Below are 144,179 nucleotides of genomic sequence, written 5' to 3'. Positions count from 1 at the left end.
CAAAACGTTTCTCTCGTTTAGGGCAGACAGAAATAGTATGAGAGGCGTCTCCACAGAAAAAACACAGCTTATTACGCCTTCTAAACTCCCGACGTTGCGCCCTAGACAAAACCCCATCACATTGCATAGGTTCAGACATTTGTTCAAAAGGTGGCAGCGCCTCCGGTGTAGTTTTACGTTCACGTAAACGCCGATCAACTTGAATGGCTAATGACATAGAGCCATCCAGACCAGAGGGAACAGGAAATCCCACCATAACATCTTTTACGGTCTCTGACAAACCTTTCCGAAAGAGAGCTGCCAATGCACTATCATTTCATGTAGTAAGGACCGCCCACTTTCGGAAATTTTTGACAGTACAACTCTGCAGGATCCTGACCCTGGTTTAATGCCAACAGGGTTCTCTCAGCTTGATCAACGACATTAGGTTCATCATACAATAACCCCAAGGCCTGAAAAAATGCATCCACATTAGTCAGAATAGGATTTTCAGGTGTCAGAGAAAAAACCCAATCTTGGGGATCGCCGCGCAGCAAGTAGATGACAATTTTAACCTGCTTCACAGAGCTCCCCGATGAGTTAGGCTTCAAAGCAAGAAATAATTTACAATTATTCTTAAAATTCAGAAATTTAGACCGATCCCCACAAAACACACCAGGAGTAGGAATCTTGGGTTCAGCAGCATGTGACTGAATAAGGTAGGTGGAAATTGCCTGTACTTCAGCAGCAAGCTGCTCCACACGATCAGACAGTTGCTTAATCTCCATTAGGGAAAAAAAATCCTCCTACGGCCACAGAAAAAAAAGAGGAAAAAATACATTAAAAAAAAGAAAAAAAAAATTCTGACACTTTTTTTTTTCTTTCTCTAACAATTCTTTCCTGCTTTTGAGTACCCTAGAATCTGCGGTATGGCTGGTGATTCTGTTATGAATGGGAAACCGAGGAGGAAAAACAAGACAACAAGCTAAGTCTCAGAAAACTAGAGAAGTCGGTAACTATGCAAATTGCAGATCCCTGATCTTAACCGCACAACTAGCAGCAGTTGTGGAGCATTCCTATGTTGGTCCTAGACGCCTCGTCACAACCGGAGAACTACAAGAGCCTAAAGCAGGAAAAGAGGAAAACTAACTGCCCCAGAGCAGACCCCAAAGGAAAGACAGCCCCCCACATGTATTGACGGTGAAACAAGATGAAAATACAAACAAAGGCAGAAAAATAGGCTGAGCAAACGATGGGGCCCAGCTAACTAAAAAGGACAGAAAAGGAAAGACACTGTCTGCAATCTGCCAAAAACAACCTACAAAAATATTGTCCAACACTTCTGATAGCAAAATTAACCCTGAAGTCACTAGATTTCTAAACCTATATCAGCACTCTGAAATATTCTGAGACAGAGCAAAAAAGAGGCCAATCTAATAAGGGACAAAAAGCAGATTGGCAAATACTGATTAATAGGAGTGGAATTTCAGCATAGCCCCAGCAGGGGCAGGCTGATTACACAACAAACTGAATTGGCCAACAAGCGCAAGTGTGAACATTAGCAAAAAACAAACTTAACTTGAGAAGACTGGAAGAGAGCTGAAGTCTAGGACCTGAGAAGAAGACTGAATCACCAGCACCTGGATAGGGCGTCGGCTGTCTTATATCCAGTCTGATACTCCAGAGATCCAATCGTTATCTTCCTCATCAGGTGGCAGATCACTACCACTTAAGCCAACCGCACTACCTCCTGTCACCACCAGAGGGAGAACGGAAGGGGAGCTCTCAACTGGTGGAGCAGAAAATGAGTTCATGACACTCCTCCTCCTCTTCCTCTTCTTCCTCCACCTCGTCCAGGAGAGGTCCTGGAGCAGACAATGGGTGTCTGTCATCAAGGCTTCCCTCCTCCTCTTCCTCATCCTCCTCGGCTGCAGACGCCTGCTCTTTAATGTGCGTCAAAGTTTGCATGAGCAGACGCATAAGTGGGATGCTCATGCTTATGATGGCGTCGTCCGCGCTTACCAGTCGTGTGCATTCCTCAAAACACTGAAGGACTTTACAGAGGTCTTTCAGCTTCGACCACTGCACACCCGACAACTCCATGTCTGCCCTCAAAGTGCCTGGTCGTGTATCCTCCCACAAATGCATTACGGCCTGCCTCTGTTCGCACAGCCTCTCAACCATGTGCAGGGTGGAGTTCCACCTTGTTGCAACGTTGATAATTAGGCGGTGCTTGGGAAGTTGGAGCAATCGCTGCAGCTTCTGCATACGACTGGAGTGTACGGGCGACAGGCGGATGTGCGAGCACAGTCTTCGGACTTTCTGGAGCAGGCCTGTTAACTCTGGATTATTATTTAGGAAGCACGGCACCACCAGGTTCAAGGTGTGAGCCAGGCAAGGTATGTGTCGGAGTTTTGAAAGGGCTATGGCTGCCACAAAATTCCGGCCGTTATCACTAACTACCTTGCCTGCCTCAAGATGTAGACTGCCCAGCCATGACTCAGTTTGTCACTGCAAGTAGTCGGCCAGTACCTCCGTGGTGTGTCTGTCTCCCAAACAGATCATCTTCAACACAGCCTGCTGACGCTTACCACTAGCTGTTCGATAGTGGGACACCTCGTGTGCAACACTGGCAGCTGCGGATGGAGTGCTCGTGCGACTGCACTCTGTGGACGAGCTTTCACATCTGGAGGAGTAGGAGGGTCGATCGCCTACACCCAACTGTTTCCTATACTGTGGGCTAGGCAGCACTGTCCCACCGCCGCTGTCCCCTGTGGACCCTGCATCCACCACATTAACCCAGTGCGCAGTGATGGACACGTAACGGCCCTGGCCATGCCTACTGGACCATGCATCTGTTGTGAGGTGCACCTTTCCACTCACTGATTGCTTGAGTGCATGGACAATGCGGCCTTTCACATGAAGGTGGAGGGCTGGGATGACTTTGCGAGAAAAGAAGTGCCGACTGGGTAGGTGATAGCGTGGTACTGCGTAGGCCATGAGTTCGTGGAAAGCTTCGCTTTCAACCAACCGGTAGGGCATCATCTCTAACGAGATTAGTTTGGCAATATGGGCGTTCAAAGCCAGTGTACGCGGATGAGTACTTTCTTGTCCTACTCATAGTCTCTGGTAGGGTGAGCTGGACTTGAGAGCTGCATATGGTGGAACTAGCGGTGGACATGGCGGACAGAGAGAGGATTGATGATGGTGATGGAGTTGGTGTTCTTTCTGATGGCCTAGATTCAGTCTTTCGTAGCAATAACATTGTGATTCCCTGGCTGCTTTGGCCTTGCGACGACACCTCAAGATTTGCTGCTGGTGGTGTGCTAACCGGTGGGCTTACAGTGGGGGAAACGATGTATCGTTGCTGACTACCTTCATTGGAAGCAGTTGCACATGTGGTACGTGAGGTTTGGTAGTCCGTCCACCCTTGCAAGTGCATGGTGGTTAAATGTCTAAGCATGCAACTGGTATTCAAATTTCTCAGATTTTTCCCTCGGCTAAAGGTCTTTGAGCACTTCTTACAGATAAACTTTGCCTGATCATTAGGATTTTGTTCAAAAAAGTGCCACACTGCACTCTTCCTACTATGGAAGACATTTTGAGGCCTTGCACGCTGTGCTAATTTGACCGTCTGGCCTAGTTGTCCTGCATCTCTTTTGGTTTTTGTAACCCGTTTTTGGACTGCTCCGGGCCTGCCAGATAACAGCTGTTGCGATGTCGATGCCTCCTGCGGATGCTCCTCCTCCTCTTCTGAGCTATTGGCAGCGGCACCCTCTTCCCCCAATGGATGCCAATCTGGGTCAACAACTGGGTCATCCATCACCTCCTCTTCAATGTCATGTGCACCTTCCTCTGTGTCACCATGTAAGGTGGTATAGTATGCGGGAAGGGGCACCTGAGTTTCATCAGGGTCAGATTCTGGCTCAGTACACTGCGAGGACAATGTAGTGCTCTGAGTGAATGTACCAGCAGATAAATCTGGCAGTGGCTGTGCATCAGTGCACTCCATGTGAGATTCTTCTTGGACTGGGTAATTAACAATTTGACTTGATACCAGGTATGGTATGTGAAAAGAGCTCCATGGAGTAATCTGTAGTGTGGCCTGCCGCATCCTTTACTTTTGGTAGGGGTGAAGGACACAAGGACAGGTGTGGTTCCTGACCATGAGCCTCCAATGACGACTCAGTGCTTTTATTTTTTGAAACTTCAGAAGAGGAGGCGATAGAGCTGGAGGCTGTGTCAGCAATGTAAGCCAAAACTTGTTCCTGAAGCTCCGTCTTTAAAAGTGGTTTACCTACTCCCAGAAAAGGGAGCCTTCAAGGCCTTGTGGAGCCAGACGATGATGCAGGCTCAACACCTCCTACCTTAGGTGCTATTGTGCTTTTGCCACTACCAGCAGATCCACCACCACCACCAACACCATCATTATCAGCTGGCAACCCCCGCCCACTTCCACGGCCTCTTCCACCATACTTCCTCATTTTTGGGAAAATGTACCCAAAATACCACCAGCAATATGGTACTGTAAAACAAGATACAAGGTGTATATAGTATTGGGGAGAATTTGAATCTCCCTACAGACTTGAGGACACTGAACTAATATCTCAGGCCCAGTGTAGATTACACCTCAATATAACAGGCTGAAATTGGATGGTGTATAAAATGTCTATATAGGACTGGGGAGAATTTGAATCTCCCTACAGACTTGAGGACACTGAACTATTATCTGAGGCCCAGTGTAGATTACACCTCAATATAACAGGTTGAAATTGGATAGTGTATAAAATGTCTATATAGGACTGGGGAGAATTTGAATCTCCCTACAGACTTGAGGACACTGAACTATTATCTCAGGCCCAGTGTAGATTACACCTCAATATAACAGGCTAAAATTGGAAGGTGTATAAAATGTCTATATAGGACTGGGGAGAATTTGAATCTCCCTACAGACTTGAGGACACTGAACTATTATCTCAGGCCCAGTGTAGATTACCCCTCAATATAACAGGCTGAAATTGGATGGTGTATAAAATGTCTATATAGGACTGGGGAGAATTTGAATCTCCCTAGAGATTTTAGCAAGCTGACAATGATGCTCTCAGTCCCAAGTATGGCAGCAGGCAGCCTAACAAGCAGGACTGCTGCACACAAAAGTGTGGAAAAATGAACGCTTGGTAACTGGGCAAAAAAAGAGGATGAAAAGTATTTTTGCTTTTAAAAAAGCAGTTTGCACAGCAGTGTGAAAACAGCAATGCAGCTATCAGGGAGCCTTATAAGGCAGCCTAATAACCAACAGAGCTGATGCACCAAAATATAGCCTCCCCTTGCACTGCACACTAACTGGTGTGTTGTACAGGCAAAATCGCTAGCAGCAGAAGCAGTTTTTTGTATCTTCTTCCGTGCCTAACGCTCTCCCTACAGAATCAGCAGCAGCAGCTCTCCCTATTCTGAGATCAGCAGAAGTAAAATGGCGGTTGGCGTGCACGCCCTTTTATAGCCCCTGTGACGCCACACAAAGCAAGTCAATCACTTGCATGCCCTTCTCAAAGATGGTGGTGACCGCTGCCTATGTCATTGCGTTGCCCACAGTGTGCGTCCTCCATCATTGGCTGAAAAAAGGCGCTGGAAGCATCTTTTGAAACGCGACTTTGGCGCTCTGGTCGCCGACCACGTGCTATGGTCGGGTTTCGTTTCATGAAACCCGACTTTTGCAAAAGTCGGCGACTTTTGAAATTGACCAACCCGTTTCGCTCAACTCTACCAATCACATTAGCCACATGTACTGAATTTTTAAATGCAAAAACCTCAGTGACATTATCACTATGTCAGAAATAGGGTTTAGGGCTATAAGTAGCTACCCTAATCAGGAAAACACCTGAAACACCCACTCCAATAGGTATACATGCAAAGAGAAAATATGAGTAACTAGGTGAGTATAATAAAAATACGTCTTTATTAGTTAACATATATATCACTTAGTACAAAGATACAGAGATTAAAATGACACCACAGGATAGAAAAACAGAATAACCCTGGAAAAGCACCCAGCCACAAGATATCAAGTAACGCAGCAGTATATATAGAGTATAGCCACATCTACAGTGGGGAAAAAAAGTATTTAGTCAGTCAGCAATAGTGCAAGTTCCACCACTTAAAAAGATGAGAGGCGTCTGTAATTTACATCATAGGTAGACCTCAACTATGGGAGACAAACTGAGAAAAAAAAATCCAGAAAATCACATTGTCTGTTTTTTTTTCATTTTATTTGCATATTATGGTGGAAAATAAGTATTTGGTCAGAAACAAGCAATCAAGATTTCTGGCTCTCACAGACCTGTAACTTCTTCTTTAAGAGTCTCCTCTTTCCTCCACTCATTACCTGTAGTAATGGCACCTGTTTAAACTTGTTATCAGTATAAAAAGACACCTGTGCACACCCTCAAACAGTCTGACTCCAAACTCCACTATGGTGAAGACCAAAGAGCTGTCAAAGGACACCAGAAACAAAATTGTAGCCCTGCACCAGGCTGGGAAGACTGAATCTGCAATAGCCAACCAGCTTGGAGTGAAGAAATCAACTGTGGGAGCAATAATTAGAAAATGGAAGACATACAAGACCACTGATAATCTCCCTCGATCTGGTGCTCCACGCAAAATCCCACCCCGTGGGGTCAGAATGATCACAAGAACGGTGAGCAAAAATCCCAGAACCACGCGGGGGGACCTAGTGAATGAACTGCAGAGAGCTGGGACCAATGTAACAAGGCCTACCATAAGTAACACACTACGCCACCATGGACTCAGATCCTGCAGTGCCAGACGTGTCCCACTGCTTAAGCCTGTACATGTCCGGGCCCATCTGAAGTTTGCTAGAGAGCATTTGGATGATCCAGAGGAGTTTTGGGAGAATGTCCTATGGTCTGATGAAACCAAACTGGAACTGTTTGGTAGAAACACAACTTGTCGTGTTTGGAGGAAAAAGAATACTGAGTTGCATCCATCAAACACCATACCTACTGTAGAGCATGGTGGTGGAAACATCATGCTTTGGGGCTGTTTCTCTGCAAAGGGGCCAGGACGACTGATCCGGTTACATGAAAGAATGAATGGGGCCATGTATCGTGAGATTTTGAGTGCAAACCTCCTTCCATCAGCAAGGGCATTGAAGATGAAACGTGGCTGGGTCTTTCAACATGACAATGATCCAAAGCACACCGCCAGGGCAACGAAGGAGTGGCTTCGTAAGAAGCATTTCAAGGTCCTGGAGTGGCCTAGCCAGTCTCCAGATCTCAACCCTATAGAAAACCTTTGGAGGGAGTTGAAAGTCCGTGTTGCCAAGCGAAAAGCCAAAAACATCACTGCTCTAGAGGAGATCTGCATGGAGGAATGGGCCAACATACCAACAACAGTGTGTGGCAACCTTGTGAAGACTTACAGAAAACGTTTGACCTCTGTCATTGCCAACAAAGGATATATCACAAAGTATTGAGATGAAATTTTGTTTCTGACCAAATACTTATTTTCCACCATAATATGCAAATAAAATGAAAAAAAAACAGACAATGTGATTTTCTGGATTTTTTTTTCTCAGTTTGTCTCCCATAGTTGAGGTCTACCTATGATGTAAATTACAGACGCCTCTCATCTTTTTAAGTGGTGGAACTTGCACTATTGCTGACTGACTAAATACTTTTTTTCCCCACTGTATGTAAATAACCAGTATCTGCTAGTTCCCCATCTCCCCATTTGGAGATCACTGCGCCACATTATGAATCCATTATAATCACCTAGTGTGCATAGATAAATTTCACGTGGCCAGTTTGAAGAGATATCTTACCAGATATACATGGAGGCTGAGTAGACCCAGGACCAGGTGGGTAAAACGCCCGACGCGCGTTTCGCGTGACTACAAGCACGCTTTCTCAAGGGAAGTATACCGGGGAGTACGCACAGGACCTTCTTAAGCCCATGTGACTGGTCACATGGTTCCCAATCGGCCAATCAGAGCGGTTTGGCGCGGCGCATGCGCACTGTCCACCCGAAGGGCCAGACAATGCAGGAGAAAGCGTCATACGTTGCCCCGGGCAGCAGGGGAAGAGAAATCCCCGGAAGCCCGGAGGAAGGCAAAAGACACTCCTCCGCATGTCGGCCACAAACAGGGACAGTGGGCATGCGCACAACCACTGACACCAATGAATGTAAATATACATCATATAATACACAGGACATTGGGCATAGATCAAAAATGGACAGAGATATATAATGATTGGGAGAGATTGATTTTTGGCGATGCAGGCATACAGGCCGCCTCCCATGTGCTGTGTTGGCACAAATATATAGATGATATTTTCTTTTTGTGGGACAGATCGGTGCAACAGCTCGGGGAGTTTATGAGGACGCTGAACCATAATGAATTTAATATTCATTTGACTTATTCTTATGATGTCACTAAAATCAGTTTTCTGGATATTACCATGAGTGTTGATCACTCTGGTTATATCCAGACAGATGTTTATCGCAAACTGACATCCGTTAATTCTTTGGTTCATGCGTCCTCTGCCCACAACCCTTCCACCATTGGGGCTGTCCCAGTCGGACAGTTCCTACGGGCGAGGCGGATCTGTTCTTCGGATACCAAATTTGAGATCCAATCGGCTGATTTGAAGGAGCGATTTCTGAACCGTGGATACTCAAATAGAAGTATCAAAAAAGGTTATTTAAGAGCAAGGGCAACACCACGCGGCAGTCTTCTGGGATCCTCGAAGAGGCCCTCTTACTTAAATAAGGAGGAACCTATTAGATTTATATCTACTTTTAACCATCAATGGGAGGATATGAGACAGATCCTCATGAAACACTGGTCTGTTTTGGGCACCGAACCCTCCCTGGGAGCGGCTTTGGGATCATATCCTTCAATGACTCCGTGAAGATCCAAAAATCTTAAGGACCTCCTTGTGCAGAGTCACTATCGACCTGTACAAGTTAATCCATTTGGCTCTAGGGGCCCTATACCTGGCTCTATACCTTGCGGTCACTGTCTTGCATGCACAAATGTCCTGCGCTGCACCACCTTCAATACCTCAGACGGAAGGAGACAGTTTAATATACGCCATCGAATATCTTGTGGCAGTATGAACGTGATTTATTATGCTACATGTGACTGTCCAAAAATTTATATTGGACTTACATCAAGGGAGCTTAGGATGAGGGTGCGTGAACACGTGCGGGACATTTGTGCATCCAAGACAGTGACCGATATGTCCCTCCTTAAAACCCTGCCCCGTCATTTTCGACAATATCATAATGGCGAATCAACTTCCCTCAAAATTAGAGGGATTGATCAAGTACATTTAGGGTTAAGGGGGGGGAACTATAAACGTAGGTTGGCCCAAATTGAGACCAAATGGATTATCACACTTGATACAATGGCCCCTAAAGGGCTTAATGAATCATTGTCGTTTGCGTCTTTCCTGTAGGGTATCCTGAATATGGAATGTGTATACTGGGCCTTTTTTGGTCCTTTTATTTATTTATTTTATGCCCCTTCTTCCCAACTGTTTCCCCATATCCCAGGTTGTGGGGTGTGTTTTATTTTTTACTTGTTATTGTATATGTGTGTCTTTGATATACGTTTCACTTATTCCCTTTCTTAGTTTATGCGGGACCTCTTCTTCATTCATCAACTGGATTTATTTGTTGCAATTATATTTGGCGATCCCACTGGCCCTAATTTCAATATCTACATTGGATGTTCATCAACTCCAGACATTGGTGTCTATGGACGACTTTGGGACGCTGTAATTTGAAGAGAGTAATATGTATTGTGATGTCATATTTTGAATCTCCTAGTACCCTCTATCTGCAGTTGCCTTTTTATGTGATTATATATCTCTGCCCATTTTTGACCTATGCCCAATGTCCTGTGTATTATATGATGTATATTTACATTCATTGGTGTCAGTGGTTGTGCGCATGCCCACTGTCCCTGTTTGTGGCCGACATGCGGAGGAGTGTCTTTTGCCTTCCTCCGGGCTTCCGGGGATTTCTCTTCCCCTGCTGCCCGGGGCAACGTATGACGCTTTCTCCTGCATTGTCTGACCCTTCGGGTGGACAGTGCGCATGCGCCGCGCCAAACCGCTCTGATTGGCCGATTGGGAACCATGTGACCAGTCACATGGGCTTAAGAAGGTCCTGTGCGCACTCCCCGGTATACTTCCCTTGAGAAAGCGTGCTTGTAGTCACGCGAAATGCGCGTCGGGCGTTTTACCCACCTGGTCCTGGGTCTACTCAGCCTCCATGTATATCTGGTAAGATATCTCTTCAAACTGGCCACGTGAAATTTATCTATGCACACTAGGTGATTATAATGGATTCATAATGTGGCGCAGTGATCTCCAAATGGGGAGATGGGGAACTAGCAGATACTGGTTATTTACATAGATGTGGCTATACTCTATATACACTGCTGCGTTACTTGATATCTTGTGGCTGGGTGCTTTTCCAGGGTTATTCTGTTTTTCTATCCTGTGGTGTCATTTTAATCTCTGTATCTTTGTACTATGTGATATATATGTTAACTAATAAAGACGTATTTTTATTATACTCACCTAGTTACTCATATTTTCTCTTTGCATGTATATGTACTGAATTTTGTGAGAAATACCCCTTGCTCGTGTCATACATATAAAGAAAATACATCGGGAAGGGTGGATCTGACCATATGGATTGACCATACGTAATAGTGCTAGCAATGGTGAGTTCCCCAGAGAAACAAAGGATCAGACATGCTAAACTCCAACATGCCTTAACTGGCAGGTTAAGCCAGCTTTTATCCATTATCTACAGCAAGTTTAACAGACAGACAAGGAAATTGCCCTTTTCAGGACTGTTTCATCAGTGTTATTATTTTTGCTTTATAATCTTGGCAATTTTCTCTCCTTTGATTTAACTTAATTCTGGTAAATACTGTACAAAAGTTTTAGGTTAACTAAGCTATCTGTGGCTCTGCTCTTCAGGAATTAGTATTTTGTGCTTAGTGGACAATTTCCTCAAAATAGGTCCAGAAGTGATATACCGTATTTTTCGGACTATAAGACACATCAGAACATAAGACGCACCCTAATTTTCAGAAGGAAAATAGGGGAAAAAAGTTAATGTGTCAAATGGGGGTCCATCTTACAGTCTGAATTCAGCTTACTGAGGGGGGATTGGCATGGTCAGGGGGTGTTCGTTGGTTCAGCGATGTGACTGCCATTCCAGGCTGGTACAACAGGTTCAGCGGTGCTCTGTGGTGCAGGAGCTATGCCGGCATTTTGTGAAAGCCTGGAGGCCCCGCACATCCATTGCTGCGATGCTTTGGCCTCTGTGAAATCCCATCCCAGGCTGGTGCCTGATTTGTGCTGGCATTTTGTGAAAGCCCAGAGGCCCCGCACATCCATTGCTGCGATGTGGTGGCTTCTGGGAAAATGGCCGCTGGGGGCGGCGCATGTTCAGATTGAGATCTCGACAACGAGATCTCGTCTCGACATCTTGGGAGACGAGATCTCAATGTCAGAAGTTTACATACACTAAGATTACTATGCCTTTAAACAATTCCTGACTGTCCATATGATGATATCATGTGTTTGGAAGCTTCTGTTTTTTTTTTGCAACATCTGAGTTAATTAGAGACACCACTGTGGATGTATTTTAGTGTACACCTGAAACACACTGCTTCTTTGTGTAGCATTATGGGAAAGTCTAAAGAAATCAGCAAATATATCAGGAAGAGAATTGTGGACTTGCACACAAGTCTGCCTCATCCTTGGGTACAATTTCAGGATACCTGAAGGTGCCGCGTTCATCTGTATAAACAATTATACACAAGTACAAACAAGATGGGAATGTCCAGCCATCATACCGCTTAGGAAGGAGATGGGTTCTGTGTCCCAGAGATGGACATGCTTTGGTCCACATGTGCATATAAACCAAAGGACAAAAGCAAAAGACCTTATGAAAATAATGGCAGAAGCTGGTAAGATTGTGTCTATATCCACAGTGAAATGAGTACTGTATCAACAAGGGCTGAAAGTCCACTCTGCCAGGAAGAAGCCATTACTCCAAAAGAAACATAAAAAAGCCAGATTAATGTTTGTAAATGTACACAGGAACAAAGACTTTAAGTTTTGGAGGCATGTTCTGTGGTCTGATGAAACTAAAATTGAACTTTTAAAATAGAAGCAACATCTCAAGACATCAGCCAGTAAATTAAAGCTTGGGCGGAAATGGGTCTTCCAAATGGACAATGACCCGAAGCATACTGCCAAAATGGTAACAAAATGGCCATCTCAAAGGCCTGATCTCAATCCTATTGAAAATTTATGGGCAAAGCTTAAAAGGTAGGTGCGGGCAAGGCGACCTACAAACCTGGATCAGTTACACCAGTTCTGTCAGGAGGAATGGGCCCGAATTTTGACCAACTATTGTGAGAAGCTTGTGGAATGAGATTCCAAATGTGTGACCCAAGTCATTCAGTTTATGGGCAATGGTACCAAATACTAATGAAATGTACTTTATGTAAACTTTTTACTTTGCGGTAAGTAATAAAAATTCCATAAAACATTCTCGCTCTCATTATTCTGGCATTTGGCAAATAATAATTATGGTAATCCTAATTGACCTAAAACGGGAAAGGTTTATTCTGATTTCTTGTCAGATATTGAGGAAAAACATGCATAGGTGTCTTCTTATATAGTGTATGTAAACCTCTGGTTTCAATTATATATGTAGGACTACTGAAAAGTTCAGTTAACGTTGCTTTCCAATACAGTTGGGGCCAACATATCTCAGTTAAACATGTGGAAAAAGGACTCCTATTTTGCATATGTTTTGCAATTCAAGTTAATGGACACATTACTAGATGTAATGTGAAGCAGGGCAGCTTGGCAACAGAGATTACCTTAGTGACATTCATTAACCCCTTCCCGACCTGTGACAGCGTATGCATCATGAAAGTCGGTGCCAATCCGACCCATGACGCATACCCTGTGTCATGACTTCAAAGCCCCCCTGCGGGTCGGGTGACCGGGGTCAACGAAAGGTCACCTGATGTGCAGATACAGGGGGCTTTGTAATTCACCACAGGGGGCGTGACTTCGCCCTCACGTGGCTACGATTGCTACGAATATTACTATCGCTCTGATTGGCTGTTTCACTTTTAACAGCCAATCAGAGCGATAGTAATATTTCCTCAATGAAAATTGATGAAATATTACAATCCAGCCATGGCCGATGCTGCAGTAGCATCGGACATGGCTGGTGACACCGATCTGACCCCCCCACTGAATGACAGCGGCGATCTGCCGCCGCTGTCATCATCTGCTCCCCCTCCCCTTCCCTCCGCTCCCCGCCAGCTTCCGATCCCCCCTCACCCCCCCAGTACCTTCCGAGTCCCCTCGTCGCTCCCGGTGTCCCGTGGGTCCGGATCATGGGCGCCGCCATCTTGGAAAATGGCGGACGCATGCGCAGTGCGCCCGCCCGAATCTGCCGGCTGCAGATTCCACTCTTTCATTTTGATCACTCTCACAATGATCAAAATGAAATAAAAAGTAAATAAACCCCCCAATTATCACCCCCATAGGTAGGCACAACTAATAAAATAAAGAAAATATTTTTATTTTTCCATTACGGTTAGGGTTGGAATTAGGGTTAGGTTTGGAATTAGGGTTAGGGTGGAATTAGGGTTAGGGTTGCAATTAGGGTTAGGGTGGAATTAGGGTTAGAATTAGGGTTAGGGTTGGAATTAGGTTTAAGATTAGGGTTAGGGGTGTGTTAGGGTTAGGCTTGTGGTTAGGGTTGGAATTAGGGTTAGGGGTGTGTTGGGGTTAAGGTTATGGCTAGGGTTGGGATTAGGGTTAGAGATGTGTTGAGGTTAGGGTTGTGGTTAGGGGTGTGTTGGGGTTAGGGTTGGAGATAGAATTGAGGGGTTTCCACTGTTTAGGCACATCAGGGGGTCTCCAAACACGACATGGTGCCACCATTGATTCCAGCCAATTTTGCGTTCAAGAAGTCAAACGGTGCTCCCTCCCTTCCATGCCCCGACATGTGCCCAAACAGTGGTTTACCCCAATATATGGGGTATCAGCGTACTCAGGAAAAATGGCACAACAACTTTTGGGGACTAATTTCTCCTGTTACCCTTGGGAAAATATAAAATTGGGGGCTAAAAAATTAGTTTTGTGAAAAAAAATGATTGTTTCATTTTCACGTCTCTGCATTATAAACTTCTGTGAAGCACTTGGGGGTTTAAAGTGTTCACAACACATCTAGATAAGTTCCTTGGAAGGTCTAGTTTCCAAAATGGGGTCACTTGTGGGGGGTTCCCACTGTTTAGGCACATCAGGGGCTCTGCAAACATAACGACGACAGCAGACTATTACATCAAAGTCTGCATTTCAAAACGTCACTACTGCCATTCCGAGCCCTGACGTGTGCCCAAACAATGGTTCCCCCCACATATGGGGTACCAGCATACTCAGGACAAACTGGACAACAACTTTTGGGTCCAATTTATCCTGTTACCCTTGTGGAAAAAAAATTGCGGGCTAAAAATCATTTTTTTTGAGGAAAAAAATGTTTTTTTATTTTCACGGCTCTGCATTATCAACTTCTGTGAAGCACCTGGGGGTTCAAAGTGCTCACTATGTATCTAGATAAGTTCCTAAGGGGGTCTAGTTTCCAAAATAGGGTCATTTGTGGGGGAGCTCCAAAGTTTACTCACAGGGGCTCTCCAAACACGACATGGTGCCCGCTAACGAATGGAGCTAATTTTTATTTCAGAAAGTCAAATGGAGCTCCTTCCCTTCTGAGCCCTGCCGTGCCCCCAAACAGTGGTTGCAGTCCACATATGGGGTACCAGCGTACTCAGGAGAAATTGGATCACAAAAGTTGTTGTCCAGTTTGTCCTGTTAGCCATGTGAAAATAAAAAATAGCGTGCTAAAAAATCATTTTTGAGGAAAAAAATTGATTTTTTAGTAGGGGGTTTTCACTGTTTAGGCACACAGGGGCTCTCCAAACGCGACATGGTGTCCGATAACGATTGGAGCTAATTTTTTATTCAAAAAGTTAAATGGCGCTCCTTCCCTTCAGGGCCCTGCCGTGCGCCCAAACAGTAGTTTATGACCACATATGAGGTATCGGTGTACTCAGGAGAAATTGCCCAACAAATTTTAGGATCCATTTTATCCTGTTGCCCATGTGAAAATGAAAAAACTGAGGCTAAAAGATAATTTTTCTGAAAAAAAAGTGAAGCACCTGGGGGTTTAAAGTGATCACTATGCATCTAGCTAAGTTCCTTGGGGGGTCTAGTTTCCAAAATGGGGTCACTTGTGGGGAAGCTCCAGTGTTTAGGCACACAGCGACTCTCCAAACCCGACATGGCAAGCGCTAAATATTCCAGCATATTTTCCATTCAAAAAGTCAAATGGCGCTCCTTCCCTTCTGAGCCCTGCCGTGTGCCCAAACAGTGGTTTATGAGCACATATGAGGTATCGGTGTTCTCAGGAGAAATTGCCCAACAAATTTTAGGATCCATTTAATCCTGTTGCCCATGTGAAAATGAAAAAAATGATGCTTAAAGAAAATTTGTGTTGGAAAAATTAAAATGTCCATTTTTTCCTTCCTCATTGCTTTAGTTCCTGTGAAGCACCTGAAGGGTTAATAATCTTCTAGAATGCAGTTTTGAGTAACTCGAGGGGTGAAGTTTTTAGAATGGTGTCACTTTCGGGTATTTTCTGCCATATAGACCCCTCAAAGTGACTTCAAATGTGAGGTGGTCTCTAAAAAAAAATGGTTTTGTAAATTTTGTTGTAAAAATGAGAAATAGCTGGTCAACTTTTAACCCTTATAACTTCCTAACAAAAAAAAAATTGTTTCCAAAATTGTGCTGATGTAAAGTAGTCATGTGGGAAATGTTATTTATTAACTATTTTGTGTCACATAACTCTCTGGTTTAACAGAATTTGTCGAAATTGTCGCCAAATTTCTGATTTTTTTTCACAAATAAATGCAAAAATTATCGACATAAATTTACCACTAACATGAAGCCCAGTATGTCACGAAAAAACAATCTCAGAATCGCTAGGATGCGTTGAAGCGTTCCAGAGTTATTACCTCATAAAGGGGGACACTGGTCAGAATTGCAAAAAATGGCCAGGTCATTAAGGTCAAAATAGGCTGGGTCATGAAGGGGTTAAGGTAGGTGTTTCATGGGGCGTGGCTATGCAGCGGTGAGGGAAGGACGCGGGCTGCGGGAGCTCCCATTACTCCTCAAAATATCCTGCACTTACCGCCTGCAATGAGCACAGGACGTGGCAGCGCTTGGTGCCCGCTGATGTCGGGACTCCCCGGGAGCTCTGAGGAGAGGCGCAGAGCGGCTCCGGTGAGCAGGAGCCTTGGAGGACGGGGGTGGACAGCGGGGCCTGTGGGGAGCGGCGGCCATCTTGGACGCGCGCTCTATCAGAGGGAGCGCGGTGTCCAATCTCCAGCGCTGCAGGAGCAGCGATCCACATCCTGCAGGATGCAAGAGGAGTGCGGTGAGTGCCCTGAGAGACGGGCCCTGCATGATTCCCTCTCCCCCAACTGAACTGCTGGCCTGCTAATACCGTTACACTGCTCCCCCTCCCATTGCTACTATCTCTGAGGGTGGATATCCCTCCCCCTCAACCTCCCCCCCCCCCGCCATAGGAGCCTAGGTGACATTTTGCCTACATTCATACAGACTCTGCTCCCAGGCTGCAATTACTGAGTGTGTCCCTATTGCGCATATATAACTGTTACGGGAAGATTTACAGACTGTACAACTTCAGCCATACCGGGGTACTTCACGGCCTTTAATCATGAACCAATCTAAGGGATCAACAGCAGCAGAAAAATTTAAGGAATTTGCCAGGTCCGACCCTTCAGAGAGTACACGTACTCTACGAAATGCTCCCCCACAATCTCAGTGTAAAAATCGTCCCTCGGAATGGAGAGGAGGTCGAACAAGAAGAAATTACTCTTAAACAGGCATCTGAACAGCTAATGCAAGCTATCTCCCTTACTAGGACATCCCTGACGGAAAAAATAGAGGATATCTACACTGAGGTGGGGAGACTCCGTCACAATATGCAGGCCATGAGGGGGCGCATCACGGAGGTGGAGGCGAGAGTGTCCCAGGTGGAAGACACCATTACGCCAATAGAGACAAAGTTAACTAAAGTGGCGGGATCTACGAACGCCTGGAGGCAAAAGGCAGACGACCTAGAAAACAGAATGCGGCGAAATAACATCCGTATCATCGGTCTGCCTGAACGCTCTGAAGGTCAACATCCTGAGCAATTCTTAGAAGGCTGGCTTAAGGCCTCTTTGGGAGATGAATTCTCCTCGGTGTTAGCCATTGAGAGAGCCCACAGGATTCCCACCAAGCCTTTGCCTCCGGGAGCCCCACCTAGACCCTTCCTGGCACGTCTCCTCAATTGTAAAGACAGGGATGCCATTCTGCGCCTCGCGCGACAAAAGAGTCCTATCAAGTACGACAGTGCCGTGAACTCAATCTTCCCGGATTTCTCCATGGAACTCCAGAAGCAACGTGCGAAATTCATCGACATCAAGAAGCGGCTCAGGGAAAAGAACATTGTATACTCCATGGTTTATCCGGCTCGGCTTCGGGTTGTCCACGGGGGTTCCTCCGTGTTTTTCACGGATCCGGCGGAGGCTACCTAGTGGCTGCGGTCCCATAAACGATCTCCTGCGAAGGAATCCTAGAGTGTATACTTTCATCTGGATCCTTTTACTGCAGGCCTAGTCGAAGCTCTCCTGGCGGGCATCCAGACATCTACAATACCGGACACTGCATTTAGTGATGGTATCCCCTTGTTTGTTTTCTGATGGAGGAGCGGGACTTTGCTCCTATGTTACTAAGTCTATTTTTTTTTTTCTTTAAAAGCTTTAGTTTTAGCTTTAAGTGTTATTTAGGTAGAAGTTGCAGCCAATGGAAATCTTGCTATTTATGTGGTGTCTCTAAGTTCTACTTAGGCGCCGACGCGCAACATGTCCAGATAAGTGGAGATGGGTTCTGATTTAATATGCATGACATGGAATGTGAGGGGTATCAAGACCCCCCGAAAAAAGAAAAGGTTAAAGTATTTTCACAAATTAGGCATTATCGCCCCCACATTGTGGCTCTGGTCGAAACACATTTGACTAGAGACACAGCTCGGACTGTACAAAAAACATGGATTCAGTGGTCTATACACGCATTTCACACTAGCTACTCCAGGGGGGTCTCATTATTAATACACAAGGACGTTAGATGGGAAGTCCGGGAGGCCAGGAGAGATTCTGAAGGACGCTTCGTATTTGTGTATGCACTGATCAACTCTAAGAAATATGTTATTTTGTGTGTTTATAATCCCCCTCCAGCGGGTACGTCAATTCTCCAGAAAGCATTGAGTTTTGCTTTGAATTACCCAGATGCGGATGTCATTTGCATGGGAGACTTTAATCTAGTGATGAACAATAGCCTGGACAGATTGAGACTAGATGACGGGACACAGGGTGGGACCCCGGCAGCAGCTACATCCCAAATAACTCAGTTTATAGTGGGTAGTGGATGGTTAGTCCTATGGAGAATACGTCACCCAGAAACTAAAGAGTATACTTGCCATTCCTCCACTAGACGTTCCTTATCCCGTATAGATTACATCTTTGGATCTAGTGGTTTGGCAATGTGGGTGGACAGTATTGCACATGGAAGTAGAGGGATTTCAGATCACAGCCCAATCATCCTCAAACTCAGGTATGGCCCGCCAGGGGGTAGAATTGCATGGAAATTGAACCCGTTCTGGTTGAAATTGATCAAGTCACCTGATAGAACAATCGAACAATTACATGTCTTCGTGTCCTCCCACCCCGAACCCCGGAATGTTAATTTATTTTGGGACACCCTTAAGGCATACTTGAGGGGCTGCCTATCTTCTACGATCTCCTACATCAAACGGGTGACGTCGGGGGAGGATGACGAAATAGAGCAACGATTGAAAGATTCAGAGGCCGCTTATGTATCTGATCAAACTAGTGGTAATAGAGTGTAGTGGTTGACGGCCCAAAGATTATATACTCAACATATAGACTCCAAGTCCAAACGTAAATTATTTTTCACTCGTCAATCCTACTTTGAATTAGGGAACCAGTCTAGTAAATTTCTGGCCTATTTGGTGGTTTCCATGATTATTATAGCTCACTGTACAGCTCAAAAAATGATATTGATAGCCGGGGATGTCTAGACTATTTATCAGATATAACGTTTCCCACACTAAGTATCTCTCAGCGGGCCTTTATGGACGCTGAGTTCACTCTGGAAGAGATAGAAGATGCCATGAAAGATATGGCCTCTGGGAAAGCCCCTGGGCCGGATGGGTTTCCTATTGAGCTGTATAGGAAATACCGGGAGATTTTGGCGCCACTTTTGTTATCAGTGTTCCGGGGGATTTGGGGGGGGGGTCATGCCGGAGTCCTTCTATGAAGCTAATATAATAGTACTTAAGAAAGAAGGGAAGGACGCTCTGGACTCTGGATCTTATCGCCATGGCCATATCTTTAGTAAATGTGGATTACAAAATTTTTACGAAGATTTTGGCTACTAGGCTGAATTCAATTATTTTGGAACTTATACATCCGGATCAGACTGGCTTTATGCCTGGGAAAAGCACCTCCATTAATATCAGACGGGTTCAATCAGTGGTTCAATATAGTTCCCTGATGCCGGACAATAGGTGGGCACTAGTGTCGTTGGACGCAGCTAAGGCCTTTGACTCTCTTGAGTGGCCTTTCCTCCATGCATGCCTGCAGAAATACGGTTTTGGAGATAGGTTTTTAAATTGGGTCAATACATTGTATATGAAACCTAAAGCCTGTGTTGTTGTAAATGGTTCCGCTTCCGAGTCCTTTTCTCTGCACAGGGGGACTCATCGGGGGTGTCCCCTCTCCCCGGCCCTCTTTGCTCTTGCAATAGAGGCTGTGGCAATTCGCATAAGAACTTCTCCTAATATTATAGGTATAAAGATAGCAGACCGGGTAGACACCATAGGCCTATATGCCAACGATATGATAATATTCATGGATGGGGCGGAGGAGACGCAGACAGGAGTGATTGCCACTATAAACGAATTCAGTAGATATTCCGGCCTGTATATAAATTGGGAGAAGTCTGCCCTGATGCCTCTTTCTCATGCCCCGATGCCGCGACTTGGGACTCTCTCCTTGTTGCCTACTGTACCACATTTTAAATATTTGGGGGTTCATATTTCTCAGTCCAGCACACTTGATCTGCAGCTTAATATATATCCATTACTGGAGATGGTTAAAGTCAAATTTGCGATTTAGAGCAAACTCTCGCTGTCTGTAGCTGGACGCATTAATTTAATTAAAATGATACTACTCCCCAAGATCAGCTATTTTCTCCAACATAGTGCTGTGGTGGTGCCTAAGTCTTTTTTCACTAATTTGAATTCCCAGATTACGTCTTTCATATGGGGGAAAACTAGGCCAAAATTTAAGCTATCCACTCTACAAAGGCCAAAAAAAGGAGGGGAGATAGCACTACTGGATTTTTTTCTATATTATCTGGCGGGGCAGGCAAGAGCTATAAATTAGTGTTTGCCCGGTAATCATCTTCCCAATTCTGAGAGTCATTTGCTTCATGCCGCACATGCTGATTGCCCGTTGGGATTTTTGGAGTTGGAGAAAGTAAAAGTTCCACGTCTGCTACCCATGCTTCGTCTGGCAAGATTATTGTGGCGACAGATTAAGAGGGTGGTTGGATTTAGTGATATCATAGCTGAAATGCCCTTATGGAATAACAGTTATTTTCCGACACTGCTTGCTCACCCATCTGCTGAATTCTGGCCTCAGTACAATGACTCCACGATGGGGGATATATATGAATGTGATACATTATCTTTTGAACAATTACAAGTTAAGTGCAATGTCCTGAGGTCACAATTCTTCCGATATTTGCAATTAAGATAAGCCCTTCAATCGCACATGAGATATGTCGATATGAATGGTGCCATCTCGTCTCTACCCTGGATAGGCATTCTTAAATCACAGGGTCCCCAGGGTCTCATCTCCTCTCTGCACACACACATGCTATCGGTGGGGACGGAATCTGCCATATGCTCGGATAGGGGGAAATGGGAAAGGCTCATCCCTGATACACAGGGAGAAGAGTGGGAGGAAATCCTGGAGTCACCAAATAAAAGGTGTCTCCGTCAATTAACAATAGAATGATACAACTTTATATTATAAACCAATCATATTTGACTCCGACTCGACTCTTCAAGATGGGAAGTTTTCAATCTTCGGAGTGTCTGAGATGCCATACATCCGATGCAGATTTTATTGACATGATTTGGCAATGTCCGATTATAGTACACTACTGGAAAGAGGTAACGTCATGATTAACCTCCCTGGCACAGATTCCTGTTCCCCTTGAGCCATTGGTTTGTCTGTTTGGGGTGTGGGATGATGAGACATGGGGACATTATACGGGAATTTTCTTACGAGAGACATTGTTCATGGCACGGAAGGTGTTGGCACTGCGGTGGATGGGGGGGTTCGGATCCCTCCCTTAGGGCCTGGATAGAATTGGTGAACTCGATTATACCATATGAGCGTACGCTCTATCAAAACAGTGGGTGCCCAGATAAATTTGAGAAGATATGGGAGAGGTGGAATTCCTCTCACCTCACACTATAGGACGGAGATACGGCATGATAAAGAGCTAATTATATAGACATAGGCTGGAAATAGTTGTTTTGTAGTAGTAGTAGTAATGTTTTGGCAGGCTTTGTTATTTGAATAATACACAGACTAATGTAAGGCAATTGACGGTATGAGTTATTCTATGTACAGCTGGAATACATGCATTGTGTGACATTACTGCTCTGCGAAATGTATGTGTATTACATGATATTTTAATCATTGTCAGTTTGCATATTGTGTATCCTGCCATTGGTTCAATAAACGAATTAAAAAAAAAAAAAAAAAAGTAGGTGTTTCATAATGTATAAAATCAAGGAGGGTGAGAATAGATAAGAAAAAGACAATGTTAAAACACATCAAGAGAAAAATTATGCTCATCACCTAGAGAATAATCGACATTTATTTTTTACTTAATAAATCAATAGTAGATATGAAAATAAGCCAAATTTGTAATATTTCAGAGAAATCTGCTTCTTTCTCCTTTTAGACCGATCTTTCAATGCGTGGGTAAAATCCGTATTCAGTGAAGACAGATTTTGGCATTACTCAGGTGATAGTTGGTGCTCCAAAATTTCTACAGGGAGAGGAGGGATGAGGAGGCAGATGCTAGATACGGTCACAGACATTCTGCTGCAAGTTCTCCTGAAACAATAGTAATAGATCTCCATAGAACTTTACAAGCACCAAATCCCATCAGTAACGGCAAAAACTGTTTCACTGAAGTCAAATCTTACCCGCGAATTGGAGAATTTTGAGAATTAAATATTAGTTCTGAAGGAGAAAGAAGCCGATTCCTCCTTTAAGACAAGGTCCTTGTGGAGGTGATCTGTGTTAGGGCATTTTATTAAAAATTTCACATAATGCCTTGCTGCTTCTGCAATAAAACTGACCAATATGTTTAATTAAAAGGAGTATTTATTTCCAGTTGCTTATATAGCACCTACATATCCAGTAACATTGTACAGAGATTGTCACTGTTCCCCCGTCCTCAGTGGACCTTGAAATCTACTTTTGCCGTCTGGGACACTAGCCTCAGTTTAATAGGAAAACAACTAACTTATCAGGATGAACAGTGTACAAAACTGGACTGTTTCCCTCCTATTATTGCAATTAACATTTCACAAAATTTTTCTCTGCACCTGGGCAACACCTTCAAAAGATCTGAACTTTCTGCATTGAACTCCTCTTAAAGCACCACCCCTTTTATTGCAGAGCTGGAGTGGTGTTACTAATCTAAGTTCCCTGCCCCTAGTCTTGTACTTACCAGCTGCTGTTTTCATCTTTTATCCTCACAACTTCAGTCGGTCTCCAGCAGTTTGACTGGGATGTTTGATGGGTGATCCAGAAGTCACAACTCAATGTAAGTCTATGAAAGCCAGAATGAGGTGCTCATACTTATTGTTACACACATGCCCCAGTCTGTTAGATTTTTTTGTGCTCCATGACAGATTTTGCAAGTAGCCCGTCGTGCTCCAATGTATTGTATTTGATGGGCCTATATAAGGTCTCCCAAGACACACACCTGTGTGTTGGTATTGCTCTAATACTTGCTGGTAGCTCTTTTAGCTGTCTGTACACAGTCCCAGTCCATAGTCATCAGGACTTCTCCTGGCCGTCTATGGTTTTCTGTCCATGAGTTACTTGTCTGCAGTTTCCATTATCCTTGATACTTGTCAGTGGAGGACCTCACCTACATGTCTGTGGTTTACAGTAAGCTTGCTGCCTGTCTATGCATCCACCTGTGGTTTCCGTGGAAATAGACTTTCTTGTTTCTCCAGAGTTTTATCTGCCACCTGTCCATGATCTCCTAGATGTTCCCCGCCTGCCTGTGGTCTCCTGGATGTCTTCCACATACCAGTGATCCTCTGCCTGCCAGTGGTTTCCAGCACCCCCCCGCTTGCCTGTGATCTTCTGAATGTCTCTTGCCTGCCAGTGATTTCCACCAGCCTGCCTACTTGCCTGTGGCTTACAGCATCCCTCCTGCTGGCATGTGGTTTCCAAGACTTTATTAAAACTTTTAGTTTGCCTCTGTTTTTTTCCTGGGTGTTCTTTTGACTGCTTTTTATTTCCCATGTGCTACACTCACCTGCTGCAGACACCAATAGCCTGGGTGCCGGACCTTGGACAAGTCCGGGTATACACTGGGATTAACATCACTTTTATGCAAACTGCAGCATCACGTTGGTCTAACTTCTTGACATCTTACCTTTAAATCATCATCGAAATCCTCATTTAAGGCCAGCTTCACCTATCCACGTTTCAGTTTCTCCATATGGACCACAATTTAAGAGCTGGTTGTGAGTCTCCTGACATGAATAGGTATGAAGCTGTTGAGTTCAGGCCAGGAAATATAAAGTGCAGATGAAAGAAATGATGACCCAAAATTGTAATTTCATGAGGAATGCAAGTAGTTACTAAGCAGCCCTGGCAGACTTGACAGACATGGTCTAAAAGGCAGTAGTATAAAATGTATATAAAAATCAGAAAGCTACACTATATTGTTGAATGTAGTAGAGTGTCTAGTTTAAGACCATGAATGAATAAAACTTTTCTGGACCTGTCATTCTGATTTAGTGTTATTTTGTAATTGATTGATGATTTACTTATTTTGGCCCTATTCCAGTAATTAACTGTGGAAAACCTCTGTATACTTACCACTCATACCAAAAGCCACGATCTTTAACTTGTAGTTATGCCAGAAAATAGAATCTGATGAACTGGTGAAGATTTACAATGCACTCCAAATTTGTACTGTACATTATGGTAAATTTGCTGTGCTGCCATTGACCACATCCACTTTTTTTGCAAAGACAAGTATAGTTTTTCGAGGAGTGACAAGATTGTCAAATTATCATAAGATTTTTGTTCAAACTGACCTCAAATGATTCCTTACCCTATTGGTATAAAGGCACATGATCTGGATACAAGTAAAAATGTTAACTTGGTTGATCTCCAATCTACAGCTTTTTTACGGAAAGCACTCAGACCTGTGATAGTCAATGGGGCATTCACAGGTCTGTGAAAAATTGCCTAGACATGTCCAATTTTCATCGGACAGTCAGATCAAAATCAGCAATGCAAGTCAATGGTTCCGTGAAAACAAAAAAAAAAAAAAAAAATATCACACTACACTTGGATGTCAGGAATTTCACAGTCCGCCAGAATGCAGGTGGTGGAGATTTTTATTTTTTTTCATTTCTCCATCTACGAGAAAATTGGATGACCTTTGGACCACATTCTGATCAGTCAGATTAGGATATTTGGTCCATTTTTCTCGTATGTGGAAAAATAGGATGTGTCAATGAGGCCTTAGCTCCTTTTAGCCACTAAATATCCTAATAATAAGCGGATTGCAGGTTACCCAATTGCTGAGACCTGTTATGAAATGTTATTGCCAAGGAAATAAAGGATTTTCTATGTATTGTACAGATGCAATCCATCCAACGAAGTGAATAATTTTATGTCAAACTCAGAAATTAAGTCAGTAGGAATACAGCACTCTGGATAAGTTGTGCTCGGACCATAGCCCAAACCCATAAATAGTAAGAATCCGGCACTCAAATGGGGGTTGTAATGAAATCAGATGAAAAATTTATCATGTCGTCCAAACTGTGTGTACAATACGTGACGTTTCATTTGGTCTTACTTAGACCTGGTTCAAACATACAGACTGATGATCCCGAGAGACCACGTTCCGGGTAAATTGTATGGCATTCTTCAGATAGCATGTTAAAAGAGGATTCACCGGGGGCTGATGACCGAGGCATCGGTGAGAGAGCAAGGCAACGCAATTCGGTAACGCAACCTCCATCGCATGCGGTGCAGTGACGGCACTACGTGAAGGACGCCATACAATTTACCTGAACAGGATCTCTCAGGATCGTCAGTGTAAGACCGAGATGTCACGATTGCACACACAGTTTTGACCACATAATACATTATTCTTCTCATTTCACCATAACCCCCATTCGAGTGCTGGATTCTTTCTATTTACAAATTGAGATATTAAAAATACTTGCTGAAAAAAATCTTTTCACCCAAACTTCGCTTAAAAATAACCAAAAAAATAAACACTCTTCTGTTAATTAATAACGCCAAATCTCGATTTCAATGTAAAATATTTTTATTTGCTTATGCAAAATACAAAAGCAGAAAATGTTGCAGATGAATTAATGCATTGTTACAGCCAAAGTTCCAGTGTAGAGCACATTCTAGAACAGAAACACAACTGCAATTTCAGAATCAAACCAAAAGATACAAACATTTTCAGAAACCCCGCCATATTAATGCACAACGAAAAGAGACCAAATGGCACAATAGTAAACAGAATTACATATCCTGGCAGTCTGGCTATGACAAACCAAATATAATAAAGCATTTTACCATTTTATACATAGTAATTTATACACCTCAGCATAAAAGAAATCAAAATGTAGCTAGGGCTTCTTTTCTTTCAAAAGTGTTTATACATAAACTCCTCCAGATATTGCATGGATAAAATAAAAATGAGTTAAAAGGATGAAAAAGTTCTGTGGTTTTTATATCTGAATTTGTACAAGATTTCACAGGAAAGTGTAGATAATAAATGGCTTAGACTTTACCTGTAAGACCCACATTGAAACATATTGTGATCAGGATCTAACAGAATAAATTAAATGTATTTATGGTAATAACTACTTATTTTAAAGCACCTACACAGCCAGGTTAATTTAAAGGGAACCTTTCAGCTTCCATGGCTCCCCCTAGGAACGTCCCCTTCTAACAAGCCCCTTCTTATGCATTAACAATTGCTCTATTTTTGTAAAATCAAAATTTAATCTGTGCTAGCGTTATACAAATCTGTGATGACTAATCCAGCAGGACATTGATTTCCCCGGACTGATGCCTCCCTCCCAACTTGTGATTGACCTGATTTGTAAGAGCGCCGTCACCATCGGCTTTTTGCAAATATCTGCACATCTGCTACGTTTTGCCTCCCTGGAGATGTTTAATGAAGTTGGGTGTACGCACACCGGCTTCATCAGCACCGAGCGCGTGCCCAGGGAGGCACAGCATAGTAGACATGTACACTCTTACAATCGTTAAGGCATACCAAACCTGTTAACATATAGAAGCGGGTGCAGTAGAGACATAGTGGAGGTTGGGGAGAGGGAATTTGGTGCAGCTGACAGGTTTCCATTAATTGTATATATTGACAGCTGAAATATGCTATAGCGGCATTTCTCCTCCCAAATTGGTTTATGGTTTTTAAACATGCTGTCCCACAACTACAACATACCACCTATCTTGTGAATAAGTGATACTTGTCTGATCACCGGGTTTCCTGGGGGCACACTGCAGATTTATTCCTTGTCTATGGCACTGACAGTTGTAACCGAGAATAGCACTCGGCTATCTTCAACAGTCTCATAGACAATGCATGTAGGAGCAGTGTGCCCCAGGGACCACACACTAGCACAACAGCTGCTCAATCATCATGATCGGTAGGAATCCCAATAAGGGTGCTTTCACATTGCATTTGTGGGTCCCGTTGGTGGGATATTTCCAAACCCCCACCCATAAAACGAGGTATGGACCGGACAGCTCTCCACCTTCCTGTTGCTAGTGGGCAGTGTGCTTCTTTTGATTTTATACTTTGGACCAGTAGTATGTTTACACCTTGGTCCGGACTCTGCACTTTACCAACTTTGCCTCTGCAACATTGGAGGACCATAGGGGCATTGAAGCTGGCCAGATCCAGAGATCCGTCCAGTTTCTGAGCAGTGCTTGCAAGAACTGTGCTCCATGCTTAGTGGACTGGCCACCACTGATAAGACTACTGCTCGTTGCCTAGATTACCGGTCACTGCTGCAAACTACAACATTATAAAATCCATCCATTATTAAGAATGGAGAGGATTTTTAATAAGAGGTAATCTGCAAATGGTATGTATATGGGGTTTGGGGCAGAGGAATCAGGCATGTCCGATCCTTTGTTCCTGCGGGATATAAGCCCCTGCCAGATGTGTCTGACAGCTACTTTTTCCCCTCTGGCCATTGGCTAAACCAATCATGTACGTTGATAGTAGAGATAGGAAAAATAGCTCTCAGTTCTAATTTGTATGGGCGGCTAATAACATTCTCCAAAACAGACCTACTCCTACGTTTCAAACCTGAGATTTGACAATATATAAGCAAGTATATATAACCCTAAAGCAATCTGTAAGTATTTGTAAACCGCACTTGTAACAAAGCAGACAATAACACAAATCTAAAACAGTGGTCTGGATCTGTGTATCAGTGAAACTTGACAATCACAGTAAGAAAACTCAGTGATGGATAAAACAGTTTCCATTTCCTAGATAAGCACCATGGACACTGGTGTATGTGGTATACCATAGAAGCTTGTAATAATATTTTACCGTTCAGATTTCTAACGCAGGTCAGAAAACAGACGTCTGGTTGGTGACTTATTAGAGCATGAGCGCAGAACTTATATGTTACATTATCTCAATGTATTAGCGGCACAATACTACATAAGATTGTGTTTTCACATATTTATACATGTTTTGGTAGTAAATGTTTACTATTCGGATGGGTGTTCACATTATTCTGCATTTCAGTGAATAGTGAAAACTGATACTTCTTAGTACACGTTACTACCAATTTCACACTTCAGTAACCAAGATGCAGTCCCATGTCAACACATTGAAAAAAAAAAAAATCACAGTACATTGTAAACAGGATCTGCTGAGAGAACAAGCGCTGCGCCTTATCTGTAGAGTAAAAAACATTTGCCCAAGCAATTTGTGCATCACTTTGTAGAGTTGTTCTCCTGTTCCCAGGATTATTAGATTACCAGTTGTACAGGTTGAGCACACATGTGTTATAGTACAAAAACATGATACAAAAAGATTGGTGTTTTTGGTGGTAACATTTAAAGGGGTTATCCAGAATTTTCTTTTTTTTACTATGGGCCTAAGAACTAAAACAGGTACTTGCTACCTACCTGCCAGTTGTGACTGGCTCTGATCTCTGCTGGTACACTGAGGTCACAAACCGCTTCTGCCGGTGATTCAGCAGCTACAGCTGATGTCACGTAGGCAGACCAGTGGCTTCTCTTCCACTCTTCTCTGTTGACGGGGTATGAATGCTGACATCATGCTGATTGACTGCCGGCTTACTGCTGTCTAGTTGCGGGGAGCGGGCTGTCAATCAACATGATGCCGACAGAGCAGCCTAGAAGAGGGAAAGCTGTTGATGTGGAGGAGCTGAATCGCCGGCAGGAGCTCTGTGCCGGCGCCGAGTAGAACAGGCAGGTAGTTGGCAACAGCGAGATCAATGTGCACAAGTGCCAGCCCCGCCCTGATGTACGAAGAGCTTATTGCACTAAAATTTGAACTGATAGTTAGGAAACAACCAGGCTACAGATTTCTACACTGAAGGTACCTATTAAATCAGTAGAACAGCTCCTTTATGCCCATACCTTAACATGCATGATCCTGATGGCAGGTTCTCGTTAAGGATCGCTCCCAGAAACAGCGCAATTCACTCACTCAAACACCGTGTCTGATATTGAACTAACCCCTTTTCACTTGAGGAAAGATAAGGTGCAGTAATAGCCGCCGTCTGTGGACAACAGTGTTACTTTTTTTCACAAAAGTTATATAGTAAAACTAGAGAAGGGAAAATACGACTTGCATTGAGTCAGACATCGAAGCCATCTTAGAAATGCTAATCTTCGAGGCTAGCAAGATTTGGAAGCGACAATCATTTTACAGTAAATTCTGCAGATCGATGGGGTACAGGAAAAAAATGTTCTGTACTGTCTCACAGGAAAAGAGTCATCTGAACAGGTAGCATAAAATGACTACCTCCTGAAACCAATGTCTGCTTCCCAACAAATCATCATGAACTATAGTATATGTGCCCGACCTTGTAAATGAAGTATTGTCTTCACTAATGAGTTATAGGAGCTACGGTGCTGAGAAAAGACATTACTTCACATCTCCAACACCAACAACAAGTGTTCGCTGCACCCGCGACGTCAGGTCATGTAACGGAACCAAGAGTGGTGGACTTTGATGTCGCATTTAATAGTAAGCAGTGAGAAATGTAATTCACACCTTGAAAAAACTATTCACGTTGGCAACAGACTCAATAGTGGAATAAAAAGCCTGACCTATTATATGGTATAGTCACAATGGTCACCCCGAGCTCTGACATTACAGCTGACAGCTTAAAGCAAAATTAAAATACAGAGATTAAAAAATAAAATATGCAAAATATATTAAGAGCTCCAGCCTCTCCAGAGTGACAGCACACAGTAAAAAGCAGTGATGTCCGAATATCTCACACTTTAATTTTCAGCGCGCTTTAATGTCTGTACACAAGGGAAACTTTGATACAATGAAACATTCACTGTGAGAACAAAGAAGCAGGTATTGTTTTCCCACCACCGAGAGCAGACATGCTTTCACAAGTTCTCCGAGCACCTCTGATGAAGTCAGATTTAATGCTCTTGGCACTAATGACCTCTAAAAAGCACAGATATGAAAAGTGCTAGCAATATCCTGACACTCCCGTCATATAGGTATGAATCCTCCAGAGGGAACGCATCTTGTTCTCTTTAAAAAATGAGAAAACAATTCTGTTATATAAAAGTAACAGGAACTGAAGAAAACTGCTGACATTTTCCACTCTCACAGCAACCCCCTAACAAAACTGGTGTCTAGATGGACAATTAGCATCCTCAGAAAAGACATCTCCTTCCGAGTGTTCTCAAAAATAATTCTGGGGTCATCTGACTGACAACGGAGACAATTTGGAGCCATGACCATGGCGAGATTGTTGACATCCATCTTTGTTGTGCCCACGTTGGAAGGTTGGGAGAAAATCTGTTTAGAAATAGAAAGAGAGGTCAGTAATTACTTTTTCTCTTAAAGTGCTTCTATTATACTAGATTAAGGCCCGATGCTATCGCATCGGGAGGATAGTGACACACCTCTTGCCATGTTAACCCTCAACACACACACCTCCTCAACACACATTCCTCTCACCTTTCACCATCTCCACTCACGTCCCCCCCTCTTTCACTCCACATACGACCCTTTCTCTCACGCCGTCTCTCATACTCACGCCGTCATCGTCGCTGCTCCACTATCCCCAACATCTTCTTCCGCCGGCTCCATCCTGGATCCAGACGTTGTCCACGCCGGCGACATGTTCTTGCGGCGACGCCATCTTGAGTATCGTGAAATCCCACGATACTCAAGATGGCGTCGCCGCAAGAACATGTCGCCGGCGTGGACGATGTCGGGATCCAAAATGGCGTTGGCAAAATCTCGCGAGGACGATGTCGGGATCCAAAATGGCGTCGGCGAAATCTCGCGAGATTTCGCCAACGCCATTTTGGATCCCGACGTCGTCCACGCCAGCGACATGTTCTTGCGGCGACGCCATCTTGAGTATCGCGGGATTTCACGATACCCAAGATGGCGTCGCCGCAAGAACATGTCGCCGACGTGGACGTCTGGATCCAGGATGGCGCCGGCGGAAGAAGTTGTCGGGGATCGTGGAGCGGCGGCGATGACGGCGTGAGTATGAGAGACGGAGTGAGAGAAAGGGTCGTATGTGGAGTGAAAGAGGGGGGGACGTGAGTGGAGATGGTGAAAGGTGAGAGGAGTGTGTGTTGAGGATGTGTGTGTTGAGGAGGAGTGGTGTGTTGAGGGTTAACATGGCAAGAGGTGTGCGGTGACGTCACCAGTTACAACTGGACGGAAGTTGTTACAACCCGGAAGCTGCTTAGCGCATTTATTATTATAGATGATGCCTTACTTTTCGCCTGCACCTAAGAGACATGAAAGCAGCACTATGATGTGGGCTCTATCTGATAAAGGGGTTGCCTCATCTTCTTAAATAGGTAAAACTGGAAAGTAATTTTAAAACCAAGCAACTTTACGATTTAGCTTTTACTAAGAGCGGAGACATTTTTTTTTATAAATTCTTTGTGTTGTGCTTTTTGGCTAGGTTACCGGCCACTTCTGCGGTATATAAGCAATGGCTGTTCTCCTAGTCAAGGATTGCAGCTCATACAAGTTATTTTCCATAGAGCTTGAAAGCACTGCGCCAAAGCTGGCTTCTGTGTCCCTGTGCTTCCTCTCGGCAAGCAGGAAGCCGGAGGCTGGTGAGCAGAGCGCTCCTGAAGACAGAACATAGAAATAAACCTTTGAGTGCTAAGTTTGGAAAAATTGGACTTGTTTAGCTTAGAAAAAGATGTTTCGGAGGAGATCTCATTTATAAATATATGTATGGTCAATGCAAAGGACTGGCACATGACATATTTCGTCCAAAGACCATACTAATGACCAGAAGACACTTATTACAGGTGTAAGAAAGGCAATTCTGGCAACTAAATAGGAAAGGATTCTTTACAGTTAGTTGGGTTTGGTGATATGAAATATGCTTATTTTTCAATTTATTTTTGAAAAGAAAAAATAGAGGGCATTTTCATTTTTTACTTGTTTTTATATAGAAAACAATTTTTTTAGTCCCCTTAGGGGACTTGAATTCACTATCATTTCTTTGATTGTTGAAATTATGATCTATGAACAAGGCTGTCCAGGAAGGCTGAGAGATCGGTGAATGTGGCTTAGAATTGGTGTAAGGGTTGTAACTCCAGATCAGACATAACACAATGTATCTTTAGAAGAAACCTGAAACTTCTCATGTAGATAAAGTTGTACATTCAACTTCACACACCATTGCTTAAAGATTTCCTGACAGTATAAAAGCTAAAAAGTACAGAAATAAAATAGAATTTAGTCACAATTCTACTTAACCAGACACTATACAGTTCAACCTGCCATATTATGGGGTGGTCAAGTGAATGAACACAAAGAGTTCCTCATCTGTTGCACTGCCAACCTAAACACATCGAAGAAAATGCTGGTCAGGCATCCCTCATGTACAGCGACTAGTCTACTGCACTGAGGTGCTCTCAATGGGAATACCTAAGGGAGGGGATGTCCAGGCTTGGAAAGAACGTTTGAAGCCATGTGTTGACTAGACTTGCTCATCCTCTCTCAATCGTGGTGCACTGGGAGAGAATAAGCAAGTCTAGTCTGACCGACAATACTAGAAAACTCTTACAGCGTGCGCACCGCGAGCTGTCAGGATTCAGAAGTCTGCAATCGCAAAGAGACTACAGACTTTCATCCCAAGCCTGGATATTCCCTTTAAGAGAACAGCAAATGAGTGATAACATACCTGGAGAAAGTGGATGAGGTAACATAGCACCAGTCTGTTCAGTTCCGGAAGCTGCTGCACAACGGACACTGCGGCGTCGGGATTTTCATAGTTACTAATACACTGCTTGTAGAATTGTTGTGGGATTAGTGGCTCCTCCAACTCTCGATACCAAAGCTTCAAGAGCGATGCTGGAGAAAATACAAATTAAAAATGTGATGTGGTGATCTTTGAAATGTTCTTCAATCAGAGGAAAGTACTGGCCATATATGACATGAATCCACAGGAGGTTAAAATATCTAACAAAGAGGTCTTCATGGAATCAATTTGTTTTCCAACACAGAAGATGCAGAGAAGAATAATATATTATCACAGGAAGACATTAAATGTAAAACGCCCAAAGGAGGATACAAAATTGAAGCACCTCAACTATTACAGATAATTCTCATATATGATCCCGCATATACGGTCAGGTTACTTCTTTTATATACACGGGGCTGAGGCATCTAAGGAGTCAAACTGCAGCGATCACAGGTTACAATTTAAGTCCAAGGTATTCATAGCACAGATTCCTGAGACTAATGCGAACATTCTCCATATCCCACATATCCTACTCATGCATCAGGAATGGCTCCTTGTCATCACCATCTTATGTTTCGATAGAAGAATGTGCTTGATAACAGCTTGGCTCAACACAAGCGTCAAAGGAGATCAGCATTTTTCTGACCTCATGGCATCAACTACACATTCCATAATGGAGATGAATGTTGCGGATGCTATAAGGTGCAATAATAGAAGAATACAAAAATCAGAAACAACGTGAGGCCAGTTGGAGGTTATATAACTATATGGTTAACTTCCATTATTGAAAATAAAAAAAAATGGGACTACACTTTTCAATACAGTTTATTAAAACAATAGGCCACCCAAATGTACGACTGGCTATTAGAGTCTATGTTCTCGAGTCCATGCACACTAATACGGACAGACTCCTTTAGGCAGTGACTGGGTGACAAAAAACACCACGTCTTCCTTAACCAAAAGAATAAAGAACTTGAATGGAGAACAGAATGGATTAGTTTTATCACAATGGTCTTTACTTTCAGTATAATGTTAAAGTAAAGCTTCATTCTGACGGCCATGTAATACAGTCCGTGTAAGAACCGTGATGTAGGAACTTCACAGCCTTATAGGAACAAATGAGTCTGTCAAGTTCAGGTCAGGAGATCCTCAGCCAGTCCGTGCATCATGGTCCATACACAGACTGTGTTACATGGACATCTGACTGAGGCTTTAAAGAGATTGGCCATACCTTTTTTTATTATTGGCCTATCCTTAGGGTAGGTCATCAATATCTGATCGGTGAGGTCGAGACAACCCCTGTAAAGGGTAGATCTGTAGTACCCGGCAGTGGCTACTGTAGAAACGATGGAGCTGCTGTCTTCTAGCAGCTTCAAAGAACTTCCGTCCATCACCAGTAACAGATGATCTGCGGAGTGTACCGGGTGTGGCACTGCCACCGTTCATATATTTATGACCTAAACAAAAAAAGTAGAGCCAACCTCTTTAAGGTGCATTTTTTTCATCTTTTTAATTTTAAAAATTACACCCTTGAGATTTGTTGCTCACAAAACTTTGATCAAGATTTCAGACCTTAATTACCATATGTTGTGGTTTATAAGACGCATAGAATTATAAAATGCACCCCAAATTTTGAGGACATAAAAAAAAAAAAGAAAGTTTTTTTCCCTAAGAAAACGGTGGTGCTTCTTACAATCCATGCGTCTTATTTGCTGGGGGGGGGGGGGGGGGGTGGCTGCGGTGAAGCGGGGTCCCCGGGTCACTGCTGGCGGAAGCAGGAGTGGGGCGATGTTGCGGACCCCAGACTGGGGGAAAGGGGTGTTCAGATGTGCGACACTGCGGGTGTTCGGTGGTACGGGGGCTCCACCGACATTTTGTGAAAGCCCTGCCCGTGCGTCCATGGTTTACTTTGCGGTGGACTCTGGGAAAATGTCCGCCAGGGGCGGCGCATGCACAGATGGAGATCTTGGTGCTGAGATATCATCTCCCGAGATCTTGGTGCCGAGATCTCCATCTGCGCATGCCCCGGCAGCCTTTTTTCCCCGGAGTCCACCGCAATGTAAACCATGGAAGTGCAGGGGTCCCAGGGTTTCACAAAATGTCGGCACTACCGAACCTCCAAACACCCCCTCACCCCAGCCTGTGGCCTGCAGCAACATGCCACTCTTGCCTCCGCCAGCAGCGACCCTGCTCCAACACGGCCGGTAAGGTATATTCAAATTATAAGACGCACCCCCATTATCCCCGCGAATTTTGGGTGAAAAAAGTGTGTCTTATAATACGAAATATACGGTCGCCTGTTAGGGTTATGGTTTGTTCACTATCCATCAAACTAAAATTGAAAGACATTACATTTACAAGCTGTGATACTTGCTACTAACCATGCAGGATGCCAAAACTTTTGCATTGACCCATTTTCCCTTTTTTGTAATTTTTAAAATGTAAAGATGACAATATATCAATATATGTATATGTTTGCCTAAAATACAAAGGAAACGTGTCATGTTTAACATTAGGCCGTTTAGAGATTGTCACACCGAGCTCACCTGGGGGCGGGACCTCGGTCCTGACGTCATCTCTTCCGGAGCCCCGGTCACTCCGGGGGTCACGCCGGGTGCGCACGCGCACCTCTCGCATCTAGGTCCCTGTCTCCTCCATGTTATGTCTGCACTTGCGCGCTTTTCTCAGTTCGGTCTCCAGGTCAGTCCTCTCTATGGTACTGGAGGACTTGACCCGGAAGCTCTCGTGATCATGTGCTATATCAGGCTACCTCTTCCTAGGGGAGGTGCCTGATTATTGTTGGGCTTCCTGTCTGGCTGTGCGCTGTATTCGGGTCCTTTGCCTTGCACTCTGTTGTGCCTCTTGGCACACGCACTGAACCTGCACTCTGCCTTGTACTCGGTTGTGCCTCCTGGCACACGCTCTGACCCTGTACTCTGTCTCATACTCAGTTGTGCCTCCTGGCACGTGCTCCGTCTTACATTCAGCTGTGCCTCCTGGCACATACTCTGATCCTGTGCTCTGTCTTGTACTCAGTTGTGCCTCCTGGCACGAACTCTGATCCTGTGCTCTGTCTTGTACTCAGTTGGGCCTCCTGGCACACACTCTGATCCTGTGCTCTGTCTTTTACTCAGTTGTGCCTCCTGGCACACACTCGGACTCTGCCTTGTCTCATACTCAGTTGTGCCTCCTGGCACACGCTCTGATCCTGCAATCTGTCTTATGCTCAGTTGTGCCCTCTGGCACACACCCTGCTCCTGTACTCTGTTACACCTTCTGGCACACCTGCTGCCTGACTCCGTGCCCTGACCTGCTCCTTGCACGCATCCTGCTTCACTCACACCCGGACGTATGAAGTCTCTGTATACCACGTGTTCCTGTGTCCACGCTTTACACGTTCCTGCAGACACACTCACCCACTCGTGTCTCCTGTGAGCCGGCCGCCTGGTGCCAGCAGTCGTGGTACCTCACCCCCTGGGACTTGCACCTGACACTCCCTGTATAGGGGGTGGTCTTCACAAGGTCAGCTCGCCCTGGGGGGGTTGGTGCCACGACCCAGAGGGTCCACTCCAGGAGTTGTCACAGAGATAATTTCAACTTGCTTAACTGTTAACAAGAACAGTAATTTTAAACAGGGGTGTCCAAACTTTTAAATGCCACTGTATTTACCAATTGATAGTTACTCGTTTAAAGGACCATTCACAAGACCGACACAAATTGCATGATGGCAGAATGATCATTAATACGATTATGCTGTCACTATGCAACATACATATTGCTGGCAGCACATCCAGTGTACCTGATATGCTACATAGTTTTTTCTTTTCTCCATAAATGATCCAATCCAGCAAATAAAAAAGCATTTTGCCGATTTGCTGCCTGATCAATGACATGTCTATGTTGATGATTGAGAACGAGCATTCTTAGAAAAGCTTGTTGCCAAATACAGGCCAGTGTAAATGAGGCTTAAAACATTAATGAGAAGATCAGACGTCAACTTAACCCTTAAAGTAAACTTCTACATTTTTTCACTTCTAATAGTTTTGAACAGCATGGAAAGCAATGAAACTTTGCAAATCACATTATTGGGGTATTTGTCTTCATTACTGTAAAAAAGTGCATGTAAACTGGTTTCTGATCCCCCTGCTTTCAATGGGTGTACTTCCCAGCCCTTAGCATCATGTTTTAATTTGAAGTACAGATGATGGCAGTGAAAGGATCACCACCTGTCTCCTCCTTTCGGTATTCTGCTAATTCCACGTTCACACACTCAGTATTTGTAAGCCAGAACCAGGAGTGGGTGATAATACAGAAGTGGTGACGTGTTTCTTTTATACTTTTCCTCTGATTGCTCCTCTCCTGGTTTTGGCTTATAAATACTGATGTGAAATACTGACCAAATACTGAACATGTGAACATGGCCTTATCAAACACTCTCCTGCAGTAGCTTATCATCAGAGTTAGTGGCACACAGGTGCTGACCCTGTCACTGCCATCACCTGTACTCCAAATGAGTATGCTCTGATATAAGTGAAGCTGAAGTCAGAGAAATACAGTTGTGGCCAAAAGTATTGACACCCCTGCAATTCTGTCAGATAATACTCAGTTTCTTCCTGAAAATGATTGCAAACACAAATTCTTTGGTATCATTATCTTCATTTAATTTGTCTTAAATGAAAAAACACAAAAGAGAATGAAGCAAAAGAAAACCATTGATCATTTCACACAAAACTCCAAAAATGGGCCAGACAAAAGTATTGGCACCCTCAGCCTAATACTTGGTTGCACAACCTTTAGCCAAAATAACTGTGACCAACCGCTTCCGGTAACCGTCAATGAGTTTCTTACAATGCTCTGCTGGAATTTTAGACCATTCTTCTTTGGCAAACTGCTCCAGGTCCCTGATATTTGAAGAGTGCCTTCTCCAAACTGCCATTTTTAGATCTCTTCACAGGTGTTCTATGGGATTCAGGTCTGGACTCATTGCTGGCCACCTTAGAAGTCTCCAGTGCTTTCTCTCAAACCATTTTCTAGTGCTTTTTGAAGTGTGTTTTGGGTCATTGTCCTGCTTGAAGACCCATGACCTCTGAGGGAGACCCAGCTTTCTCACACTGGGCCCTACATTATGCTGCAAAATTTGTCGGTAGTCTTCAGACTTCATAATGCCATGCACACGGTCAAGCAGTCCAATGCCAGAGGCAGCAAAGCAACCCCAAAACATCAGGGAACCTCCGCCATGTTTGACTGTAGGGACCGTGTTCTTTTCTTTGAATGCCTCTTTTTTTTCTCCTGTAAACTCTATGTTGATGCCTTTGCCCAAAAAGCTCTACTTTTATCTCATCTGACCAGAGAACATTCTTTTAAAACGTTTTAGGCTTTTTCAGGTAAGTTTTGGCAAACTCCAGCCTGGCTTTTTTATGTCTCGGGGTAAGACGTGGGGTCTTCCTGGGTCTCCTACCATACAGTCTGTTTTCATTCAGACGCCGACGGATAGTACGGGTTGACACTGTTGTACCCTCGGACTGCAGGGCAGCTTGAACTTGTTTGGATGCTAGTCGAGGTTCTTTATCCAACATCCGCACAATCTTGCGTTGAAATCTCTTGTCAATTTTTCTTTTCCGTCCACATCTAGGGAGGTTAGCCACAGTGCCATGGGCTTTAAACTTCTTCATGACACTGCCCACGGTAGACACAGGAACATTCAGGTCTTTGGAGATGGACTTGTAGCCTTGAGATTGCTCATGCTTCCTCACAATTTGGTTTCTCAAGTCCCCAGACAGTTCTTTGGTCTTCTTTCTTTTCTCCATGCTCAATGTGGTACACACAAGGACACAGGACAGAGGTTGAGTCAACTTTAATCCATGTCAACTGGCTGCAAGTGTGATTTAGTTATTGCCAACACCTGTTAGGTGCCACAGGTAAGTTACAGGTGCTGTTAATTACACAAATTAGAGAAGCATCACATGATTTTTTGAACAGTGCCAATACTTTTGTCCACCCTCTTTTTTGTGTTTGGTGTGGAATTATATCCAATTTGGCTTTAGGACAATTCTTTTTGTGTTTTTTCTTTTAAGACAAATTAAATGAAGATAATAATACCAAAGAATTTGTGCTTGCAATCATTTTCAGGAAGAAACTGAGTATTATCTGACAAAATTGCAGGGGTGTCAATACTTTTGGCCACAACTGTATACAGCAGACAAGCAGGGGTTTGGAAGCTATCGTAGTTACATGCTATTTTTTTTATAATAATATAGACAAATACCCCAATAAAGTGATTTGCAAACTCTCTTAACTATTAAAAATTATTTTTAAAAGATGTAAATAAATTTTATTATGAAGAATGGATGTATTTACCAGGAACGGTTGGGTCAGACAAATTGTCTGGAATTCGCCACTGTTCCACCTGCAGCTTTAGTGCATTCACTTCATCAATATCGCCAGGGACTCTACACCAAAATTAGAAAGAGAGAATAAAAATAGCATAGGAATAGAAAGAAGTCATTGTTTTATATTCCAGTGAATAGGAGACCCTAGAACCACATTATTAGATGAATCTGATGCATATCGACATTCACACATCAATATTCTGACTATATGGAAGCCAAAACAATGCGTGGATCCTACAGAATGGAGCGATCTGCATCTTCGCAGTGTCTTGGACCCACGTATACTTACTATGTCTACATGAAACCCACCTGAATATTCCTTCTGTCCTTTCACCTCCCAGTGCTAACACTTGCATGGAGAGCTGAGTCTGCACCCAAGGCAGCCGGCGGTCGGGATACACTTCTTTCTGCCTTTCCATAATCTCCTCCAGAGAGCTCCCAAATAGAGACGGGGTGAGAATGGCTTGCCGAGCTTGCTCAATTTCCTCTAGTGTCGGCTTCCTCAATCCCTAACATAGTAGCAAAATTGGGGAGGAAAACGATATACTTTTACCAATCTGGCCTAGGAAGTAACATAACAAAATTATCAGAAGGAATCGGAAATATCTGCAAGTCGAGCGAGTTTCCCAACGTTGTTGCCGTTTCCACTTTCTTATATTACAGAAGCATCAATGGTCATATAATTATCCATATACGTTTAATTAGCCAGGGACTTGTCAAAGGTGGAGATACTCTTTCACCCCCGTGTGATTTTCATTTTTCTCTCCCCTTCTTTCATGAGCCAAAACTTTTGTATTTTTCTGCTAACATGTTTTTAGTCGTATTTATATAATGATGCACTGGAAAGCAGGGGAAAAAAAAATTCATTGTGCGTTGAAATTGCAAAAAAAAAGTGCAATCCCAGAATTGTTTTTTGGGTTTTTTTATTTACCAGGACAGCACGGTGGCTTAGTGGATAGCATTGCAGCCTTGCAGCACTGGGGTCCTGGGTTCGAATCCCACCAAGAACAACATCTGCAAGGAGTTTGTATGTTCTCCCCGTGTTTGTGTGGGTTTCCTCCAGGTACTCTGTAAAGCGCTGTGGAATATGTTAGCGCTATATAAAGTTTATTATTATTACCATGTCCACTATATGTTAAAACTGACTTGACAATATGATTCCCCAGGTCAGTAGGATTACGCAGATATCAAATATGTATAATTGTTTTTGTTTTTTTTTTATTTAAGTGGTGAAAAAGAAAAAATGTGAAAATTTGCAAAAAAAAATTTCTTTTGCGTTTCTCGACATTTTCCTAGACCGTAATGTTTTCATTTTTCAGGATATGGGGCTGTCTGATAGCTTATTTTTTGCGCCCTGAGCTGACGTTTTTACTGATACTATATTGATTGCCTCTTATTGCATTTTATTGCAATGTTGCAGTGGGCAAAAAACTTTAATTCTAGGGTTTTAATTTTTTTGTTCGTTATGCCTTTTACGATCAGATTAATTTATATTTTGATAGATTGGACTTTTGCGAATGCAGCAATACCAAGTATAGAGGCTTTGGCTGTGGGATCACTTGAGCTTGTCAGTTCTGGTCCATTCTGTGCTATGTGGATCAGGGGTCTTCTCTGTCCTCAGCATCACTATGGTGTCTTTGTGACAGATGCTGGGAGAAATTACAATGGTGGAGGAAGGGGTGTCCTTGGTCAAGAAAATACCGAGTATATGTATTTTATTGTTTCAGTTTTAATGGCGCAAAAGGGGGGGGGGGAGAGGTTATCTGAACTTTTATTTTTTTTTTTTAAATATTTTTTAAAACTTTTTTCTTCACATTCTATTGTATTTGTTAGTCCACTTAGGGAACTTTAAGCTGCAATCATCACTTGTACTATACATAGCTGTGCTTTCATAGGAAGATCGTCATGACAAGTACAGAGGTCACCAGTAGCTCCCAGTTGTGTCCTGCGATCACGTCACGGGCGCACAGATGGGTGTTCCCCGCCGGCGTGTGTTAAATGCCACTGTCAGTGATTGACAGGAGCAGTTAACAGCTGTAGCTGTTTAAAGCACATGATGGCTGACTAAATCAGCCATCATCTGCTGTGAAATATGCGAGCTTGGCATGCGAGCCCAAATCAAAGGCAGTGACACGACTTTTGACATACATGTACATCAAGAGTTGTAAAAAGGTTAAGTCACGTTCACATGTTCAGTAGTTGGTCAGTATTTTACCTCCAAATTAAATACGGAAGTGGTGACGTGTTTCTATTATACTTTTCCTCTGATTTTGGCTTACAAGAACTGATGTAGAATATTCACCAAATACTGAGCGTGTTCACGTGACCTTAATGCTTACTATATTTTTCATTCCAAGATTATAGATAAATGTGATAAAAGGTATAATTTAGTAAAACATTAATTAGGAACATGGATATCAGCACCTATTACACGATCCTTGTGTTACCTTATGTACTATTACTGGCGCGCAGAATGAACAGAATACCTAACCCAGGCCTAATGGAAGTGGATCCTTTTCACAGAAGATAAAAACACTTAGTTGATTGTGATAACAACAGTTACGTGAGGACACGAAATAATAAACCCCTCGCACAGGACAGTTTCCGCTATCCCCAGCTTCTCAATGTGTGTAGATTTTCATCCTCTGGTTTATTTGCTGGTGACAGCAGCACTTCGACATTTGGCAGGAAAACTGGGAAATGTACCCCTGCTGTGATTTAATGACAAGTCCTTACATGGGGATGTTAAAATCTACAATGAAACCCCCAGCTAAATAAATCATATGAACAAAACCGCAGCTCGTGCAGAGTCCGAGGAGGCGAAGCCAGGAGACAAAGACAGATGTCCCTTAGAACTTCTCTGGGACATAAGTTATACATACCGAGACTTTTGTGAACAGAGTGGGAGCCATACTTTGCTTTACCATCTAAACAGTATACTTCTCATACACACGTGTTAAAGGGGTATACTTACTCAAAGGTAATTATTAACACACGCCTTTATCCTCTAGTACTAAATAGTGATGAGCAAACGTGCTTAGATAAGGTGTTATCCGAGCATGCTCAAGTGCTAACCGAGTGTCTTCGGCATGCTTGAATACTATGTTCTGTGGCTGCATGTGTCGCGGCTTCTATGTTCCACTCCCGTGGATGCATGTGTTGCAGCTGCTATGTTCAACTTCCCGCGGATGCATGTGTCGCGGCTGCTGTGTTCCACTCCCCACGGATGTATGTGTCGCGGATGCCATGTTCCTCTCCCCGTGGATGCATGCGTCACGGCTGCTTTGTTCCAATTCCCTGCAGAAGCATGAGTTGCGGCTGCTATGTTCCACTCCACGTGGATGCATGTGTCGTGGCTGCTATGTTCCACTCTCCGGGGATGCATGAGTCGCGGCTGCTATGTTCCACTCCCCGTGGATGCATGTGTCGTGGCTGCTATGTTCCACTCTCCGGGGATGCATGTGTCGTGGCTGCTATGTTCCACTCTCTGGGGATGCATGTGTCGTGGCTGCTATGTTCCACTCTCTGGGGATGCATGTGTCGTGGCTGCGATGTTCCACTCCCCGTGGATGCATGTGTCGTGGCTGCTATGTTCCACTCTCCGGGGATGCATTTGTCGTGGCTGCTATGTTCCACTCTCTGGGGATGCATGTGTCGTGGCTGCTATGTTCCACTCTCTGGGAATGCATGTGTCGTGGCTGCTATGTTCCACTCCCCGTGGATGCATGTGTCGTGGCTGCTATGTTCCACTCTCCGGGGATGCATTTGTCGTGGCTGCTATGTTCCACTCTCTGGGGATGCATGTGTCGTGGCTGCTATGTTCCACTCCCCATGGATGCATGTGTCGTGGCTGCTATGTTCCACTCCCCATGGATGCATGTGTTTTGGCTGCTATGTTTCACTCCCCATGGATGCATGTGTCGTGGCTGCTATGTTCCACTCTCCGGGGATGCATGTGTCATGGTTGCTATGTTCCACTCTCCTTGGATGCATGTGTCGTGGCTGCTATGTTCCACTCCCCGTGGATGCATGTGTCGCGGCTGCTATGTTCCACTCTCCGGGGATGCATGTGTCGTGGCTGCTATGTTCCACTCTCTGGGGATGCATGTGTCGCGGCTGCTATGTTCCGCTCCCTGTGGATGCATGTGTCGTGGCTGCTATGTTCCACTCTCAGAGGATGCATGTGTCGTGGCTGCTATGTTCCACTCTCCGGGGATGCATGTGTCGCGGCTTCTATGTTCCACTCCCTGCGGATGCATGTGTCGTAGTTGCTATGTTCTACTCTCCGAGAATGCATGTGTCGCAGCTGCTGTGTTCCACTCCCCGCAGATGCATGTATCGCGGCTGCTATGTTCCACTCCCCGTGGATCCATGTGTCACGGCTGCTATGTTCCATTCCCCGCGGATGCATGTTCTGCGGCTGTTCCAACAGTCACAACAAATGCGGGGAATTGCCTTGTCTTAAAATTCAGTCTCTAATCTTCACTTTGGCTGAATTTTACAAGATCACCCTGAAAATATCTCATCATCTGTAAAACAAACCATTCAAACCAGAAAAAAAACAACAAAAAAACAACATTTTCAAACTCTCCTAAATGTTCATTCTCCTTGCCGGGGAGGGGGGGGGGATGCTCTGGCATCCTGAGCGGCACAATTTCCATGTAAACTGTTCCACGTCAGAAGACCTTGTGCAGGGTCCAAATAATAGAATTGGACCCATGAACAATCCTCTGCTGGCATTGTGTGGTTGCTACATAATAGTAGCATGTAAATAGTGATCAGAGTATCCTCTCTAGCGGGTGAGAAGGGCTCCAATGCGCCAGTGGGGAAGTAGTCATTTCCTGGTAGAATAGCTAGAAAGGCACACAAATGTGGAGCCACGCTTACTTTCCGATGTGTTTCCTCTGCTCAGGACAGACAACACAATAGGTAATAAGTATTAAGAAGTGTTTTTATAGAAGCCCTAAAACAATTTTTAAGCTATCAAACCACAAACTTCAAGGTTTCTTACCTTCTTTCCGCCAGTAACTGCGACTTTTTGCAGTTTACGGTAACAATATTTGGAGTAGGTGCTGATGGGAAGACCTGGAATGTAAAGAGCAATAAGGATTGAAGGAACAGTTGTCATCACAGATACGTGTCCAACAAACAATTAGGCTAGTTTCACATTTGCGTTTAAGGCAGCAGTCTAAGCCCCGCCCCCTGTCGTGCCTCCACCAGTAGCTCCGCCTACGGGCGCATGACGCTGCATGCGTCCTGCGTCCCCTATCTTTAGCACTGGGGACGCAGGCCGTGCGCAGGTATGAGTTTGGCGGCGCATGCGTCCTTTTGACGCTGCGCCCAGCGCACCAAATTGCAACCTGTTGCGTTTGGCGCTGGTCGGCGCAGCGTCAAAAGGACGCATGCGCCGCCAAACTAATACCTGCGCACGGCCTGCGTCCCCAGTGCTAAAGATAGGGGACGCAGGACGCATGCAGCGTCATGCGCCCGTAGGCGGAGCTACTGACGGAGGCACGGCAGGGGGCGGGGCTTAGCGGCGGCCGTGTGCAGGCCGCCGCTGCTGCCTTAAACACAAATGTGAAACTAGCCTTAAAATGAACAATTTCTCAACATTTTGAAGCAAGTACTCCATCGTCAATAATCAGAGCAGCGAGAAATCTGCACATCCTTTTTTCTGTAATGTATCCACCTTGGGTAACCTCCGTCTAACTGCAGTGTAAAGAAATGTTCATACAAGGCTGATTCTCATCAAACCGTACAAATCTAAACAGAAATCCTGTAAAAATTAGGAATATTGTACTGATGTCATTAAACAATGTGAAATCTGCAGCCAAATAATGCATTTGATTACACACAAATATGGTGTAGATTGGCTGCCAATTTCTTCATAGATGTCCTCGCTCTGTCTAATGACTTCTGGTCTAAAATGCGAGACTTCACTTTATTAAATAGGTTTTCTAACCAACACAACCCATTTAAAAGGGAATTTGTCACCAGGTTTTTGCCACCAAATCTGAGAGCAGCATGATGTAGAGAAAGAGACCCTGATTCCAACGATGTGTTACTTACTGGGCTGTTTAGTGTAGTTTTCATAAAATCACTGTTTTAGCAGCAGGAGATTAGAGGACTAGTAAACCTGCTGTCATGTAGTCCTCCACATTAATGAGCTCGGCATAATCCTGCCCACTCCACTGATTGTCAGATTCTTTCTACACAGTACAAAGCTGCCAATCAAGAGATGTGGGCTGGGTTACAATGGACTCAACATTCAGAGAACTGGTAGATCTGCAGCAGAGAAAACAGATTTTATCAAAATGACAGCAAGCAGCTCAGTAAGTGACACATCGCTGGAATCAGGGTCTCAGCCCCTACAATATACTGCTCTCAGATGAGATAGCAAAAACTGAGTGAGATTCCCTTTAAAGGTAAATCCATAACAAGTGCACACATATCAATGTAGAGAAAGGAATATTACAGAGGAGACCAACGCAGCACCATACCAACAACCATAACAACAGTAAAAGGAAGCATGACAAACGGCTTTGTCACAGACCGGTAATTTCTTCTGATGTGCTGAATAGGTGTGTCAGCTACTGAAATAGATCCCAAAGAAACTGAATGCTGAGATGAGTACGGTACGTGGACACAATGAATTGCTGCATTCCAGTGGCGTGAGCTCACTACTGGGAAGCCTTGTAATAATGGGAGAACTGGGACACGGCTCTGTTACCAACCACCTCAATGCGATGGTCTGTTGAAGATAGAAACTGCAAGGAATATTCGTCTTTAATGGATAATGTTTGTGGTAACCATAAATACTGCTTCAAAGGCGGCCATGACAACTCTAGTAACACGGAACCACTTCAGGAAAGCCACACATTTTTCAAGGGTATATCATACTCTGGTAGTATTTGTAATCTGTCTTAATGAGGGAAAACAAAAGGTATAGCAAAGAGCGGAACAGGGAAGGAGGACGCATTGTATATTGTTTAACAATAGGTTAACGGAATAAATAAAAAAAAACAAAACAATTATCAGCGTCAGTTACTGCCTTCTATAATACACAGTTACAGCAGTTGGAGAAGATTAAATAAAGGGTGGGGGACATTTTTCAAAGACAAATGGAGCAAAAGAAAGACACGTGTTTCTTTATATATACAGGTGCATCTAAAAAATTAGAAGAGCATCAAAATTAATTATTCCACTTCTTCAATACAAAAAGTGAAACTCATATTATATAGAGTCATTACAGAGTGATTTATTTCACGTGTTTATTTCTGTTAATGTAGATGATTATGGCTTACAGCCAATGAAAACCCAAAGTCATTATCTCAGGAAATTAGAATACTTTATAACACCAGCTTGAAAAATGATTGTAAAATTATCGGACTATCAAATCTTTGGTCCCATAACAGAACTCCTATAAGGATGAAGATTCATGTCTGATGAAGAGGTGAACGGCGGATTTGTGGCAAGCAGCTCAGTCTAAAGTATTTTTTAATGAGAGAATAAAATAGCTTTATGACAGACGGACAAAGTGTCAAAGAAGGAAGATTATGTCCAAAAATTATGCACAAATGTATTAAAACACATTCTACAGCCAGAGTGTGATAATTTTTCACTCGCCTTCATTATATATACACCGTATATACCGGTATTTAATATACGGTATATATTGTTAATGGTAACTCAAGAGTCATTTTCAGCAAAGCTGAAAAGGTAGAACCACATTTTCTGGACTTATTCCTCCAGGGCTTGCATGTGTAATACAAGAACTTTGGCGAAAGTTCCTGGTAGCTTAACAACTGGGGAAGTGTGTGTTGCAAAGTAGACTTCGTAAGACACACATTATAGCTGTTTGTTTTTTTTTTAAAGAAAATTGCAGAAGTCCTGCAGATGGACAGCTAATCCGTGGTTCCGTTTTTTTTTTTTTTACTTGTTTACTCCTAGGTTTAGTTTAGCTTCCCTCCATGAAAGGTGGTTATTAACTCATTTACATATAGGACATGATATACAGTTGTGGCCAAAAGTATTGACACCCCTGCAATTCTGTCAGATAATACTCAGTTTCTTCCTGAAAATGATTGCAAACAAATTCTTTTTTATTATTATCTTCATTTAATTTGTCTTAAATGAAAAAACACAAAAAGAATTGTCCTAAAGCCAAATTGGATATAATTCCACACCAAACATAAAAAAGAGGATGGACAAAAGTATTGGCACTGTTCGAAAAATCATGTGATGCTTCTCTAATTTGTGTAATTAACGGCACCTGTAACTTACCTGTGGCACCTAACAGGTGTTGGCAATAACTAAATCACACTTGCAGCCAGTTGACATGGATTAAAGTTGACTCAACCTCTGTCCTGTGCCCTTGTGTGTACCACATTGAGCATGGAGAAAAGAAAGAAGACCAAAGAACTGTCTGAGGACTTGAGAAACCAAATTGTGAGGAAGCGTGAGCAATCTCAAGGCTACAAGTCCATCTCCAAAGACCTGAATGTTCCTGTGTCTACCGGGCGCAGTGGCATCAAGAAGTTTAAAGCCCATGGCACTGTGGCTAACCTCCCTAGATGTGGACGGAAAAGAAAAATTGACAAGAGATTTCAACGCAAGATTGTGCGGATGTTGGATAAAGAACCTCGACTAGCATCCAAACAAGTTCAAGCTGCCCTGTAGTCCGAGGGTACAACAGTGTCAACCCGTACTATGCGTCGGCTTCTGAATTTAAAGGGACTGTATGGTAGGAGACCCAAGAAGACCCCACTTCTTACCCCAAGACATAAAAAAGCCAGGCTGGAGTTTGCCAAAACTTACCTGAAAAAGCCTAAAACGTTTTGGAAGAATGTTCTCTGGTCAGATGAGACAAAAGTAGAGCTTTTTGGGCAAAGGCATCAACATAGAGTTTACAGGAGAAAAAAAAAAAAGAGGCATTCAAAGAAAAGAACACGGTCCCTACAGTCAAATATGGCGGAGGTTCCCTGATGTTTTGGGGTTGCTTTGCTGCCTCTGGCACTGGACTGCTTGACTGTGTGCATGGCATTATGAAGTCTGAAGACTACCAACAAATTTTGCAGCATAATGTAGGGCCCAGTGTGAGAAAGCTGGGTCTCCCTCAGAGGTCATGGGTCTTCCAGCAGGACAATGACCCAAAACACTTCAAAAACCACTAGAAAATGGTTTGAGAGAAAGCACTGGAGACTTCTAAGGTGGCCAGCAATGAGTCCAGACCTGAATCCCATAGAACACCTGTGGAGAGATCTAAAAATGGCAGTTTGGAGAAGGCACCCTTCAAATATCAGGGACCTGGAGCAGTTTGCCAAAGAAGAATGGTCTAAAATTCCAGCAGAGCATTGCAAGAAACTCATTGATGGTTACCGGAAGCGGTTGGTCACAGTTATTTTGGCTAAAGGTTGTGCAACCAAGTATTAGGCTGAGGGTGCCAATACTTTTGCCTGGCCCATTTTTGGAGTTTTGTGTGAAATGATCAATGTTTTGCTTTTTGCTTCATTCTCTTTTGTATTTTTTCTTTTAAGACAAATTAAATGAAGATAATAATACCAAAGAATTTGTGTTTGCAATCATTTTCAGGAAGAATCTGAGTATTATCTGACAGAATAGCAGGGGTGTCAATACTTTTGGCTACAACTGTAAGTCAGTGGTGTAGGCCGCTGTATAATGAAGGTTAGCACAATTGCAGAATGAAGTTGCAGAAATGTAGGACAGTCATTGTCTCTCACTTCTTAGTTGCACGTAATTTAATCATAGAGCTGAACAAGCACAAAAAAAATTCCAAAGGAATTGTACCATTACACACCCATCATTTACCTCCAGCATCGATGCATAACTCATACGACAACAATAAATGAGGGCAGCAGAAATGAGCCGGCCAGTTCTACAAGTCCACAGCTAGTCTAATCCTAAACTCGGGAATCCTTAGATCAAGACTGCTGACATATTACAAGCTCCAACACATACCTTATTTAGGTCACCTACACACTAATTAAACATGATGTGTACTTGCTCTTTGCTTACATAACCTTGGGAATAAGGGTGCTTTCACACTGGGTTTTGGTACTCGTTAGGTCCCGTCAGGGCTTAAATCCGAACCCCCCAATGAAATGGGATTCAGGCGCATGCCCTGGCAGGGTCATAGGCTATAATTGTGCCAACAGAGCGAAGGTGTGATGTGTCATGCATCATTTTCTTCAGGAGACTACTGAACACGAACACCCAGATGCAGTCTACTGCATAAATCTGTAGAAAATAGATGAAATTGTCAAAATACTCACTTGTCTAATAAATGTGCACACAGTGTATAACCCCATCCACACTTCTGATTGGCAGCTTTATGTGTGTACCGTGCATAGGCAGAAAGCTGTCAACCAGTGGTGGGGGGCGTTGTTATACTGAGCTCATATATATGGAGGACTATATGGCAAGAGGTTTACTAGTCCTCTCATGATAATCTACTTTTGATAAAACAATGATTTTATCAAAACAGCAGCAAGCAGTTCAGCAAGTGACACATCCCGTAGTAAAAACCTGGTCATAGATTCACAGAATCATAGAATTGTAGAGTTGGAAGGGACCTCCTGGATCATCTGGTCCAACCCCCTGCTCAAAGCAGGATTCGCTAAATCATCCCAGACAGATGTCTGTCCAGCCTCTGTTTGAAGACTTCCATTGAAGGAGAACTCACCTCCTCTCGGGGCAGCCTGTTCCACTCATTGATCACTCTAACTGTGATCCCTTTTATATGTTTTGGATATATATGTAGCTTTGATTTTTAACTTTACTTTTGCTGAAAATGAAAAAATAAAATAAAAAACTTCTGTATTTGGATGGGGGTGAGCTCGATTTCTAAGGAAGGTATTATTCACAATGGGCGAGGAAATGTAAAACAATACGACTAGTGTCACCTTACAAATAAACAGCACTACACCTTCCTGTCCATTTGCCGTGTTTATGTGTCATTGTTTGTCTCCCAGCTGTTATTATATACCACACCAAACGGCTACACAAAGCTATATACTGTTACAGCATACTGCTGTATACTCTGCTCACTTTATTCTTTTCAATTGCTTCATGCCCATAGAATAAGAAAGCATTCTGTGTATAAATAAAAAAGAGCCCTGACAGACGCATCATGCCAATATGGAAAAAAGTGATCAATATAATGCATCATAAAGGAACCATCATAGAGCCATAGTGTCAGTGTGCACAGTACCAAAGGCAAAAAGGATTATTCAGGGTTTGTAATAAGAGATACCGTTGTGTCAATATACAAGTGCTTTCAAAAATTTTAAGGAGGTCTGGAAAAAATGCTGCCAAGTAAAAATGCTTTCAAAAATAGAAATGGTAATAGTGTATTTCTTTAACAATTAACAAAATGTAAAGCGAATAAACTAACAAGAAATCTAAGTCAAATCAATATTTGACGTGACCACACTGACTTCAAAACAGCATCCATTCTTCTCAGTACATTTGCACCCAGTTTTAGAAAGTGCTCAACAGGGAGGTTGTTCTAAACATCTTGGAGAAGTAACCACAGATTTTTGGTGGAAGTAGGCTTTCACAAATTCTTCTGGCTCTTTATGTAATTCCAGACAGACTCGATGATGTTGAGATCTTGGCTCTGTTGGGGTCATCACATCTAGGTCTTCTTGTTCTTCTTGAAGACACTTCTTAATGATATTGGCTGCAGGTATGGGGTCGTTGTCCCGCTGCAGAATAAATTTGTATCCCTGATGGATAAGTATCCGCCTGAATTTCTCAGAGTTGAGGACACCAAAAAGGGACAATGATAAGGAACGTAGAATCAGAAGTAGGGCAAGGAAACGTAGCGCAGCTGATTGATTTCTTCCCTTTGAAACCGGAATAAATCCAGCAGTGTCATTAGTTCAGAAGTGGTAGCAGCCAGTGGAACCTAGCTACACCCATATACTGTTTGGAGGAGTCTGGCAAGAAATGGTCTTCATGAAAAAATTGCGGCTAAAAACCATATTTTCCTTATCGAAACAAGGCCAAGTTACTTAATTACTCACAGAAATGTAGAAACTGGGGCACAGAAAAATGGCAGTGGGTGATCTAGACTAATAAGTCAAATTTTGAAATATTTGGCTCTAACAGAAGACAGTTTGTCTCCAAAGGGCTAGAGTGCGATACAATAATGAGTGTCTACAGGCAAAAGAGAAGCATGGTGGAGGCAGCACAAGTTTGGGGCAGCATCAGGTAAATTAAAACGGGGAATTTGGTCAAGATTAATTGTGACAAGCAGATACTTATCCATCATGCAACGCCATCAGAAAGGCAACTGATTGACTTCAAATTTATTCTAAAGTACACCCCATACATACAGCCAATGTCACTGAGAACTATCTTCAGCATAAATAAGAACAAGGAGTCCTGGAAGTGATGATATGGCCCCACAGCCCTGAACTCAACATCATCGAGTATGTCTGTGGTTATTTCTCCAAGATGTTGAGAACAATCTGACGAGTTCCTTCAGAAACTGTGTGCAAATCTACATAGAAGAACTGAAGCGGTTTTGAAAGGTGTGATTACAACAAATTTCGATTTTATTTCGATTTCTCTTTAGTCCATTCCCTTTGCTTTTAGTTAATTGATAAAAATAATTAACACTTCAATTTTTGAAAGCATTCTTACTCTAGGGCATTTTATTCACACCTGCCTAAAACATTTGCAGAGTACTCTATGTCTGTCCATAATGTGTAATTTGCAAACTGCCTCTGCAGTTAATTTTCCAAGATCTGCAAGATTCCCCATCCCAAGACTTCTACATAAACAGGCACCAAAACTACAAATGCTAAGAGCGGTGCAAAATACATTTTTTAAAAGGAGCCCTGGAGCTTCAAGTTATAACTCTAACCAAACCTTTATTTTACATCAATAATAATTTCACTATAGTAATAGATTCCCTTTAGAGCATCACAATTTTGTCAGTCATTCAGCTAGGCCAATGGAGTCTGAAACATTAGCATAAACCATTTGATTTTTTTTTTTTACCAGATGTTTTGAGGAGTGCCCTTCTTCAATATCATGATACAAGGTTATGGACATGAAGCCCACATTCCCCCTTGAAGAACAAGTGTATTGTTATATTGTTTAATGGGAACTGTGATATGGGTTAATGGGCGGCACGGTGGCTCAGTCGTTAGCACTGCAGCCTTGCAGCACTGGAGTCCTGGGTTCGAATCCCACCAAGGACAACATCTGCAAGGAGTTTGTATGTTCTCCCCGTGTTTGCGTGGGTTTCCTCCCACATTCCAAAGACATACTGATAGGGAATTTAGATTGTGAGCCCCATCGGAGACAATGATGATAATGTGTGCAAACTGTAAAGCGCTGCGGAATTTGTTAGCGCTATATAAAAATAAAGATTATTATTTATTATTAATAGTGTTATTATTGTATTCTGACCGACTGTAGGGAGAGTTAGAGTTAATGATTGGGACAAGCCCAGAGGCTAAGGTGAAGGGACACAGACAGTGTTCTGTCAGGATGTCAGCTAGGGAACAGTACACATCAGTACACATCGCCCCCAGATGAAGAAGAGGCGAAACGCGCGTCGGGGTGGACCGCGGTGATAGTGTGGACATTACATACAGGTATTACATCTTGCTTTGGGTAGCGGTTGTTATGGTTTATCCTGAATTACCAGTGAATGTGATCCGCTTTTGTTTGGTTCAGGTACTAAATGTAGGAGTAATTTGTCAGTTGGGGCACTTATTCCAATCTGATCCATAGCGGTTTCGCTTATAGTCATGCAGGCATTGTTTACCATAGCGCAGCAAAATTATTTTGTCTTATTTTAATACTGTAGTGATTCATTTTGTCCATGTATCCAGCGGCTTTTTTGATAATTTGAGGCATCTATATGTGATTATATTGTATATGAATTCTAATACGAATTAAATTGTTTATACTGTGTATTCTACATTCTCTGTGCCAGTTGTTCATTCCTTTAGTGGCATTTAGTGTTCATTGATCTCTGCGGAATGTACCCATGGTTGGTTTTGGGGTTTAAGGACTAATATGTATATATAACTAAGGTATAGACAGTAGCAGTGCTGCATAACGTGGGTGTTCTGAAGCTAGAGGAGACCAATACGGTGGTTAGCATGAACTAAAGTAAAGAAAAAATTAAAAGCAATGGAAAGACAGAGTGGTTAATGTGAGACAAGTCCCAGGAGAGAATGACTAGTAGTACAGCTCCGAGTTTACAACTCAGAGAGGTTACGGGCCAAGATGGGACAGAGTGCTAAAGACGTAGAGAGTGCCCCGGCCATATTGGCAACATAGTTCATTTGGGTGGAAGAAGACGCGGAACCACGTGTTGAGCATAGGACTCTTGCTAACAGGACTGTAGTACTGATCTGGGTGGTGGTGAAGTAGAGAGGAACAGTGAAGAAAGAGAACTAGCGAGTAAGGTGGAAGGAATGGAAACTCTATGGGAAAAATGCTCCATATTGGAAAGGAAACAAGTTGTGTATGTGCCACCTACGGTATACAATCCCCATCAAGTTATCGTTCAGTAAAAAGATTATTTCTGACTGGCGGTCTCCCTCATTGAACTGCTTAACATCTGTCCCTAGCCAGCCGAAGTAATTGGCATCATGCCGCCTGCAAGGGTGTAGCGCCCCCATAGCACAAGTCCACACACCTAGCAGGTCCCTGGGGCACAAAAGACAAGTACGTCACCCACAGCTACAGCCCCGCGCCACATTACAACGATATGAGGATCAGCAGTGCGAGGGAGAGTCCGCTTCATTCATAATTGGATTATTGGGCAGCACAATCAGTAGCAGACGTCATGAGTCCATCCAGGAACATTAGTTAAAAATCAAACTTTAAGTGTATTTTGTGTAGATCAAATGCATGCAGTTCCAAGTTAGTGCAAATATCAGAAAACGACACAGACAATACAACGGACAGAAGTCCTCTTCTGGAGCAGAAAACATACTAGTCATGCACAGATTGTGGTGCATCCCCAGGACATTCGCATTTACCTTCCTCCTCATCCACATTTTGCTTCCTCTTTTTCCGGGATTTGGAGTTTTTCTTAGACTTCAGTTCCTGAGCTTCCTGAATCCGTTGGTGAACTGCAAGCAGAAATCATCAGTTTAGCTGCTGAACCAAGATCGCTGAAACAGGAGACCTAAACTTGACGATTAATCAAGTGACAGCTACAAGATTAGGGCTACACAGGATGACAATGCCTCCTGTATCCGCCAGTCCTTAGCTTGCCGGCTGCCCAAACTACAGATGTTACCGGTGACCGACCCTGACAAATGGATGTGCTGCATGGAGCAGATTTATCCCATAGTCAAATCAATAGTGCGTCCTCCGGTAATTCTTAGCTATCCCCAAAGAGTTCCTGACTCTTACTCCATGTCTGCTGGCCAAACCTATTATTTAGGTCCTAGTATTCTAAAATAAATAACCAGTAGAATTCATGGGACCATGCAGCCATGATTAGACGGAAGATTTGTTTTTTAATACACTTTAACTTCCTATGGACACTAAACTATTTTGGCTTTCAGGATGTTTTTTTTCTTTTCTGTCTGTGCTCTTCAAGATAGATGTTTTTTCTTCTATTTTTCCATTAACATGAATGTATGAGGACTTTATTTTAGTTTTCGTTCTTTATTTACTATTTTTACAGCATTTATTGTGAAGAATAGGAGACAGGTGAACTTATTTTGCAGGTAACTACAATTACCGTGAAATCAAATTATTAGAGTTCTTTCTCGTTATACTATGTTCTGTGTTTTTATGCATTGTTGCACAATAAGTTTATTTTTTAAAGACGGTGCTGTCGGGGCTTTTTTTCTGGGATGCGTTTTCATTGGTATCATATCGTGTTAAATAGGACTTTTTATTTCTTTTTAAGAGGGGGAATAAGCAGAATACAGAAAATCTGGCATTATTTTTCTTTTAATCAGTTCACTGAGCGAGTGAATAATAATAGCACGATCATTTCAGAATTTGGATCATTACAGATAATAGAATCTTTCTTTGAATTAAGTATTTTTCATTTGGGGAAAATAAAGGGATTTGTGTTTTCTTTTTAAAACTACAGTGGGGCAAAAAAGTATTTAGTCAGTCAGCAATAGTGCAAGTTCCACCACTTAAAAAGATGAGAGGCGTCTGTAATTTACATCATAGGTAGACCTCAACTATGGGAGACAAACTGAGAAAAAAAAATCCAGAAAATCACATTGTCTGTTTTTTTTTCATTTTATTTGCATATTATGGTGGAAAATAAGTATTTGGTCAGAAACAAGCAATCAAGATTTCTGGCTCTCACAGACCTGTAACTTCTTCTTTAAGAGTCTCCTCTTTCCTCCACTCATTACCTGTAGTAATGGCACCTGTTTAAACTTGTTATCAGTATAAAAAGACACCTGTGCACACCCTCAAACAGTCTGACTCCAAACTCCACTATGGTGAAGACCAAAGAGCTGTCAAAGGACACCAGAAACAAAATTGTAGCCCTGCACCAGGCCGGGAAGACTGAATCTGCAATAGCCAACCAGCTTGGAGTGAAGAAATCAACTGTGGGAGCAATAATTAGAAAATGGAAGACATAAAAGACCACTGATAATCTCCCTCGATCTGGTGCTCCACGCAAAATCCCACCCCGTGGGGTCAGAATGATCACAAGAACGGTGAGCAAAAATCCCAGAACCACGCGGGGGGACCTAGTGAATGAACTGCAGAGAGCTGGGACCAATGTAACAAGGCCTACCATAAGTAACACACTACGCCACCATGGACTCAGATCCTGCAGTGCCAGACGTGTCCCACTGCTTAAGCCTGTACATGTCCCGGCCTGTCTGAAGTTTGCTAGAGAGCATTTGGATGATCCAGAGGAGTTTTGGGAGAATGTCCTATGGTCTGATGAAACCAAACTGGAACTGTTTGGTAGAAACACAACTTGTCGTGTTTGGAGGAAAAAGAATACTGAGTTGCATCCATCAAACACCATACCTACTGTAAAGCATGGTGGTGGAAACATCATGCTTTGGGGCTGTTTCTCTGCAAAGGGGCCAGGACGACTGATCCGGGTACATGAAAGAATGAATGGGGCCATGTATCGTGAGATTTTGAGTGCAAACCTCCTTCCATCAGCAAGGGCATTGAAGATGAAACGTGGCTGGGTCTTTCAACATGACAATGATCCAAAGCACACCGCCAGGGCAACGAAGGAGTGGCTTCGTAAGAAGCATTTCAAGGTCCTGGAGTGGCCTAGCCAGTCTCCAGATCTCAACCCTATAGAAAACCTTTGGAGGGAGTTGAAAGTCCATGTTGCCAAGCGAAAAGCCAAAAACATCACTGCTCTAGAGGAGATCTGCATGGAGGAATGGGCCAACAGTGTGTGGCAACCTTGTGAAGACTTACAGAAAACGTTTGACCTCTGACATTGCCAACAAAGGATATATCACAAAGAATTGAGATGAAATTTTGCTTCTGACCAAATACTTATTTTCCACCATAATATGCAAATAAAATGAAAAAAAAAACAGACAATGTGATTTTCTGGATTTTTTTTTCTCAGTTTGTCTCCCATAGTTGAGGTCTACCTATGATGTAAATTACAGACGCCTCTCATCTTTTTAAGTGGTGGAACTTGCACTATTGCTGACTGACTAAATACTTTTTTGCCCCACTGTATATCACCTTTTTCAGTTTCACAAAGGGACTTGACCATGTACATAAGCTTGATTGTTCGAATAATACCCTATAAAGACCCCCATACACATTAGACTGGGTTCAGCCAAACTCATCAATATCCATGGGTTTGCCCGACAGTCTAACGTGTATGGGGATCCCCGACAGATGATCCATCATGTCCAATGTAGGACTACTGATCTTTTTAGTTATTAAGAAATAGTTATTAAGAGGCAGTACCAGAGAAGCCCAACAGTGACTCCCTCATTGAAATACAGGCAGACTCTGCAGAATAGCTTGCTACCACCTACCTACCTATCCCATATCTATCTATCTATCTATCCCATATCTATCCCATATCTATCTATCCCATATCTATCTATCTATCCATCCATCCATCTATCCCATATCTATCTATCCATCCATCTATCCCATATCTATCTATCCATCCATCTATCCCATATCTATCTATCCATCCATCTATCCCATATCTATCCATCCATCTATCCCATATCTATCCCATATCTACCCCATATCTACCCCATATCTACCCCATATCTACCCCATATCTATCCATCTATCCCATATCTATCCCATATCTATCTATCCATCCATCTATCCCATATCTATCCCATATCTAGCCATCTATCCCATATCTATTTATCTATCCATCCATGCCATATCTATCCATCCATCCCATATCTATCCATCCAGCTATCCCATATCTATCCATCTATCCCATATCTATCCATCCATCCCATATCTACCCATGCATCCCATATCTATCCATCCATCTATCCCATATCTATCCATCCATCTATCCCATATCTATCCATCCATCTATCCCATATCTATCCATCCATCCCATATCTATTTATCCATCCATCTATCCCATATCTATCTATTTATCTATCCATCCATCTATCCCATATCTACACATCCATCTATCCCATATCTATCCATCTATCCCATATCTATCCATCCATCTATCCCATATCTATCCATCTATCCCATATCTAGCTATCTCTCATATCTAGGCATCCCATATCTAGGCATCGCATATCTAGCCATCGCATATCTAGCCATCGCATATCTAGCCATCGCATATCTAGCCATCGCATATCTAGCCATCCCATATCTAGCCATCCCATATCTAGCCATCCCATATCTAGCCATCCCATATTATCTTCCTGAATAGAAGAAACATTTGTGTTCTTGTAGAGCAGGGGTGGGGAACCTCAGGCCCCCGGGCCATTTACGGCCCTCGATGACCTTTTAATCGGCCCTCGGGGAGATTCTCCATGACTGCAGTGCTTTGGCAGGGAGATGTATTTTGATTGTCACCAGCTCATTAATTTCTTCTTGCTCTGTTAGCACACACACACACACACACACACAATGTTCACTACTGAACACTGAAGGGCATGCGATGAAAGATTACGTCCTGACACCAGTGCCAGAGTCAGGATGTACTTTGTGGGCGGAGTTTGTACGGCCCCCGAAGGATGGTATAAATATCCAAACGGCCCTTGGCAGAAAAAAGATTCCCCACCCCTGTTGTAGAGGATTGTTTGGACCTCACTGAGGAGAAGCCCCCAAGTTTTTGGAGAGTCTTGGGAGGAAGTTTTGACAGAGGTAAATATAAGCTGTAATATCTATTCTCTAGCAGCATCAAACGCCGTTTTACCAACATTATTGACATCTCTTGTACTTATGTTAACGTTCTAGTGGGTTGGGGAATAAAATTACCGCAAGTCAATTTTTAAAACTTTTGGCGTTGACTATGACCAATGGTGGTGACACCCAGGCATCACAATTTTCTGGATGGTGAGGTCTCAAAAAATTAAAAAGCCTGTGACCCACACTGATACACGTACCACACTACAGCTATGTGATAGAAGGACTGGATCAGGTCGTGGTTTTGGTCTCGGAATGAAAACACCATTTCTGTTTTCAGATGGAAAATTCTTAAAAATGGTGAGAAAATTAAAGAGAAGGTCATTTTGAAAGACGCTACTTTTCATTATCCAGTTATGTTATCTGGACAAGCCCTTATCCAACTGGTATACAGTTTGGTTCCTATCACACATTCTGTCATTTTTAGCAGAAGACGAAAAGGCTGCACTATTTATTCAGTTTAAAATGATGGACGTCTTTATGGGAAAACTAATCAGACCACAACGCGGTCAAAGGGGCTCATCTGGAGCAGACTGTGCCCATAACGGGACCCATCTTTAGAGTTCAGTATTTCTGTTCCTGTAAACTAATTATGAATACAAGTGTGAACGGAGCGATGTACAGTAACTTTCATGTACTTATTATAAAGGAAATATGGCCAGGTGAGAATCTAAGTCAGGGAAAACAATTCTATCACCTAAAGCTACATGAGAAAGATTTCTGCTAGCCTTACCTTCTCATCCAAGCTTAGTGCTGGCAAGCGAGGACAAGTTATCATACATGCAGTAAGACATATGACACAATGACCGCTTAAATCCACAAGACAAGACGTCATGCCAAAACTTCACAGCAAAGATGTACAATAGCAGAGACTAATCACTTGCAGGCACAGGCGGGTAGCGTGTTAGTTTTATTTCCCACAACTTACGGCATGTTAAATTGCTTATAGCTCATGCAAAAGTCTGTGCACCCTTCAGTTCACAAAACAGAATAATTACTGTAAAATCCTCATACAAATTAATGATAATACAGAGTGTGTTTTGCATTTCAATTATCAACAGAACATTTTGTACATAGACAAAGTAATACATTGTGTGATGGAATTTTACGGTAGGCATTCACCTTGGATGGCTGTCATCTGCCAGCTATTCCTTCCGATCCCCCATATAGATGAATGCTCGGGGGACGGCTTTTCTCCAAACTAAAGGATTGTGGGTGCTGAAATTCAAATACATGACCCTTCTTTCCTCCTCACTGTGACCTCTCACGTGTATGGCCACCTCCAGTAAATGCAAGTATGGGACCCTTATCTGATTCTTATATTCCTACAGGTACACAATGCGACTGTACATTTTATTGTAGCTAAAAGGACCAAACGCACATTATAAAGCCGCCAGCTATCGTCCTGGACTCCCTCATAGAGACACGCATTCGGCCATGCACTCCTGTGACTCCTTGGGCAGAAGTTTATGAGCGCAGAGAACTAAAGGAACCACCATTGGAATTCCAAAGTGCCGACCCTGCTCTACCCAGACCAATCGGGGCAGCGTTGGGAGACCTCCATACACATTAGACAGTCATCTGATCAACAGAATTGGCCAACTTGGGACTTAACATATAAAAGAAACATGCTAAAAGAATATGTAGGAAGTTTTTTAGTGTTTTTTTTTTTTTTTTTACATAAGACACGTTACACCCTGGCAAAGTAAGTCACAAATCACTAAAGTCACCAAGATCTAGATAAAAAATAAGGCACTATGGACAAACCAACTGGAAATATAAATTTTAATAGATCATAAACTCCTAATCTAAAAGAAAAGTAATAGAAAAAAAGGCAAAGACTACCAAAGCTAACAAAAGATCAATCAGATTATATATGTCTGCATTCATTTCTATCGCTTACCATAAAGTTTGGAAATCAAAGATAACGATCACTATCTTATACCTCTTTAAAGGGAATCTGTCACCGCCAGGGACGTATATAACCTTTTAATATGGGTATAAAGGTGATAGAAAGGTTAATCTAGAAACTATATTATAATATATATATATATATATATATATATATATATATATATATATATATATACATATACATATACATACATAGTTCCTAGAGATGACTAGGGCAGTGCAGATGAGCAATTTTTTCACTGATTGCAGCATCGGATGAGACTCACTCGTCTATGGGTAGGAGTATAAAAAAAGAAAAAAATCGGATGGCATAAGGAGGCACAGTATAGCCTCTGATTTTTACGGATACTCAAATTCTTTAACATTGGAAACTGTAAATGGTTTTGTAAATGATTAATAACTGCTACAATTAAAAAAACTGATTGTATGCTATCTGCACACGGGTATTTTATACAGTGGGGTGAACCTACCCTTATACAGTGAACTAATAACAGGGCTGAAGAAAAGTCCTGTAAAGTCTAATAGTTTATCACATGATCATTATTAGCCAACCTGCTGCTCTGAAAAAGATCATGTGACATATGATCTTCCATTCACAAGCAGGAGAGTTTTAGTGAGTGGAACTGTTCACATAACTCTAAAAGGTTCTATTTAAAATGGGTCTGTCATCCAATTTCTCAGTGGTTACACTACTGTAATATTGATGACTTATTCTTAGGATATGTCATCAATACCAGATCATTGGGGGACACCCAACCCCCGGCATCCTCACCGATCATCTGCCTACATGGTGGCAGTTGCAAAACAGCACAGATCCATAATCCGTGTAGTGGTCAGTGCCAGGTACTGCAGATCCATCCCTATTCATACAAATAGGGGATAATCTACGGTACACGGCTGCGGCCACAACACAATTGACGAAGCTGTGCTCTTCAGTGCCCCAACGGCTAACATTCAGCCAGAGGTGGCACTGACAACAGCTTGGTGGGGGTGCTGGGTGCCAGACAGCCACTGATCTGATATAGATGACCTATCCTAAGGAGAGGTCTTCACTATAATAGTAGAGGACAAATAACGTTTAAGTTATTTAGTTGTACGGATTTAAAGCCTATTTTACTTAATTAGAGGTCAATTCTCACTCTTTTGTAAAATTTCTCTTTATATCCCCCCATCTATAGCTCGATGAGTGGTGAACAAAAAATAAGAACTCCGACCCCCTGGATTATTTCCTCCCATGTTTGTTCTGGATACAAGGTTACAGAATAATTACTCTGGTTAAAAATAAAAGACTATTTGGGTATTCTCGTCTGTAGGTCATGCCAGTACTCACATTACAGATGGGATATGCCGCCTGATTGTAGGCTGGTAGCAGAATATAAAATCAGTTGTCTCCCTCTGTAATATTCACCTGTGGAACTGTAAGGCTGGGTTAACACGTAGCGAAATTCAAGCGGAAGTTAACACGAGAATTCCAGAATTCCATTCCGTGGGAAAATTGCATTTTAAATTCCTGCGATTTTCCCGCGGAAAAACTAGCGATTTGCAAGCGTAATTAGCTTGCAGAATGCTAGCGTTTTCTAAACAATCTGTAGCATCGCTTGGAGAACTGATTGACAGGTTGGTTACACTCGTCAAACATAGTGTTTGACGAGTGTGACCAACTTTTTACTATTGAGGCTGCCTATGCAGCATCAGTAGTAAAAAGATCTAATGTTAAAAATAATAATAAAAAATATAAAAAAAAATCGGATTATATTCACCTTCCGACGTCCCGCGCAGCGTTCCCAGGCTTCAGCGATGCTCCGGCAGGTCCCGTTCCCAGTGATGCATTGCGGCAATGACCTTTGATGACGTCACGGTTTCGCGAGATCGCTACAGCATCGTGAGACGCGCACATCAGCAAAGGTCATCGCAATGCATCACTGGGAACGGGAGCTGCCGCGTGTATCGCTAAAGCCTGGAGACGCTGCGCGGGACGCCGGAAGGTGAATATAACCCGATTTTTTATTTTAATTCTATTTTTTACAGGGATATGGTACCCACAGCCCGGAGACAGACTCCTCTCCTCCGGACCGTGGGTACCATCTGCAAATGTTCTACTTACTTTTCGCATGGTGGGCACAGCCACATGCGGAAAGTAAGCAAAACAATCCATTCCTATGTGGACGGAATCGCCGCGATTCCGCAAATTAATGAGCATGCTGCGTATTTTTCCGCGATGCGATTCCGCCGCAGGAAAATCTGCAGCATTAGCACAGCATTGCGGAATCTCATAGGATTGCATGGGATGCTTTTTTTTGCGCTTTCGCGGCAAAATCGTGCGGTAAAAGCCGCCACGAAAATGCGAAAAAACCTGAACGTGTGAACGCAGCCTAAGACCTGATGGTGGTGGAGCTATAGTGGGTGCACAGGGATCAGTCACACAAGGGCTCTGGTGCCCACTCATACACATCACATAGCAGGTGGGGGGTCCCGATACAGATTATGCATTGAGGCCCAAGATCTTCAAGTGATACAAGAAGTCATAGCTCTGCTTATAGTCAATAGTATGGTTCTCATGTATGCTCTTAAAATGCAAATCCTTGTTTCCAAAAGCAAAAGATCAGAGTGGAAGTAAATCTTTATTACCATGGGTATTATCTACAATTGGAGAATCCCTTAGTTTTCAAGCTACACATTCCAGCATTCCTCCACCCAAGCAAAGAACTACTACTTATGTCCAACTATAATATAGATTTTATCTGTCGACACATTCTTTCCCATATTCAGTGCATGTAATATGTAATAAAACTTTCTATATTGAAATAAATTCAAGGGTTTGTCCACTACTAGGACAACCCCTTCTTGATCTTAATGTTTGGCCCTGATAAAATATAAAAGCTTATACTCACGTCCAATGCTGGCGCCATTCCCGTGGAGTCGGCACTAGTTTTCGTGCGGTTGTATGACACATGGTGCAAATAAACGCTGGTGTTACTGTCCTTCGGATGTTTTGAAGATGAAGTCCGAGAACAGCTGCAGCCATGACTTCCTCTTCATGTTCAAAACGTCCGAAGACAAGGAAAGTAAGTTACGCCAGCACTGATTGGATGCCGGGTATCACGTGTCATACAACTGCACAAGAGCCTTGCCGGCAAGGGAGGGGAGTATAAACTTTTTTATTTTATCGAGGCCAAACATTTACATCAATAAGGGGTTGTCCTATTAGCGGACAACCCCTTTATGAGCAAAAGCAATAGATAAAATGAAAAGATGAATACTTACTGTTTTGGTCACTGGCTTCTTCCAGATGTCTGTAGATGTAACCTTCCAAGTATGACTGAAACTTTGGAGATGGAGAGAAAAACCCCAAACTTATGGCAATCAGTTCCCATCCTAAGGACAGGCTTCTGTAAGTCATATTGTTGGTGGTTTGCCTCACCAGTTGCATGTACAGTTCATCCCGCAAACCCTGCACCGTCCAACATTTTGTTACCAACACTAAAGCCACTTGGTTCCTGTCTGTCCGGCCCTGGCGGTCTCCCATGTAAATCTGAACCAGCTTGAACATTTCACAGGCCTCCTTCTTGATGACTCGATTGCTGGTGATCAACATGGGTTTCTTGATGGACCCACCATTCCATGACAACATATTGGAAATTGAGATTCTCCTGCGGAAAATTCCCTGTGTGTGCATATTGAGGTTCTTTGAAGCCCAGTCCGCCATGCTGGTTTGGGAAAGTGGTTTTTTCAAAGTAGTGTAAGGAAACTGGTACCCAGGTCCAAAGGTTGTCTGTCCTTGGCCTTCATGTATAGGATTCCCCTCCAGAGTCCCACTCTGCAATCAGAATAAACTAGTTTAGACAATGAAATGTACATTTTTTTCATATGATGACCAAAACCTCAATATTTTCTAATGTAACTTTGTACAGATAATCACTAATAATACTGTCTAAAAAAAAACAACAGATAATCATCAGGAGGACTGAATAAGATCAAAGGGGAAACACAAATATAACTAACACATAAACTGTTGATGCTCTATATAAATCTAGAGATAGAGGATGTATTTCCAGCAAGCTGCTCAGATCCGAGTGGCTGAACAGATTGATTTTAATTATTCAGGACTGCTCGACTCTATCACATGTAAGTGTTATTGTAAAAAATAGCAGCAAAATATGAAAATGTCAATGTGCACTTTGTACAGTAAATTAAGCGCTGATACGTAGCTACAGTTCCCTCTGGATTTTGCCCATTATGTATAGGACCAGGGGATCAGACATTGGAACTGAGGGAGTATTTGCCCATTGTAGGGTGGAGTCACACCCAAAACACTGCAACATATAGAAAAACTTGAAACACATGGCAACCAAGGCTTTTATTGTGGCATTTTGGGTCCTTTTTATATTTACGGTAATTTTCTTTAAACAATGTTTCACCCCCACCCCTCAAAAAAAGCAGCATGCTATAATTTCTTGGTCCATTTACACAGGCTGATGTCAGGCAAGTACCGAGCTGCTCGTTTATTGGCCTGTTTAGTAGTAATGGGGACAGGACAATCGAGAGAGATCGAGAGAGAGATCGAGAGAGAGAGCGATCGAGAGAGAGAGCGATCGAGAGAGAGAGCGATCGAGAGAGAGAGCGATCGAGAGAGAGAGAGAGAATTTTCACGGCTCCCCGAAACGGCATTTCATATGAAATCTTGGCGGATACATCAAAAAACGGGTGGGACGGACGAACATCAGTCAAGATCCGCCACTAATGTAAGTCTATGGGGGGAAAAAACGGATTCACCCCTTTTTTTGGTGGATCCGTTTTTTTCAAAAATTGGCGGATTTTGACTGACATCAAAAAGCGGAAGTTTGAAACAGGCCTTAGGTCACCTTTGATGTGTTCACACCAGCAGATACTTAGGCTAAGTGCACACGTAGCAGAAAATTTCTGCTGGAAAACCTGACTCCCTTCCCAGACACCTCGTGTTTTTTTCTGCGCGTTTTCTGCATGTTTTTACCGCGATTTTTGCGCGGTTTTTATGCGTTTTTTTCTGCGCGTTTTCTAAACGCATAGAAATAACCAGAAGCGCGGAAAAATCCGCAAAATTAATAAGCATGCTGCGTTTTTTACCACAATGTGTTTTTTTCGCGGTAAAAAACGCATCAATGTGCACAAAAAGTGGAAAATGTATAGAACTGAATGGGAAGCTTATTTTTCGCGGTTTTATAGCAGATTTATTGGAAAATCCGCGGTAAAAAACGCTACGTGAGAACACAGCCTTATTCTCCAACTATCAGCTCACTAATGAATTTTTGTTTTTATTTTTTAGTCATCCCCTACTCGATCAGCTGAGTGTCATGCTTATTTACCAGGCAGGACGCTGTACATCTCCTAGTAGCTGTTGGGTACAGCAGCTCACCCCCATGAATTGTACAGAGGTACAGTGCCACATACGGTATTATGTATAGGTGTCCATGGTAAACACTGAAAGACCCATTCAATCAGCTGGTTGGCAGGGGACCCAAGTGTCTGACCTCCACTGCTCTTAAATTGCCAAGGATAGGGTCATCATCAAGTTGCCAAAAAACATCTCGTCACCTACTATGGGACAGATTTTTAGGCATGTTCTGCTATCTGTGCAGGGAGAGAGAGGAGGTGAGCTGTGACCTTGACCTAGTAATTCTAATCTGTGATGATAATGAATTGCAGCCTTATGATGCTCAGTGATTAGAGAGAAATCTACAAGATTTTGTAAAATATTAGTAAGTGACATGTAAAATCTATTTCAACATACTGGACTTTTAGTATATAATGAAAGAAGATACCAGGGTCATAAAAACAAAAGGTAATACAGACTTTCTTCTATCAGCCAAAGTGACAGTAGGAATAAGACGCCACAAGGTGGATAATGACTTGTTTAGATGACAATACGAATCAAGGACTACAATGTCATAACAAGACGTGATAAGAAGTAAATGATGGCTGTAAGGCAGGACATGGAGTCAGACTACAGAAGTGCTGCACACAGCCCAGGGAATGGAAGCGATGCGGAAGGTCACACTGAGCTCCAGGTTATCGTGACTGGTAGCTCACACTATGTGCATTAATCATTAGAATAGTTGAAGGGTATCATTTTTAAGATTCCAGCTTGCTGTTTGATTTGAAACATGCCTGTTCACATACACAACATGTCTAAGGCCTCATTTACACATCAATATTTGGTGAGCATTTTGCTTCAGAGTCTGTAAGCCAAAATCAGGAGAGGAACTTTACAGAGAAAAACTATATTTGAAACACTGACGCTTGTTCTGTGTTTTGGCTTACAAATACTGATCGAAAATACTGATGTGTGAATGTTTCCTAATCCATTATAATTGGTAAAAAAATATTAAACTATACAGTTAACATATTTTTAATTATCTGACACTTAAAATCTTGTGCAGTTTTGGATATGACATCAACATTGCACATAAGAAATTCTGATTTCAGCTGCAAGTTAGCCACTGATAACCGGCTTAACTTGCACATCTGGTAGAGCCAAACCTGATGGTGCCTTTAACAAATAGTGAAATCCAATAATGTTTTACCTTGACATATGTGGTATGTCCCTCCGGGTTTGGAAAGTTAATGACCACACCTAAAGACAACTACCTCATGAAACAAGTTCAACCACTCAAACTATGAAACTGCATGTTATACCACCAACCACTCATACCATGACTGATAGTATGGCCTCAGTAAGACAGACATATAAATCGGAACAAGATCTGAACGCAGTGCATGGACTGGCCGGTGGCCTTCATGACCCGAGCGTGACAGCTGCATAGAAATACATGAAGCTTTCATGCTCGGTTCAGGAGAGCCGCCAGCCAGTCCATGCACTGTGTTCAGATCTCGTTCTGACATATACAGCCATCAATGCTCATGTCCAACAAAGTTGGCAACCATCCACAAATTTCTGTGAGACAATAAGGTACTTTCATCCAGTGTTCTTAAAAATGCATTTGTGATTGTTTTCATGAAGCTGAAAGGTTTGGTATAGATTATTGAGATTATGTACAGAAAACCACAACACTTGGAATAACTTGAATGTCATATGCTGACCTATATTCATTCATTGTAGCCTATCCATGTATCGAGAAGATGGCCAATGTAGATATTTTAGCCCATCTGGACCTTGGATACGGCCTGGTGTCATGTTGAGTAGTGTGTAGGACAAGTGCTGACAGCGCTATGATTGGGATGAACATCCTGCCTCTGGCACCACCAAATGTCAAGAGTGACGACTGTCTTCCTACTTGCACGAGAATGCTGCTAATGTGTTCCTATCAGTATTCTAGGTTTTAGACAAGTATCACTTCTAATGTTTATGATCTAGTATGGAATTCCAAACATCAATGTTTTCTGTGACTTTTTAGAGAACTTGTCCAAAAATAAAAACAAAAAATGGGTTGGCAACGATGATTACTAAGCATCTAAGGATTGTGTTACATTATCTTAAAGGAAAAAGATACACCAGAGTTTTAAGGCTACCATACACATTAGACCAAAATTGGCCATACCCACCTATATAGGCTTGGATTGACCAACAGTCTAATGTGTATGGTGCTGACACCATTCCAGCAGGAGAGGACTAATACGGGTATGTTATTGTATAGTTGACTTGTTATTACACTGCCGTTACTTTTACAGATTAGTTCACAGTCTTCTTACAATATAATGCAACGAATGCCTAACTATATGTCTTCCCCTGCTGTTTCGTTTCTGACTCCTATTTCTCACTGTTGTACTCATGACTGGACCATGATAATTTGTATTCAATAAAGGTTGTTTTTCCTCATTTATTACTGTTTTGTGAGTTATTACCATTTTTCCTTCTCTGGTTCTGTTTACTTTGTTGATTTACCCCTTTATTCAGTCTATTACAGCATTACCTCAATTATGTATCACAAGACCTTATGTTCTATTTCACACGTATTATGGGGTATTTTCTCGGTTGAGCCTATTAGATTTATATAATGTGTATGGGGGTCTAATGACGTTGGATGTGGACGTTTCCAATAGACAATCCTTTGTTTTCTGGGAGGAGTCTGGCAATGACTCCCTCGTATGAGTGCTCCTGTGTATGAAGGAACCGGGAAAGATCGCTAACTAATGTGTATGAGAGGCTTTAGTCTTAAATATTATGACCTAAGTACATGTTGACTTAGCATCTGCAAGCATACTGTGTCTGGTGCATGGTGTAAAAAGGGAAAAGCCTCCGGCTGGCACTATAGGGGGCACACTAAGACTGGCACAACACATCTTGTACACTCAATACCTCCTTCTGGTTACTGATCTCATGGAGACCTTGTATAGATTCAATAGAGCAAATACAAAATTACCAATACCTCATCTGAGTTGAATAGTAGCAATTATGTGGGTATATGGGGTCATTTAAGCACTTGATTTTTAGTTACTCTTACAAGATCTCCATGACAAAACTGATCAGAATACGGAGTGTCACAGAAACCTGGCAATTTACAACAAAGGCTTCAAGCCTGTAACCTAGAGCCATCTTTACCAAGACAGAATCCCATGATAGAGGATATAAAATAAGTATACCAAGTCAAATAAGTGAGGGCTGTGCTTCATTTTTTTCTTTTTTTTTTTTAATTGCTCACTTTTTTATTTTCTATATGTATCAAGTAAAATAAAATACCTGTGATACCGTCCTTGTGGATTCAGTCGAGAGTAAACTTATCTGGCTTGTGACTTTCTTCTCCACAAAGTCCATCTTCTCATAGGTCCGTTTCTGTCGTACCACTTCTGGCTGAGTATTTGCTTCTCCTTTACAATCTCTCACTTCAGATCCAAGTCTATACAAAGACCTACTGCTTGATGTGATATCATCCCTTGACTCTCTGCCCATGCAGTTTTTTAAGGAGTCTGTCTGAAAACGCACCTTGTTATTGTCTGGGGCAATGTTTTCTATCATGTCCGTGTCCAGGCTAGTCTTACTGCCCCTTACTGCAGTAGTTCTGCAGACTACTGACCTCATTTCTGCAATTAGTTTATCATTTAGTGCATTTAGTTCACTACTACTGCCGACCGAACCAGGCCTTGTCTGAACTGTGCCTTGTCTTCTACCTTTCCTTTTTCTCAAGCTAGGAGAGGGGCCTGTGGAATAACCAGAGTCCTGTTGGCTTACCACCGTTGGGTAGTCTTGGGGAAGACTGTTTTGCCTGTTATGGTGAGCCTCCATGTTCTTGAGAACATTAGCTTCCAAGACTCTCCAAGAATGTTTAAAGCTGTCTTTTAAGGCCAATGGACCAGGCTGCTGTTTAGGATAGGCATCAAGAGATCCAGTAGGAGAAATAGTCTGTTTAGAGGATTGATCAACATTGACCATGTGCTTTATATACTCTCTGCCAGCTGGGCTGTATTCCGTAGCAGATGTGTTCCTCTTGTGTTTACTTGGATGACCTGGATAGGGCAGAAGTTTGGGAGTCTGTGAATGGCTCTGAAGACTATTAGTTGGGGACAAAGGCGGTGAAAGCGACTGTACAGTCATACTCTCGAAGTCCATCTCTGCAGGAGGCTCATCATAAATTGGAGAATCTAAAGATGGCTCATCATATATAGGTGGTGGGGATCCATACCTGGGGGAGGAAGGCTGCAGTGTACCTGTAGGAGTCCTCTGTGGAGTTTGACAAGTGGCCCCATTAGTCAAGACAAGACAGAATCCACCATTGTCTGTTTTCTTTACTTGCATTGATTGTTTTGTATCAATTCCAGGGTTGGCTTGCACAGAAGAGAGCTGACCATGAGCATATCCAGCAGCTCGGCCTAAAGAATTTTTTGGGTTGCTACTTTGAAGAGTTGTACAGGATGGAGAGACTGGCACTTGTCTTAAACTATTCACTTTCACTAGCATGGCTGCCTTAGTTCCAGGAACAGGTTGCCACCTGTAAAAAATAGGCAAAAACACAGAATCAAGAAAATGAAAGAGAAATCTAGTTCCATCCTTTAAATGTTAATGGTTAAATGATGATAATACATGATTTTCCCACCAGTTATTCTTATATACTTTATTCAAACATTGGGCATTTAACTAAATCATAAAATAAAAGACCTATGTAAGGCCGGTTTCACATTTGCGTTTAGGACCGCAGCGTCGGCCTGCGCACGGCCGCCGCCAAGCCCCGCCCCGCCTCCACCGGTAGCTCCGCCTCCGGGCGCATTACGCTGCATGCGTCCCCTATCTTTATCACTGAGGAAGCAGGCCGTGCGCAGTATGCGTTTTGGCGGCGCCTGCGTCCTTTTGACGGTGCGCTGACCAACGCCAAACGCAACCTGTTGCAATTTGGTTGCGCTCGGCGCACCGTGAGAAGGACGCAGGCGCCGACAAACGCATACTGCGCACGGCCTGCGTCCTCAGAGATAAAGATAGGGGACGCATGACGCATGTAGCGTCATGCGCCCGGAGGCGGATTTACCGGCGGAGGTGCGGCAGGGGCGGGGCTTAGCGGTGGCCGTGCGCTGCGGCCCTAAACGCAAATGTGAAACCGGCCTAACACCTGCACAGGGAACTGTCAGGGCATCTACCGGCATGCTGGAGCTTACACACTCTAAAAGGAGTTTTGCAGTGGCTGTTAAACAGGGACCTACAGACACTAATCGCTTTTCTTCTGAGTCACAGAAGACTACAACTCGCAGGGATCCTTGTTCCAGTGAGATGATAGAAGAAAGGAGGAGGAGGGACTTGGGGGAGGAGGCTGTGGAGAAAGTGAAAGGAAATGTGCAGAGGAGAGAGAACGTGGCTGCTGCTGGTTATGAGAGACAGAGCGGTGTGGATCTTGATTCCCCTAAGTTGCAGAGTGTGGGGGACCCCGCAGAGATACCTGTGTTGCTGGAGAAAGCAAAGATTCAGAGAGTCCGGCCGGCACTCCCATCGGATAAAGGTCTAAATCCTGCAGCCCCCAGCTGGAGTCCAAAGAATCCTCCGGTCATTAGAGACACAGTGAGTGCCCTTATGAGACTTGTGGTTCTATCAGCGCTATTTACAGTGAGTACACGGCAACATAAACTATTGACATCAATGTTCATCTAAGTGCACCCACGATTGTTACTTTGCGCGCCAACATCCGTGGCAACTGGGCCCCAACGTTTGGACTGAGTAAATACAGAACAGGGGGACTTTGCCACATTATATTTGCAGGGTTGGAGTTTAATTAGACGGTGATGTGTATATGACTTTTATAGAGCACAGTTAATTGCACTGTATGTTTATTCCTTTAAACCCACCTCAATTCTGCTTTATAGCAATAAATCTGTTTAACTGTTTTACTCCTGCTTCCTGAGTGTGTACCGAGCTGTGGCAGGGGTTTCCCGAATCAGCCCCTGGCAGAAGATAACTGTCCTTCTGCAGCCGAGAGACAGCGCTCCAATCAAGATTTGGGTGGAGACACTGCGTACAAAAGAGGTGAGACCCTCCATAACACCCAGGGTACAGTGGTAGCCCTAAAGGGGTGTTACACCTATAAAAGATATTTCAGCTTCTAATACAAGACGCATCAACTAAAGTAGATTCTCTATAGTTAAAGGTGCAAATCTTGCAAGGAAATATATGGTAAGTAACAAAGTGATAGAGTTCGTACCTATATACAACCTAACACAAAGATGGTTTTCTATTCCATCTTAAAACCACAGGAAACATGAGGGTCATTGAACTGGTGAAATCATGAAAGCTGTGGAGAGATTTCTGATGTCAGAACAGCTCTGGAGGAGTCCTTCACACTCGGCCTCTGTGTATCCGCTGTCAGATTATGGCAACAATGGGATTCTTGTACTGTTCCCAACTCAATTCTCACACAATTGCCTGGCAGAAGCTGAGCAGGGTGGAACCACCCTAATGCGGACAACAGGAAATAGTAGCCTGATAAATGGCGCTGGCTTTAAGGCCGACAATCATGCTTTTGTTATGATACATTTCGGTTAATACCACTGACAATAAGAAAAACAGAGGGGGTGACAACACTGATAGATGAAAGTCCTTCATAAAATAGGCTACATTATTATTATTATTATTAAATAACCTCCTGTATTTGTACCAATCATGTTCTGATTCAATTATATCTTAATTCTTAATGAATCGTAAATATTCATTGTGCACCAGGCATAATGGCCCCAATACAAAATGAATTTCACTTGTCCATCTTTATATCAATGTCTGCTTATGAATGCTCATTAAGGATTCAACTGCTGTCCAACTTCCTCTGAGGTGTACCGCGATGCTCCTGGGTGCAAATGCAAAACCTGACAGTACCTTACATGTGCCATTTGCAATGGCATGTCCTATACCTATACCACCGCCCGCGACCGTCTTCCCTTTTGCTTTGTAGCAGCGATTAATCAGTGCCCTCTATCGTCCATTTAGGCCAACAGGATTTTGGCCCGTTAACGAGTGATGATTAACTATACGCAAGATGATTAGTACTCGTTTATCATTTTTTATCTTTCTGTCCTCATTTTATTTATTTTACTCACTTATTCAGCGCCATTAACTCCACAGCACTTTACAGACATCATCATCTCTGTCCCCATTGGGGCTCACAATCTATATTCCCCATCGGTATGTTCTGATGAACGGGTTTGTTCAGCAGACCAAGCAACGTGCACTGAGTGATTTATTCTAGATCGCTCAGCGCACATAGGCCGCCATGATTCTCAGCACGGTCAGGCCTGTTTACATCAGATTATGCACGGTTGAAAACGATGACCTTTTGTGCTGCGCAAAACATCATTTCACCCTATGAGTGAGCGTTTTACTTCATCATCGGGTGATCGGCAGCCTGTTTACAGTAACTCTCATTCACGATTACCTTGCAATTTAAGGAGGCGCAAGTGAGATAAAAGATGATAATGATATAGGCAAGAAGTGGACAAAGAGCTAAAGAAGGAAGAAAAGACAAAACAGCTTAGAAAACATTAATCGGATCACGAGAGGACCACTAAGCAGCGGAACGTAACCTAAGCAGGAAAAGGAGTGGAGAAGGAGAGAAATTATATAAGAAAACAATAAAAGAAACTAAGATGGAATTGAGGAACAGAGTGAATGTGTATAATCCATCAGCTCCTCCTCCATCCAAATCAGTTTTTTACCAGCGTACTGCAGTTATCAGAAAATAGACTGTATTAACCAAGCTTTACTTCATCTGCGAATCATTTGAGAAAGAAAGTGCCCATTGTTGTCCCCTTCAGAAAAGCATTAGAGAGATTAGCGGGCCGGCTGCGGTCGGTAAGTGAAGCCGATGACCTCTAGTTTTCATTCAGTCATCATGTCCTCTTCACATTTTCCAGACAAAAAAAAAAAAAAAAGGAGGAGGACACAATTTCTATACGTACTCTGCTTTATCTAACATGCAATAAAGCAAAAATACACAAATGTTGTAAGCTATGCCTGGGGTGGTAGATTGGCTCGCTCAGCTGCACACAGATGACGACACGGGAACGCTGTTTCTTTTTATCTCCCACTGGTTTATTAAAGGTGTTGCATAAACCAGTGCAGCCTTAGCAAAACAAACATGGCCTTTTTAGCCTAATGGGAAAAAAGCATAACGTATGGAACAGTCCGGATCGCTGTGGGGATCAGAAACACGCAACAAAAGTTCACCTTTCTTTATGGTGAAATTGCAGCTGTGAAGTTGGCACTTCCAGGCCCACCCAACCCTGAATGTGTTTATCCTCTTAACTCCACCCACTCTACCTAGCCCTAAACATGGCCGATTAACCCCTCTCAGCACTTAGTGTGCTGGTGCTTTTTCCGAGGTTCATATCACTGAGGTTAACAAGGGCAGTGATACATTTCTCCCCTCCGGTACTTTGCCAGTGACTTTGTCACACGCTGGTGTCCAGTAATCTAAGTCTCTAGATCTGTATCATATTCACTCCTTTGAGAGGAGGAATAGTGAACTATTCATAGCCGGAGGTTCATCAAATACAGTTTGTTGGTCTGCCCCAAACTATAGAAGAAATTCTATGAAATATCTTTGTTATTGGTCCATTCATCCAACCTTTTTGGAATGATCATCTCATGCAATCCTGGACCCTGCTTGAGGCTAGGGGATATTCAATTCCTGGATTTAATCAAATTCCTCAATTAGATATACAATGGGACTGAGAGGCAATGAATAATCCAGTCAAGATTTTATACAGGCCAGCATTTCCTCCCAAAGTAGCAATGTATGTGAATAGGATCAAAACATATAAAGAAGCCCATCAAAGTCAACATCTGCACTGAGTTTGTATGTTCTCCCCGTGGGTTTCCACCAGGTATCTCCCACACTCCAAAGACATACTGATAGGGAATTTAGATTGTGAGCTCCAATGTGGACAGTGCCGAAAAGGCGCTATATAAGTGAGTAATATAAATCAATAAGAAGCCTGTAGAACCAAAAATTTGGTGCAGTCTGAAAAAATCAGAATATTCAGTGCTATATATAAAAGAGCAAGGGCAAATACCAGAAGCCAAAAAATATTTAGAAATTAGGAACCATAAAGCCACTCTTACACTAAGATATTGTGAAATTGAGGCGGTATGCCATTCTTATCCATGGGCGTCCAACTATTGAGACAACCAACAATCCAGAAAACAAGGTACCATACTTACTGTAGCTACCGTACTCTCCATCATCAATTTTGAAAGATAAATAAGAGGTTGAGCTAATTTGGGTGTTTTTACAAGTAGTTTTATGGTATAGTGGATAGTATAGCAGTATGCCATCACTTTCTAAGAGTGTGTAAGGTAGCGCTTGTCATTCAGATAAGGGATACTCGCTAGGCAGACGATAAATCAGGTCTGGCACAGGTTTCTCAACATAAACTCAGTCCATTCGGTTTATTAGGCATCATAAACCATGAATATCAACAGAAAGTTCATATCCGAACAGCATAGCGTCCATGACAGAGCTCCCCTCTGTCAATCATGTGGTCACACAGGCTCTTGTTATGTCCTGTACACAGGCTCTCTAGCCTCACAGTTATATCCCCTCTCCGGGTTACCTTCTCATACCTGCTTCTCCGTGCAGACGTTCATTCCCCCTCCTGGGAACTCTCAGACATATGCAGCCATTATACACAGCCTCTCCACGTGCTGTCAGGAAGGCAGCCGTGTCAGCCAGACGATATCTTCCATATGGACCAATCGGGTCCCAGCATTCACTCATGTGACCTACCCTGGTTACCTTATATGGTCCGTAGCCACGCCCACCGGATCACATGGCTATGACCTCATCACAGGTCCTTCAATCATTCACACACATATACTTTACTATGGCGTTCTATACACCCGCCCCTAGGTGGGTTTGTAGGCGATTGGTCCCACCCGTCTCACCAATCACCTGAAGGCTTCTCCCTAACACATTGAAACGGAACATGAGCTCTGCTGATCAGCACATAATCAAGCCTTCATCCCAAGGCCACCCACCTTGGGATACATAACCATCCTTTAGCACCCTGCTCCTGTTACCACTCTGGACATGGCAATCCGTCCATCCTGGGACACCCACACAGCGCCCCCTAGCGGAAACAGTTGTCACTACACCACAAGGGGTTAAAACTTGGAATTCCCAGAGATCAAAAAAAATGAAGGGGCCACAACACTTAACACTGCTTTTCCTTCAACGAAGATTTTCACGGAATTGCAGCCAGATCCTTTCCCTTATATTATTTTGAATAGCTCTTTGGAGACGCTTTTGAGTTAAAAACTTGTATAGTAAATAGCCAACCTGCCATTTTCATGTATTTTTTATCAGTAAGAAAATATCCACAAAATTATATTTTTCTATATGTGTCTGAACAAGTTTTCAAAAGGTGTACAAATCTGGACATGAACCGAATACAGTGCGATGGCCATGCCAAGCTTGCTGTAAAGCCTAACTGTGGAGTTTAATACTAACCTCGGAAAGTTGCCCGTCTCTGCACTATTACCGGTAATAAAGCTCCAGGTTGTCTGTCGCACCCCTTGCTTTTCCTTGTACATGGAAGGTTAGTATGATTTCAGCAAATATGTCTTTGCTCATTTTATAATCTCTATTTTCTACACTCCTCTCACTCCCTAGCATTTAAAATAGGCTAGCCACAGCTCTCTGGCCTGGCGTTCCCTCCGCCTGCTCCCCAGGATAGCTCTTCCTGTCATTGTCAGCCTCTAATTACATGTTTTATTATGTTCTGCTCTCAGGAAATAGAGCCTCAACTGTAAAAAAAAAATAAGTGCCACCCTATTTATAGTTAAGAAAACAAACTCGTTACTGGAACGCCATGTAACCTTATAGCAACTTCACCAATGGATATTGACGGAGAGAACTTGTGCAAAATACAGGATACACGGACTTGACTAAAACCGATGAATTACACAGAGATTACAGATTTGATCCATTTATCATTAGACAGCTGTGAAATACATGAAGCACTTTATTCAGAGCAAATTATTTAAGAGACATAAGATCTTTACGCAGCCAATGACCTGTAAATTCATGGTGGCTCGGTGGTTAGGAAGTGTTGCCTTGCAGCTCTGGGGTCCTGGGTTCAAATCCCACCAAGGACAACATCTGGAAGGAGTTTGTATGTTGTGCGTGGATTTCCTCCCTCACATCAAAGACATAATGATAGGGAAATTAGATTATCAGCCCCAATGGGGACTATTATGAATGAGTCACCGTAGGAGGCAAAAGCAGAAATACTAGCTAAGTCCAGAAAACCAGAGAAGTTGGCAGCTATCGGATTGCAGACCCCTAAACCTATCAACAACTAGCAGTAGCCGTGGGGGGTTCCTACGGTGCCCTAGACCCCTCGATCACAGCCGGAGAACTAAATATCCTAAAGACAAAAAGGGAAATCTAAACTGCCCCAGAGCAGACCCCAAAGCAATAGGCAGCCCCCAACATATAATGACGGTGAAGCAAGATGAAAAAACACTCACACAGATAGAAAGATAGGCTGAGCAAATGATGGGGCCCAAGCTAACTAAATAGGACAGGATAGAAAAGCTGCTGTCTGCAATCCGCCAAAACCCTTTCAAAACAAGAGCCAACTGATAGGGAAAAAAGCCCTGAAGATGCTAGGCTTCAAAAAGACTATATCAGTACTCAGATATTTTCTGAAGACAGAGCAAAAAGGAATTCAGCTCACCCCAGCAGGGAATGGCAGAAATCCAGAAAAACAAGGCAAAACAAAACCAAAATGCAAAAAGCAGAGCAGAAAACTTAGCTTTTGAGGAGCAGGAATCAGACTGGTCTCCTAAAATCCCTCAGAGAGATCACCAGCAAGGCAGAAGTAACAGGGGCTGAAGTAACATTTCTGGCACAAGAAATGCCGCCATTTTTGATGAATTTAACAGGCAAAGTCATGCCTGTGCGTCCCTAGCTCCTCCCTAGCTTTAATTTTGCCAGAAATACCAGATGCTGCCATGAGAAGTGTTGCAACATTTTTGCACAACCTGGCGTTGCACACAAAATTTGTAACTTTTCAAAGTGTTAAACTTCAGTTTTAGGAAAAGATTCTAGGGAAAGACCCGACTAGTCCAATGCTGCCTCTCACCAGCTTTTCCCCAGTGTGGTCCACATGATTGACAGGTCTCTCTCATTTTACACCTGGGAGAGAACTGTTAATCACCTGCTGCGGGGTGAGGAAATGCTGGCCAGGGGAGGCAGTGGATTAGTCAAGTCTCTCCCTATGAATTGTGCATATGTTTGCAATGCAAGTTGTGTTCATTCATATTTGTAGCATAATATAAAACAATTATTATATGGGGATTAAAATTTGGGGAGGTGAGTGGGGAGCATTTATTTTAAATTAAGCAGTCTGTCTTCCTGTCAATTAAAAGGATTTTATTTTTACTGGGTATTTTTTGCAATATGAGATTAGTAATGGCAGTGTCTTATAGACGCCTCTCCATTACGAACCCCTGGGCGTTATGTCAGAGGCCATAAAAGAGCTGACATCAACCCCAACCCTATTACCCCACTTGCCACACCAGGGAAAGTGGAAAGAGCGAGGCTAAGCCCCATTTCTAGGGCGGCTGAGGGCTGATGTTCTTGGCCTGGGAGGTGTGCCAATATCCCTGGCCCGGGAGGGATGCCAATTTCCCTGTCTCCTTCCCAGGTTATTATTATCAGCCTAAAACTGTCTGTTTAGCCTTTGCTGGTTAGAATTTATAGGGGAACCTTACATAATTTAATTTCTAGAGTCCCCAGAAAACTAACCAGTAAATGCTAAATAAGCAGCTGTGAGCTAGTAATAGCCAGGGAACCTTTTGGGATATTGTCCCTTTTCCCAGATTATTAACTTTGGTTTTCCCTCTTCTAGTTATGAAAATTACGTGGGAGCCCATGCCATTTTTTTTTAAATAATTATTTATTTTACACACAGTGTACACAGTGGGTGCTGAATACAACTCCCATCATTGTCGCCTGGTCGCGCTGACCTCAGAGAGACCAGGAGACAATGATGAGAGCTACCTTCAGCACCGGGTTCTGGGCACAGTGTGAACTATACCACTTTTTCTCAAGCGCCGATAGATGTCACACTGATGACACATGGATGTGTGTCACGTGTGCAGGACACTTTGTGTCCCACGCTGATAAAAAAAAGCTGACATGTCAGCGTGTTTTACCCATGGACACATGGTCTGTGAAACCTCAATGATGTGTGCAGACCCATTCTTTTGAATGGGTGCACCTGTTGTGAGGGATCAGCTCTGCAGTAGACGCTGGTTCACACACGGGACTTAGTTCACTGCTTCCAACAAACATGCAGTTTATCAAAAAGAAGTTCATAAACCGTCAGGGTTACAAAGTAAAGCAGCCTCTTCCAGGTAAACAAAGGTGCCCTGATGAAGTGCTGGGACTGGCTCAGGAAACGCGTTGGCAATAAAGATATCTTGAATTCTACCACAGCAGCGCAGTCTCTTATTGCACTACCAGCCTTCTCTAGGTAAACAAAGGTATCACAGAACAAAATGGAAAAAAGTCCATATAACACACGGCCTCAGCCGTTTAAATGTGAGTCTTCATCTGAGACTGCAGCAGGGTCTGAGAAGCACATGCAGGGCTTCCTCACCTTGCAAAACACACAAACCGAGCGAGACAGCCCCAGCTGCCTTAATAATAATAATCTTTATTTTTATATAGCGCTAACAATATTCCGCAGCGCTTTACAGTTTGCACACATTATCGTCACTGTCCCCAAAGGGGCTCACAATCTAAATTCCCTATCAATATGTCTTTGGAATGTGGGAGGAAACCGGAGTTCCCAGAGGAAACCCACACAAACACGGGGAGAACATACAAACTCCTTGCAGATGTCGTCCTTGGGGGGATTCGAACCCAGGACCCCAGCGCTGCAAGGCTGCAGTGCTAACCACTGAGCCACCGTGCCAGACCATGCAAGACTTAGACTGAAGGTAAATGAGCAGCCAATCCCACCCAGCTCTTTCAGCTGCTCGAAAAACCCAGACATTAAAACACCTCTCAGCCCTGTGTGTGCTGGAGCCTGCTTCTCCGGGTCCTACATCACCGAGGTTTGTCACCTCCCTTCCACAGGCCGCCCCGGAAGCATATCATTAACTCAAAACTGAAAATAAAGATTAAACAACAACCACAAGACAGATTTCATCACCAGGTATCACTGTAATCAGTATAACGGTGCCGACCTGACACTGTCTGTAGGTTACTGAGCACAATCCTGCTGACAGCTTCCCTTTAACCCCTTCATGACCCAGCCTATTTTGACCTTAATGACCTGGCCATTTTTTGCAATTCTGACCAATGTCCCTTTATGAGGTAATAACTCAGGAACGCTTCAACGCATCCTAGCGATTCCGAGATTGTTTTTTCGTGACATATTGGGCTTCATGATAGTGGTATATTTAGGTCAATAATTTTTGCGTTTATTTGTGAAAAAAATGGAAATTTGGCAAAAATTTTGAAAATTTTGCAATTTTCAAATTTTGAATTTTTATTCTGTTAAACCAGAGAGTTATGTGACACAAAATAGTTAATAAATAACATTTCCCACATGTCTACTTTACATCAGCACAATTTTGGAAACAACATTTTTTTTCGTTAGGAAGTTATAAGGGTTAAAAGTTGACCAGCAATTTCTCATTTTTACAACAAAATTTACAAAACCATTTTTTTTAGGGACCACCTCACATTTGAAGTCACTTTAAGGGGTCTATATGGCAGAAAATACCCAAAAGTGTCACCATTCTAAAAACTGCACCCCTCAAGCTACTCAAAACTATATTCAAGAAGATTATTAACCCTTCAGGTGCTTCACAGGAACTAAAGCAACATGGAATGAAAAAATGGACATTTTAATTTTTCCAACCAAAATTTTATTTTAGCATCAGTTTTTTCATTTTCACATGGGTAACAGGATAAAATGTATCCTAAAATTTGTTGGGCAATTTCTCCTGAGTACACTGATACCTCATATGTGGTCATAAACCACTATTTGGGCGCACGGCAGGGCTCAGAAGGCAAGGAGCGCCATTTTACTTTTTGAATGTAAAATATGCTTGAATGTTTAGCGGTTGCCATGTCTTGTTTTAAGAGTACCTGTGTGCCTAAACATTGGAGCTCCCCCACAAGTGAGCCCATTTTGGAAACTAGACCCTCCAAAGAACTTATCTAGATGCATAGTATGCACTTTGAACCCCCAGGTGCTTCACAAATTGATCTGTAAAAAAAAAAAGTACTTTTTTTTTTCACAAAAATTTTATTTGGCCTCAGTTTTTTCATTTTCACATGGGCAACAGGATAAAATGGATCCTAAAATTTGTTGGGCAATTTCTCCTGAGTACATCAATATCTCATATGTGGTCATAAACCACTGTTTGGGCGCACCGCAAGGCCCGGAAGGGAAGGAGCGCCATGTGACTTTTTGATTGGAAAATTAGCTCCAATCGTTAGCGGACACCATGTCGCATTTGGAGAGCCCCTGTGTGCCTAAACATTGGAGCTCCCCCACAAGTGACCCCATTTTGGAAACTAGACCCCCGAAGGAACTTATCTAGATGTGTGGTGAGCACTTTGAACCCCCAAGTGCTTCACAGAAGTTTATAACGCAGAGCAGTGAAAATAAAAAAATAATTTTTTTTCCTCAAAAATGATTTTTTAGCCCGCTATTTTTTATTTTCCCAAGGGTAACAGGATAAATTGGACCCCAAAAGTTGTTGTCCAGTTTGTCCTGAGTACACTGGTACCCCATATGTGGGGGAAAACCACTGTTTGAGCGCACGGCATGACTCAGAAGGGAAGGAGCGTCATTTGACTTTTTGAATGGAAAATTAGCTCCAATCGTTAGCGGACACCATGTTGTGTTTGCAGAGCCCCTGTGTGCGTAAACTTTGGAGCTCCCCCACAAATGACCCCATATTGGAAATTAGACCCCCTAAGGAACTTATCTAGATGCATAGTGAGCACTTTGAACCCCCAGGTGCTACACAGAAGTTTATAACGCAGAGCCGTTAAAATAAAAATATTTTTTTCCCTCAAAAAATAAATTTTTAGCCTGCTATTTTTTATTTTCACAAAGGTAACAGGATAAATTGGACCCCAAAAGTTGTTGTCCAGCTTGTCCTGAGTACGCTGGTACCACATATGTGGGGGGGACCACTGTTTGGGCACACGTTGGGGCTCAGAAGGGAAGTAGTGACGTTTTGAAATGCCGACTTGATGGAATGGTCTGTGGGCGTCATGTTATGTTTGCAGAGCCCCTGATGTACCTAAACAGTGGAAACCCCCCACAAATGACCCCATTTTGGAAACTAGATCACCCAAGAAACTAATATAGATGTGTGGTGAGCACGTTGAACCCCCAAGTGCTTCAAAGAAGTTTATAACGCAGAGCCGTGAAAATAAAAAAATATTTTTTTTTCCTCAAAAAATTATTTTTAGTCCACTATTTTTTATTTTCACAAGGGTAACAGGATAAATTGGACCCCAAAAGTTGTTGTCCAGTGTGTCCTGAGTACGCTGGTACCCCATAAGTGGGGGGGGACCACTGTTTGGGCACACGTTGGGGCTCGGAAGGGAAGTAGTGACGCTTTGAAATGAAGACTTGATGGAATGGTCTGTGGGCGTCATGCTACATTTGCAGAGCCCCTGATGTACCTAAACAGTGGAAACCCCCCACAAGTGACCCCATTTTGGAAACTATATCACCTAAGGAACTAATCTAGATGTGAGGTCAGCACTTTGAACCCCCAAGTGCTTCACAGAAGTTTATAACGCAGAGCTGTGAAAATAAAAAAATATTTTTTTTTCCTCAAAAAGTGATTTTTAGCCCACTATTTTTTATTTTCACAAGGGTAACAGGATAAATTGGACCCCAAAAGTTGTTGTCCAGGTTGTCCTGAGTACGCTGGTACCCCATATATGGGGGGGGACCACTGTTTGGGCACACGTTGGGGCTCGGAAGGGAAGTAGTGACGCTTTGAAATGCCGACTTGATGGAATGGTCTGTGGGCGTCATGTTACGTTTGCAGAGCCCCTGATGTACCTAAACAGTGGAAACCCCCCACAAGTGACCCCATTTTGGAAACTAGACCCCCCAAGGAACTTATCTAGATGTGTGGTGAGCACGTTGAACCCCCAAGTGCTTCACAGAAGTTTATAACGCAGAACCGTGAAAATAAAAAATCTTTTTTTTCCACAAAAATAATTATTTTCGCCCCCATTTTTTTATTTTCCCAAGGGTAACAGGAGAAATTAGACCCCTAAAGTTGTTGTGCAATTTTTCCTGAGTACCCTGATACCCCATAAGTGGGGGTACACCACTGTTTGGGCACACGTCGGGGCTCGAAATGGAGGGAGCACCGTTTGACTTTTTGAACGCAAAATTGGCTGGAATAAATGGTGGCTCCATGTCGCGTTTGGAGAGCCCCTGATGTGCCTAAACAGTGGAAACCTTTCAATTCTATCTCCAACCCTAACGCCAACACACCCCTAACCCTAATCCCAACCCTAATCATAACCCTAACCACAACCCTAATCCCAACACACCCCTAACGAAATCCCAACTCTAACCCTAACCACAAGCCTAACCGTAATCCCAACCCCAACCCTAATCCCAATTCCAACCCTAACCCTAAATTCAACCCTAACCCTAAATTCAACCCTAACCCTTAGTCCAACCCTAACCCTTAGTCCAACCCTAACCCTTAGTCCAACCCTAACCCTTAGTCCAACCCTAACCCTTAGTCCAACCCTAACCCTTAGTCCAACCCTAACCCCTAGTCCAACCCTAACCCCTAGTCCAACCCTAACCCCTAGTCCAACCCTAACCCTTAGTCCAACCCTAACCCTAACCCTAACCCTAGCCCTGGACCTAACCCTAATGGAAAAAAAAAAAAAAAAAAAATATTTTATTATTTGTCCCTACCTATGGGGGTGATAAAGGGGGCGGTGATTTACTTTTTATTTATTTTGATCACTATGAAAGTTTATCATAGTGATCAAAATAAATGAATCTGCAGCATTGCAGATTCGATTCGGCGCACTGCGCATGCGCCCGCCATCTTGCAAGATGGCGGCGCCCATGACGCTGGACGGCAGGACACCGGGACGGATAGCGGGAGATCGGAGGCACAAAGGAGGGTGAGGGGGTGATCGGAGGGTGAGAGGGGATGATCGGAGGGCTGGGGGGGAGGAGAGAAGGCGGGGGGGGCAGATCATGACGGCGGCTGCCGATCGGTGCCGTCAGAAGGTGGCGGCAGCCGATCGGTGCCGTCAGTCGGTGTGGGGGGGGTCGGGTCTCGGTGTCCAGCCATGTCCGATGCTATTTCAGCATCGGCCATGGCTGGATTGTAATATTTCACCAATTTTCATTGGTGAAATATTACAATCGCTCTGATTGGCAGTTTCACTTTTAACAGCCAATCAGAGCGATCGTAGGCACGTGGGGGCTAAGCCACACCCCCAGGTGTTAACTCTGAAGGGTCCTTTGAGTGCGGGTCGGGTGACCTTTCAGTGACCCCGGTCACCCGACCCGCAGGGGGGCTATTTATAGCATGACGCCTACGTAGGCGTCATAGGTCGTTTGGGCACTGCTTTTCATGACGCCTACGTAGGCGTCATAGGTCGTGAAGGGGTTAACCATCTTCCAGTATGGCCAGTTTCACAAGTTACAAACTTGCTTAAGATTTTACTTCCTGATTTACAGATGGAAAATATGCAACAGATGACAGTAGCAGCAAAGAAGTGAATATGTGTGTAGATATTTTCTGAGAGGAAATAAATCTGCACTGTAGATGTTAAAAATCTGCATAACGGCACTCCTTTCTGCAGATTTTCACTATGGGTTTCACCCGTCACAACAATGCTTAGGAAGAAATACGCAAAAAATCTGAAACATAATCCACGTATAGATCCACAACAGAATCCGCAGTAGTTTTTTAGGTCATTTCTAGACATTCCCTAAATCATTCATCAGCTAATAACACATGTAATGCAATAGACAACACAAGCTGCTTTTACATACTGGCTCACTATGCAAATGCACCGGTTGCACATATAGTGATTATCTCTTGTAATTCGGTAGTTTCTCAAGCAAAACTCCCAAATGTGATAAAACATTGTTAATTATAGATTATTTGGCACAATATTTATTACATGTACACCTCATTGCTCAGACAACAGGTAACTAGCATATAAAAATATATAAAGTATAACTTGCTTTCTTGATTTCTCCTGGCCACATCCACTGGAACAAATTTACTGAAACCTAAGCTGCTGTTTAATTATTTCTATGTTTAGCTCGGACGCACTGACATAAAAGACTGGCTTGAGCGGCTGCCGCTCCGGAGGCCTTCCCAGAATTAGCACCATTCATCAGAAGTGGACAATTTATTTTTAGTGCGCAGAGTCAATATTTCCACTACCGTGCGCTCTTGTGCCGGCTGCACCGCTTGTTCGGTGAGGTGTTAACAATTGTCTCGATTGTCAAGGGGACGCAGTTCTGGTACTGTTTGACAGCGATAAGTCACTTAATAATAATAAATTTTATTTCTATAGCGCCGACTTATTCCGCAGCACTTTACATTACAGACGGGACTTGTACAGACAATAGACATTACAGCATAATAATAATCACATAGATTATAACAAATACCAAGAGGAATGAGGGCCCTGCTCGCAAGCTTACAGTCTAAGGAAAGAGGTAGACACGAAAGGTGGGTGGTAACAATTGCCCTGATTGTATGGACCAGCCATAACGTTAAGTGTGTAACAGTACAGATACAGAGGGCTAATGGAGGCATAAAGCACGTGGGAACACGATGCGGGGAATTAAAAATGACATCTCTAAATTTTCACTTTCTTAACTAGAACTTGCGTGAAATAGTGATAAAATAGGAATTTCTCTCTCTATTTACCAGCGGAAGGATTCCAAGTACGGAAAGAAACCGGATAATTAAAATCTACGCGGCTTCACCGAATCTTGCTCTGGCAGACTGGGGTCGTTCATCTATTCCATTAATGCCAATTAATCTGATTGGTCACCATGCAATACACATGGCTACTTTAAGAGATATGTCTGGCTGGATGCAGCTTCCTTTAGCCATCTGCTAGGGGTCTCGGGAGCTAAATCAAGAACATCTTGAATTTGAGAACCACCAAAGTATATATCGTGCACCGTTATCGGCAATAACAATAGTTCCTTAAAGTATAGATTAGAGGGAATTGTTCTTTCCCACATATTTCAAACATCATTAGAAAAATAATCAAGTTAGACTTTAAGCAGCTAATAAATTACTTGCAGTGATTAGCAGAAACAGGAAATCCAGGTTTTTGAGGTCACCCAGGAGCAGGATTAGGCATTCTTAACATTAGCACTAAGTAAATCCAAAAGAATTTTAGAGTAAATACAAAACTGGGAAATCAAAGGTTACCTGCCATAAAATCTGTATGTGTGCTGTAAAGAATTAGAATAAATCTTCAAAAAACGGAGGGGGCGAGAGTGGAATATGTCCTAATGCAAATCCTAATTACTGGTTGGAACGACACTGTACATATTAAGCATTACACATACAAAGAGTCAGCATTGTGCAAGACTTCCCTCTGGAATGATAATAAACTGCTAGATTTGCATTGACCCATATTGCGCATAAGCTGCTACTTAGGGTAGTGGTTAGAGATGAGTGAACCCAAACTGTAAAGTTCAGGGTTCATACGGTGCTGAAATCCAAACACGAGCTCCTCCCGGAATTCAGTTTTAGTGTTCGGAGTTCCGGGAGAGCTGTGTTGCGGAGTGCGAGAGAGACCTCCAGCCCTTACTACGACCATTTAATAGCCCTTTTACAGCACCAAAGTTCGGGTCCGCATTGACTTCTATGGCTTCGAGTTAGGGTAGAGTTCTGGAACCCGATCCAAACTTTGGGACAAAAGTTCGGTTGAACTCGATGAATTTGAAAGTTCACGGGTCCAATCATCCCTTGTAGTGGTCCATGGAAAACTGGCATTACCTGCAACTGGCTGTAAAAGTGCTTCGCTACTGCAACTGAATCTTTAATATATTTTACAAGGTTGGAAAAGCTGAGACTTCAGAGTGGTAATGTCACAATATTACTATAAGGCAATGCAGGGGCACAGTACAGGGTTGCCAACTCTACTTTTTATTTTTACTGAACAGCTTATAAAAAAAAAATCATGGACAGGCAATATTTTTACAGACACATTGGAAAACCATAATAAATCATTCTGATTATCAGTGATGCATGACTATAGACAATAATTCTGAAATTAAGACATTGGCTGCATTCACTGTGACTTGTAAAATATTGAGTGCTTGCACTGTAATCATCATCATTTTTCTCCTTCATGTTCATAGAAACCTCACGGACGCCTTCAATTTTTTTTTTTTTTGATAGACAGGTCAAAAAGGTGTCCTATTTTTACGGCCTGCCCTGGAATTTCTGGATGGTTGGCAACCCAGGCACAGAATACTAGCCCAATACTGTGCAGGACGACCGTGAAAACCCTGCATGGTATTAGGGCCGCTGGGAAGAGAGTGGATCTGGTAGATGTGGCCTGTTCTGTGTAACATTTTTATTATTCCTGCATAGAAACAACTCCACCTCAGGAGTAGAGAACGGTGCGGTGGCAACCCATTGTTAGCACGCTCAGGAAGTGGCATGCTTCCAGTAGCCAAATGAGAACAGTAAGATTTCAGCATTTTCTTAGAATGTGTTTCTTACAAAATTACTCATTTTTAACGGCAGTAAAATTTGGTAAACTTAGGCTGAATTCACATTCGGTTTTTTTCTCATAAGCAAAAAAAAATAGGACCAATTTTCATTACTGTGCAAGACCCATTTTCGTCCCCACGTTTGTTTTTTTCTCTCCATGTGTTGTCTGTTTTGCATGTATGAAAAAAAGACAAAAATCTGACGGAGGTTTTCCCTCAGCATTAGGGTTCTTGCACGCGACCGTAAAAATTGGACGAGTGCCATCTGTCATTTTCACACATGGCACTTGTCGCCATGTTATTCTATGGGGCTGTGCACGTCTTGATTATTTCCTCTTACCTGCATGCATTCACAATTTGCCTCCAAGAAACATATGGCACTCGCGCATTCAACTCTGTGGGTCCGTGGAAAAATCGGACCGCTCTTGGATGACATCCGAGTGTGGTCCGATTTTCACAGACAGACAATATAGCGAAGGTGGAGAAACTTTTTGCTTCTCCAACGCCAAGAAAATTGGATCCCACTTTGATAATCGTCTGATCAGAGCGTGATTAGCATGATCGCCCCGATGTTCTCAGATGAGAGAAAAACGGTTGTGTGACCCTAGCCATTTTCAAAGCAAAACGGAGAGCACATGGATGTAATGTAGATGGCATCTGTATGTTGCTTTTTCCATGGAGCCACTCATTTGATTGGATGAATTTGGTCCTCACATCAAAGCAAAATGTTTTTTTTTTATTGTTTTTTTCTTCTGTGAATAATCAGCCCAACCAATATACACTAGTTAGGCTAACAAGTCACCGGCGACAGAAATACTTAGTGTCAATAATAATTTACTATTAAATTGATAGGCTCCTAAATATTGACTGCATTTACAATATGACTTTTCCCATGGTCAGAAATCAAAGGCTAATCAGTGAGCAGTCAATAGATCATTGACTATTCACTTAATTAGCTACAAGTCATGTGTGAAAAGGTCCTTGATGGAGCAAGGTCTTTTATACATAGCTTTGAGCAGATCTTGAATTTTGTAAACAGGACGTTGAGAACCGCTAAGACGTAAACCATGGACAGGATGATTTCCTGCCATACATCACCACTTAGGCGCATGTCAGCGGCCCACAGATCAGCCAACACGGTTTATATAGTGTTATGATATACCTTCATCATCTATTTTTTTCCATTAACATACAAAAAGTGTATGATTTCGCAATCCAGAATTTGTGCACCTGCACAATAAGCAGTAAAACGTACTCAGGTTATAAAACACAATATAAAGTCACACCAAAAAAAAAAAATACGTTCTGTTCTTTAAGGTCAGGTTTCGCCTGGATAGTTTCCCCCTTCAGGGGAGGAGCATATATATTTCAAAAAAGGGGCGTCTGGTGAAAACACAAGGAGGCAGGTGGGTTTCAAGTCCGCGACTCTATTCATTCTCTATGGGACCCGTGTTAAAAAAAAATGGGTGCAGCACCATAGGGAAATCAATGGGAAGACAATCAGACATTTACACTACTGCTCTGTTCTAAAGAGGATAATAGTGCCCCGTTTTGCCGATCAGTGTGAGTCCCAGAGGTCGGACCCTCACTGATCATGAAGAAATAACCTATCCTGTGGATTAGTGATTAAGGAGTTCCCTATGAAAACAAGTTAAATTTATGAATAGTAAATCCACATAAAATAAGAAAATTACAGAATTAGAACAGAGATACCACGCTGCTAATCACTTCATCCATTGTTTTTACTTTTTGTTATATTTGCTTTTTGGAGGAATCTTTGTGACAAGAAGTGTGGCTCTCCAGTTTTGCAGTCATTGACTCTCATATTGACAAATTGTAAATGACCTGATGAAGGGTGTGTTTTACAGTTCTTAAGTTTTGCTTTAGCTTTTTGTACTTTGTACATATAGGGCTGTGGCTCCCTCATTTTGGGCTGTTCATCTTGCCTATATAGCTTTCTCTGGCCATGTGCAAAACAGTCAGATCTGGGTCCTGCTCTGTCCTCATCTATCTTGTGGCCTGCGGGCACATAGGAAGTAACTACAAAACTTAGGATCTATCCTCATTGACTGTACCTTGTCGCAGTGGGATGGCTTTTACGCCCTTTTGATAAAAATATTGTCAACTGATTACCCTATTTATTTCCTTACTGCAGGGTATTTGCTCATTTTTTATACTAGGTTGAATGCCTGTTAAATGACCACAGTGTGAATGGGCACCTACACACTGCACTTATACCAACACTTGTTCTAGCTCACTTAGCTTTGTGTTTTAAAGGATACCCGTCATTTCAGGAAAATTTGCAGAGGAATGTCTGTGTTGACCTCTAGCTCTTCCTCATCTTCCCTCCCCTTTCCATAGAATCTTATGAGCACCAATTGTCATCTCCTTTGTCAGAAATGTGGGCATCTATCTTCACCTAATACATATTTTACCAATGAATACGGAGTTTATAGAGTGAAAGATTGTAATATATTCTAAGTTTCTTATTTTCATGTTTACTATTGTTTTATATACAAAAAAAAAAAAAAGTAAAATAATGATAACTTTATAAGGTTTTTTTTTTTTAATAGGCTGCATTTTATTCCCTGGATGACAGTAGTATCATAAGGCTCATCCACAACACTATTAAATTGAATATTTCTCACTACAGGGTTCCACATATGTTCCGTTCAGTAGAACCATAGGGGTTCAGGATGTTAAAGAGCTGGCGTATCCCGACGGTCTGACATACGCCTTTAGGCAGATTTGTTTTACTACAATTTGTGTTAGCTATGGAACAGAATCCACAAAAAAGGGAACGTTGTTACTTGATGTATTTTAATTTGCAGAAATTGCTCCTTAAATCCTATTTGTCAATTACTGACACAATCATATGTGAAAAATGGAGAAATCAAAATACAAATATCATCCCCCACATTTACAGTTTTCTAGGTCACCAGAGAACATACAAAACCGTAAGTTCCATCATGTGACACTAAGATGGTCATCTGACAAGCTGGAAGCTTATTTATAAGCAGAACCAGGGGAAGGGTCCCGTTCTCGTTTTTGGGTAAATGCAGCCAGAGTTAAAGCACATGCGGCAAAACTTCCTCTTTCTTTTCAAAATAATAATTTTGGCTTCTTACATTAAAAACAATTTTCTTGCAAACTATTTAACCTTAACACCTTGAGATACTGTTTTTTGCTTGATAATATTGGATTGTCTATTCACCGATAATATTCCCTACCGCAAAGCTATAACTGCAGTAAAATACGTATAGACTGAAAGTTCAATGGTCATTTGCATTATCTTCTTTTCTTATAATGTCATCTATATATTGGACTCTTGTGACTCCGTGGCCAGGCAATCTTCCTTTCCAGACTGCAATGACTGGTGAGATCACGGCATGAGTGACATGGAATGTTAGGGGAACACTGACACCAACAAAAACTGCTGGAAAATTGCTGCTGCCTGAAAGCAGAAACATCTGTAACAATAAGTAAGCAATACGTCGTGTGGATAGGGAATAAGGAGCCACTCTAGTTACCTCCAATGGTCACTTGAGCTTCATCCTAGAATGGCTTCTCATCAATAGCATGATGTTCTATGGACAAAGAACGATCGTATTAAGCATCGTTCCATGCACACGAAAATGCGATCGGCTTGTCTAAACAGCCTTGATCGCTGTTAACGTCCGCCACTGTAAATGCACCCTTAGCTAATCTGTATCCGCACCAGAGGATTAAAGGACTCATGGATTTAACTTTACAAAAAACTTTTAAGGTGACAAATGGTGGTAGAAGCGCTTTATAGGGGTAAATCCTGCCGATAAGTTCCTTTTAATTTTATATCTCAAGACATTTAGATTTGGCCTAAAAGCCCTCGGTTTGGGGCTGATATGGATTAGAAGCACCAGAGAATTTTCTTTACTTGTCTAATGGGTTAATATGAGATGACTGTGAGTCAAACAGTAAGGAAAAAAAGATTGGAAATGTTTTAAATGCTATACGAGAAAAATGAAAACAACTATTTGTCACAAGAGCGGTCATTCCATTGCCACCGCATGCATTACTACATACACATATGGTCTCCTATCCCACAAACATATATTGTGCCTTGAAGACGAGTCCAAGATGGCATCTCCACCAACAAATAACAGCTGTCACTTCTGATTCATATTTCTCTTCATACTAAATTACTCAGCGCACCTGCTGCACGCCTCTGTTAGGACACAGACCAGGAACTATTTCTGTGCTCATGGCTCCTGTCCAGCACCTGTCCTTAAAAACTGGAGGGCGCACAGGAGTATGCTAACACATAGCAAAGGTCAGGTTTATGCAGGACAGAAAAGTCAAAGTGCACCAAATACAGCAGACAGGCTTAAGAGGGAACCTGTCATGTGAAAAAACACTATTGACCTGCAGATATGGGGTTAACCTGCAGGTTAATTGCATCCTGAACCTGCCTGGCATCAGAACTTAGAGCCCCACCACCAGGAGGAAATGAACTGTATTCCTCCCTGTAGCATTTGGGTTTCAGTCACAGAGGTGGTGCCGGTGCAAGTTTAGTCACCGCTCTGTGTATAGTGAGCGGCGGCTGTATCCGCAGTTAATCTACAGGTAAATTGTATTCTGAAGCTGCCTGGCACCAGCACCGAGAGCCCCGCTGCCATGAGGAAATGAACTTTATTCCCTCCTGGCAGCCTCCGGCTTTCAGTCACAGAGGGGTGGCCGGCGTGGATTCAGTCACTGCTCAGTGAACAGCAGCTGTAACCATGCCCGACACTGACTGACAGCCGGCTCACTGGTGAATTGTCTCTGACCTTAGACACCAACGATTCTCATAATGAATATATTGTAGAACACATAAATGGGTCAGCCACCTTTGGGGACAAGTTGTATTTTTAACTTAAATGCATGTATTTTGGTCTAGAAATTATTTTCGCAACTGGGATTCATTATATATTTTGCACGCCACTCTCTATGCATGGAGTAGTGACTGAAAGTCAGAGGCTACCAGGAGGAATAAAGTTAATTTCCTACCGGCAGGGCTCGAAGTACAGCGGCCACACGGTGTCAGAATGCTATGAACCTGCAGAATAATGGCGGGTTTTTTTTACATGACAGGCTCCCTTTAAGGCCCCCCATACACGTTAGACTAAAATTGGCCATACATCCCGACAAAGGCAGGACAATCTCATGAGTATGGAGTCCTCCCAACAGATGATGCAGTGGGGGAGAGAGGAGGCTGAAGCACATCCGATTTTCATTGGTGGATCCTTTTGATCCTAAGGAGAAAGGCCACTACTAGAGACTGGCAGAGGCTCTCAAATAGAGAACACATTAGTGCTTGGTCAGGTAGAGCGTTCCTATGTATGGGGGACTTAGGTGAGATAGCTACAGAGCAGGAGGTGAATCCACACTGGCTGCACTGTTTGGGCATATCAATTAATTCTGCCATAAAAGTCCATATTGAGCAACGCTTTCAATGTGGTTTCCAAGATTAAAAAAAATGGAGACTTTTGGTCTGACCTAACAAACTTTAGAAATCGTGAGGAAAATTTGAAAAAAAGGCATGTTTTCTCCATGTTTGCACGGGTTTCCTCCCACACTCCAACGACATACTGATAGGTCACTTAGATTGTGAGCCCCAATGAAGACATTGATGAAAATGTATGTAAAGTGCTGTGGAATATGTTGGCGCTATATATACAGTATAAGGAAGCATAATAAATATTATAGTAATAATATGTTCTACTAGTGTTTTCCCTCAAAATAATTTGAATGAAAATACATTTTTAGATCACTCTGGTAATCTTGGAAGTCTGGTTTTGGACAGCGATATCTGAAAAAACTCTTGAGAAGTTTCCTCAGCCGCTCCAGAGTAGACAATGCTGCAGCTGTCTGACCTCCCTTTGGATGGACTTTACAAGCTGCTCATGAAAGAATCCATTGTAAGAAGGGAGTGAGATCTGAACACTTCGATCTGCTGACTGCACGGAATCCAGCAACAGCTGCTCTATTCAGGCCATGTTTTGTGTCCCCGCCAGCGAGATAGCTGGGCATTTTCTGTGTGCATAAGAGACGGACCACGAATCTGCATCTACAAGTGTGAAACGAAGGCCCTTCAGCTACAAGCCTGCACAGGAGCAAGGACCTGGAGGCTTAAATGTGTGGTTCCCTTACAATGTCTCTATACACCAGAGACCAAACCCTCCACCTTCGACACACCAATGTTAACTTAAATATTGCTTGGTTTTCGTCTCTTGCCAAGTGTTACATTTCATGGTAATAGATGTCCTGCCAAAATGTGCTGCGAGTTGTCCTTGTAGGAAGCAATGTCAGGAATACAGCAGTAGTTTTCTATGAGCTACAAAAAGTTAAAAAAGAACAGCTCAACTAAGGATCACACATGTGAGAAACACGGCCGAGTCTCGCATGTTAATAACCGGCACTGCTGCCGGTACTCAGGAGCGGAGCGTGCGGCTGCATAGCAATACATGGAGCTGCACTCCTGAGTGCCGGCGGCAGTGCCGGGTATTAACATGCGAGACTCGGCCATGTTTCTCGCATGTGTGATCCCAGCCTTATAGTGAGCAACTATCTTCTCCGTGAGGAAAATCTGTCACCATCCTCCAAATTCAGAGTCTGTGAGAATCAGAAGGTCTCTGTAGAAAGTCATTCAATGGAGAAAAAAATTTGAGAATTATTTTTTCTTGTCGACAAAAACAGTTAAGTGTGAAAAGATCTCAATATTTTCCCTGTTTTTAGAACTTTCCTTTCATAAAACGTTGGGGAATTCAGTTTCACAGCAGTCAGAAGCTTTGATCCATGTTAGTCACGTCTACGACATGGGAAGAAATTTTCAAGGTATCTAGTGTGCAGCTGTCTTCATATGAATACATATGATGTTCTTCAAATGAATACATATTCTTCAAAATGCCTGAGTGCCTTTGTCTACTATTTTGATTTTTGTGGGTTCATCTGGTTCCTACCATTGGACCCTATTTCACTTAACAAGCATGCGGGCCAGATTGTTTTTCTATATGTTTGCATGTTACTGATTAATGGACTCATCAGTGATGATGAGGTAGACGACATGAAACCACCAAACCCAGTCATTGGCAGCGGGGTCACGTGTTATAGATGTGACGTCACTTTAAAAATAGACCAGCAGGGAGGCAGTAATGGAGCGGCAGGATCTTTACTGGTCAGTACAGCCTGGTGGCTCAGAGGTTAGCACAGTAGCCTTGCAGTACTAGGGTCCTGGGCTCAAAGGACATTATTGTTTCCTCTGGATACCCCAGTTTCCTTCCATAAACCTACTGATAGGGAATTTAGATTCTGAGCCCCAATGGGGGCAGTGATAAGGTTATCTATTATACATTGTGGAAATTAATGGCGCTATATAAGTGAATATTCTAAATTATTCTAAAAAACATAAGCAATGTTCTCGACATGTTTTAAGCTAAGTAGACAAAATCTTTAAAAGTGCAGTTGTAAGGTTCGGCCAGGACCGTAGTCATAGACGAGGACATCGGGGCTCTGGTGTCCTGGCCTCTCCTCACACACACAAAAAAAAAAAAAAAAAAAAAATAATATATCACATTCACCATTTGTCAGCATACCTGTGCCTTCAGGCCCAACTTCTTCGGATTCCCTTTTCTGCTGCGGGAGATCCTCTCCAAATTGGCCAGAAGAAACTGAGACAGTCCAATTCAACTTCAACAATAAGGCTATATGCACACGTAGTTTTTTTGGTGTGCGGATTTTGGAGAGAAAACCGCAGGTAATGGATGAGGTGTAAAACTGCAGCGTTTCTGCACCAAACAATTGACATGCTGCGGATTGTAAACCGCAGCAAAACAGTGTGGAAAAATCCGCAGCATGTGCACAGCGTTTTTTAATTTTCATAGGAAATAAAGGTACTGTACAACGCAGCAGAATCTGCTGCGGACTCGCAGCTGCAGAAACACTGCGGAACCGCAGCAGAATCCGCACCGTGTGCACATACCCTAACATCTTAACTGGTTTCTTTGCACAGCGCATCCATAGACTTCACATTCTTTATAACAGGCTCTACAAAACAATGTTCCTTTTCTTTCCCTGCACTACTTTCATGGTCACAAAGCGCGGGCCCGGATCGGACCGTCCCTGATGGTTCTTCGACATATTCTCTGTGCAGCCTTACTATGGGTATGCTTCCCTTGGTCTGTTTCACCCCAGACACAAGATCATTAATCTTCGGAGTATAAAACCGCTGTAAGCGACTTCTGCCCTTCTGTGCTGCCTGCTGACTTCGCACCACGTCCTTACTGTACGCTCTCACTGCTTCCTTGGGGTCCCTGGACCGTTTCGTCCCGGCTCCCAGAGTTTCTTCCCAAGCAATGAGGTGCCACATCCTGAATCTTCTCACACTGTACTAGCCCGCTGATTTTCCTTTATCGTAGCTGTGGCAGGCTGGGGTTCGCTTCACTACAGGTTGCGTGACTACTGTGTCGTCCTGGGCCTAAAGCCCATGTGGACACTTCGGGCACCCTGGCCCCGTCTCAACTAACTTTTGTCTGATCTAACCTTAACTCCTGGCAGCCCCTCCTACACTTAACCCTATCCTACTAAGAGCTCTATAAACTAGAGTGCACCCCTCTAGTCTCCAAAGGGTGCACTACACTTCCCCTATCTGAAACATAGCATTACACAATGAAACTCAACATATTTGCAGCAAATGGTTACACATATAACAGTGTGGCAATACCATTAATTCTGGGTGATAATACATGATGACATGTAGCAGTATCACCAAGTTATTAAAAAAAATTAAGAACATTAAAGAGAGAGAGAGAGAGAGAGAGAGAGAGAGAGAGAGAGAGAGAGAGAAAGGGAATAGTATCATTCCACCCCCTTACACAGTCTAAACAGCAACTTCTGTGACATTTTTTCCCAGTAAGGTGGCACCTAACCCCTGTTACTATGTAATGCCTTGCAACTTCAAGTCACACAACTTCTTGCTTTACACATGAGTCAGTGGTAAGTTGCGAACTCAGGTATGAAGTTGTATTAAGCTCATACATGTTCAGAATTATAATCAGCCATGATAAGCCCCCATAGTGCTGTTCTTCCCTAGACGTAGTGTAGGGCAGTAATAACACATCCATTATATTGTGCTGTCTGGTGGTAGCATATACCTCAAAATGCCATGCCTACTGCTCCATAGTACAGCACCAGAGGGACTTGTGAATACGACTGTCAAAGGCTTCATAGTAATTGTTTCTGTTGGTTAAGACTCTGTTCACATGTTCAGTAATCATCCATTAGAACAGATCCAGCACCAATCCGTGCTTTGACAAAGAAAAAGATGTGCAGACACAGGTTTTTGTCCAGCTAAAGAAAACTGATTTCAACTGGATCCATTTTTTTTCTTGCTTTTCTTGCTTTTGTAACTGATCCAATAAGCAAAAAACGGATCCTTTTTCAAATGAAAGAAAAACGGATGGCTAATAACGGATCCGTTTTCCATAGACTTCGATGTAAAAAAAAAAAAAAAAGGATCATGTTAAAATCAGTATTTTTCAGGAGGACAACTTTTGTTGTCAATGAATTGCTGCGTGGTCTGTTCTAACGGATGATTACTGGACATGCGAACATGGCTTAAGACGGCAATGCTGCCCCCAATTTCACCGCTGCTGCTCTGGAACACAGTTATATAACACCTAAAGTGTTAAAACAGAGCATCACTTTAATTGCTTTAGGCAGATCCAGCTCAATAACCCCTGCCTCCTATTCTTTTGTTTGCTATACTTTTTTTTTTTTTTTTTACAGGGGGGTGTGAATAAATTGTAGAAGCAGACAATTGGATTCTCATTTTCAGGCAATGAAGGGAAAATGTGAAGAAACAAAAATAAACTTCTGGTTTATCAGTGATCTGATGTAGTCTCCAGGCTCAAGTACAGTTGGGAAGGCATCAAACATCTGTTAGCCATAAAGGGTGTCATTATCACATCCCATTTGCCAGTTTGCTAAATAAACTATTTTTTTGTGGTGTATTTGCTAAGTCTTGAAGAACGAGTCACAGCGTGCGTGTATGTGCGTGTGCATGTGTGTATGTGCGTGCGCATGTGTGTATGTGCGTGCGCATGTGTGTGTGATTTCTGGCTTGTGCAGCTACAGTAAGTAGTGTGTGGATGTTTCCAAAGCTGAAGAACGATCTAGAGAAGTAATCACTGGTGAGGAGCGAACGTGCTGGGATAAGGTGTGCTCGGAAAATATGTTTGAGTCCCTGCGGCTGCATGTCTCTCGGCTGATTAATAGCTCATCACTAGTAATCACCCATATCTTTAAAATGTGACAATTTATGGGTATCTTGGAGTCTATAAAATTTTACAGAGTGTGGAGGAGCTTGAGACCGACACAAACTTTCTGCTACTTGTTCTCTATAGAACTTTATAAACACCAACTGTCAGCTTTGATCTCAGTAATGGGAAAAATCAGTATTCACTGAGGACAGATTTCACACAGGAATTAGCAATTTTAAGAATGCATGATCAGTCCAGGAGGAATAAGATATATTACAGAGTTTCTGATTTCCTTGTGTACTATTGATTTATAAAAAAAAAAAAAAAAAAAAAAAAAAACGATTACATTTTAATCTCCAGATCATCTAGGGTCAATTGCAGATTATTTGATATACAGCTTGTCTTGTTTTCTGTCCCTGTTGCTACGACTTGGAGCTGGAGTGATTGTGCTCTCTACATAAGGAAGTTTCCTATATTGTACTGCCCATTAAATATTAAAGCGGTTGTCCAGCCTTGGCTACAAGTCAGCAGTCATTTTACTGCACGGTGAGGATCTTCTGGTGCCGATGCTGGAACTGGTAGGTGTGTGACTGTAAAAGTGTGATTTGCATTCATATAGTCACACACAGACTAGATGCAAGTGTATTCAGCAAGGCTGGGCACAGTCTAGTTGTAATGTGGCTGGAAGTATGCAAATCACATACTGAGAATCCTTGCAGCGTGCAGTGTGCGGGATGTGAGGATTCACAAGTCTGCAGTCACAGGGAGACTGCAGATTTGTACCCCAAGGCCGGGTAACCCCTTTAAGAGAAAACAAATACAGACACAATATGTTTTCATTCACTTCTCAGTGCAACTTCAACTGGGATTAAAAGGTCAGCGATTATGAAATAAAATAACTCCCTTGCTAAATCGCCCACAGTCCATCACCAATGTTCCGGTGGTCCCGTACCAGTAAATACTATAAATATTCCATAAGCCATACTTACCCTACAAAGGTGATGGCAGTTTATCACGTATAATGGTAATGTGGCTTTTTAATCCTATTACACAAATTGCCATTTTTTCTGGAAAAAAAACCCTTTAGGCTACTTTCACATTTCCGGATTTTAAATCCGGCGGGCTGCGGCGAAAAGTTGTCAAACCGGATCCGGTAGAAGCCGCAGCCCGCCGGATCATCTGTTTTTGCCGGATACGGTACAGGAGAGGGAGAGGGAAAGAGAGTCTTCGGGCATGCGCTCTGCAAAAAAGCGGTCCGGCGCAGTCAAAAAACGCTGCATGGAACGTTTTTTGCAGACGCCGGACAGGCATTTTTTGCCGTTTCCGGCTAAAGCCGGACACACCGCATGGCCATCAGGCGATAATGTAAGTCTATGGGAAAAAAGCCGGATCCGGTGGCAGCAGGCGCCGGATCCGGTTTTTACATTTTTTGCCGCATCGCGCCTGATGCTTCAAAACGGAAATGTGAAAGTAGCCTTATTGTGTCTTCGGACACACAACGGCTCTCCCGCTGGTGATTCTTTACACGGTCTCGGATATATGAAAGGACTTGCAGCCTCACAACACTTACGTACTGTAATGCAGCATAGCACTATGCACACCTACATGTCCATGTGATGGATCCGTTGTATATGTATCCATAATAAAGTGCCCATAGAGAAATAGTGAGTAAGAAATACTACTGCCTTAGTAAAGATTAAAGGACATTCTAGTGACAGGTAGGTTGGCACTACGTGACCATTATTAATAATTGCTTACCTCCCAGAATCCTTTCTGCTATCAATGCTGTCTGCTCGCCTTTTGCCTCCATCTTTTCCATACTCCGATTCTTGCATAAGGACCTCAATCGGAGCGTTTGCTCCCTCACTACTTGTGCTACCCCGATGAGAGATTCGCTCTTGACTGGCTCGTGAGCTGAGGCTTGGTTGGGAAGCTCGTTTCACTGCTTGTAATTTGGCCAAAGGTACAATGTCGCATTGTTGGGGCCTGTGCCACACAGTTTGATGGCTTATTGCATTATAATAGTAAAAACGTCCACTCTGCTGATCATATAGTTCCCACCATTGGTTCTCATCCGACTGGCGTACATTTACACCCGGCGGGGGCTCCCAACCACATTCTCCAGTCGTCAGGTTTACGTACATCCGCTCATGAGAGCGCGGCTCAATAATCTCCACCCAGTCTGACCTACAAAACAGAAAGAAATCAGACATGAGGTCATGGCAAGGGATAATATGTGAAAATGATAAGTGTGATGAACTGCTGCAGGTTACACTCAGCTCACAATAAAAAATGTACAATAAATGCATAACGCATAGCAAAAATATCTGGTTGCCTCTTTTTTCAATCTTTCTGGTGCCATCCCTCTCATTTTCAATTCCATCTTCATTTCTGTAACATGGCCAACTGCTTATCAGACTTCTCCATGCACAAAATTTTGGCAGTCAGACACCCCATCCCCCTCCAAAGTCTTGTCCATCCAAGATCAAACTGTGTGCATAGTCTAGCCTGGGATACTACTTCCAGCTCTTGGATGGACCGGATAGTCTAGCCTGGGATACTACTTCCAGCTCTTGGATGGACCGGACAAGATGCTTTAATACGTTCTAAATCTTAGGCTTGAGTGTTACCTGTAGTTTCAGGTGATATCGCTGATCTTTTTACATGAACAACTCCAATATCTACAGTTTAATAAATTAAGATACAGTAGAAAAGCACAGATCGTGGTACTTATGACGAATATCATGTTTCCAAGATGGCGGTTCTCACTCATGAAAAGGATTACTGAGAAATCCAAGCTTTTGTCCCGCAGTCAAAACAATGTCAGAATGACCCTCTGCTACGCGATCAGTTTCCGTGTTTAGATAAAAGGAATGTGACACTAAACTCTGTCTCCTATTACTAAAAAAGTCAGCGCTTTGGCCTATATGAGCAGACAAGTATACAGATGTTTCCTTATGGGTTCTGGAACCCATAATCAGTGCGAGATTGAGGCTCCATGCACTCATCTGAGATGATTCTGAAGGCCAAGCTACAACCATAAAGAACCTGTACAAGTCCACTTATAAATGCGTCACAATCTCTTACACATAGGGCATATCTCATTAGAAAGATATCCTAATGGCAACGGCTTGCCCACAAATGCCGAAACGTCAGGTTGGTGGGTTACATTTGTATGTCAGAGCCTGAGCCCTTTAGAGGCTCCTCTGGTAGACCAATCCAACTAATACCACAGGAAATAAACGGTTCAGAAGTTTTAGGGTTGTATTAGCCATCAATTGTAGTTAAAATGGGTGAAGAACAATACAACCATCTTGTACCTCTTGCATGCTTTGCCTCTTAACTTCTGCTAGCCTTTTCAATGGAAAATCAGCCATTTTACGAGTGATACCTTAATAAACCTGTCTAATTGCAACAAATACCGATCGTTCAATACATAATATCAGGATACATAGTCAGTAGCTAGGCAAGATTCAGCTGCTAACCTAGCCCTAAATACCCAGACCCCAAGTGTGGAATCCACTTTTCTGGTTTAGGGATGTTACACACAAATCTAAAGAACACTATCACGGCAAATTAATAAATGTACTAATGTCCGCCAGAGTAGATGCGTATTAGAGAGGCCTTTAAAGAGAAGCTGCCACCAGATCAAAAACGACCACTTTTTTGTTTTTACTCTTGCTGTTTCCCTGAGTATTTTGTTTTTCTTTAGTATGGTTCCAGAACCTTTTTTATATGGTCTTTACAAAGGGGCGTTGCTCAGTGAGTAATTATACCGAGCAGCCTAATGACACCCCCCCCACAGAATCCTGTGAGCCACGCCCCCATGATAAAGACCATAACAATTAGCACCAAATTAAAGCAGTCCATATCTACGGAACTGTATGATGGATTTAAAAAAGAAAATCAATAGAATACTCAGGGGAACAGTGGGAGTAAAGTAAGAGCAACAAATGATCACGTTTGACTTGGTGACAGGTCCCCTTTAAAACTAAAAAATCCAAAACGAAAAGAGAAGTAATGCCATAAAATCAATAGCCTTTATTATAACAATCATATATTTACATTGATGGAAAGAAAACATTTGACATCACTCAACACATTACATGCAATACAACGGGAGTAGTATATTATGCAACATGCCCGTGCATGAAAATTTATGTAGGGATGACCTCGAGACCATTGAAAGCTTGAGTCAGAGAACACTATAGGGACATCAAAAATGCATGCGAAATAAATGACAGCACAATTTTGAAACCCCTACCCAAACATTTTAAGGTGCAGTGCATGACTGTAATCCCAAATTATTGAGAGTAATGGGTATTGATAAAATCCATGTGGACCAAAGAGGCGGAAATGTGAGAAAAAGACTGGCACAGGTAGACACACAATGGATATATAGAATAGATTCAGTGCAACCGAAAGGCCTCAATGAGGTTCTGAGTTTTGCCCCCTTCCTTTAGTGTGGTTTTATGGTGTTTTCTTTTAGAATTTTAATATGTAGTCTGTTTTTCAGATTTTTTGATATTGGGCTATCTGGGAATATCGTGGTGGTGATGGTTCCGGTCACTAGGATTGCTCCCTGGAGAGATGGATTATTACTGTATGTCCCTATGAAGAAAAGGTGTAAGGATGTGAAGAACTGAGTATGATGGGGCAAGGGAAGTCTGTACCCTGGGATTTCCATGGTGACTACTCTGGATTGAAAAGTTCTCTTTGGGAAACAGGAAAGAAGATGAAACTGTGTGGAACATTGTTATGTTTCCATGTAATCTCTCCTTTTGAGCATAGTGAATGTAATACATGTAATATACACTCACTGGCCACTTTATTAGGTACACCATGCTAGTAACGGGTTGGACCCCCTTTTGCCTTCAGAACTGCCTCAATTCTTCGTGGCAGAGATTCAACAAGGTGCTGGAAGCATTCCTCAGAGATTTTGGACCATATTGACATGATGGCATCACACAGTTGGCGCAGATTTGTCGGCTGCACATCCCTGATGCGAATCTCCCGTTCCACCACATCCCAAAGATGCTCTATTGGATTGAGATCTGGTGACTGAGGAGGCCATTTGAGTACAGTGAACTCATTGTCATGTTCAAGAAACCAATCTGAGATGAATCGAGCTTTATGACATGGCGCATTATCCTGCTGAAAGTAGCCATCAGATGCCTGTTCTTAGCTGAGAGGAGTGGTACCCAGTGTGGTCTTCTGCTGCTGTAGCACATCTGCCTCAAAGTTCGACGCACTGTGCGTTCAGAGATGCTCTTCTGCCTACCTTGGTTGTAACGGGTGGCAATTTGAGTCACTGTTGCCTTTCTATCAGCTCGAACCAGTATGCCCATTCTCCTCTGACCTCTGGCATCAACAAGGCATTTCCGGCCACAGAACTGCCGCTCACTGGATTTTTTTTCTTTTTCGGACCATTCTCTGTAAACCCTAGAGATGGTTGTGCGTGAAAATCCCAGTAGATCAGCAGTTTCTGAAATACTCAGACCAGCCCTTCTGGCACCAACAATCATGCCACGTTCAAAGGCACTCAAATCACCTTTCTTCCCCATACTGATGCTCGATTTGAACTGCAGGAGATTGTCTTGACCATGTCTACATGCCTAAATGCACTGAGTTGCCGCCATGTGATTGGCTGATTAGAAATTAAGTCTTAACACACAGTTGGACAGGTGTACCTAATAAAGTGGCCAGTGAGTGTATTTTGTAGCATATATTTCAGTGCATATAATGTTTGTTATTAGTAATTTTGTATAGTTGATATATATTCTCTTTGTGTATCCCTAGAGGGTAGAATTGCTTAGATGCTATTTTATACATATGAAGATAGTGTGGGTATTATGTACCCTATGTAGGGCCTAATACATTGGGAGCGACATATTTAGATATATATATATACTCTTTTTCTCATATAGCATTATACTAAGCTTGTGTTTGTCTGGTTAATACTTGTGGGCCTGGATGCACACCGTGCTATATATATAATTTTTACATTTTTTGTTAGTCTTATACATAGATAGGCATGTGTGCATATGTATGCGGTTCTTTCATATATCTTAAGTACCACTGCAAAATAAAAAAAGACATTGTGCACTGATATTATCTATGTTTATACTCTTAAGGGCGGTGTGCACACATGTGGATGCGGTTTTCTGGCTCTCACTTTGTGGCATCGTCCGCCTGGCCTGCTTGTGTGGCTTCTCTATCCTGACACGGTGGATGGGGGCGTGGCCAAGCGGCTGACGGCGAGGTCACGTGGTGAGGTGTGTTACCATGGGGACGCGGCGTCCTGAGCGGTTTCCTGCTTCCTCCCTGTTCTGACATGTCAGACGGGGGAGTGGCGGAGCTGTGGGCGGGCACGCCCAATGGCGGCGTCACACGCCAGATACTGCAGGCCTGTGAGGTAATTATCCCAGACTGAGGGGCTATTTAAGGGCACACAAGACCTATAGCCATATTACTCACCCCCCTGAGACGAAGCTAGAGCGAAACGCGCATCGGGGATCTGTGCTCAATAAAGTTGTATGTTCTCGTGTATGCACTATGCACTTTACTGTTAGTAGGTAGACCTGGCTGGGGCTTGATGGTTAGTATACTGGTTACCAAACCGCCCTACATATGCTCTGATTTTTGGCACTTAGTGTTGGATTTATATATCTGTGCTGCTGCACTTTGCTTTGTATGTAGGTAGACCTGGTTGGGGCTTGATGGTCAATATACTATTTACCAGACCACTCTACATATGCTCTGATTTTTGGCACACAGTGTGAGACCTGTATATCTGTACCGCTGCACTCAGTAATTTACAGTGGGGAAAAAAAGTATTTAGTCAGTCAGCAATAGTGCAAGTTCCACCACTTAAAAAGATGAGAGGCATCTGTAATTTACATCATAGGTAGACCTCAACTATGGGAGACAAACTGAGAAAAAAAAATCCAGAAAATCACATTGTCTGTTTTTTTTTCATTTTATTTGCATATTATGGTGGAAAATAAGTATTTGGTCAGAAACAAGCAATCAAGATTTCTGGCTCTCACAGACCTGTAACTTCTTCTTTAAGAGTCTCCACTTTCCTCCACTCATTACCTGTAGTAATGGCACCTGTTTAAACTTGTTATCAGTATAAAAAGACACCTGTGCACACCCTCAAACAGTCTGACTCCAAACTCCACTATGGTGAAGACCAAAGAGCTGTCAAAGGACACCAGAAACAAAATTGTAGCCCTGCACCAGGCTGGGAAGACTGAATCTGCAATAGCCAACCAGCTTGGAGTGAAGAAATCAACTGTGGGAGCAATAATTAGAAAATGGAAGACATACAAGACCACTGATAATCTCCCTCGATCTGGTGCTCCACGCAAAATCCCACCCCGTGGGGTCAGAATGATCACAAGAACGGTGAGCAAAAATCCCAAAACCACACGGGGGGACCTAGTGAATGAACTGCAGAGAGCTGGGACCAATGTAACAAGGCCTACCATAAGTAACACACTACGCCACTATGGACTCAGATCCTGCAGTGCCCCACTGCTTAAGCCTGTACATGTCCGGGCCCGTCTGAAGTTTGCTAGAGAGCATTTGGATGATCCAGAGGAGTTTTGGGAGAATGTCCTATGGTCTGATGAAACCAAACTGGAACTGTTTGGTAGAAACACAACTTGTCGTGTTTGGAGGAAAAAGAATACTGAGTTGCATCCATCAAACACCATACCTACTGTAAAGCATGGTGGTGGAAACATCATGCTTTGGGGCTGTTTCTCTGCAAAGGGGCCAGGACGACTGATCCGGGTACATGAAAGAATGAATGGGGCCATGTATCGTGAGATTTTGAGTGCAAACCTCCTTCCATCAGCAAGGGCATTGAAGATGAAACGTGGCTGGGTCTTTCAACATGACAATGATCCAAAGCACACCGCCAGGGCAACGAAGGAGTGGCTTCGTAAGAAGCATTTCAAGGTCCTGGAGTGGCCTAGCCAGTCTCCAGATCTCAACCCTATAGAAAACCTTTGGAGGGAGTTGAAAGTCCGTGTTGCCAAGTGAAAAGCCAAAAACATCACTGCTCTAGAGGAGATCTGCATGGAGGAATGGGCCAACATACCAACAACAGTGTGTGGCAACCTTGTGAAGACTTACAGAAAACGTTTGACCTCTGTCATTGCCAACAAAGGATATATCACAAAGTATTGAGATGAAATTTTGTTTCTGACCAAATACTTATTTTCCACCATAATATGCAAATAAAATGAAAAAAAAAACAGACAATGTGATTTTCTGGATTTTTTTTTCTCAGTTTGTCTCCCATAGTTGAGGTCTACCTATGATGTAAATTACAGACGCCTCTCATCTTTTTAAGTGGTGGAACTTGCACTATTGCTGACTGACTAAATACTTTTTTTCCCCACTGTATGTACCTTTTAGATAACATTATAGGTCTCTCTTCTTTGTAATCTTTATGATACATGTATATTGAGAGCCATTTTTTCATTTACATCTATATATGCATGGAGTACTAGTAACTCTGAGTGATTAGTTACACTCTACCTTGAGCATTGTTGTGGGTTACTACTTATTTGTGAGATATTTTTCCACAGGGATTATATTAGTGCAAACTGGTGTGAATATTGTGTCATTTATAGAGTGCCTTACAGAAACATTTAGTGGAGCATTTATGCATGTTTGCCGCCATTGCACTACGTCTATATCTATGTACTGTATGCTCTGCTGAGGTGTTTGTTTGACAGGAGGCAATATATGCACTTTCCTTATTGGGTGGCATTGGACATGTATCTCCTTTTAGTGTTTTTATGTTTATATGATTGTTATAATAAAGGCTATTGATTTTATGGCATTACTTCTCTTTTCGTTTTGGATTTTTTGATGTATAGAAGTGCCATTTATGTAGGCCCTATCCCTTTGGATTTTGCCCCTTTAAAACTAGACAGGTGCTATGGTTTCATTTTGCCTGCTGTACCTTGGACTCTCATCATACACGTTCTACCTTTTGATATCAGGGGCCAACATTTTGCATTGTGTATATTAACAGCATGTGATCGTGTTTACTCAGTAGGTTTATCATTAACTAAGACTTCAGTCCTGGTCTATGAACAAATACAAATGCTGGCCTTGACTCCCCCAACTAACAATTACAGATAAAATTACATTTTTACATTGTCAATTTTATATATATATATATATATATATATATAAAATATATATATATATATATATATATATATATATATATACACACACACACATACATACACACACATACATACATGCACACAGATATATACAGTATGTGTATATATAGCTAAGTGCAGAGGGCATAACTGAGGCCCAATACTGTATGCTGTTATAATGCGAGTGTGAAACAAAATTCTCATTACTAGCAATTATGTAAAGTCTTTTGAATGAACACAAACAAAACAAGAACAGGCTGTAAGAAAATTATTATTTTGTGCTGTTTCCAGAGAACAAGTCATTTTCATCCAGCGCTGACTGAAGAATTAAAGTATCATTTTGCCATTGCGCGCACGTGAGTACCAAGTTAACGACTGTGCCATCTAAAATAGCTCTGCGTTCTATTATTTTAGAAAATACTCTATGTGGTTTGTTTTTCGGTCAAGATTTATTAAAGCTGCCAAAGAAAATGTAACAATTATCCATAACATATAAAGCCTCATCTGGATTTAACTTTCACGTGTGAATTACAAAAAACACCGAGACATTCAATTTTGGCTTTATTAAAAACCTTTGGAAAGACTGCCATATGTAAAAATATTACTATACGTTGGTTTTAGATGTGGGATTAGATGTTCGTTTAGCATTGTCGACTATTTAACACTGAAGCCATCTGGCAGAACTGTTTAAAGGATTTATTGCTTTTAGACTTTCTATTCCTGTAGGGATCGGTTTAACTCTTCCACATCTGATTTTGTGATTTGGGGAAATTGATGCATGTTCACAGCCTTCACTGAGAAATAATTGTGAGTTTTTGAGCAAGTGTTATCTTGGTTATTCTGTGTATATGCATCTACAACTATGTGTCTTATAGCAAAACCAAAATTGATATATGTGCAATGTGTAATGTGTAATGGACAAATACTCCCCAAAAAAAACAAAATGAGCAAATGTTCTGTAGTAAGTGAACAGTAATAGTACATGTAAATAACATAGGGCACTTAGTTAACACTATTTTAATAAATTTAAAAAAAAGTGTAAAATCCATCCCACCGCGACAAGGTGTACCCAATCAAGATGATACTATCCTATTACAAGTTTTTAATACTAGAGACAGAATAAAGGTACTGTCACACTTAGCGATGTGCCAGCGATCCCGACCAGCGATATGACGCGGTCAGGATCGCTGGTGCATCGCTAAGTGGTCGCTAGTGAGCTGCCACACAGGCAGATCTCACCAGCGACATCGCTGGGGACGGGGGTCGCTACTTACCTGTCAGACGAGGCGATCCTGACGTCCTCCCGCCCATCTCCACGCGTCGCTCATCGTCACAGCAGGAAGCGCCACAGGAAGCTGACGACGAGAAACAGTCCTGAACGTTCTCGCGCGATCAGCGATAACCAGCGGGGGAGCGGTCGGAGGTATCAGCCATAGCGATATCGCCAGCAATATCACTATAACGTCACAAGTTATAGCGATATTGCTAGCGATATCTCTTAGTGTGACATGCCCTTTACACTGTCCCAAGGGTACACCTTGTCGTGGTAGGAGGCTTTTACACTTTTTTATCAAAATAGTGTTAACTAAGTTCCTTATGTTAGTTACATGTAGTATATCTATTTACGTATTAACATTCTATAGGGTATTTGCTCATTTTGTTTGTTTCTTGGGTTTTTTATGTGCTTTATAGGATGACAACCAGTCTCATTGCAGAATGATGCGGCAGATCTGTCCTGACACAGGCTAACATTATAGTCTATTCTTCCTCCTCACTTGATATTCCATACTGTCCACCGAAGCAATGTTTCCATGGGTTAGAAGCCAATTAGGGCTACATATTCATAGTGTTTGCATATTTTCCTTGTGTTTGTGTTGGTCATCTCTAGGTACTCAGGTTCCCTCTCATGCCAGATTCTAAAAATATGCGTTGTGAACGTGAACACAGATATTTTCAGTGAGTGTGGAGTTTCTCTATTTTAAGAAAAGATTTGTTTTGCGGTTTTGATCCCGCTAGTGTCATTAAATAGACCGACGTGTGTGGGAATGACTGGGGAGAAGGTGGTATGTAGAGGGTACAAGGGGTCCCCAATCTGTGGTTCGGGAGCCACATGTGGCTTATGGGCCCCTGATGAGTGACTGTCAGCCAGTTTGATGCCTTAAGGCCCCGTCACACACAAGATCACTGATTTTGTGACGCGCCAGCGAGATGGCTGTGTGTGACGGGGATCAGCGACCGACCCCCACGCCGGGTATCGTTGATCGTGCACTATTGTCCTGGGCTGTTTTTTGATCGCTGGTCTCCCGCTGGCCAGCGTGCATCGCTGCGTGTGGCAGTGGGAGACCAGCGATCAGCGACGCTGGACTCCAATGTAAACATCGGGTATCTACGAGCCGCGCGGCTCTCAGAAACCCACTGTTTACCTTAGATACCAGCGTGCACTCTGGTTTCCAGGGTAAACAGCGGGTATCCAAGAGCCGCGCGGCTCTTAGATACCCGATGTTTACATTGGAAACCAGCTTGCTCGCTGGTCCTGATCGCTGGAGGGGCTGTCTATGTGACAGCTCACCAGCGATCAGCCTAACGATGTCCCAGCGATCCCATCCATGTCGGATCGTTGGTGGGATCGCTGGGACATCGTTCTGTGTAATGGGGCCTTTAGCACCAGGTCTTGGAAGCAGCTATGAAGAGAAGGTCAACAGATAGTGACTTCTGTAAGTGGCCTAGATGGCAGAGTAGATATGGCTGGGCATATGCTTGCCATGAAGGAGAGATAAATAGGGTAAGCTGAAGATAGGATGATGGTGCACACATTGTTTAGGCACTTATCCATTTTCTATATTGCGTTTTATTCCGTCCCACCATCTATATAACTATCTAAATAGCAATTGGACTGATGAAGGTCTTACTATTAAACCGAAACGTTACAAAAGTGATGTATATTCCTTTTCTTCCAGTTAGCCTGAAGCTGGATGTCATAACATGGTGGGAGTGCATGATGCGGGAATACCAAAAGATGGTCTGTATGTCTTCTGTGGGGAAACTTTACTGTTACACTGGTAATGGAGGACTCAAGGTGGTGTCCCATCGGATATGGGATGGGGGGATGGCACTGGACATAGCTCACAAGTTCACAACCATCTCTCAGAGATTAACGTTAAAAAAAGTTTGGTGACCACTGGAGTACATGATGCTGAGGGCCATACTTTCATGCTCATGAATCCTCATGCAGATGTTTGATATTGTAAAAGTGTGTAAAAGAGTGTAAAAGTTGGACCATTCACTTCGGACACCTTGGTCACAAACATCGGGGCACCTCAGGGGTGTGTTTTGTCCCCGTTACTGTTTTCTCTCTATACGAATGATTGCATCTCTTCAGCAGACTCAGTAAAAATCTTGAAATTTGCCGATGATATGACGCTGATTGGTCTCATCAGGGGAAATGCTGAAGACTTGTATCGGAGTGAGGTGGAAAGAATATGTGACTGGTGTAAAGCCAATAATCTTGTACTCAACACTAAAAAAACTGCTGAGATGGTTGTGGATTTTAGGAAAGATCAACATGAGATACTTCCAATCTACATCCATGACGAAGTGGTTCTTAGGGTCACAGAGACCAAATTCCTTGGTGTTATCATCTCTCATGATCTTAAATGGGGGAAAAACGTGGATGCTGTTATAAGAAAAGCACAACAGAGGATGTTCTTCCTGCGTCAGCTGAAAAGATATGGTTTGTCTAAGAATCTGCTGATCTTATTCTTTAATGCTGTCATCAGATCTGTGATTTGTTCCTCTCTGATAGTCTGGTATGGGGGAGCCACTGCGCATGACAAACTCCGCTTACAAAGGACTTTCAGAACAGCAGAGAGAATTATAGGCTCCCCCCTGCCTAAAATCCAGGATCTTTATGATAAGAGTATTCGATCCCACGCATTGAAAATTTCATCCGATCCCTCTCACCCGGGACACTCCTCATTCCAACTACTCCCTTCAGGACGTCGCTTCAGAGTCCCCAAATGCAGCACCAACCGCCATATGAACAGCTTCTATCCACTCTCTGTTCAACAATTAAATCGTCATGTGTAGACTATATACTGTATCTGTCTTGTTAGATGTTACTTGTTGTATCTGTTGTTATATATTATGTTGCCTCTTTGCCACAAAGAATTCCTTGTATATATGTAATATGTACTTGGCGATTTGATTGATATTGAAGGAAATTTATTACCTATACTAGTTTTTTAATTAAAGCCAGATGATGAAACCCTTTTTCTAATGCTTGTATTTTCTAATTCTAGAGTTATTTTTCATTTTCTAAATATGATTATGAAAGCAATTATTTATTATTTATTGTTATTATAGACATGCTTGGTCACCTGTGCAGAGGTCACTGTGCATGGGGGGCATGAGGTGAGCTGTGACAATCACCTGCTGTGAATGGTGTCAGTTTGTATTATCCAGTGTTTTCTATAAAGGTGTTATCTGTCAATTTAATCCTGTGTGTGCTGATAAGGAGATAAGTACTAAAACATGATCTGTACAGAAGTATCTTCTTCATATTATTATTACTGGCCAAATTAAAAATTGCAAGCGTATATAATTTATTTTTTTTATTTAGAAAGTGAAATTAATAAAAATAAATTACAAAATAAATTAGGGAAGATAACTTTTAATAGTTTAATATAAAAACTTTATTTAAATTGCAGATCACTTTCTGATGATATATTTCTATTAATGTGTTACAGTTTATCTATTGGCAAAGTCAAATATAAATCTGAGTCTTCCACACTCCTGGTATCTTCTTTTTTATCCTCTGTCCAATAACAGTAACCATTTTTGAAGATTTGGTGCCTCAGGTGTAATACATGGTGCTGGTCATAAAGTCTTGAACAGTTAAACAGAGAGGTCAAAGAAATGGATTGCGGTAAAAAAAAAAAAAAAAATGTAAGCAAAAATAATTTATTAGGGGATTTCAAATTTTGAAATATTGGATTTTATAAAAGGGTTAATTTTGGACCCGAAATTTTGATGTTCTGTTCACCGAACCACTTAGTTATCACTTTTTCATTGTGAAATGGTGCTCCATCATGCTGGAAAAAGCATTTTTTGGTGCCAAATTGCTTCTGATCGTTGGAAAAAATTACTCTTGGAGGATGTTTAAATTCTATTCTTTATTCATGACAGTGTTCTTAGGCAAAATTGTGATTGAGCCCACTCCGTGGATGAAAAATATCTCCACACATTATTGGAGTCCAGATGCTTTACTGTTTGCACAGGACACAGGATTCATGGTAGCACTCACCTTTTCTTCTCCAATCATTCTTCCAAATGTCTCAAATAGTCTGAAGGGGACTTTAGAAAAAATAACGCCCCCCCAGTCTTCTTCAAGCCAATCCCTGCTCTTCCTGTTAAGCAATATCTCTGATGAAGCCCCCTTTAAGCCCCCGTTACACATAACGATGTCCCAGCGATCCCACTAACGATCCGACATGAATGGGATCGCTGGGACATCGTTAGACAGCCCCTCCAGCGATCAGGACCAGCAAGAAAGCTGGTATGCAACGTAAACTTCGGGTTTCTACGAGCCGCACGGCTCTTAGAAACCTGATGTTTACCTTGGAAACCAGTGTCATGCTGGTATTCAAGGTAAACAGCGAGTTTCTAAGAGTCGCGCTGCTCTTAGAAACCCGCTCTTTACGTTGGATATCAGCATGACACTGGTTTCCGTGGTAAACATCGGGTTTCTAAGAGCCACCCGGCTCTTAGAAACCCGATGTTTACATTGGATACCAGCGTGCAGCGTCGCTGATCGCTGGCTCCTGCTGCCACACGCGGCGATGCGTGCTGGCCAGCAGGAGACCAGCAATGAAAAAACGGCCCAGGACGATCCAGCACAATCAGCGATACCCGGCGGGGGGGCCAGTCACTGCTGGATGTCACACACAGCGATATCGCTGGAGAGATCGCTGATGTGTCACAAAATCAGCGATCTCGCCAGCGATATGGCTGTGTGTAACGGGGCCTTTAGACTGTTTTGGACATCTGGAAGAATGATTGTCTGGAGAAGAAAAGGTGAGCGCTGTGTGTTATGCCAACAGTAACGCATCCTGAGGCCATTCATGTGTGTAGTTGCTTTTCATCAAAGGGAGTGGTCTCACTTCCATTTTTGTCTAAAGGCCCAGTCTCACATAGCGAGATCGCTAGCGCGTCACCGATTTTGTGATGCAACAGCGATCTCGCTACAAGTGACACGCAGCAGCGACCGGCCCCCCTGCTGGATATCGCTGATCGTGCAGGAATGTCCTGGGCCATTTTTTCGTCGTCCCGCTGGCCAGCATGCATCGCTGTGTTTGATCGCTGGATCGTTGCTACGTCGCTGAAGAGATCTGTCTGTTTGGCAGCTTACTAGCGCGACGCACCAGTGATCCCTACCAGGTCGTATCGTTGTCGGGATCGCTGGTGCATCGCTAAGTGAAATGGGACCCTAACACTGCTAAATTTGTGTCAGTCTCAAAACTTTTGGCCACAAATATATAATACATCATTCTGAATATGTAAAAGCTTTATCAAATATGCTCAAAAAAAAAAAATACGACCCACCCTGAACCTCATGTAAATGTATTCACTGTTAAAATTTATCTTCAAAATTGTAAACACACTTTTTAATTTATCAGATCTGAAAATGTAAAAATAAAATATAAGTGATTTACCAGCAATATGAAGCAAGCTCAAAGAAGTTTGGAAATATGGTATGTCCTTGAGGTTCAACAAAGGGAAACTCATTACATTACAGCACACGTTAGCTCATCAAGTATCATAGGCAAATGGTGAGCCATGTTTTCAAAGCAAATGGAAAGAATCAAATTGCATTAGTTTTCTGCCAGTCTTAGTATAGCATTCACTTGCCATCGGAGATTGTCCACAGAGAACATGCTTACAAGTGCTACATAATAGATGCCACTGGTTACTTAAAAACACACAAAGCAATGACAACATTAGGAGTAGACATATGGAATGGATACCTGGCAAGCAGACCCTCTGCTTCAGAAAAGCTTCCTAACCAAAGGCATTTTCTAGTAAGACCCAAGTATGCAAGTTCTATTCCTATCCTGGCACAGTGGACAATCCAACCATGCACAAATACTCCAACATGATGGAAGTCACAGCCAAAAATCTATCTAGAAACAAGAACTCGGCTGGCGTCCTAGTGTGCAGGCAGCCGCCAGTCGTTGTCTAAGGCGGAACAGATGCCTAAGAAATCAAAATTTCCATCATACTCACTGTGCAAAAAAAATCTACTTGGAAAGAAAAATCCCACATGAAATGGGATGTATTTATAAGGTTAACAGTTTATCCCCATGTGGCTGAATACTAGACTATTGCTGCTAAGGTGGTTACATTTGTCCTTGCCATATTACCCTAAATATTCACATTGCACAGTTTTTCCTGTGTTCATATGTCTTATGCCTTCCCTGGCGATTAGTACCAACACAGAGGTTCACCAGTCATTTGATCGCAATCTTGATGTTTATCTAAAGCTGGGCAGATACGGCCAAGTTCTTCTGACACAAGGACTAGGCTAATATTGGGGTCTGCAAAAAGAGCTTCTGATCCCATCAGGATTCAAGGGTGAGCACCATGTTCAGTGTCGGTGAGACATCTGGCCATCTGCTTTGAGTTTCATTGATTTCTGATGGATAGTTGCTATCAATCTTGTGTTTTCTGAAAACTTTTTCATGTTTTGAAGTAGCAGACCACAGTTCTGATATTACCGATAGAAAATACAGAAAACTGTGCACATTCAACAACAATAGTTACCTAACATACTGTGTTTCTAGGTCTGGAAACCTCCAGAAACAATTCTGAAAACCTCAGGTTCTCCAGAAACATTGTTAAATCACATTACGAGCTTGATGAATAAGCTGAACGATTAAGGTTTAGTTGGCTTCAAGGGCCACATTCATACTGTCTGTGATTTACTATGCAGAAAAAGAAGAGAATACTCAGACAAATACTATTCTGTTAACCAAAAACCTCACAAACCAGCCATTACACAAGCTGAAACAAGGATATCTCTGTGGCCCTTGCTCTGCTGAATGGCACATACCACAGTTGCTGCAGGCAACATTTTACACATACGCCAAACTATATATATAGAATGAATGGAAAATGGTGGAACTAATATTCTGTCTGACAAGCGTAATGAACAAGTACAATAGTATATAGGCTGCATTCACAATAGTTAACCCAGGAACTGCAGCTGAACAATACACTATACAAATATACATTTTCATAGCTGTAACAGTACATTTATCATGTAAATGGTTCGTTTCTTTGATGGTGTGAATGCGCTCAGAAGTCTCGGCAATCTCGTTGTGTAGCTAATATAATCTTGATTATTACTTCCTTTAGGTGTCCATAGATAATAGATAACTGTGGATAAAATTAGCAGCCAATTAGAGTTGCTAATCAGTGTCCAATAAACAAATCAAAGCGGTACAAACAAATGTTTAACCTGACCACACATTTTGTACACTTCTCAAATAAGGAAACTTTGTCCCTCATTCCCCAATAAGTATGTTCAGACATTTTTAATTGCCATACAGAGAGGGACATAAAGGCTTCCATGCACATGCGACCAACGTTGGCCTATCCGGACAATACAGACTGGTTTGTCTGACAATCTAATGTGCATGTGGGCCCCAAACAGATGATTATCGGGGGGGGGGGGGGGGGAAATAAGGATCCAGCATAGTTCAATTTCAGACTGCTGGTTCTCTGAGAGAAGCCACCGGTAGGGATGGCTCTCTCACACAGAACATAGGAGCTCTCAGCAGTGCAAGCACTCATGTGTATGGGAGATAGTTCTACCGGCTGCTCTCTCTCCCTATCGCTAGGTTGACGGTTATCTACTTTAGAGTCTTCCAGACACCTACAGTGCTGTCTTCTTTTTGGGGACCACTGTTAATTACCTGGACCTGCTCCATTTGAAGAGTTTGTTATCTATAGGAACCTCTCTACCCTAATCATCCATTAAAACACATTACGCACACATCATAAGAAATAAAATAACTATTGAACTCAACTCTCTTGGATATTCATCCATTAAAAAATGTGGCGTGCATCTGTACATGATTGTGCCTAGCGCACCTCGCTATAAACATCAAGTAGGGATTAAAAATAAAATAAATTAAAAAGCCACAAATAGCCCAGTTTCCTTTTTTCTTTTCTTTTAAACTTCAGGCTACTCTCCAGCCAGAAGACAAATCAGTGAGACCCTGGGAACGTTCCCAAGATATTAGAAAGTTGCATCCTGTGCCAGGAATGTGCATTTTACAAACATCTCAGAGTCTGCACTCTCCCGCTACACTTTATATATTTATAAGCTTTAGCTGAAAAAATCAGAGAGAAGAAAAAAAATAAAGAGAAGATAGCATGAAAATATACTGCATACAGTTACATACTATTTTATAGAAAAAGAAGAGTTGCTACAATTTTATTTGGTCATTATTTTACATCACATATAAATCTATATTATTTATAATATAATCAATAGGACTTCAAGAATAGGAAAAGTCTTACTAGGTAACCTTTCTTACCCCCATTTTCTGATTTTCTGGCAGCGAGTTCTGAAACTGCTAACGAATGCAAGTTCAATATGTACTGTATCTTCCACTGAAAGAGTATACAAGTCTCACAACTAATAATGAATTTGGCTTAGGATTACAAAAATATACAATCCATTTATTAGCGATACATTGTACTTAGTCTGGGTATACAATTCAGATTGACAGCTATTCCTAACGACTCTCCCATACACGGAGGGCCAATTTAGACGGTCCAGTAATTGTTGAAGGAACGTTTAGGTACGCTTGTACCAAGCAATTGGCTGGTCTAAACATCCGCCAAATGCGCAAAATGCTTGCTCATTGGGTGCTAGGATTTTTAAGCAGGTAGACATGTGATCTGCTGCCAATAACATGATATTCTACGAGCTCATAACAACTGTATTAACGATCGTTCTGTGCACATGGAATTCTAGTCGGCTTGTTTAAACAGGCCATAAAATGTCCTGGACTAGTGGTAGGTGAACACCTCCAATCATGCTGTCTAATCCGAACAAAGTTATGTTCAAATGGTCTGCGTTATTTTTATGGGGATATAGTCCTGCAACTGCCCCATTCATCTGAAACAATCCTAGATGGACTCATTTTGTCAGGCCAATAATCAGGAAACAAGCCTTCATAGGAACGTTTGTTCCCAATTTTCATCTTTTCCAAACAGGCCTGCAGACACCTGATGAGTGAGCACTAGGGTGACCGCAAAAAATCGATGTCGGAATTTTGTCCGTCTGGACCCCACAAAACGATTCCCCTTTCCAGATATTGAGATAGCCAAAATTTGAGCTCGATCAAACGACGTTAACCCGTGCTGCTCGTCGCTCAAAGTTTGAAAAAATCCAAATTGAGGTATTTTAAGATTTAGGTATTTTGCATAGTCTGTTAGACTATAAAGAATGTGACAACAACATTGCAGAAATAGCCCTGACCAAATTTTCGAACCATTTTTGGTATTTGAATGCAGAGTTGGTGGGATTATCGTTTTTTGATCCCACCATTACAGACAATGAAAAGTTGTTAATGGCTAATAAATTGCTCAGTAGCACAGATGAACCATCAGAGCACGCTAGGGTTGTAAATCCAAAAGTTAGGAAAGAAAAATTAAAAGAGGTAGGAAGTAACCGACTTTAACGACCTTCTGACAAAAGATGAAGAACAAAAGCAATATGTCCTGCAAGTTGTAAGCAAATGCCGAGCATTATATTCTGACGTTTCAAAAACTACTTTAACAAAAGCTCTAGAATAGATTAGATAACTATGTAAAATTATCAACTCATGTAGGTTAGCGTGCTCTGATGGTTCATCTGTGCTACTGAGCAATTTATTAGCCATTAACAACTTTTCATTGTCTGTAATGGTGGGATCAAAAAACGATAATCCCACCATCTCTGCATTCAAATACCACAAATGGTTCGAAAATTTGGTCAGGGCTATTTCTGCAATGTTGTTGTCACATTCTTTATAGTCTAACAGACTATGCAAAATACCTACATCTTAAAAAAACAATTTGGATTTTTTCACACTTTGAGCGACGAGCAGCACGGGTTAACGTCGTTTGATCGAGCTCAAATTTTGGCTATCTCAATATCTGGAAAGGGGAATCGTTTTGTGGGGTCCAGAGGGACAAGATTCCAACATTTTTTCCCCCCCATATGAGATCCGGTCACCCTAGTGAGCACATTGCCATCGCCAGCACATTGTCCTGTGGAAACAAAGGATGTGCTCCCTATAACAAGATATTCTGTGCACATAGAACAGCAGGAACTGATTGTCAGTGGCAGAAATATATGCACCAAAATCGGCAGCATGTGAATTCACCCTAAGTGTTCTGAATGGGGAAATGGAGGTAATCCACTGATCGGTATGATGCAACACCCCTCCCCAAACTACACATAACAAAAGCAAAAAGAAGTCAACCCCACCTCCCCGATATCGGCCTTCAGGAAACAGTTGGGAAGTCCCCATACACTGCAGGTGGACTGTCCAGCTGTAATCAGTATGGCAGGCAGATACCTAATGTGCATAGTCCTATTTCTTTTCGTTAAAAACAAATCAACTGAGAATCTCCTCCCCCCCTTGAGACCACTCCCCAATCCACAAAATCAAATAGCATTATCTAACTGGCTACTATGCATTACCTATAAGTATATGCTTTTGTGATACCCAATCCTCTTCCTACAATGTCATGCCTCACTCATGGACCAATAACCCATTTTCATGAGCCAATAATCAAGGATATTGGTACGTTATGTCTGAGCAAAATGATGGTTTGTTGGGTGCAACAATTTTTAAGCTGGCTTAAAAAAGTGATCATCAGCAGCACATAATCCCATGAATAAATAATATGTGATGCAAATAATATTATATTCTATAGGCACAGAACCATTGTATCAGTGATCTTTCTTTGGACAATGAATGCTCATTGACCTGTCTAAACAGACAGAAAAAAGGACACTTAATGATCTTAAGAGCCTATAAAGCCGGCCATACACACGTTCTTTCCTCCCAACTCTCCGTTACACAAGTGCTTAGCTTGGAAGAGCATTCATGGGTTCTGAACAAGAAGGGAGGAGGAAGCTGCTGCCAGATGCTTCTAGCAGCGACTTTTGTGCCCTGAATACAAATCCGAAGTTGGAATTCCAACTATCCAATCCTTCTTGATGGACTCTACAATGGTGCTGACCACATATGAGCATGACATTATGTTGCGGACAACAAAAAGCTTCTTAAAAGTTGAAGAGATACCATAGTTTCAGATATAAACTAATTATCACCATAAATCCATTTCTATTTAATACCATAATCTATCTAAACTATATTCTAATATACTACAATTCAAAATTCCATACTCTTCACTAACTACCGTACACGAACTGCTTTTCCTTTTTTTCCTACTTCATTCCTGGTCGCTTTGAGAATCCCAGTGCATGCTGGGATAAGCAAACAAAGCATCATCAAAGGGCAGATTCTGCAGTCACTGCTGCAGCCCCTGACCCCTCTCTGAAATAAAGCATCATCAGTGTCCTTCATTTCAGGGGCTGAGCTAGTCCTTGTGCACTGTGTAATGTGCACAATGACAGCATGTCCTCTCGTCGGGTCAGATTAGCAATAATGAGTTGCTAAAACTCTTAGGGCCCCGTCACACATAGCGATCTCGCTAGCGAGAACGCTGCTGAGTCACAAGTTTTGTGACGTAACAGCGATCTCACCAGCGAGATCGCTGTGTGTGACAGCGATCAGCGACCGGCCCCCCTGCCGGTATCACTGATCGCTGTAGGAAAGCCCTGGACATTTTTTTGGTCGCTGGTCTCCCGCTGGCCAGCACGCATCGCTGCGTGTGACAGGCGGGAGACCAGCGATCAGCAGGTAACTAAGGTAAACGCCGGGTTTCTAAGCACTGCGCTGTGCTTAGAAACCCTCTGTGTACCTTAGTTACCAGCGCGCTGATGCAGGGAGCTGGTAACTAAGGTACACATCGGGTTTCTAAGTGACGCACGTCCCTTAGAAACCCTCTGTGTACCTTAGTTACCAGCTCACTGCATCAGCACGCTGGTAACTAAAGTACACAGCGACGCCTCGCGGTCAGCGTCGCTGGTCCTGATCGCTGGTGAAGCTGTCTGTTTGACAGCTCATCAGCGATCATGTAGCGACTCACCAGCGATCCTGACACGTTGATATCGTTGTCGGGATCGCTGGTGAGTCGCTATGTGTGACGGGGCCTTAACTGTTGCTCTTATTCATTCTCGCCTGGACTATTGCAACTCTCTTCTGATCGGTCTCCCTCTAACCAAACTTTCTCCTCTCCAATCCGTCCAGAATGCGGTAGCCAGGGTCATATTTCTGCACAGCCACTTCACCAATGCCTTCACCTTGTATCAGTCATTACACTGGTTACCCATTCGCTACAGAATAAAATATAAACTCATATTTTTCAACCACAGAGCTCTCGACAGTTCTGCTCCACCCTATATCTCCTCTGTCATATCTGTCTATTGCCCTACACATGCCCTACATGCTGAAACTAACCTAAAACTATCATCCTCCATAATCCAAACCTCTCACCTCTGTCTCCAAGACTTCTCCCATGCTGCGCCAGTTCTCTGGAATGCACTCCCCTAGACCATCCAACTGATACCTAGCCCCCACGCTTTATATTGTGCTTTAAAAACACTTTAAACAAGAACATCACCTGAACTCACTAACCTAACCCTTCCCTGTCCCCTCCTTCTAAATAATATTCAGCATCTGCTCCCTCCTGTTCATCTATCTCCAATGCTTCCATGCACATGATAACTACACTCAATAATTGCACTTAAACATATGGGCTGATGACCGAAGCATGCATGTAAATCCCTATTTAATAATAATTATTGGACCTGAAATAAGAATAACTTTTCACCTATTGTGTCCCCCTATTTCCTTGCAGACTATAAACTTTTGATCAGGGCCCTCATTCCTAATGTAATTGTTTAATCTGTCTTACCTTGTATTTAATTTACTTTCTGTATATGTCCCTACTTAATGGTTAAGTGCTGCAGAAGATGTTGGCACTATACAAATAAAAATTATTATTATCGTGTCCCTTTTAATTTCATTCCATTGTTGCTTATCGTGTTTCAATGTGTAATGAGAATAATGATGATCCCTCAACACCAGTGTTCCCCAACTCCAGTCCTCAAGATCCACCAACAGGTCATGTTTTCAGGATTTCCTTAGTATTGCACAGGTGATAATTGCATCACCTAGACAGGCAAGAATTCAAACACCTGCGCAAAACTGAGGAAATGCTGAAAACATGACCTGTTGGTGGCTCTTGAGGACCGGAGTTGGGGAACACTGCTCTACACTGACATCCCTTCAGATATTTGTAGACAGCTAGGCTCCTCTTAGCATTCTTCTTTTGCAAACTAAACATTCCCAGATCCATTAGCTGTTCCTCACAGGACATACTTTGCAGTCCTCTCACCATCCTGGTAGATCTTCTCTGAACTTGCTCCTTGTTTTCAATGTTTTTTTTTAAAATGTGGTGCCACCTCTGTTCCCTGATGACGCTTCTTTTAAGTATCCCAACATGCACTGGGATTTTCAAACAAAGAGTCATCTAAAAGGAGGTAGGAAGAAAAAGGGAAACCATTTTCATAGTGTGGTGAGGGAAGGATATGGAATTTTGAATTAAACTATATTAGAAAACAGTTAGGCTATGTTCACATGTGGCGTTTTTAACCGCGAAAAATAAGCATCCCATGCATTCCTATGGGATTCCGCAATGCTGTGCTAATGCTGCGGTTTTTACCGCAGCAGAATCGCTTCGCGGTTAAAAACGCAGCATGCTCATTAATTTAGCGGAATCGTGGCGATCCCGCACCCATAGGAATGCATTGTTCTGCTTACTTTCCGCATGTGGCTGTGCACACCATGCGAAAAGTAAGCAGAACATTTGTGGATGGTACCCACGGTGCGGAGGAGAGGAGACTGTCCTCCGGGCTTTGGGTACCATATCCCTGTAAAAAATAGAATTTAAAATAAAAAATAATGTTATTCTCACCTTCCGGCATCCCGCCTCTCTTCACGCTCCCGGTCCCAGTAATCCTTTGCGAGCGATGACGTCCGTTCTCGCGGGATCACGAAGTTTCGTGGTCATCGCGAATGACCGCGAGAACGGACGTCATCGCGGTAATTCTCGCAAAAGGATTACTGGGAACGGGAGCGTGGAGAGAGGCGGGAAGGCTGCACGTGACGCCGGAAGGTAAGATTAACAATATTTTTTTTATTATTATTATTTTTTACATCCTATCTTATACTATTGATGCCGCATAGGCAGCCTCAATAGTAAAAAGTTGGTCACACTCGTCAAACACTATGTTTGACGAGTGTGACCAACCTGTCAATCAGTTCTCCAAGCGATGCTACAGATCGCTTGGAAAACGCTAGCAATTCTGCAAGCTAATTACACTTGCAAAATGCTAGTTTTACTGCGGGAAAATCGTGGGAATTTAAAATGTGATATTCCCGCGGAATGGAATTCGGAATTCTTGCGGTAATTTCCGCGAGAGTTCCACTACGTGTGAACATAGCCTTAAAGATTATGGCATTGAAAAGGGATTTACGATGAAAATTTATTCGTATTTCAGACCACTCCTTTAATTCAATTGACTTACACATAAAATATGACAAGAAGGGTTATGAGCACATTAGGCTTCCACTTATAAAATTAGATTAATATTATTATTTATTTATATAGCGCCATTAATTCCATGGTGCTGTACATGAGAAGGGGTTACATACAAAGTAATAGATATTGTTAACAGTAAACAAATTTACAATGACGGACTGGTACAGAGGGGAGAGGACCCTGTCCTTGCGGACTTACATTCTATCTAGAACATATAGTATCAATATCGTCTCAGGTCTGTCTGATGAGACTTGACTATTCTAAATGCAGGACTGAAATGCTTCAGTAACAAGAGGCTATAATACAGAAATGAATGCTTGCATGTGAATTGTCCATACTAGGCAAAAAAAAAAAAAACAATGATGAAAAACTTCAACCATAAATAACCACTTCTACTAGATGTAAGAGTGATCCCATTGTCACACAGGGGCAATCAGACCATTGTGTCCACCGACAAAACCTATTCAACCACTCAGACATTTCGCCATGCTGATATATGAGTTTTCACATCAACAGTCGCTGAGTAGGACAATAACGCCAAATATATTGTATACCTAAGTAAGAGGGTCAATGCAGTTATATTAGGGGCTAGGCCATTTCCGGGTCTTGCCCATAGTTCTTTGAACACAGAATTGAAAAAGGTGAATATCAAACACAGGTGGAGCGACAAAGACTCAAGTCCTTCTATTCATGACATATATTTATGGTTAGTCGAGCGCTCATAGTTCATAAGCAACGTTGCAGACAAAAGCACACAGGACAGGAGAGGCGTACGTAGCAGACAAGACTTGGCATGCTGGAATATGAATAATACGGCCCCAGGAATTCTGCAGAAGAGACAGACAGCACCTAGTACTTGGTATCAGGGTCAAATCAGTTGTTTCTCATTCACTAAAGGGGCCTGTCACACTAAGCGATATCGCTAGCAATATCGCTATAACTTGTGACGTTATAGCAATATTGCTAGCGATATCGCTGTGTCTGATACTTACCTACGACCCGCTCCCCCGCTGGTTATCGCTGATCACGCGAGAATGTTCAGGACCGCTTCTCGTCGTCAGCTTCCTGCGGCGCTTCCTGTGGAGAGACGAGCGTGGAGCCGGGCGGGAGGACGCAGGATCGCCTGGTGTGACAGGTAAGTAGCGACCCCTGACCCCTGCGATGTCGCTGGTGAGATCTGCCTGTGTGGCAGCTCACTAGCGACCGCTTTAGCGATGCACTAGCGATCCTGACCGCGTCATATCGCTGGTGCATCGCTAAGTGTGACAGTACCTTTACACAACGATGTTGTCCTAATCAGACAAATTTCAAGATAATTCATTTTTGTGTTATTCACCTCCGATATAAAGCAGACATCTACAGAACGCGAGCAATCCTAACAAGAAATACGATGCTATCCCTCATGATGTGGTTGTGGTCTCTTCTGTACATATATTAATAAGACCACGATTTAATGATATGTCTGCACAACTCGTCAAATAAAAAAATCTAAAATTTTTCAACGTAAAATGTGCCCATGCTGAAGAGACACTGCAGATGTAAGTTTATGCAATATACCACCATATTTGATATTGCCTAAAAGGTTACTCAACCTCCGCCACCTCTCCTTCCTGTGCACTATGGAAAATACATACAGCAACCAGGTAAAGCTGCATTAAAAGGTGGTCTTCTAGGGCGGAAGTCTTCTCAAAGAAGGCGGTCGTTATGGATCATATATGGTGGCACTTCAAATCCGCCACAGGAAATCTGGTAATGCTAAGGGGGTATGGTCTTTTAGAGAGGTTTTATTATATATTGTCTGAAAGTACATAAAATAATCACAATAACAGAGAAGTATACCAACTGCTTCAACCATGGGTTGACCCCCCAAAAAAAGCTCATACTATATTTTGCAATGAAGTGACTTAAAAACATGGCCTACTGGAAGAGTCAAGGCCAAAACTCCTCAAACAGCAAATGTCACATCTGGCTGCATGTCAGCATGGTTAGACATAAGAAAATCCATTGGAGGGTGTCAGACAGATTAGACAATGTTGCCCATGTAACGCTAGGCTGGGGGCACAGATACTGTTACCAATCATTTCCTGTCACATGAACCCTGATACACACTGAAACATTGCTTAAGGGGCCATTCATAAAGCAAAAGGGAACATCTGGTCACAAGATGCATCATCAAAATATCAATTCTATCAGAGAGACTTGAAAATCCACCAGGTAGCTGGTTTGTGGTGCTGCCTCTATGGACATTAAACATGGTACGCCACATAAATTTGTCAATGGAGATGTGATAAACAAACATCTAAAATTCTTTATTAGGGCTAGGTTTACATTTGTGTCCTGAGTATAATTAGTGGGACCAGGGGCAGACATGTTGTTGCAACGTGTGCTGCTGCACAGGAGCCCAAGAGATAAGGGGTCCACTTCTACCATCAAAATCAGCAAGCAGGTTCTGTTGACACTACAGACACTAATAGGGCCCTATGTAATGTTCTTGCATAGGGGCCCTCTTCCGTCTGTGTCCTCCACTGAGTAGGACAATGTGAACCAGTCTGCTGGACATAGGTAAATGTATAGGCCAACAGACTGCTATGTCCATAAATGACTCTTGCAGACTATATACAGTGGGTATGGAAAGTATTCAGACCCCTTTAAATTTTCCACTCTTTGTTTCATTGCAGCCATTTGGTAAATTCAAAAAAGTTCATTTTCTTTCTCAATGTACACTCTGCACCCCATCTTGACTGAAAAAAACAGAAATGTAGAAATTTTTGCAACTGTATTAAAAAAGAATAACTGAGAGGAGTCACAATTGTGGGATACTAACATAGTATCTTAACCAAAAAGTCAATCTTTTAGCATACATGTGAAGAATGCACAACACATTGTGCAGGAAACTAATGTGACTGGATGGAACCAACATCATTAATAGAACAGCCAGAGATCCGGTGTGTCCTACACAGCGACACTCATTACAAGGTATACACACACAAGTGACATAGAAAAATGACTTCACTTAAATTAGCAGCTGGAACATCCAAGGCCTGAACACCTCGGCCTTTGGTTGTAAAACAAATGACCCAGATTGTATACAAAGACTGAAAAACATAGACATTCAGATTCTCCTAGAATCATGGACCAGGGCGAAAAGCGAATCCCTGGTGCCCATCGGATACAGGGAAATCTGTGTCCCTGCCCTGAAAAATAAAAACATTAAACAGGGCAGCTGCTCAGGAGGAATATTGATCTGGCATAAAGAAGAACTCAACCAGTACATCAAAACGATGAAGAGAGGAGTCAGTCACATATGGTTTAGAATCAGCAGCTCCATCCTCATCACTCAGTCTGATGTCTATGTCCGTGCCACCTATATACCACCACCAGAGTCACCCTACTTCAATCCAGAGAGCTTTGAGATCTTACAAGGAGAAGCCGCCCATTATCAGGCCCTGGGCAAAGTTCTCATCTTTGGAGGCCTCAACGCAAGAACTGGGAGAGAAAAAGACTTTCTGACCACGGATGGAAACATCTACATATTTGGAGCAGAGACTGACGGCCATGACTCAGTACACAAGGAGAGAAACAGCTACGACACTATAGTCAACAAAAGTGGCAAAAAGATCCTGAACCTATGTAGAAGTTTAGGACTGGATATCCTTAATGACAGTACCAAGAGAGACTCCCTATGAAGATATACATTAAACTCCCATGTAGGAAGGAGTGTAGTAGACTACGCTATTACAGATATGGACATGGTAAATATCGGCGGCTTCATAGTCACCCCACACACGCACCTGTCAGATCACAGCCAACTTCTCCTATACATGAAATCTACAAAGAAACCATTGGCACAAAAGCCTCAGCAGAGCGTCCTCTTCAACCTGCCTCCATCCTATAAATGGTCCAAGACGTCAGCAATAAAATATCAAGAGTCTCTCAGCAGACCCAGAACACAGGAGATGCTCCACCACTTCTACAACTACAAGCCTAACCCAGAAGGAGTGAACCAAGCTACAAAAGACCTCAATGATATATTCTTCTACACCATGGCCGAATTGTCCAACCTTAAAAAAGTCAACTATAAAAGGCCAAAAGAAAAACAGACCAATGGTTGGTTTGACAGAGAATGTAAAGCCGTACGGAAGACCCGGAGAACAGCCTCAAACAGGAAACACAGAGACCCCAATCATCCGGGTCTGAGGGATGCCTACGAAACCATACAATGGCAATACATAACCATTCTCAAGAGCAAGAAGCAGTTACATCACCAAACTTAACCAACTCCAAGACGCCCTCCAAGACAACTCCTTCTGGGAACTGTCGTACCACATGGGCACAAAAAGCGAGAAAAACAACATCCATATCCAAAATGGCAATATCTGGCTTCAGTACTTCAGAGACATCTACAAAGACATCCCGAAGGAAGAACTAAACCAAGAACAGAAAAACATAACGGAAAAACTAAAAGCAATGGAGGAAAAAAAGTCAAACATTTCCAAAACCCACTGGGTACACAAATCACACTACAGGAAGTTACAGAGAGAGAATCTCTTCCATAAGTTATAGAAAAGCCAGTGACCCGGATGGAATCCCACCAGAAATGCTGAAATACAGCTCACCGGAAATACAGGCAGCAATTAAACTGTTCAATATTGCGCTGAGTACTGGCTACCTCCCTTGTACCTGGAATCAAGGCCTCATCTCACCCATTCACAAGAGTGAGGACAGATACGACCCTGTCAACTACAGAGGAATATGTGTCAGCAGTAACCTGGGTAGACTGTTCAACAGCTTCCTGAACAAAAAGATCCTTAATTTCCTCACCGAGCATAACATCCTCAGCAAAAGTCGAGCAGGGTTCATGCCAAGCCACCGCACTACCGACCACATCTACAGCCTACACAGCCTCATTAAGAGTCACGTCTACAACACAAAGCATGGGAAAATGTACGCTTGTTTTGTGAATTTTAGAAAGGCTATTGGCTCGGCGTAGCACCCGAACCTGTTACGGAAACTTCTGGAGAGCGGAATAGGAGGAAAGACCTATGATGTCATCAAAAGCTCCTACACCGAGAACTGCTTCAGCGTGAGTGTGAATGGTAGAAGAATGGCTGATTTCCAGCAGAACAAGACAGGGCTGCACCCTAAAGGGGGTTTTTACACATAGCGATATCGCTAGCAATATCACCGATTTTGTGACGTTATAGCGATATCGCTATGTGTGATACTTACCTCCGACCGGCTCCCCCGCTGTCCATCGCTGATCGCGCAGCTCCATTTCTCGTCGGGCGCTTCCTGCTGGGCTTACAGCTGGCGCCGACGAGCGACGCGTGGTGGCGGGCGGGAGGACGTCTTCAACGCCGCGTCTGAAAGGTAAATATCGTCTGCTATATCGCTGCTGCATCGCTGGTGAGTCTGCCTGTTTGGCAGCTCACTAGCGATCATTTAGCGATGCACCAGCAATCCTGACCGAGTCATATCGTGGTCGGGATCGCTGGTGCATCGCTAAATGTAAAAGGGCCTTAAGTCCAACGCTCTTCAATATTTACATCAATGAGCTGGCCACCGCTTTGGAATCTTCCACAGCACCAGGTCTCACACTCCATGACTCCTAGGTGAAATTTTTGCTGTATGCAGATGACCTACTGCTGCTGTCACCAACTGAGAAAGGTCTCCAAGAAAACCTGAAAAAAGTGGGATTCCAGTCCAACAGAAGTATTCCTGGAGTGTGAGGTGGCAGCGCCCGCATGCACAGTATGAATTCAGGTCAGTAGTTCACTGAACTCTTCACTTTGATGGTTAAGTCACTTTCAGGATGAAATTTGCACTGTGCAATTTATGTTTCTTTACTGATCATGATGTTTTACTCCTGATTTCTATGTAATGGATTACATATAATATGAGTTTCTGGAATGATGGGCATAGCAGACTTAAATTGAATAATATGCACATATGCACTGCACTTTTAATTAAACAACTGTTTCTGTTCTGCCTTCCATATCCCTGATACATCATGCTTTTGGGATTATAACCCCATATATTTCCTACTGTGTATGCTGACCTGCTACCTCTAGTTTTTTATCTTATGTTTTCTTATTGTTATGTTTTTAAAAAATTCTTGTTGGTGTCTATACAAGTAAATAAAATTGAATATATTTAACAGTGATTATTCTAAGAGGTTTTTTTAAGTAGTCTTTTTTGGTCTTCAAAAGAAATATTCCACCTGGAATTCTGTAAACATCTTCTCCAGGTCCATTGGAGCACCACCAACAATGCCTGCCGGGCTGAGCTGGGCAGATTCCCATTGCACCTAGCGGTCCTGAAGAGGGTGCTGTCCTTTCAGGCTCACCTTCAGAGTAGCAACCCAAGCTCCCATCACCATAAATCCATGCTACACATAGGTGGTCCCCACAAACCAGGACCCCTGGAACAGCTCACCCAAACCCAACCTGACCGAACCATCATCCAAAGCAACCTGACAAAAGCCAGAATCAGGAAGATAGTAGACAACGGGCAGGAGAGGTACGTCAGTGACTGGAAGACCGAGATCAGCAGCTCTCAGAAACTGACCATGTACCAGAGTCTACAGAGACACTACAGAATGGCTCCATATCTGGAGAAATTCTCGGACCCCAGAGACCAACAGATCCTGAGCCGGTATAGACTCAGTGTCCACAGTCTGGCCATCGAGGTTGGCCTGCACAGAGAGTTACAAGCCCCGGGAGAACAGACTGTGCCCACACGGTGACCTGGAGGCCCTCAAGGATGAGACCCACTTCCTGCTACACTGCAACAAATACTCAGCAGTGAGGGACACTCACCTCAGGAGGCTATCCGATCTCTTTCCGGATTTCAGCTCCGTGAAGGAGGAAGAGAAAACATATATCCTGCTGGGGGGAAGAAGAGAAAGCAGTGGAGATAGCAGTGCGGTATGTGAGTGAGTAATAGGCTGCGAGAAAGACAACCATGATATGCCATGGACTTCCTTAGTCTGTGCCCCATCCATTGTTCCTACAGTCCACACCCATTATCCCCACATTTCCTACTCCTTATTCCCTACTGTACACATACTTTGGCAAAACTAATGTTTATTTGGTCCTGCCAATAAAGCTTCTTTGAATTGAATGACATGGTTACATTGAGCATATAAGGGGCTAATTCACCGTAGATAGCAGTGGGACATATGCTCCACAGCTTTCTGGCAGCAGCTTATCTCCTGCGGAAACAAAAGGATCCTGCATTTGAGGTCAACCTGCCAATCCTTTTTTCCCTTGGCATCATCTGTTTGGGTTAACTATGGTAATCTTGCCAATATCAGTGGGAAATGCTGACCTTAATGTGTATGGGGGGGCCTTAGTATCCTATTCATTTGGATGAGACATATGCAAAAAAATAAAACAAAACATTCACAGACTGTAGGAGCTGACATTAGAATAAGGGGACTATATTTTGATCTAACGTTGCAATGATAGGACACTAGTGCTGATTTTGCACAGCATTAATTTTGATCAATTTAATGGGCTGTTAAAAATTTTTTTTTTAAAATAGACTTAAAGGGTTTTTTGGGCTTAAGAGAAATCTCTACAGTTAATCTATGTCACTGCAGATTGCCACATTGTGACAGTGCACACTGTCAGGATTTCCCAATGCTTCAGCGCGTGTGGGCAGCAGTGTGACCATAAATATGTGATTGTGATCACATGCCGACTAGATTCTCATCTGCTTCTTTGAATACAATAATGCAGTTATGAGACTACTCACTCTCACTGGAAGTAGAGGGGAATCTTGACACTGTGCACGGTTTGGCAATATGTAGTCACATAGACTGACTGCAGAAATTTCTTCTGAGCCCAGAAAATCTTTTAAAGCAGGGAATGTGAAACACTGATAAAATAACTTTTGGACTTTGTTAATTGTCCTGTAATGACTATGCCAACCTATACCGATTATACACATCTGATCGATGCAGCTAATGTCACTAGCGACCTGCAAGTATCACCACCAATGATCAGGTACACATAGATGGTATGTCATTATTGCAGGAGAATTTAGGGTATGTGCACACGTTGTGGATTTTTTCGCGTGGAATCTGCAGAATCCGCAATCTGCGGATTTGGCATGCCTTTTTACACCTGTGGATTCCTAGAATGGAATAGGTGTAACAACGCTGCGGAATCCGCACAAAGAATTGACATGCTGCGGAAAATAAACCGCTGTGTTTCCACACAGAATTTTCCGCAGCATGTGCACAGCGGTTTTTGTTTTCCATAGGATATCATGGTACTGTACATCCCATGGAAAACTGCTGCGGATCCACAGACAAATCTGCAACGTGTGCACATACCCTAACAAGGAACAACAGGAATACCAGAATGGAGGGGGATTTACCTTGTTTTGGCAAGGATTCCGTATCAAATTTCTTACTATGCAAATGACTAGGAAACACTGAGAATTATGGTAGTCATACACATTAAATGTACAGTATAGTACCTGAACCCAGTGATTTTGGTAAGGTCAGCCCCTCATGTAATGAATATGGAGGCCTCCCAACTCTCCACCAATGGCAGTTATCCGAAGACATAAGGATCAAGAAGTTGAATCCTTCTGTCCGTCGCTATAGGAGTTTTTCTAGCATGCATGTGTATTTTGGGAAGTGGATGGGACCCTCAGACAGAACTGTGCACGAGCCAGTGCTTTGAATAGCATTTTCACCTAATTTAGCCTCATTAAATGACAAGTGAGCTATTCCTTGTACAGCTAAGTTGCAAGCACAACATCAGATCTGCAGCAAATCTGAGGCAGAAATCCAAGGGTCCAAGGCTTAAAAATGGATGTGTGAACATGAATTCAAAATGTTGTCTCATTTTCAATGAGAAAATTATACAGTGCTTAAAAAAACAACCAACTCAGCAATTTACCTCTTATTAAAACTCATCTCAGTTTTCACGAATGTAGAGATCTATAATTTTATTGTGTACAGCTCGTAGTGTAGGGCACCCAGTTACCTTAAGCCCCCATTACACATAGCGATATCGCTAGCAATCATAGCGATATTATAGCGATATTGCTAGCGATATCGCTATGTCTGATACTTACCTCCGACCGGCTCCCCCGCTGGTTATCGCTGGTTGCGCGAGAACGTCCTGGACCATTTCTCGTCAGGCGCTTCCTGCTGGGCTTCCTGTGGCGCCGACGAGCGACACGTGGACATGGGCGGGAGGACATCAGGATCGCCTCGTCTGACAGGTAAGTAGCGACCCACGACCGCTGCTATGTCGCTGGTGAGATCTGCCTGTGTGGCAGCTCACTAGCGACCACTTAGCGATGCACCAGCGATCCATATCGTTGTCGGGATCGCTGGGGCATCGCTAAGTGTAACGGTACCCTTACAGGGGCCACATAAAAAAAAAAAAAGAGACCGTTTGGCCAAGCGATGGTTCCGCTAATTGTTTGGCCAGCAGCTAACGTCTCCAACACCTCCATACACAGAAGCACACGCTTTGCCAAATGCGCCTGTGTTCTCCATGACAGAGCGGCTGCCAGACTCTTGTAATGGAAGGTTATCTCTCCGAAAACAAAAGGAACGACAGTCCAAAATCAGACAGGCCGTATCCTTATATCCCTAGACAGCATCGATTGGGAGAGAGTCAGGAGGCCTTCATACATATTAAACTGTTCTCCAAGCCGGCTAATACCGGTGGCTTCTGGTCACATTAGTATAATGTGTATGGGGACTTTTGAGGTGGCTAGATCTCTGGAACCAACTTCAGTCTACCTGTGCTTCTCCTATGCTACACAGTCAAATCTGTCTCTGCTACCAGAATGGGAAAACGTTCAGTTTGGAGGTGGAATATGATGGCCAATCTTCAGGAGAACACCACCCCCTGGCAAAGAGGACGATGGGAGGCAGAGGAAAGCTCTCCTGAGGAACAAAGATGACAGAAACCCCTTAAATTGTAGACACCAGAATCATAGCTAAATTACTGTGTGATACTAGACGTATTCCGCCATAAGCAAATAGTGCGGATTTTATCATGTTTGGTAAGGTGAAGCGACGTCATGGAAACACATGGATCCCATTCTGTGGCAATGCTAAAGAGGAAACAAAAAAAAAAGGTATGAAAGAAAAGAAAAAGTAAAGCGTAAAAAAAAACAAAAAAAAAACACAGAATTGTATCTACACATTCTGTAAGGTTAAAAAGAATGGAAACTCATAGCCAAAATGGAAAGTGTGACAATTACATTTTGAAGCAAAAGCGATTAGCCCGAGCCTGTTTAACAAGATACAGTAGAGTCCTGAAATCCTGCCTGTTGCTCAGTTCACGCTCCTCTCATTTAAAGAGTTTTGCAGCTGCTGTTTTTATACAGATCAAATTCAAATCCCACATGTAGGATTCAGCCCCAAAAGCTGCCAAGCTCAAATCACCCCCTCCCCAAGTCTGTCACGGCCCATCAAGCACAGAGGACATGTCCAAAAACACCAATACAACTGAAATTTGTGAGCGGAAAGTCACTTGCAACTCCATCTAGATGTTGGACTCTCTTCAACAGAACTTCTAATTGACTCATGTCATGTCACAGTGATAATGCCGGAGGACGCCACATATCTAATATAAAGTAGATTCAGCCGTGATCAGCTGTATCAGAACCAAAGCTTACCGCACAAAAGAGACTTCCCTTTTTATCGGAACAATGGGACAAACTTTATACTGGAGCAAATAATTGCACCTTAATATGCAGCATTGTCCTCGGTGTGGAATGCCTACGTTTTGTTCGCAATCAATTAAACAGATCTTCGGTCAGAGCCAACGCTTTTATCATTACAGACTTATTTATTATCTGAATTAATGGCCACTTTGAGAAAACTTCTGTTCCAGGTACATACTAACATTCACACGCACCGCCATCTATAATAAGTGACAACAATGAATAAAACGCGGCTCTTCGCGAAGACTCGTCACGATGTAGCGGAGTGGTTTCGAAAAGTCTTGTGAGATTTGGGTTTTCTTAAAATGTAAGATACCCAAGATACAAGTGAGGCCTCGGTGACGATCAGCCCCGGTCACACAACTCTGTGTTGTGCTTTGTGACACACACACACTGACATCACACAACAGGCTGCTGCTGTACTTACCTATCAGCCATTTTTTATGTCTCCCCTCACATTGTCCAGTAGGAAAGTCTACCTGAAGTGAATGGGAAGTCTACCGACTTGTTGATTGCCCCAGTCCTGTTGGATGTGCTGCTGTGATCACTAAGCAATGATCTGACAAAGTGGCCAGATAGTAGACTCCCCCCTTCCCTGTGAGTCAGGCTCTCCCTTCCCAGGCAGGATGTGTAATCTGATTCCACTCCCAGTACATCCTCCCCCATCTAATGGCTTGTAGAGAGCTGGAACCTGCCCTGCACACAGCTCACAGAGGAGGAGGAGAAGGGGGGGTTAACCTATTTCACGCCAGTGACCTGTTTAGCTCTAGAGCGGAATTTAAAAAAGGAAGAAATTCCCACTTCAAAAAGTCCCATGCAAACGTCTTTATTCAAGTTTCACTTCCATAGTGTAAAATTATTTTTTTTTTTCGCATGTATTAAAAAATGTCGCTTGCTATTGTATAAACTGATGAGTTGTTAAATCGCCCATGATGTTGACACGGTGTGACAACGGGAAAGTAATCAATTGCTTTTCTGCAATTAGGACAATGTGTGAGTTTTGTGACCACAACACCGATGGCATCGCACACGAAAAAAATAAACGAAATTCAATTTTTGCAGTATGTTTTTCCAGGCGTTTATCAAGAGAGTACAGTCGTTATGGATCAATGCTCGAAAAATTATGATCAGTGGATTGTCACTTTAAAGGGAGCCAATCACAACCAAAATGTTATATAATTCTACCGGCTTCATAGAGGAGCATGATCACAGTGGACTGAAATACAAGGACATTTTTCACAGAAAACTATAGACGTTGTAATTCATACATGGAAAGGTCTGCTCTAGTTATCTTTATGAGTCTAGTGGGTGGACTGATATGATTGCAAGATATCTCAGTATGAATGCTCATCTGCCAGTCAATAAATAGGACCACCCACTGGACCCCCAAGTATAAAGACAGAATTGTAATCAATATGATACAAGCTATACAAAATATAGAAACTGAGGGTCTGATGACACGGGCCAACCTGGGACACTGATGACTGCTGACCAGCTGCTTGTTTCCTGATCAGTGGTCATTTACTAGCCTGTTTACACCGGATTAGTGATGAGCGAGTATACTCGTTGCTGGGGGGTTTCCCGAGCATGCTCGGGTGTCCTCCGAGTATTTCGGTGTGGTTGGAGATTTAGATTTTGTCGTATCAGCTGCACAATTTGCATCTGCTGGACAGCCTGAATACATGTGGAGATTCCCTAACAAACAGGCATTCCTCAGCCTGTCCAGCAGCCGCAAATCATGACAGAAACGAAATCTCCGAGCACGCCAAAATACTTGGAGGACACCCAAGCAACGAGTATACTCGCTCATCACTACATCGGATGGCTGTTATAGATCGATCAGTTATGTATAGGCTGCTATTGTTCTCATTTGCGCAAGCTGATGTGCTACTGAGAAAGACGATCTTTTGTGCACCACAAAAAGATCATTTCACCCGATTAACGAGCATTTTCCGATTATATAGGCAACAGGATGTTTTCCCGTTAATGCTTTTTCTACACAACGCCACTTCTGCATGTGACTGGGGTTCAAAAAACGAGACATACACATGCTGCCAAAAAATCATGCATAGATTGGAAGATCTGATATGGTTTTAGAGAATTGATACGTCAACAATTTGGCTCAAAAGTATACCAGTAGGAACCAACATTCAGAGGATATTGTCACCTGTTTGAAAATTATTTTCCATGGATTATTATTAGGACTCATGCAACAGATCTGCCAAAATATTTTATGCAGATATCGCATTTTGATTTTTCAGCAGAAAATCTCCACGGCATGTGCACAAGGCCGTATGGGGAAAGTGCCGTACGAGAGAATTCTTCCATAATTTTTCAAGTGCAACAATTTTTCTCGCTTCGATTCTGTATAGTTTAAGCCATTCTTTATTAAAAACAACAACAAAATAAGGAATACCAACTTAATTATCAAAAAGTAAATGACGAATTTTGATGAACACTGCATTTCTTGTCTAAAATGGGACTTTTGTATTCTTTTTGCTGCTACATGTAGTAGAATATAGGTTTGGTATAATTCCTGCAAACATTATTTTTCTCTGCTGAAACCAAAAAGTCAAACTTTTCTTGTTATATATTTTACTTTTACATTGCGAAGTGAAAATTAGCCATTATTACAGTGCAGTGACAGTGCTCCCCCGCTGGAAGACAAATATTGCAGCTCCACCTAGTGCGGGATTCACAGTGGTAACAGCTTTCTATACAAATGCGCAGTCTGGAAGGCTCATTTACCTGTCCAACAAATAGCAGCTGCTTTTCAGAATACCTCTCTAGTAAACTCAATCTGTATGTGTATGGGGTCTCCAATTAACATAGTGATTTAATTAACTTACAATATAACCCTAAGGCTACATGTAACTGTGAAAAAGTCACCAAGCAAAGTCCGGTGGCGTCTCTGAGCATTTGTGACTATAGTACCAAAGCAACATAACCCGTACATTTATTAGGGGCCTTTTACACATAGCGATATCGATAGCGATATCGCTAAAGCGTCACCGATTTTGTGACGCAACAGTGATATCGCTAGCGATCTCGCTACATGTGACACGTACCTCCGATCGGCCCCCCACTGGACATCGCTGATCGTGCTCAAATGTCCTGGGCCATTTTCTCCTCCTTGGCGTCCCGCTGGCGCCGACTAGTGACGCATGGACGCAGGCGGAAGTCTTCGTCATCGCTACGGTGTGACAGGTAAGAGCGACCGCCGACGGATCTCTTATCGCTGCTGCGTCGCTGGGGAGATCTGTCTGTTTGGCAGCTCACTAGCGACCATTTAGCGATGCACCAGCGATCCTGACCAGGTCGTATCGTTGTCAGGATCGCTGGTGCATCGCTAAATGTAACGGGACCCTTAGTAATATATCTCACTAGTCCTGCTGTAAAATCACCGATACAACTGGCAAAATACGTTTACTGAATTGATCAGTATAATGACAATGTCAATCAGATCTTGTTAAAGGGGTTGCCGAGTTTGGAGGGTCTATAATATGCATGATTAGGAATTTCGGAATTAGTGCATGGGTCCTCAGTTCAGGACCTCCATTTTTTAGACTGAGTGGAGAGCAGTAAGGATGTGTGCACACGCTGCGGATTCTGCTGCGGATCCGCAGCGGTTTCGGCCCTGCGGATCCAAACTGCTGCGGTGTACAGTACCGTAATATCCTATGGGAAATGGAAACCGCAGTGCAGACGGTGCGGATTTGCTGCGGTTTCTATTTCGCAGAAAGAATTGACATGTCAATTCTTTCTGCGGATTCCGCTGCGGTTTACCATCTCCTCCATTGTAGAGGTGATAAACCGCAGGGCAAAACCACAGGCTAATCCGCAGATAAACCGCAGGTCTTTTGACCTGCGGATTTTGCAAAATCTGCACTGATCAATCGGCAGCATTACAGTGTCTCTTGCTCTGGGGACCTGCCCTGGATTACACAGACAACCCTGATTTAAATGGACATGGCACAATGGTTCTGGGAAATAGATACCAACTGCCAGGTTTTCCCACAAATAACAGCTCAAACCTATAAGGAGTTTGACTTTTTTTAACACTTATAATCATAGTACATTTTTTGGGCAACTAAACCAATAAGGAACATTAATAATTACTTTCAAAATATCAAAATGATTGGATAGGACTGAGTTTATAATATTAATAATGGGAACAGACAGGCTCGGACTTGCCTCCAGGAGAACAGGTGAATCCCCCGGTAGGCCCCATTACAGGAGAAGGCCCCCCAACTCTGTATAAAAGCAACAGTTGGCACAATTATCATGATTTGCTATGTACAAACCATGACAGCATCTCATCATTCATTTAATATTCTGTCTAATATATTGTTATATAGAAGCAAAGGCAAGTTTGTAAATGAGAGTAATTTGCATGAAGCAGAAGGGCCTCCAGGGTCACTGCTACTGATGGGCCCTTGGCACCCCAGTCTGATCCTGAGAACAGATATCTAAAAGACCCATAGACATAGCACTCAGCTGAGTGAACTTGTCTTTTAAATAGGAACAGAAGGATTGGCCGCTCTAATTCCAACTTTCCGATCCTTCTCTTCCCTAGCATCATCTGTTGGGGGAAGACTCAGGAGGCTTCATAAACATTAGATAAAAACCCAAAACGTATGAACTGGGATATAAACTAGTGTGCATGCAGCGTATAAGCGCATGTTCACACTGGCCATTGAACAGAAAAAAAGCAAAGACAGAAACATAATGATAAAATACCGTACACTAAATAAATAGCATAGTGCATGAAATAATATAAGGTATTTAGTTAACATGATTTTTGATTTAAAAAAAAAAAAAAGCGAAAGCCATCCTACCTATTCAAGGTGACCGTAATTGGGACAGTTCTAACTCTAATATTAAAACCTTACCGTTTGTCAAGTGACATGCATGTATATGTAAGGGCTGAGATGGACTGAGCCCAATTAGTGGACACACAGCCGAGAGAGACCAAATAAATAATACCCAGCTCAAGAAAAAGCCCGTCCAAATCATTATATGCACATAATGCAAACAGGAAAAACCCAAAGGTATGAACTGGGATAGAAACTGGAGTGCATGCAGCGTATAAGCGCATGTTCACACTGGCCACTGAACAGAAAAAAACAAAAACAGAAGCATAATGATCAAATACCCTACAGTAAAAAAATAGCATAGTACATGAAAATAATATACAGTATTTAGTTAACATGTTTTGTGAACAAAGACATTAGATTGTTGAATGACCTTCCAATATCAGCAGCTTCAGATACCTTTTTTTTTAAAATCAGATAACATTTAATGATGCATTTTTAAGATAATAATACAAACATTAAACAAAAAAACAAAGTCCCCCACCTTCCCCCTCTCCACCCTGTAGTCCAGACGGCTTCAATAAGAAAAGGAATAAACAGCATTTAGTCCATCAACAAGTATCTGTTTCTTTCACAGATGATTTTTGCACCATATGTTAGTAGAGTACAAGTCTTGTAATAAAACAGACTAGGTATCCCGAATGTCCTTTACTCAATCTCAAGATCTAACCAGGCGCATTTTGACAAAGTATGCAGAGAGCCCCGAACTACGCATCTGCACCCATTAGTAATATCAAGCCACGCCAAGAAATATCCTTAACCATGTTAAAGTCAAGGGAGCTAAAGTTGGACTGACTTACCAGGGCGCCCAAATGTTCTCAAAGGGTTCAGCCGACTTTAGTCTAATGTATATGAAGGCCTTCAGAAGATTTTGCTAACACTTTCGTTGATCCAGCCATACTCAATACCTTTTTGGATTTCTTTCTATACCATTTCACAACTGTAAAGTTTGTGCACGGAGTCTGTAAGGGTTACACCACCTCTTGGCTGGCCTACTTTATGTCTAAATTTTGGTGCATTTTGGCACAACGTCGCATTTTAAACCATACTCACCTTTCCAGTCAAGCCATGCACATCCCATGAAGGCACATCACATAATAAGTAGGTCTAAAACGAGACAAGACTATGTGTGCCAAAAAAGCATCCTCATTTTCTGCCAAAGTCAATGCACACACAATATTAAATCTGCTCCAGTATTCCAAGCATGCTGGCACTGGTAATAGGTAATTGTTCTACGCCGGATAAGAGGGTGCCCTAAGTATTAACTGTACATTGCTCCAATCCATATACAATGGGTGAGGAAAACAGCTGATTGTCTGCTATCCTTCTGAGCTACAAACTGTGTATTTAAAAAAATAAGTTAGAAAATATATGTTAAATATTTCCTGTTGTTCACTTTTAAAAGTATTCCATGAAGAGCCACTTGTCCTATTGTGTCTGATGCAAGAGCAAGGTGACTGTGCTGGTTAGTTGCTAGGCAGGCGATGTGGAATGGATCTCTGTAGGGCACCGGAGACAGCAGCTGTTATATTCTAGAGTTCAAGCAAAACAAGAGCACAAGAGACGGGTCAGAGTAACAGATTCCTATGTCTGTCCTGCGTGTAAATCCCATCAAATTGGCTGTGGCAGGTTTAGAAACAGAAAGAATGGAAATGAGACAAATACGAAGGTTTCCAGTGTTTTCTGCCCTCGAGAACTCTGTATTAATGCAAATGAACTGTGAGCATGTGTTCATCAAGAAAAGAAGAATAATTTACCCTGAATGCCTTTTTTGCTCAGGCCTCATTCACTCATTCAGTATTTGGTCAGTATTTTACCTCAGTATCTGTAAGAACCAGGAGTGGGTGATAAATACAGAAGTGGTGACGTGTTTCTATTAGGCCATGTGCACATGCTCAGTATTTGGTGAGTTTTTTACCTCAGTATTTGTAAGCCAAAACCAGGAGTGGGTGATAAATCCAGAAGTGGTGACGTGTTTCTATTAGGCCATGTGCACACATTCAGTATTTGGTCAGTATTTTACCTCAGTATCTGTAAGCCAAAACCAGGAGTGGGTGATAAATCCAGAAGTGGTGACGTGTTTCTATAAGGCCATGTGCACACATTCAGTATTTGGTCAGTATTTTACCTCAGTATCTGTAAGCCAAAACCAGGAGTGGGTGATAAATACAGAAGTGGTGACGTGTTTCTATTAGGCCATGTGCACATGCTCAGTATTTGGTGAGTTTTTTACCTCAGTATTTGTAAGCCAAAACCAGGAGTGGGTGATAAATCCAGAAGTGGTGACGTGTTTCTATAAGGCCATGTGCACACATTCAGTATTTGGTCAGTATTTTACCTCTGTATCTGTAAGCCAAAACCAGGAGTGGGTGATAAATACAGAAGTGGTGACGTGTTTCTATTAGGCCATGTGCACATGCTCAGTATTTGGTGAGTTTTTTACCTCAGTATTTGTAAGCCAAAACCAGGAGTGGATGATAAATCCAGAAGTGGTGATGTGTTTCTATTAGGCCATGTGCACACATTCAGTATTTGGTCAGTATTTTACCTCAGTATCTGTAAGCCAAAACCAGGAGTGGGTGATAAATACAGAAGTGGTGACGTGTTTCTATTAGGCCATGTGCACATGCTCAGTATTTGGTGAGTTTTTTACCTCAGTATTTGTAAGCCAAAACCAGGAGTGGGTGATAAATCCAGAAGTGGTGACGTGTTTCTATAAGGCCATGTGTACACATTCAGTATTTGGTCAGTATTTTACCTCAGTATCTGTAAGCCAAAACCAGGAGTGGGTGATAAATACAGAAGTGGTGACGTGTTTCTATTAGGCCATGTGCACATGCTCAGTATTTGGTGAGTTTTTTACCTCAGTATTTGTAAGCCAAAGCCAGGAGTGGGTGATAAATCCAGAAGTGGTGATGTGTTTCTATTAGGCCATGTGCACACATTCAGTATTTGGTCAGTATTTTACCTCAGTATCTGTAAGCCAAAACCAGGAGTGGGTGATAAATACAGAAGTGGTGACGTGTTTCTATTAGGCCATGTGCACACGTTCAGTACTTGGTCAGTATTTTACCTCAGTATCTGTAAGAACCAAGAGTGGGTGATAAATACAGAAGTGGTGACGTGTTTCTATTCTGGTTTTAGCTTACACTTTCTGAGGTAACAAACTCACCAAATACTCAGTCTGTGTGTGGCGCCCCTGAGGGTTCAGTCACCACAGAGGTACTGCACCTCCTCCTGAGGTGTGGTACCCCACCATCCAGGTAAGGTGAAGACACCTGACCACACTCCAACACATGCATCCCACACCACAAAGTAGTGTAGCAAAGCACCTTTCGGCGGCTCCCTGCTTGGATTATAGAAAAGCACCCCTTGGTGGCTCCCTGCTTGGAACACGAAACGTGCTGGGAGGTGGGTGGAGCTGAGTTTACATAAAAAGAGCGGGAAGAGGATAGGATTTAGGCAGTTAGTTAGTCACAGGAGTTTGACGACGTCAGTCTGTGAAAGGAGATCCCCTGAGTGGGATGGATGGAAGGAAGTGCTGCAGCCGACCTCAGTGAGCTGGGTCTGCTGGCACAAGAAAGGAACATTGAAAGAAAGCCTGACTCTCCATAAGAAGGAAAGGATTAGTACGGAACGTGAGGAGAATAAAAGAACAAGGACCAGGGTTAGAGAAGAACCCTTCCCAAGTTCTAAGCGCAAGGCCGGGGTCCGGTCCCCGAGGTTGTGCACGTGGCCTTATTTTTTGTGCATTTTCAGTGTTTTCCTTTAGGCTTCGTTCACGTGTTCAGTATTTGGTCAGTATTTTACCTCAGTATTTATAAGCCAAAACCAGGAGTGGGTGATAATCGAGAAGTGGTGACGTGTTTCCATTACACTTTTCCTCTGATTGTTCCAGTCCTGGCTTTGGCTTACAAATACTGAGGTAAAAAAAACTCACCAAATACTGAATGTGTGAACGTGACTTAAATATGCAAATACCATTGTTTTCAAGATATATTTTGCTTTAGACAAAAATGGACAAAAAAAGTCATTTATTAGAATCCTATTATATTAACAATCAGTCACAGTCTGGTATCTCCATGCAATGAAATATATCACATGCTAAGGGCGCCTTCACACATCAGTTTTCCACAGATAGCACTCGCACCTATGACAGTCTATGTTCACGTGTCAGGTTTTTTCCTCAGATCAAGTGGTCCATGCAAAATCACAGGGAAAATGTCCGCTATTGATAAGAGTGTCAAATCAAGTCTATGGGTCAGGCCACATTCACATGTTCAGTATCTCCTCAGTATTTTACATCAGTATTTGTAAGCCACAACCAGGAGTGAAAAAGTATAATAGAAACACATCACCACTTCTGTATTTATCACCCACTCCTGATTTTGACTTGCATGTACTGAGGTAAAATACTGACCAAAAACTGATCGTGTGAACATGGCTTAAGTGAAAAAATGTGACAGCATTCGGCTGCCATTGATATGCTGTCTGTTTTTCACTAACTGATAGGAGAAGGTGGAGAAACTTTTTTTTTCTCATCAGTGAAAAAACTGATGAAACTCTGACCAAAATCTGATGACACTCTGATGAAAATCACTAATTAAACTTGGTCCATTTTTCATGTAGATGAAAAAAAAAAGATGACTCTGTGGGCCAAAATATGGAAAAATTATAGCTCTCAAAATGTGGTGATGCAAAAACTATTTTTTGCAATAAAAAGCGTCTTTTAGCATGTGACAGCTGCCAAGCATAAAAACCCGCTCTAAGGCTTCTTTCACACATCCTGATATTTCCGGTACTGGAGATGTCAGTGTCCGTGTGTGTAATACTTGCGGCACACGTGTGGCATGTCTGTGATGCATCAGTACCACACGGACGGGCGTCAGGGAAGAAGAGTTGCAGTAAGCGCTGTTCCCCGGCGCCGGGTGCTGAACACGACTCTCGTCATTCTCCCCTGCTCTGCCGGCGATTAGCACGAGCAGGGGGGAATGATGAGAGTTACATTTAACCCCTTAACGACCGGCCAAACGCCTTTTAACGACAGCAGTTAAGGGTACTTAAACTCCAGCGCTGAGGTTTAAGGTTATAGCGCCCCCGAGCGTCGAAATTTCTCCGGGGTCTCGGTTGCCAAGGGTAGCCGAGACCCCAGAGAACATGATTAGGGTCGATTTTTACCGGCCCCGGTGTTGCGATTGCCATTATTAACGGTTTTACGGTGACCACAAAAAAATTCTGATTTTCCATTTAATTTCTCTATCGTCACACATCAGAGGAGAGAGAAATAGGGTCCCCTGGTCCCCCGGTCACCCCCGGTACCTTTTTTGTCCTTGCAGCCCCCCCTGAAGTCCCCCGGGCAACCGGCTTCTTCTTCTGGGAGAAAATGGCGGGCGC

At 42.7% G+C, this 144,179-nt stretch overlaps 1 protein-coding gene across 5 annotated transcripts; it reads right to left on the bottom strand.

Annotated features, from left to right (window-relative positions):
- Positions 1-25,868: 25,868 nt before the first annotated feature.
- Positions 25,869-142,146, bottom strand: LOC141069653 (rho GTPase-activating protein 39-like). 5 transcript variants are annotated; one of them, XM_073559407.1, is made up of 10 exons: positions 142,118-142,146; positions 99,980-100,408; positions 69,421-70,666; positions 64,011-64,563; positions 54,491-54,583; positions 44,470-44,543; positions 39,768-39,967; positions 39,427-39,518; positions 33,010-33,179; positions 25,869-30,638 (listed from the first exon to the last, which is right to left on the bottom strand). In XM_073559407.1, the coding sequence occupies exons 2-10, from the start codon at positions 100,363-100,365 to the stop codon at positions 30,444-30,446; spliced, it is 3,009 nt and encodes a 1,002-aa protein (XP_073415508.1). In that variant the 5' UTR covers positions 100,366-100,408; positions 142,118-142,146; the 3' UTR covers positions 25,869-30,443. The 5 variants fall into 5 exon arrangements, with proteins under 5 accessions (XP_073415508.1, XP_073415506.1, XP_073415507.1 ...); XM_073559405.1 differs by lacking the exon at positions 142,118-142,146 and adding an exon at positions 139,839-140,285; XM_073559406.1 differs by lacking the exon at positions 142,118-142,146 and adding an exon at positions 139,586-139,754.
- Positions 142,147-144,179: the final 2,033 nt, after the last annotated feature.

The sequence above is a fragment of the Dendrobates tinctorius genome, unplaced genomic scaffold (genome assembly GCF_039654945.1).
Source record: "Dendrobates tinctorius isolate UK_male_01 unplaced genomic scaffold, ASM3965494v1 ptg000270l, whole genome shotgun sequence".
In the NCBI taxonomy this organism is placed as follows: Eukaryota; Metazoa; Chordata; class Amphibia; order Anura; family Dendrobatidae; genus Dendrobates; species Dendrobates tinctorius.
The sequence above is the reverse complement of the archived record's forward strand: the minus strand, read 5'-3'. Positions and strand labels throughout refer to the sequence as shown.

What these genes read in the sequence shown, in the direction of transcription:
- LOC141069653 (XM_073559403.1), bottom strand. An exon ending in AGCAGAAAGGATTCTGGGAG is followed by an intron (nt 70,667 to 99,979) that starts GTAAGCAATTAT and finishes TATTTTTTACAG; the next exon opens with GTGGCAACCTGTTCCTGGAA. An exon ending in CAGTTACTGGCGGAAAGAAG is followed by an intron (nt 39,968 to 44,469) that starts GTAAGAAACCTT and finishes CTACTATGTTAG; the next exon opens with GGATTGAGGAAGCCGACACT.